The following is a 144,179-nucleotide window of genomic DNA, read 5'->3' as shown; positions in this document are numbered from 1 at the left end:
ACATATGACAAATGCAACTTTCCACAATATATATATAGCTCAACCAATTCCATCTTTCTCAAGTGAACTAGGAATGAGCTTCCATAATAGCAGTTCTGATATTTTCTTTCTTGGAAATGATTGTAGTTGACATTAAAGCTAATGTAGATCATAACAGTCATGATAGTAAAATAATGTCTTACCATAGGCCAGGTGTGTTTTTGTGTGTTTTAATTACAAAACACTAGATTTTACCCATTCATTTGAAATAAAAATAAATAAAAAATGGTGAAGTAAAGTTTAGTATCATGTGGTCAATTTTCAGTTGGCTTGTTTGACAAACATTTACATTACACTTAGCCACAACTATATGAGTTGTTGTTATTACATACTCTTGTGCATAGAATTAACACTGATTGCAGATCCCTAGAGCCTCTCATTTTGATGCAAAGGGATAAATTAAGTAACTTGTTTTCTCACTCTTACTATGAATTTTTCCCTAATTCTGATGAGTTTTTAAATGTGGATAATATTAAATAGATAGTAATTACATGTCAACACACACATATAGCTCTCATAAGCGCTTTCAAAATCTCTTGTTTTTAAGGTTATTTTGTGAAGTTTAAACCCATATGGGGGGTTAAAATTATACACAGCATTTATCTTTATAATCTACTCAGTGGTAGATCCAGGGGGAGGGTCAAACTCATTAGGTTCAATCATGGTTTAATTAATTTTAAGAGGGTGGCTTTTACATAGAAAGCACCACATAGCATATTTTTAAAGGTCTTACCTTATCCTGTATTCTTATTATTTTTCAATTCCAAGGGGAGTAACAATTCACCCAAATCATCCCCCCTGGATCCACCCTTAAAGATCACTTTTATTTAAGTGTCTAGTCATTCTAGTGCTTTCGCACTAATTGGGGACACTTTCTGCTCACACGCACTACCACTACATTTAATATTTTATGCACACAACGCTCAGCTCACATGTTGATTTTTACGGAGTATTGAGTGTTGCGCATTTAATTTCCATAGCTTGAGTATTTGTCACTGAGTTTTATTACTACCTAAAGAGTGAGACAAAAATTGATTGTGACAGGTAAATTGGCAATAGACTACCATCAATTAATTAATCAATTAATCAACTAAAGGCATTAGAGTACTTACGGGGCTTCCAAATCAGACGCACAAAATCTTACCATTTGCCATCGTGCCAAATTAGGGTTTTTGTGGAGTTTATTCAAGACATATTCTAAAACATCGATAGAAAACATAAAGATTTCAAAGGCACGTGTCCATGGAATGTCATGGAAATGCATTGATTGACATCCAGCAAAACCTACTTTGTCGTGACGACAATTGTATAATTTTGCACAAATTGGGAATAGACCTCTTTAAATTACCTTCGTTGTTTGTTGTGCACATTTCAGACCATGTGATGCCACTCTTGGGTGTTGATTCTTTCATTCTGAAATATTTTAAAATGCTTATCATAAAAAGATCAATTCTTAGGGGAATGTCACATGGTCTGAAATGGGCAATTTGCATACGATGGGTAAGAGATCTATTATGTGCTGTAAAGGTAACATACATGCAGGGAATGCTTTATTTGATTTAGAGTGATTTAGTCTATTGCTGATTTATCTATTGCAACTTTTGTCTTGATCAATACATGCATGTAATAACAAAGAAAGCATTTTTCAATTTTGACAATGGTACTTCAAGTTCTTCATGTTGATGAGAGAATATAGTTCTTTTAAGCACATTGGTGTTTCAAAGCTTTATGATTATAAGCTTTTGTGGATCATTGTTACAGGTTAAATTTAATTACACATAAGCAAATTTTTTCAAATCATGAATGAGAGGCGTTTTACGTTTGTGTTGTTTTACGTTTACATTTAAGTGCTTTTCCCTTTTTCCCTCTTTTTTGCAAGCACCCACATCCCACCTGGTTATGTAATCAAAATTGTAACCCCCTAACCCACCCCCCCCCCCCCCCCCCCCCCCCCCACACACACACACACACACCTCCCAAGTGTTCTTACCAGGCCGCACCATTGCAAAATTCAGGCATAAAAAACAGATATGGCACACAGATGTCAACTCTATGCACCCCCAAGGCCGCATGAATTATCCAAAGAATACTTCCTGATAGTTTTAAAAGATTTATAGTACTTTTGAAATATTCAAAGTTGCATTATATTGTCAATAAACAAGGTGAAAGTCCACATGAAGCAACACGAATTGAGCATAGCCACCATCTTGTATTTCACTCGCCAAGAGGTCTGGGACTAGTCTGTGTTAACTGACCTTGTTTATTGAAGGCTCAAGTATGGCTGCCCAGCGAAATTTTATTTGGTTGTCACTACTAATAAAACTGTCTTACATTGTGGTAGATTTGCAACAGAGTTACTGGCAAAAAACATTATTATTCTTTGTTTTAAGATTTTGGAAATGGACCATCCAGTTTTCTAAATGGCCCCTAAATTTTGGATTAGTGGGCCCTTTGACCCCCTGAAAGCAATTCCTGGCCAGAACACTGCCCCCAACCTCCCTCCTCCCACCATTAACAAACCTTTTCAGAATTGTAATCTAAATTTAATAGTAAGACAGATTTCATAATGAAGCTGTAAAAATGAAAACTTTGATGCTTTGATATTTTACATTGAAAACAAAATAATCTTCTCTTTTTAAGTTTTTACGCCTTAAATCACTGGCTTCTGACAGAGTACGGAGAAAAAGCTTAAATTATGAGGGATTTTTTTTCCTGATTATGTGGAAAGAATGGAAAATTATGCGGGGGGAAATGCGGCATTACGTAATAACAACAACAAAAGCAAACAACACTTCATTGTTCAAGAAATACAATTTTGTTCTTTTTTTCCTTAAAACGATTTGTTATCATTTTTTAGAGTTATTATGTCAGAAGCCCTCTTTAACTTTCGATTTTTATACAGTATGTATCTATAGGTGGGGTTAAAAAAATTGCATCTGTCTTCCTTCTCTGATTTCTTTAACCAATGTTTACTGCAATTGTCAATAAGACAAGGAGTCTGTAGTGAAGACTAGTCGCTCATTGGAATAAGGTTTTTCAAAGCCACAATCAAAAGCATAAAATGTATCAACTGATTTTTGTAATTGAGGGGAGTGGAAAAAAAAACATTTTAGCATGCAGCTTGAAGCTGCCGAGTTTACTTAATATTGAATACTGCAGCTATGAAGTCTTTTTTTGTTGTTGACTGTTTTGATATAATCGACCTTTTATCTTCTTTTAGTTATTTAGATTCATTAGATCGGATAGGAGCCAAAGACTATGAAGCAACGGAGCAAGATCTTCTAAGAACAAGAGTGAAAACAACTGGAATCGTGGAAGTACAGTTTGATCACAAGAGACTTCACTTCAAGTAAGAGGAACTGTTTAGTTGTATACTAGCCAGTTTTCTGATGGCTACTGTAGGGATACATAGCTGAGGGTTTTTATAAGTAGGACACATATAGTGCTGGCTTAAAATTTAACATGTGCAGTCTAAAATACCATGATACTGGAATAGTTTCCCATTGGCCCCCTTTGCTCTTTGTTCCCTCTTGGTTGCAAACTGTCAACTCATTTAATTATGTCAGATGCATCTAGCTGGGTGTGAACACAATGTAACCAAAAAACAAGTTCTGTGTCTTTTAATTTGCAGCAGCATAAGTTGCTTGATATACTGCATTGTACACCAAAACATGTTCTTACCAAATTCATAACTAATATGAATGTTTGTTGGGCCATGAACGATCAATATAATCCATACATGTTGTTGCAAGCACTGGAACTGTTGGCATAGGAAAATAGCAAGTTTAAATAACAGTATGTCCAGACTCTTCAGCCAATGCTGCATTTTAAGGATAATTGTGTACTTAATGACCAGTCAACATAATGTCTATGTGTTAGTTGACAATTGGCTAACAGTCAGCCAATGCGGCACTTGCATGGAGCATTGGCTGACTGTAGGCTGTGCGTTGACTACAATGATTGTTAACCAACATGTGTATGCTGGTCATAAAGTACACGATTACCCATTTTTATTCAAAATTTGATACTGATTTGTTTATATGATTTTTTAAATTTTTTGTTTTTTCCATCGCAGGTTAGTTGATGTTGGAGGTCAACGCTCAGAACGAAAAAAATGGATTCACTGTTTTGAAGATGTTACTGCTATAATATATTGTGTGGCTCTGAGTGCTTATGACCTGACATTAGAAGAAGATGAAACAACAGTGAGTATAATGAGTATGACCCTTAAGACAATTATATTTTATTTTATTTAGAGGCATTTGTCACGAATGCTTGAGTTGTTTGTTGGTAAATAAATAAGCAAAAATACTATTTTTCAGTTGAAATGGACATGGCTTTTAAAGAAGTTTTATAAAAGGAAAGTCAGACATTTGTTACTCCCTTTTATAAATCCCCCACCCCCTCCCCAACGTGTAAGCCAAACCAAAAACCCTTAATTATGAAATCTTAAACATAGACAGACAGACAGACAGACAGACAGACTTTTGTATTTGGTATCAAGTATTAGAATATACATAGACATTTTACCCGAATAAATGTATGAAGGCTATAATTGTTGATTTATAGTAATTTCTATTATGTTATAATAGATTCACCTATTTAACCTATTTAGTATTGTTATTATTTAGTGCCTAGTTTGGGTAAGAAGACCACATACTATATTAATTCTGTATTGTATGTGATCTTTTTATAAACCCAGGTGTGGTAATTGGGATACTGTATGCTAATAGAGAAGCTGCTTTTTCCATCTATTTCCTGCATGTCATATTCATAGGTTATACAACCGTCTATCTCATTTGTTGAATTTTTGCTTTAGTGACATTTAAATACTGTATTTGTCACTGTGTTTGGAGGGATTGGGGGAGGGGGGTGGGGTAGAGAAGAGAAGAGAAGAGAAAATTCACTTAGCACTACACATTTTTCTGTGCATAGGAGTAAAATCATGGAACTTGCACAGTTTAGCCATTTTCCTTTCAAATTTAACTTTGTTTTTCTTTTTGTGATTTTGGAAAATTTGACCCAGTCTGTCATCCGATAAATAGTGTGAGGTTTTTTTGTTTCGGCCCTCAGGCCGAAACAGTCACTACATTCGGTTTGCCGGCCCATAATAGTCTCCGTGCGTGTCATTTAGCTGTCAGAGTTTTGCACCTAATCCAATCATATGCCGTTTCCATCATAAGCAATGGGAAAATGTAAAACATTTCACCATGCGGAGTATTTCGGAGAGTTGCGGTGAATCTTCTCTGAGGTAGTTGTGTAGACAATATTATGCCCTTTCGCATGACGCCATTTTTTGGAAAAAAAAAAAATTATTGATTAACCCTACGACAATGCGTATTTTATTCCTAAGTCAGTATCTAGGTCCAAGTCGCCAAGTAGGTAAGTTATTGAAAAGTGACGGCGCACTGGTCAAAGACAAGCCTTGTATCTTTTCGTTCGAATTGAGACTTTCGCATTTTCTTCAAGTTACGATATAAGAGCTAAATACATTTACCATAAATGTCAAAGAGCAGAAAGAAGGTTTAAAAAGTATCCTACATTCAACATAGCGCGTACAGTAATGCTCATGTGCCAAAATATTTTGCACTTTGTACTCTGCTCTCTGCGATACTCGATCATTGTTTATATCTATTGTCGGATCTCTCATTTGTTCGGCGAGACGTTATATGTATGTACGTTGCCCTGATTTTCCCCAAAACACTACGATGTTTCAAAGCAAGAACCACTAAAATCTTCAAAAAACTTAATTACGATGTGTTTCGTCCAAGAGAATTTTATAACAAATGTTTCCATCGAAATTTGCGTAAGACTTTGCAACGTGAAAGTGTACCGCGAGATCGCTCTTGTCTGCCATTTTCAATATACAGGAGACCCAATCATTACCAAAGCAAGAACAAAATTCTTTATACAGCAATGCCACACAATAAATAGATAACGGGCCGAAACATCATCGCTTTCGAAGCGATATAGGCTTGTTGGAATTTGCAATGTTTTTTTTTCCAAAATAAATTGAAAGCGAGAATGGTAACCACCACTTTCTATTTCACATATTAACTTAGGAGACCGTAGAGCATCCACCTACGAAATATGAAAAAATTACATTTCTCAAATGCATTTATTAATTGGTAAGCATAGATGAAGGTTCGATTTCAGGATGACTCAAGAGCACATGACTTGTACATGTAGTTCAATATTTCAACATAACGGCTGCATTTGTACAATATTACTTGAATATTATTAAATGCTTAGTACATGTAGCTAGAAAACTAATTAAGATTACCTTTTGTAATCTTAAGCTTGTCTTGCGTAAGCTTGTTTAAAACATGTAATTTTGCAAGGGATGGTGTTATTTTTATTCAACTTCAGCCATGTTATCAAGGCCATATTTTGTCTGCATATTTTGAGGTCATGTAGCACAGAAACGAGAATGGTGACCCCCTTTTTTAATTGCATAATTTATTAAAACGTCCATGGTGTAATGAACAACTAGTTAAGCAGCAGTAAGGCGGACTCGCGAATCGCCGGCATTGCCAAAAATCACAAATCGAAAAACACCAGGGGGGGGTGGGTTTTTTGGAGCAGTGACGAGGCCCTACAGGGGGTCTTGCGCGATCGGGTGGCAGCGCGAAAAGTCCCTTACTGCTGCTCTGTTGGGTACTGCAAACGGAGGTTAAAATATTCCTTAGATATACGATGCATGAATGTAAGAAGTTCACCAATGACTTCTGTGTGATTTGTCTAAGACCTAAAGTTATCGTACCTAAGCCAGAACCCTTTTGGTGTTGTGGTAAAAAAATGCAAATAGAAGACGACACGTCAGCACAGTGTTACGAGTGTGGTAAGAATATTCGTAATGCCGTACCAAATGCTACCAGAGAGCAGTATTACGCCAATGGAGGTCGTAAGAAAACGCCATATAAGAGATTAAAATACTTCAGGGACTGGATGAGTCATATCCAAGGTTTACATCCGATATATTTAGACGATGAAGTAAGGCAGAAAATCATAGACCACTTAGAAGAGCCAACCCCACAAAGTCTACGAAAGACATTGAAAAAATTAAAGCTAGGGAAATATTACAAAGCTATTCCCTATCTTTTGTCTGAAATTACCGGTAGGCGTATTCCTCATGTCCCAGATATGCAAAGGGCCGAGTGGTTATTCTGTCGGCTGGATAAGGATATTCCTTATTACCCCGACGTAATTTACGAAATATTTTACAAAATAGACCCCAACCACCCCCTATTAGAATGGATTCCGAGAAGATGAAATGTGCAGTCTAAATCCCCCTACGTTCTTTTCAAAGCAGATGTCTACTGAGCGAGTTTTCTTTGGAGCTCCTCTTTTGCCTCCTGGTAGATCTTTTTGCGAGATTCCTCGGAAAGATCTTTCACGATGGTTTTTTTATTGCCCGACTTAAATTCGCCGTATTTCTTTTCCTCCGCGAGGATCAAAGAGAACTCCGTGTCGTCTATGCGGCGGTCCTGCAGAGCCTGAGACACCAAGTCGGCAATGGTGTTAGCCTTTGCTCTTGCCAGGGCTATATGAGTGTCGTGCTTGGATATCTTACCGGACAATTGCTTTATAATGCCTGTCGTAACAGCGGAAACAATGCCGCAGACGGCTCCAACGCCGGCCAAAGGAACGCCAACGACTATTCCAGGTCCGGTGAGTGAGGTAGCAACGCCGGTGCCTGTTAACGCCACGGACATGGAGCCGGAAGTTATCGCGATTTTATGTAGTATGCTTCGGGCCCTGGCATACTTTTTCCTAACCTCTTCGTAGTGTTTCGCTTGCCCTTCCAAGTAAGCCAGGATTAAGTTCGCTTTATTTAAACGGAAATTCTCTGCATTTTCAATGGGCGCCGTGGTGTGATAGTTGGGAACATCTGGGTACAACTGAGGTGCTGAAGGTATAACATCCATTATATACTAATGTACGACGCTTTTGGGAATAACATAGAGGAGCAGCCACATCACGACAACCGGGATTATGCCAACTGGAGAGCATTTAGGAAGATGTTTCCGCATGCAGACCCTAGTAAGTTTGAAAGAAGACCCGATGGGATTTACTATGAAGGCTCCAGGATGTACAGCAATGCGGACTTGGAGCCAAAGAACCCAAAACCCGAGCATAAAGAAAGGCAGCCTAATTTTCCAGAGAATTTATTACCGGCAACGGAGGATTACCCATTTTACGATAACAAAGGCGGCGCAAATGACTTTGCTAAGATGGTTACCTCCTTAGAAATCCCCGTGGGTTCTACGACTTTCAAAATAAAAGTCAGAGACATCTTTAGAGAAACTGCCATGAAACATACCTCAGGGAAAGAATCCAGAGAATGGTTATCAGGTCCCAACATGCGGTATTGGCCGCAGCAGTTAAACTTTGCTGTCTGGGCTGCTACTAAAGGATGCGGTATAGCCGCGGACATGTTCCATATTCCTTTCCTGCGATTTCATGTTGCTTTTACTATTCGTAGGATATTGTTTGAGTTAGGAGCGCCGCTTCCTAGTGACACTATCTTTAAGCCGAAGGATAACAAATATGACAAAGTCGCATGGGAGCGATTAAGGAATGAGTTTAAGCTTACCAACCCTGATTTTCGCAACAAAGAGGGTGCCGCCCATGGTTTAGGAGAGACTTACACCTATGCTTCGTATGTTGGCGCCAGCATAGAAACTCCGGGTATGGGGTATCCTAGCAGATGGGAATTCTCCGACTTAGGGGGTAAAGCGTCAAAAGGTGACTTGATTTACTTCATAGAAAGCAAAGAAAAGTATCCTTGGGCGCCTTTCTTTGCCGCAAAGGGCATTGGACTGAAAAACCTAGCAAGGATTAACCGCAGCATTGAAGCCTTTGTTTACTGCATTCTAGGGGCCCAGGTTAGCACTCGCAGCCCCATCGTAGATGCCTCCGGTGCGTCACAGGAAACGCAACAAGTATTCCTTGTCCTCTTCGAAAGCGCTGTTATCGAGAATGAGATTTCTAAGTCAGTTCAAAGATATCAACTTGCGGTGCAGCAATCAAAGGTTAGACTGGATTATGCCTTGAGTCCTGGTTGTTGGTTAATGCCAAGTAATTTGGTCATCAACGCCGATTCCGTCGTGGGTTACAACAACAAACTTCAACGAGCTACTAAGGATATGAAGTTTGGGGTGAATGACGTGAACTCTGACACTCTTAGGAACATTCCCCATTTCGTGGAGAAGCCAAAGAAGGAGCACGTAGAAAAACCATCAAAGAAGGCGCATGTAGAAAAGCCACCAAAGAAACCAGTAAAGAAGGTTACCGAGGAATATGACCATAACTTACTAAAAGCCGGCTTAGCAGCTGCAAGCATTGGTCTGAGCTATTATATATGGCGATGAACAACCCCTACGTAGCTGGAGTAGATTGTGTTGATACGACTTATACAGGCGAGAAAAAATACACCCAGCCGTCTTGGGTTGATGTCGCCGGAATGTCTGTAGACTTGAACTACTCGGGAAAGAAGTTAATCCTTTGTAGTATTTGCATTGGCACGAGCAGTCACGCCAACGTGGGCTTTAGGTTCCTAGATGACAACGGCGTACTGCAGCCTATGAGAAATAAGACAAACAACAGGGAGCCTACGCATTTCTCCGTAGAGCCCAACCCCGGCAGCGCCGAAAATCTATCGGTTTGGACTTTCCACATGGTTGCTGATTGCCATGGGAAGGTAAAGCTGCAAATGAGAGTAGATGACACGGGCGTAGTAACGATAAGTAGCATACATGACCAAAGAGATCGACCTTATAATCACGCTACCATTAGCACTCTTACGGTGGTGAGCCTTTAAATATATGAACCCGCACGCGAAGGAAGATTGGTTTCTCCATTACCTGGAGGAAAAGGAGTACGTGGGCGACAAGTGGCAAGACGCCGGGTTGTGGGTGGAGGTTGGAGGCCTAGGATTAATCATGTGCACTATTTGTATTTCGGCGGGGTACTCATGCAATGCCGGTTTTAGGATCGTTGATGAGAATAACCACCCATTACCGCCATACAGGGTAAAAAGTAATACCAGGCATCCAACTCATTTTTCGTCGGAGCCCGTTCCTCCGCAAACGGAAGACATAACACCCGTAACTTTCCATATGATAGCTAATTGCCAATATGCGAAGCTTCAAGTTCGCCCCAGCGATGCCAGCCGCATACGAATAAATGTCGCCCCGACCGTTAACCCTTCGACGGATGCTATTTGGAATCATAAGCCCATTAGCACCATGAGCGTGCTGCCGCTAGTTCCGCATTATCAAGGCGGTGCGAATACTATCTTTACTTATCCCCAGTCGAGAACACCTCGTGCGGCTGACGACGATTATAAGCCACCAGTAATACACAAGGATAAGATTAACCCTTCATCTTCTTCAGGAGTACCACCCCAATAGCGACAACCAAGATCCAAATGTTATTCCCCACGAACTTCAACAGTTCACCGCCGGCCTTCAGTGTTAGGCTTAAGACGCTACCCAGCAGCCCGGGAACGCTGGCTGCCATTGTTTTTCCCAGGGCTATTAGGCCCGCACCTAATTTTTTTCCCATTTCCCCCATTTCTTTTCCCACCTTTTTTCCAAGCGCCTTTGCGCCTGAGGCCACACCGTTAATTGCATTCATAATTCCAGCAATAGCGCCTGCGAGCGCTCCGGCGAACGCCAATGGAATGCCGTACCTCCGAAGGACCCTCAGTATTTTTTGCCTTGTGGTAAGCCCCAGCTCCTTTTCCTTACCTTCTATTTGCGTTCGTAATTCCGCCAGTCTTTCCTGAAGGGTTTCTACTTCCTTTTGGGCTGCCTCCCTTTCTTCTTCAGGGCGAGTTTGATCTTCGATTATTACTCGCTGTCGATCTATTTCGTACTCCAAGTCTTCGACGGCCTGTCGAAGTTGCCGTATTTGTTCCTCCGCCACTGCCTTGTCCACCATCAATTGCCTTTCTCTGTCAACAGACTCCATTAATTCTTGTCCTAAGCGCTGTAGTTCCGTGTCTTTTCCCGCCGCTTCATTCAAAGCAGCCCTTAGCTGATTCCTTGCGTCGCTTTTTTCGTCCAACGCCTTAGAAAGTCTATTCCTAAAGTCTACGATTTCGTCGGCATGGCTTTTAGTAGTTAGTTCATTTTGTTTAATGAATTCGTCTTCCAATTCTTCTATGCGCTCATGCAGTGCTTGGTTTTCCTCTTGGACGGCTTCGAAGCTACTGACGATACCGCCTTCTTTCTTGGTTACGTAGTCGAGTTGTCGCGTAAGGTCATCGATGGTCACGTTATTTTCCTGTATTTCCTTCTTAAGTGCTTCCTTTTCAGCAGTCTCGTCGCTCCCCAATTGGCTAAGTCTTTCTTGGCGCTCCTCTTGCAGTCTTATTGCGGATCTGAGGGCATCTTCGCTACCCGGCAGTGAAAGGCGACTAACAAAGGCCTCCCTGGCAACTTCTGTATCCCTTTGAGTCGAAGTGCTTAGCATCGTCAAGTTGGGCGTTCCCAGCGCATTTGTGACTCCTTTTGGAAGCTGGTTGTTAAGCAGGTGGGAATTCTTCCTTTGATACAGGTTGTGCCATTTTTCCCTACCCGATTCTCTAACTTGAACCTGCCCTTTATCTCCTATTTGGATGTCTAAGAGAGCCAGGTTTATGTTTGGGTATCGCTCCCTTAGGTCCTTGATGATGTTCGCTATTAAGTCCGACCGCACGCCAAGGGATTCCATTTGTAAGTATTCTGGAATGGGCGTGTGGGGGTTCTTAGACTTGAATTTATCTCTTAAGGAACGCATAGCATCGCGGGCCCTGCTGCCATACTTACTACTTAATTTCTCAAAGAGACTTCGTCCGTCTACGTTGTCATTAGGAAGTAAAGACTCGTATTCTTCGTCATTAATGTCGACTTGACCTTCTTCGGTAAGGGGATCAAAATCCGTTCCTTCTACTTCCATTATATATGATAAGCTCAAAGTTAAATCCCAACGTATTACCTAAGCAGGTTGGCGGACTGAAAGCAGAACGCACCTTTCACCGGGTCACATTCACGTCCAGCAGCGCAAAGCCTGGAGAAACCCTGTATGTGGGCGTGCCCCGCCTAACGGATAACCTAGTATTGGTTCCTGGCACCCTGGCGTTAAGGTTTGACCTAGCAATACAACCAAGCACCAAGGACAAGCGCTATACCGTCAATAATGTGGGTAGGAACCTCGTCTCTAAGATGAGAATCAAGTTCGCAGGGGAATCCCTCTTAGACTTAAATAGGTACGATCTGTACACCACGTACAAAGATTTATGGTTGACGGCCTTTGACCGTGCACAAAAGATAGAGCAGGGAATCGGAAGCGTTATCCTTCGTAAGCTTCGCAGCGACACCAACCCGGCGCCTACTGACTCCAGCGGAGCAACCGCAGTAGCAGACGCAACAAGGGTAGTAACTGCGTACGGTACCAAATACGTTATCCCTTTGGACTTTGAAGTAATTACGAACCATGGCGTGTACTACCCCAGACAGTTATCCGAGTTACAGTTTGAAGTAACCTTGGCGGACACTACGAACGTCATTGGAGGAATGGACAGCGCAATTAGCGGGACTGTTGATCCGTATTCTATCACCAACTTAGAGCTACAGTACGAAACCGTGTACAGCGAAGAGCTGGCCCGTAGCGCCGGCATGGAATACAGCTCCGGAAAGGCATTCTTATACGACCACGTAGTGATGTATAAGACGTTCAGTTTCTTGGATAAGACGGATGAGGTTATCAACCAAAGCATTAACCTCCCCCGAAGAAGTCTCACGGGGTTGATGCTGGTGTTTGCTAAGCCCTATGAGGCTGGTAAGCGCGACTCCGAGGCCTTTCACAACCCCAACATTACCAACGTCGGCGTGAATATCAACGGCGTTCCAAACAAAGTATATTCGCAGGGAATAAAGCCCGCAGACGTCTACAGGGAGGCAATGCGCAAGTTTGGCGACCAAATTAGCCCCGAGGAATTCTTTAAGGATAAATATGCGCTGTGGATTGATATGCGCACCATTAACGACGAAGACCTACATGGTCAAGGCCTCCGTCTAGTAAATACGCAGGATGGCATAACATTGGAGATCAAGCGCACCAAGAACTCCTCCGCGGGCGACGCTGACAAGATAAACTGCTACGTCTTCGTCGTGTCTGACGCGCAGCTAAGCGTAGAAATGAACCAACTTAAAAGTGTTGCATATTAAGGTTAAATATTCCTTAGATATACAATGCTTCGCGTATTCGAAAACAACGACACCAAACTGCAATGCATAGTGCAAGGCGAAACTTTGTACTTTAAGGGAAAAGAGGTGGCAGCTGCATTAGGATATGAAAAAACGAGAAACGCAATCAGGGAGCACGTTTCTGAAAAGTACCAGAAAAGGTCGAGTGAGTTAGGAAGGGCCCTAAAACAGGGCGCTTCTATGCACCCACATTCTGTGTTCATATCTGAGCCAGGTTTGTATGAACTGATATTTAGCTCTAAGTTACCCCAAGCCGTTAAGTTTCGCGATTGGGTCTTCGAAGAAGTCCTACCCGCGCTAAGGAAAACAGGTAAGTATGAAATGGAAAGGCGGTTTGACGGTCCAAACAAGTTGGTATTCAAAATAGAAAATGAATTTGACCTGCATAAGAAAGTCGTTGATTACATCCGCAAGTTTTACCCCCAAATGCTCATAGCCCCTGGTCTAGGTGAACTGCAGGATTCGGACGGCAAACGTATAAAGTGCTGGCAGAAAGGATATCAACGCGGTCAACCCGACTTAATGATCTTGAATGCGCACACACATTACTGTGGATTCTGCATAGAGCTAAAGACCCCAAAAGGCAATGGCAGGTTATCTGAGGATCAGCAACTGCTCTTACAGAGGTATGAAGAAAACGGCTATAAGGTGCTCATAAGCAGCGACTACGATGTCATTTGCAGGGAGATCACTACGTATGCTGAACACCTACGAATTCCCTGCAGGTGGTGTTGTAAGGGCTTTAAAACCTCGGAGACTTTGGCAACACACTTAAAGATATTTCATAGAATATATGGACAAGGATAAATTTAACGAGTTAAAGTTTATACAAACGCACTGGAGGGATTTGCAGGTGGGGGAGATTTACGAGATAAAGAATTATGTGGTCTTTGAAGACTTGGACCGCCTGCGTTTGGTCTTAAAGAATAAAAAAAGAACATACACCCTTTGGGCGCCCGATAGGATAAGGTACGCCATCGAAGGGCAGGATGTTACCCATGTTATGAGTCATGGTAAAAAGGATGGCAGGTGGGTATTTGACGTGGTTAATTGGGAGCCTGAGAGTCCTCTGCATTCGTAAGGACGTCTGCTAAAGTCCGCTGCTCCGCGGAGCACCAATGGGATCCTTCAAGAAATACCTTGCCGCAATGAAGGCAGGTGTATTTTTTACGCGGTGCAGGAGTGGGCGTAATGCAATCAGCTGGTGGTTCGCACGTAATACAGTCCATATATTGAAAGGGTGATTAGGAATCCTCCAAAGAAGGCGGCTGCGTAGGCTAGCATATACCTTTAAAGGGGTCCTTATTTTTCTTAATAATAATAAATAAAAATAAGAATGGGGTTTGAGACTCTTTGCGCAAACCCCATTCTAAAAGGGTCTCAGAATGTTGAGTATAAAGTTGTTATATTGTTAAGGACGTTTATTTGTCGAGGCAGTTGAAGATATGTTCCTCTTCTCTGATGCAACCACAGCGGTCGCACTCTTGCCTCCAATACTCCCTTTTAGTCCACGGAACGCCTTCGGCGCGTTCGAAAGAGGGGTAAGTACGGACTATCTTCTTATGGTAATCTATGCGATTCCTTAAGTAATCCTCTTTATGCGGGCAGCGACATATCAAATCCGCACATTGGTAGCAATCCACGCCTTCCAAGTCGTAGCTCCCAAAGAGAAATCGATAGTTGACTTCATGTGTTTTCCGATGCGTTTGTAAACGTTGACGACTGCTTAGTATCTTATTACAGAAACTACACTGTCTGCTTTGTTCACAGACGCCCCTTTTCAGGTGCTCGGAGGTGTTAGGGAATTCCTTATTACAGCCCTTACAAAGCCCACAAATGCGTTTGTCTTGATGTTGTCGCATCTTTTGAACGGTGCTGAATTCTTTACCACAATCCTTACAAACTTTACTAATTGGTTTCTTTGTGCAAACGCCACGACGAACGTGGTATTGTAGTCTTTGCTTGGTGCTGAACACCTTTTTACACATTGAACAGTTCATTTATACTTAAGTGTACCTTAACCACAATATAACGTATTTTTAACTTTATTGTTAACATTCTTAGGTGTCTTTTAAAACAGGTCTACGGGAGCATACAGCTGCGTTTAAAAGACACCTCAGAATGTTAAAGATAAGGTTGTTAAATTGTTAAAGATATATGAGTCTTTTAAAAGACACCTAAGAATGTTAAAGATAAGGTTGTTAAATTGTTAAAGATATATGAGTCTTTTAAAAGACACCTAAGAATGTTAAGTATAAGGTTGTTAAATTGTTAAAGATGTATGCATGAGTCTTTTAAAAGATGTCTTAGAATGTTAAAGATAAGGTTGTTAAATTGTTAAAGATGTATGCATGAGTCTTTTAAAAGATGTCTTAGAATGTTAAAGATGTATGCGTATGCTGTTTAAAAGAAAAAAAGACACCTAAGAATGTTAAAGATAAGGTTGTTAAATTGTTAAAGATGTATGCATGAGTCTTTTAAAAGATGTCTTAGAATGTTAAAGATGTATGCGTATGCTGTTTAAAAGAAAAAAAGACACCTAAGAATGTTAAAGATGTATGCGTATGCTGTTTAAAAGAAAAAAAGATACCTTAGAATGTTGAGTATAAGGTTGTTATATTGTTAAGACTACTATTTTAAGAGATGTCTCAGAATAAGGTTTGTGTAAATCCCATTCTTAATGAAAACAGCACATCCTTAACAATTTAACAACCATACACTCAACATTCTAAGGTGTCTTTTAAACAGCACACGCACACATCCTTAACAATTTAACAACCTTATCTTTAACATTCTAAGACATCTTTTAAAAGACTCATGCATACATCTTTAACAATTTAACAACCTTATCTTTAACATTAAGACATCTTTTAAAAGACTCATGCATACATCTTTAACAATTTAACAACCTTATCTTTAACATTCTAAGACATCTTTTAAAAGACTCATGCATACATCTTTAACAATTTAACAACCTTATACTTAACATTCTTAGGTGTCTTTTAAAAGACTCATATATCTTTAACAATTTAACAACCTTATCTTTAACATTCTTAGGTGTCTTTCAAACAGCATACGCATACATCCTTAACAATATAACAACCTTATGCTTAACATTCTGAAGTGTCTTTTAAACAGCTCTACAGGGGATATCGCATGAAGTCCTTAACGCTTTCTTTTACCCAACCGGCCATCGTCAACAAGGCGCCAAACCTTTCCGCACGCTTCAGACCGCACATTTCATCGTACAATTCCTGCACGCGCTCCCGCAGCCGATCGATCTCCTCCCTTTGCATTTCTATGGTGTCTCTTTTATCTTTTGCGTCGGCGGCAATCCTTCTTACTGCTTCCACTGGGTCCATCGTATATATAATGGATCCGAACCATATTCCCTGCAATGCTCTGATAGTAGGACCCACCGGCTGCGGAAAGACCCAATTCGTCGTGGAGCAGCTATTAGGACCCTTTAGATACCGTTTCGACTATATCGTGCTGCTTTGTCCCACCTACGTGAACAACCGCACCTGGACGGGCATAGGAGTGAAAGATGACGACTTCTTCGTAGATATCTTAGACCCTAACGAGTTATCCAGCCATTTGAAGTTCTGGCACAAGCAATTCCCTAAAGATACACAGACACTCCTCATATTGGATGACATTGCCTGCGGGGACGACGTAAAAAGACGCACTTCCGAGCTCGTTAAACTCGCCTTCAGCGGTAGGCATGACAATATCAGCGTTTGGTTGCTTTCCCAGCAGCTTACCAGCGTCTCTAAGCCTTTTAGGGAAAACATAGGTTCACTTGTCGTATTTTATACTCCGAGCCGGAGTGACCTGGAAACCATCTTAAGCGACTACGGCGGTGAGATAAGCAAGGAACAGTTACACGAATACATGCGGCATTTAAAGACGCACCAACATTCCAAAATGATCTTCTCTTTGAGGTTTCCGTATTCCATTAACATATATGGACATTGAGCAGCTCTTAGATGAAGTCCCCACACAGCTAGATGAAAGTAACCTTAAGGAACAACTTAACATCCTTGTGTCATCTGGGAAGTGCAAAGAAATGATAGGCAAGGAACTTACCCATGAGCAGGTTAATAAGTTGTCAGAAGAGGAAGTCAAAAAGTTCCATAAGATGTACGAGGCCGCCCTTGCAAGTAAGACCACGGACGCCGTAGCAGACTCCACTATCCGACTTGCGACTAAATTACTTGGACTTGCGCTGCCCATAGACGACGTGGAGCAACTACGGAAGGACATAAGCGAGGACTATGTTATCGCCCAAGAACTTAAGATAACCTGCGGGTGGTTGTCTTTGAAGTGCGGTAAGTTAATGGCAGTCGCCTCTGTGGCTTTGCACGTAGCTCAGCATGTCGACTTGAAGGAACTTGCGGGCACCTTTGGTGCCTCTTGGAAGGACTTCAAGAAGGACAGAGAAGTCGAAAAGGTCTTCCAGGCAGCACTTGCTGAGGTACCTGATCAAGTCGCCTCAAGTACTTAGTCAAGTCGCCTCAAGTACTTAGTCAAGTCGTCCTTAAGTCATTCTCAAGTACTTAGTCAAGTCGTCCTTAAGTCATTGTCAAGTCCTTCAAGTCGTCATCAAGTTACTTATCAAGTCCCTTAATATAAGATGAGTGAACCAGAGTCGAAGGTAGAGCAGCCCGAGCAAAAGATTACCAAGGCTAAATCTCCAGGCAGAGTCGCTGCCGGAAAGAAGCTCGCGGAGATGAACAGGAAGAACAAAGCAAAGAAAGAGGAAAAGGTGGAGGAAAAAGAAGAGGGATCCTTTTGGAATCCCGGCTACGTCATTGGCGCGTTAGGAGTTGCTATAGCAGCAGGCAGCCTCTACTTACAATGGCGGGCTACGAAAAAGGTAGGACCACCAACATATCGCGCACCTGTGGAACCGGCTGTTAGAAAAAGTAAGATCCCTGAAATGGAGTAACCTTCTCGCTTTGTAATATAATGTCAACCAAATTAATTGACGCCGTCCAAGAAGCTGCTATCACAACCTCCATCATTGCCGGTATTGGCTGGGTAGGTAAGAAAGTCCTAAAGGAGGACCTTACTGAGGACCCAAGTAAAAATCTGAGTAACTTTGCTAAGATGACCGCTGCCGTATGCGGGGCTATCATGCTAAGAAATTACCTACAGAAGGAAAAGTACCTGCCTAACATATAATGGTTAGCTTAGTCGCAGGCGGAGTTATTGCAGCTTTAGCATTCACTGGAGCTAATTATGGTGGTAGATATCTGGATAGATTAGTTAGCGGTGATAGAAACGCAGAATCTAACGCCGAAAGGAAGAGGCACGACTTAGCGCTGGAGAAATATCAAAGGGACGTGGCGGCTTGGAATAAGAAGAGACAAGCTTACAGGGATTGGTTGGATAAGAACTACCAAGACAAAATGCAGGCGGATAAGAACTTCGAAAATACAGACTACGCCTTTAAGCTCTATGCGCAAGCGCACCCCGCGGCATCGACGGGGTTGAAAAGGCCTCAGTTTAAGAATTACTATCAGCCTTCTAAGAAACAAAAAGACAATGAATTGGTCTTTGTAGGAGTCGCAGGGCTGGCGGGAGGCGTAGCTTTGGCGTATCTAATATAATGATCGTCTTTTTGGAAAGCGACAAGAATGACTTTACCACTTACTTGAATCCCCCCATTAAAGCCCATAAGGTTCGGTTGGTTAGTTGCTCTTTGTACAATTCTTGGCATAACCTGATTAGGGGCATAGTCACTGAGCATACGGGAGGATCTAACTATCAAGCCGTATTGCTGCCCGATGGACATTACACACCAATCACACTGGCCAAGGAATTAGCAAAACACGGTTATACTCTCACCACGGGGTTGCCGCACGAAATGACCCTCAAACACAATATGTCAAACTATTCAATGACTTTTGGAAAGTCTGACCCATTGGGATCTTTATTATGTGCCTCAGGCAAGACGATTACCAACACAGCCATACCTGTGAAATGGAAAGTCGCATCCTCTTACGAAGTCTATTGCGACTTGGTCCATAGTTACAACAATGGAGAAAAGTCTTCTCTTATGTCCAAGTTTCCGCCTAAAGGTAATCCATTTGACCTGGTAGAATACACTCCCATTTCTTTAAGCTATGACTTGTCTCATTTGGTAGAAAGCATAAACATCACCATTAAAGTGGACGGAGAGACGGTGGATTTCAACGGACGTAAGATCAATCTTGTTTTGGAATTCATATAATGGGCCGCGTAGAGGACAAACTTAAAAGGATTTACTATGGGCCTGAAGGCTATTGGAAAGGAGCGTCGGCCATCAAGAAACTCGCGACCGCGGCCAGGGTATCAAATGAAACGGCTAAGAACTGGCTAAGAAAACAAACCCTCTGGCAGGTTTATCTTCCCGTGCCCAAGTACATTCCCAGGCCCAGCTTTACCGTAAATGCCCCTAATGAAGTTCATCAGGCGGATTTGCTTTTCTTACCGCACGACAAGGTAAGAAGAAAGACCTATAAATACGCTTTGACCGTAGTTGATATCGCAAGCAGATACAAAGACGCCGAACCCATAACCAGCAAGGATTCTGGGGAAGTCGCAGAAGCCCTAGGTAGGATTTATAAGCGCATCTTGAAATGGCCTAAGCTGCTGCAAGTGGATGCGGGGACAGAGTTCATGGGCGTGGTTACTAAGACCCTGAAAGACCACAGCACTAAGATTAGGAGAGCCGAAGCTGAGTACCACAGGGGTCAGAGCATCGTCGAAAGATTCAATAAGACTCTGGCCGAGCGTCTCTTTGGATACCAGTATTGGAAAGAGCTGGAAGATCCCTCCAAACGCAACAGGGAATGGACTCAGAGGCTCCCCCAGGTCGTCGCGGCTTTGAACAACGAGGCGGCCAGGGCTACGGGAATGAAACCCAAGGATGCCATAAAAAAGAAACACGTGGAGCACAGGTCCTACGTCAGAAGTTCGAGGGCGGTCGGACTGAAGGAAAAAAAGCTCCCCCGCGACATAGTGGTCAGATACCTTTATCAGCTGGGGGAACTCGAAGGTGGCAGTAAGAGAGCCACGGATCCCAACTGGTCTTTGGAAACGTATGAGATTTCGAAGTCCGTCACCAAGGAAGGGCAACCTGTGTTGTATTACCTAAATGGCCCAAGTCGTGGATTTGTCAAGGAAGAGCTGCTCGTGGTCCCCAAAGACTCAGAGTAGTGCTGCTCCACGCGCCCGATTACACTCTAGGCATGTCAGTCTTACGTTGCCTCTGCAATGCCCGCGCTTATTATTTATGCGATCCACGGAGAACTGCTGATCGTCATTTGGGTCAAACCTCCATAGTAGAGGTATGTTACACTTTGCACACCTTGCCCCTTTCTTATAGACGTCGTCCACGCATAGGTCGAACGTCATATTTTTTTCTTCGTCGTGCCGCTTGTAGCGAAGGAGTTTCTTAGCAATGTTCTCTTTGGCTACGTCCTCTGGGGTGCGGTCGTAACGCAATTGCGGACCCCAGGCTCTCTTTAACTGTTTGGCATACTCCACACGGCTTACGGCAGTGTAGATAAGGTTGCTCCAACACAGCCGCTGGTCTATGATCCATAAGGTTTCTTTTATGGTAAGCCCTTGCGCGCTGTGGACTGTCATGCAATAGCCCAAGCGCCAATCTGGATGGGAGGTTATTTTTTCCACCTTTTCTATGGGTACCCAGGCTTTATCATGCGTTACCGCGTTCTGCAGTTGGATGTCGGTACCAGGTACCCAGACGTCTCTTTTTTGCATGCGGGTATCGTGGGGTTTGTAGCAAACAGGTACGGGATGCGTAGGGAAGCGCTCTCGGTGTATATTTAGCAAATCCTTTTGTATGCGAGACTGTGCTGCGCGTTTGCTGCTTAGCACCAAATCCTTTGGATGCCATGCGTAAAGGAAGTCCTAGTATTTCTTCGCTCGTATGTGCTTACGTAGTATCTTGTTTTGTTCCGCGTCGCTAAGGCCCCTTAATTCCGCCTTTAATTTACGTACTTGGTCTTTGCTGCGGTAGTCGGTGTTGATTTCTTCACAGTGGTCTACCATTCCTTTTAACCATTCGTGGGGCATTTCTCCGGCTATTGGAGGAGGTTGGCATGGATCCCCAGCAAATATCACCTGGCATTTCCCTTTTAGGAAGTCTACGAACTCCTGCAGTATTTCCAAGGGAATGGTGCAAATCTCGTCCCAAAGTATCACCGGAGGTATGTCATGGATGGCTTCAGGTACCCACTTTTGGCCATTCCAACGAAAGAAGCTGTGGTAGGTCTGCGCGTCGTAACCCATCTCCGTTAATTCTCTTTCCAGACGGTGCGTTGGCGTTAACACCTTTATCTTTGGAAAGAGTTCCAAAACCCTGGTAGTTTTACCACTGCCTCCCGTTCCGTAAAGGTAAGAGAAGCGTTGGTAGGAAATGGGGTCCGTAACTAACGGTAATGGCTCTTCTGTGGGGGTAATGGCGCCTTTTGTGTGTCCACCATGATATTCCACACGTTCTCTCCAGGCTTTTATCTCTTCGTCTTTAACGCGCCATTGACCACTTTCCGCTAACTCGTCTTCGGTGTAGAACTCCTGCATCTTTTCTAACACTTCGGGCTTTACGTACAAGGAATCCGTGGCTACACGTGGTATGTCCTCTTTGTCGAACCGTAGCAGCATCGCAAGGAGGTTAATGTGCGCATATGCTAACATACTGGCGCGTAAATGGTAATATTGCGGTCTGTGATCTTGGTAGTAACACAGTGCATTCCACTTATGTTCTTTTTGACCTTCTACGAAGTAGTTCCACTTTTCCACAGATACCATCGATCCATCATCATGTGCGCGCTTTACGAGGAAGCTTAACTCTCCTTCGTCCGTTATTAAGCGTCGCTGCATATGTTTTTCGCCTTCTTTTGCGCCCTGAGTGAACTTTCCTATGACGACCCGCGCGGTGGGGTTATGCTCAGGTAACCATTTTGTGAAGGAGGAGTGACACAATATGGCTTCGTGGGCGGTGTACGTCATAAGTTTATGCTCTTCAAAGAACTTTAACAACGGCACGGGAATCCATTCCTTCTCCTGTAAATGTTTACCATACCACGCGTAAATTATGGGGTGTAAGCCCTTTGCTAACTTCCATGAGGTTAATCTTACAAACCCCGTAGCTGGGGCGTCATAGCTGCCGTCTAAGGACACACGAAAGAACTGTGAGTCTGGATGTCCGTAGCGGTCATAATACTCCTTACAATCCCCCAATCCTTTAAAACTTGCGGGGTAACAGTGTTTCATGTCTAAGGAGACGTATTCGTTTTCGTCATACTCCATGTTCCACAGACCTCCATGACCATGCTCTACACAGGCTTTGGCTATGTCGGCGAATTCCTTAGGCGTGGACTTCCATCCGTTCCTCTTCTTTGCGGCTAAGAAGTCCAAACTACGAGAGCTAAGGACCTCGTCTGAGAAGTCTTCCCCTAAGGTTTCACAGGCACTTTGAATGCGTTGGTGTTCAATTTCGGGGCGGTAAAGAGTACCATCCTGCGTCATAAACTGACTTCCTTCCGAATCCATCAACCAAACGGAGTTTTCGTGGACTAATTCTATCAACGGAGAAGCTTTATAGACCTTAGTTTCCTTCTTTTTGGGGAACCTAAGTTCTCGCCAAGCGTGTCCATTGTGTTGGTAGATGATTATGGGGGCACCTCTACCTCCGTATTTGTGCGTACCTGGGTAAATGAACCCGTCAGTGATATCTTTTACGTGTATGCGGCGTTCTAAGGCAGTCTCTAACTTCTTGATGTTGTCTATGGTGGCTCCGGCCTTATGTGTGTCTTTTTCCCATTTCCTGATGGCTTCTCTTCTCTTTAAAGTTAACTTACTACCACGGGTGGAGTCCTCAAAGAACTCTCTTACTAACTTCGCAACACAGTTACCTGGATGTCGCATTGGTTTGAGCTTCTTAACGTCGGGCTTCTTAATCTCGTACGCACCGTAAATGACCACAGTAACTGGGTAAGCGACCTCGTAAAACATCATGTCAATGCCTACTAACGCTCCCGGGCGCGTATTTTCACTTAAGACAAACAGGTTTTGCTTACCTGACGCCCGAATAGGATTACGGCCCTTTTCGATTATCCACTCGCCGTCTAAATACTTTATAAACGTCAACTCCAAACGGTAGTTACCTTCGGGCATCATGTCGATAATTCTTTCTGCTCTTTCTTCGTTCATCGTCTCATCTGTATCTCCCTCCATAAATGTTGTGAAGGCAAAGTCGGCGTCCAGGCGATCCAACACCTGAGTTCTTAGCTTACGCACAGTTTTGTTTCGTATGCTCTTGATGGCGTCCATCTATATCTAAGGAATATTTTAACCTCCGTTTGCAGTACCCAACAGAGCAGCAGTAAGGGACTTTTCGCGCTGCCACCCGATCGCGCAAGACCCCCTGTAGGGCCTCGTCACTGCTCCAAAAAACCCACCCCCCCCCCCCTGGTGTTTTTCGATTTGTGATTTTTGGCAATGCCGGCGATTCGCGAGTCCGCCTTACTGCTGCTAGTTATTATTAATTACAGAACTAACTAACAGGAATACATGAAAGTTGATGAGGGAAAATGGGGTTTGGAAAATGACCTTGAGTTTTTGCTTAAAATCTCCTCCTTCATTCAATGAAATCTCTTCCTTCATTCAATGTAGAGGTAGTGTGTGTGTGGGGGGGGGGGGGGGGGGGGAGGGGGTAACCTCTCTGAAGAGCCCTGTACAGGGAGTGGTGGCTATAAATGAATAATGAATGATGCTGTGTGACTTCTGATTGTCTTAATCAACTTTTTTCAGAACCGTATGGATGAAAGCTTGAAACTTTTTGAGTCCATCATCAACAATAAATGGTTTTTGGATACATCTGTAATTTTATTTCTTAACAAGAAGGATTTGTTTGAAGAGAAAATTACAAAGTTCTCTCTAACAATTTGCTTTCCTGATTATCCAGGTGGGTTGAATAAGCGAGTTTAACAGGCACATGTCAATCCATTGAGTACAATGTCTTTATTTAGTATACCCCTTCTGATGGGATAGACTAATATTGATGTACAGTAGTAGTTCTAACAGGTCATTTTCCCAAGGGTCTTCTTTCTTTCCTTTCTTTTTTTCCTTCCTAGCGCTATGAATCTCTCTCTCTCTCTCTCCCCCACACTGTCATAAACATTGTTCCTTCCAACTTTTCGTTTTTCCATCCTTCTTTCCTCCCATTCCAAAGCCACTTCTAGGACCCCTCTGAGCCACTATGCCCCAACTCAACAGCCATTTCTCCCACCCCACTATGCCCCCAATGCACAGCCACCCCAACCCCCCCCCCCCCCATCCCCTCCCACCCCTCTGGGCCAATACACCCCCACTCCACAGCTCTACCACCCTTCTGGGCCACTATGCCCCCACTCCACAGCCACCTCTCCCACCCCTCTGGGCCACCACTATGCCCCCAATGCACAGCCACCCCAATGCCCCCCCTCCCACCCCTCTGGGCCAATACACCCCCACTCCACAGCTCTACCACCCTTCTGGGCCACTATGCCCCCACTCCACAGCCACCTCTCCCACCCTTCTGGGCCGCTACGCCCCCACTCCACACCCACTTATCCCACCCCTCTGGGCCACTATGCTCCCAATGCACAGCCACTCTCCCACCTCTCTGGGCCACTAATCCTATTCAAACCAAGAAGGCGACCGAGTAAAAAAGGTGCATTCATGCACTGAATCCAAATATGACAACCAATTAGAATAACTATTGCTCTGCTCTGGACTGACTAGCCTCGTGTTCACGTGGAAAAATAAGAGCTTTTTCGCGTGTTTGAGAGGCTAGTCAGTCTAGAACAATAGTTATTGAAATTGATATTTCACCGTGTTTCCATTCGGTGTATTGTTCAATTTTGTCCCCATATATATATATATTTATGTTTATATTTATATTTATATATTTCTATATTTATATTTATATCTTTATATATTTATATCTTTATATTCTTTGATAATGACGTCAATACTGTTGTTGTTACAGGACCGAACACATTCGATGATGGTGCAAAATATATAAGAAAACAATTTGAATCAAAGAACTTAAACGATGAAAAAGAAATATACACTCACCTGACTTGTGCGACGGACACACAAAACATCAATTTTGTATTTAATGCAGTAACGGACACAATTATAGCTACTAATTTGAAAGGATGTGGTCTGTATTGAGACCTGTGGGTGACAGCATATATTTGAATGGCACTGGGTGCTGAGACTTCGAACAAGTTTGTGAGATGCTCAGACTCAAGCAGCGATGAACATTCATTAAGTGATGACGTCAAGCCCTGTGGAAGAACACAAATACTACTAATACTGTATTATTGCTGAATACAAACGGGCTACAACTTACAGTTAAATGATTATTATAATTTATAATAACGATAGTAATAAGGTGGTCAACTATCAGAATGACAATGGATCAGCACAATTTTACCAGACCAGGCCTTGCTATACTCGTGTAGGCCATTGTGTGATAAAAAAAACCCATTGAAGCCGATAATCTTAAAATAGTAATTATAGTTTATTTTTAAGCATTTTTTAAAAGAATTCGTAAGGCTTTGATGAGATCATTAGAGTACATTGTACCAGTAATTTTACTTTTTAAATGACAACAACATTTTAAATGTAAATAGACCCTGAATATGTGGTGGTTTTTAAGAAGTGACTATTGGCCCTTCCGAGGTTGATGAAAACTGGAGCGAGGTGAAATAGACGCTTTTCAAGTTCTAAATTACCGCTGTGTTTCTTGATTACAGACTCATTTACTCAGGGTTAGCCTCGGTTTTGTGTAGAATATTCACGTGTTCTAGTCAAGGTCCGTCAAGTTTCAAAGTGTCCGTATTGTTGAAGTTGTGCATTCTTCACTTTACCGTTGGTATTTGTGAATATTTAGACGCTGATTCGAGGCTAAGCCTTAGTAAGGGCTGTTTTAGGTGACATGTTTCCAAGATGGCGTCTATTTCGTCCCTTAAAACAATGTTGAAGTTGTGCATTCTTTACTTTACTGTTGGTATTTGTCAATATTTAGACACTGATTCGAGATAAGCCTGAGTAAATTAGTCTGTAATCAAGAAACACGGCGGTCATTTGGAACTCGAAAAGGGTCTATTGCTGTGAGTTTAGGGGCTGTTTTAGATGACATGTTTCCAAGATGGCGGCTATTTCGTCCCTTAAAACAGCCCTACTATGCACTGCATTGGAAACTCGACCCAATTTTTTCATCAACCTTGGAATGTCTGATCCTAAAATTAGCTAGTCATCATGGCTACAAGCTGACGATGATTGGAGAAACTGTCTTATGAATTTATTTTTTACAACTGTTGTCTTACATGTAGTTGGAATCTCAAGATTAATTTAATATACGCGCAACTTCACATTATTCAAACACTAATAATTAAATTTGATCTTAATATCAGAACAAATACATTGTAAACTGACATACTACAGTTCTTGTCTGCCTCATTGCTCATTTTCTGTTGGTGCGGTTTCATTTCTGGGCTTGTTCTTCCACCATTTCATTCCATGCCTTGACATTTTTCGTGATGTAGTATGATACACAAGAATGGACTTTTTAGCATATCTCCCATTTCAGATCACATGACATTCCCTAGATAATTGTTCTTTTAGACTATGACGAGCATGTTAAAATTTTTACATATGAAAGAATCAACTCCCAAGAGTGGCATCACATGATATTAAATATTCATAAACAAAGTTATAAATAAGTGTGAGACTGCTCGTGCTTCTCCTTACACTTCCTTCGTGCTTACGCCAATTCTTGCATGCTTTATTACTGAACGGAGCACGGAAAAAGCTGGGCTTTTTAAAAAAAATTTTTGGTAAATATATACAGCTATTTCAAAAGAGGTTGAATAGTGCATTCCAAGACCGAAGTGCATTGTGGGTCATAGTGACATTGTCTAAAGTAGGATTAATAATTAGTTAAACTCATCGTTCATGATGAGCTTGGCGTTAGGTGCATATTCGGTGGGATGGGCGGAGCCAGGCACAAATTAGCGGTAACCATGGTCACCCTGTCACCACCCACCGAACACCTGTCACATTGACCGCGACCAGTCAATGGAATACAAGGATTCGTATTACTGTACCAATGGTAGGGATGGCGGGCGGGAAATTAAACTCGTGTTGTAGCGTAATAGCGTAATAGCGTCGTATAGCAAGTGCTAGCGATAGATAGCGATGGCGAATAAAGGTTCGCGTGGTTGGCATTAAGCTAGCGTGATCACGTGTGTAGCGTCTTATCGTATTTCGTAATGATAGCTATGATCCATATCTCATACAGGCCACAGAGATCGACTAGAATAGATTGCGACATGCTATAAACAACTTGCTAGCTGAGTCGATCAACGATCGCGTGAGGTAATAAATGCGTTGACAGCGGAGATAGCGGTATGCGTCCGGACAACGCTACTGCGAGATGTCATTGACCTCGAGTCTAACTTAGCCTAAATTACATTTAACCACATTATTCGTTAGTTTTAGTGTATTTCATCTGAAAGAATATACTAAGTACTGTTAGATAGTTAATTGTTGTATACTTACTTTTTATTCAAATTTCCCTGCTAGCAGTTTCTCCTTTTACTCTCCTTTTAGGCGGGGAGGAGGGGGACTGCCGATGTAGAGCGTTTCCTTTGATACACTGCCTCCACGATTGTGGACGAACGAAACCAGTTTTTGACCGGGTAAATGTAGTGCGCATGAGCAAATGTAACACACCGTGGCGCCAAACGCTTGACGATGCATAATTGTATATTATCGAATGGTATCCAACAACTGATTCTTTACGTCTTCTTTAACACTCTTTGATGCAACTGAGTCCCTAACAATGAATTGGACCGCAACATGCTTAAACTTACACATATATTTACTAGTATGTTAACTTCAACTTTAATGCCGAAGAATCGTCATGTCAATGTCATTCATTTTAGCAAAGCCAAGAAAAATACAAAAGAAAAGAATTCACATATATAAATAAATAAATTAATTAATTACAAATATATTTACTAGTTAATGTTAACTTCAACTTTAATGCCGAAGAATCGTCATGTCAATGTCATTCATTTTAGCAAAGCCAAGAAAAATACAAAAGAAAAGAATTCACATATATAAATTAATTAATTAAATACAAATATATTTACTAGTTAATGTTAACTTTAACTTTAATGCCTAATAATCGTCATGTCAATGTAATTCATTTACTAGCAAAGCCAAGAAAAAGTCACATCGATAAATTATTAAATTAAATTAAATAAATCAACTTTGTTTATACGGGATGAAACTTGACAATAATCGAACTGATAAAATTGTGGTCCTCTTCATTTAACGTTTCATAGTTGATTAGGGACGGGACCGCCATTAACGTGGTCTACCGAGATATGTAGTTACAAAGGCAGCGAGCACCTTCTTCTAACTTAACGTGCTGAATGTTTTGGTCCCCTTCCGCATGCTCTTACCAACTGAGATAACTGCGTGGTGCTTAATCGACATTGGCATCTATGGTACTATGCATAAATAACAGATAATTAAATAACGACGATTATGGACAAAAAGTACTTCGAATTTAAGTAAAATGGCGGCTATGAGGACTAGTCCTGGGAAATGGTATTTACAAAAACAGAAATGGAAGTTGAATTCGAATTTTAGGAAAGTTCACCAATTATGATTAGTTCTTTCATACTACTCGTTCTATAGTATAAATACACAGGTGTTTATTGAAAATCTCGCGCGCTGATTGTGGTCGAGAAACTCAGATTATCACACGATAATCACCTCCAGCGATAATATCCAAAATGGCGGCCAGCCGCTTTGTTGCTGCCCCTAATTTTAAATGCGTCTTTTATCTTCTTCTTCTTCTTTTTTTTTTTTTTTTTTTTTTTTTTTTTTTTTTTTTTTTTTTGCTGAAAGAATCACCTATGTATTTATACTAAATAAATATTCACCTCAGGCTCAGAGAATATTGGGAATAATGACCTCAACTTCTTTTCGGTTATTATTCCCCGATATTCGCTTCGCCTTTGGCGAATAATTGTTAAATACTGGTACTGACTTTAGACGATTCGTAACAGGAAAAACGATAGAATAGTGTTGTTTATAAGTTCTTTTTACAGGATCTTGGAGGTATCTTGGTATTAGAATTTTTTCCTTACTATGCGAACCACTCTTCGCTCGGTACAAAACATATCAGTCGTACTGCAGAGAGCCTCTCGGCGACTCTCACTCGAGTCTTGTTTGTCATCTTTCGTGTTACAAGCGAAACCGTGTCTTCTCCGAATGGGACTACTTGATGATGATTTTATCGGCAATCTCTTGTTGCTTGGATTGCCCTCATTAGTAGACGAGTGGAGTGAGCGTTCGGGGATTGTGGGCGAAGATGGAGCACTCTTAAGGTAAATGGGGTCCTGAACGAACCCCTTCTTTCTTCCAGGTGACTGTGGTGAAAGGGACCCTCTCTCTTTTTCGCATGCCAATTTGGGATCCATGGAGTCGGCTCTTGGTTGTGGGCTTGAAGCATCTGTTCGTGTTTTGTCAGGTATTTTTGGTAACGGGGATTTTACAGGAAACTGCAGACCATTTGCGCCTTCTTTCTTTTTCTTGGAGGTTGTGCATTTTGGACTGATGGCGTCTTCGTCCTTATTACCTGGTGATTGGAGTGTCTGTTTTTCGTTGTCGCTGGCAGGCTCTACTTTTTTTATTTTTAATTTCATTCTTTTTTGTCTGCGTTTCTGGGGTTCTTTCTTGGTTTGACTGTCAGTAACTACGGCCGTATTCTTGTCACAGACCAAACCGTTGTCGCTACTATCATTTGTACTATTGTCTTTACTTTTGGCGACAGGAACGGCCTTTCGTATTCCTTTAACTTTTATACCTGGAGCACTGGTTTTCTTCCTTTCCATCGCCGAGTATAAACGTATCTCGATGAGAATTGTTAAATAGTACTCTTCGTAGGATTAGATCGTACGAAGTAATCTTTACAAACTGAAGTTTAGAGTGAAATTATTTTCTCTTTTTATAGGAAATGCCTTGATAAGGAAGGCTTTTCTTCACTTACGACAATGATACGTCATTTACATATTTCATTTGCGCATTCTTTAAGAATGGGATTTATTTGACGTACATTCTAATTCAGTTCGAAGAAGTCTTAGCTCAGATAATTAGAACGCCCGTTTCTTAAAACTACCGGTCTGGATAAAAATGAAATTTTGGTTATTCATGGAGCTGATCACAATCGTGTGAGAAATCACGCCTCATAACCAGTCTTTTTCTCACTCCCCTTAGTTACCGTTGCTATGCATGCATGTGTAACGAGGTTAAGAGTGTTAAAAAAAAAACAGAATTGAAAACTCTGATTTCAGCCCTAGCCCTCTTGCATGGATACCTTATTATCTATCCAAAATAAAAATTACATTTTAAATTCGTATGTGCCCATTTTCATTTCTTTCTTTGTAATAGACTTTTCCAGAATTCACTTGTATGACCACGAAACAATGGTTTGAAGTCGAGACTGAACTTGATTTCTTCATTCATTAATTTCACCCTCGACTTGAAACCATTGTTTCGTGTTCTAGCTGTCAATCGAATAAAAAGGGAAAGGCTCACCTTATTTTAGATTTTCTTCCATGACGGCCGATCATGACCTCATTATTGACGTCTTTCGGTAGAGTGCTGTACGTAAGACACTGAAGTTTTATTGAAACCAATTAAACAAAATGGCTTTAATGACTCCCTTTTATGGTAATTTTCACTAGTTAGGATTGTTGTCATGGTGATTGCTTACATTTGATCTTATTTGTAGTCACGCGTTCTTTGTGTCGTTGGGCCGGTATCCCATGCCCAACCTGCTAGACCTAAACACGTGTATTCTTTACTGATAAATCATGATAAGCCGTTCAATAGAGTTTTTCCGCACAGGTACCTTATACATGCTAATGTACATTTCTTGACCTTAGGTATGGTAATTCTTTGACACCCTAGCTATTGTTTTAGAGTTAGCCGAGATTTTTGCAAGCAAGGGGGATTATATGACAATGAGAGAACCACATAAAGGCCGAGTTCACTTTTTTTATAACAGTTGTTCTCATAACAAAGCTCTCTCAAAACACTTCTCTTATTTAATTTTAGTTCATGACCACCTCCGATGCCGCCATATTCCAGAAATACAATTATAATCTTTTAGATATTTAAAAACATGTTCTATTTTCATGCGTTTTCGCGAAAGTTCACGGTTAAAGCGTCTAGCTTTTCTTCCTTGTCTTTGGTTACGAATGCAACGGATCTGATTTCCTTTGTATGGAATTAAAAGAGGTGGGATATCTGCATAGTCTTTGTCCGCTAAAAGAAATAAGTTTGGCGGGAAATCAAGCGCCATCCCAGTCCCTATTGGATTCATTAAACGGAAGCTTTGGGAATCATGTGTGCTACCTAAAAATCCAGTCTGGAGAAATCGAATGTGGCCAGAAATATCGCATATCATTTGAGTGTTCATGAGGTGGAAATGTCTATGTCCACTGTAAAAGCCTCTCTGAAGCTCGGTTAAAGGAACTTGAATTGAGATGTTACATCAATGCAGCCAACTACATTAGGGAAAGAGGTCCATGTATTGCGCATATGATTCCTTTCTTGGTTACTGGGCCAGGTTACGCGAGAACGAAAATGATGCCAGAAGACACCTAAACCTTGATAAAGTAATGCAGATATTTTTTGTGGGCTAACATCAAATAGCAATGCAAGAGTGTCGAGGAAGGGGTATTTTCGCAGCCATATGAAGACAAGTTAAGTAGAACACGGTTGACGATATCCAGTTTAAAACTTCTTAATCGAAGCCTTGGGTCGCCTTGCCGGGTAATAGGGTTCATTCTTGGGGTAATCTGAAAAACGATGTCAAGGAATGTTTCGGGTGTTTCTCCAGTACTCAGCCAAAATAGATACCGTTGATGGGCTATCAGAGTAAAGAGGTCACACCCCGCGAGGTTATACCCGTAAAAATTAGGTAGAAGTCGTTGCCTTAGAGTCAGTTGTTGGTACAAAGGTGGTACTACAGATGTAATCAAAAGACGTAATTGTGCCAGAACATGGACAAGAAGATGAATACCTTCCTAAAGGTAAGGATTGTTGGGCGGTCTCATCGAAGTAATGGCAGAAATAAGACGTAGTAATGCAAAAAAGGTAATAGAAGTAAGGTAAATTAGGTAAATCCTGTCGTCATCGTCCATCCTGAGTCATAACCTGCTGGCAGTTCTAAATAGTGCTTTTGTCTTTAACTACGGCATGACTGCCTATGATTACCGCTATCATTTATAGCGTTTTAGGTGTTAGTTTATAATACGAGCTGATCATTCTACAGTATAACAATTCTGATAACTGGCTTGGTTGAATTCCTAATCTTTCAATAGTGAAAAAGAGAACAGTAATCTTAATTACGACTCCGATAAGACTGCCCCTCATGGGAATTAAAATGCTTTATGTTAAAAGCACTTAAAGACCCATTGCCACTTACCGTGATGCACCGCGGTCACAGATGAATTTCGTGGTCCATGAAATTCAAAGATTCATATATTGAATAATAACTTCATATTAAATCCTTTACCGACATAGCACTAAGGCACAATAATGATTCTTTTACATTCTTTTAAGAGTTTATTCAAAAGGTTAGAATTGTTTTTTCAGTGGTGACACGATTCAAAATGTAAACAAATTGTGATGCATCACGGTAAGTGGCAATGGGTCTTTAACATAGGTATGCGACATGATGTAATAAGGGGTGGAGCTCAGATTTTTAATTGTATCTTTTATTATGCATTTTTTATCACTACCACTCGGCTTTGATATAAGGGCCAATAGCTTTTGTGCAATTATATATATGACTATCTTTGTCATTTATCTTAGTAATTTCTATAATTGATGATAGCACAACGTACACCAAACTTATGTAAACAGTGAAATGGTTTCCTTTGATTTTACGTTATAAGATCATTTCCAAAGAATTAAGCTGCATTAACCGATAATTTTTAATAATTACATAAATTCATTGACAAAAAAAAATGTTAACGAATATCTTCAAATCAGTTTGTTTCACAGTAAAGCTGAAAACCGGAGGAAGCCCGAAGGGAAAGACTTAATAATATTTGGAATCTACAATCACAGGTACCTTACCTGTTTGCGCTAAGAAAAAACAAACAGGAAAGCATTTTAGATACCAGGTATAAGATATTTACATTTTACATTGTAATGTGGTGATTTGCACTTAAAATGTAATGAAAGTCGGGGAATATTCGTTTATTAGCTCAGTCGGTATACACTCGGGTATTTTCCGTAAAAATGCCCGGATATTTTCCGGAAATTTAAGTGAGACATACAAATACAATACAATACAATAACTTTATTTATACTTGAATTACAAGATAGCAAGTACATGCTAATATCTCCAAGTTATAAATAACCTAAACTAAAAATTAAAATTACATAATGCTAATATAAAAATATGGATGTAAACAATGAAATAAATATATGTATATATGTAAAATAAAATTAAAATGGAATTATCCTCTACAAAAGGTACAACAGTCAATATCAAATTTGACTTTGGAAATTTCCGATTTAAATTTACTTAATTCGTGCAACAGTCTCATGTTGTTTGGAAGAGAATTCCATAACTTACTACCCTGATAAGCCAAGGAATGAAGACCATAACTAGTGGTGTTTACTCTAGGTACTATAAGAATGTTATCACCCCGTAAATTAATGCTACAATTACGTAGTGTAAATAACTTAGAAATATATTCAGGAACCAGTCCGTGCAGAGCCTTAAATACTAATATTAAAATATTGTGCATTCTCCTATTATACAAAGTAGGATGATTAATACGCAACAATAATTCCTCATATGTGCTTTTATGATCATTATAAATAAAACGCAAAGCGCGTTCATTAAGTTTTTCTAATTTGGTTGAATTACCTCTCCCGCAATGATGCCATACAATAGAACAATAATCTAAATGAGGTAAAAAATAGGCATTATATAATTTGACTTTGGCGTCAGTATTAATTAGTTTCTTATGTCTTTGTAAGACTTGAATTTGCTTGCCAACCTTCCGTGCTATCTCTGTAATGTGTTTGCTGAATTTTAAATCTCTATCGATAGTTACACCTAGTAACTTGACATCATCTGCAAGACTGACCACCTCACTACCAATGGAAAAACAAGGTGTGTTTATGCCCTTGCTCTTGCCTAGCCACATGGTAGTACATTTATCAGGATTCATCATGAGGCCGTTGGAGCAGAACCACGAATGAGCAGTGAGAAGATCAGACTGCAGATGCCTATGTAGTAGAGAAACATCATTACTAACATCAAAGATCTGGGTATCATCAGCATATGAACTAACCTTAGACTGAAGCTCAGATAATAACAAATCATTGAGGAAAATATTGAAGAGGAGAGGGCCTAATACAGACCCTTGAGGAATTCCTCTGATAAGTGGGCTCCAATCAGAAAACTGGTCACCCAATTTAACTCTCTGAAAACGATCCGTAAGATAATTCCCTATAAGTGAACAACTATTAAAGGATAAACCATAAGCAGCAAGTTTAGCTAGAAGTAAGTCATGTGGCAAGCTGTCAAATGCCCTGGACAAATCAATACCAATAATAGATGCAAAATGCTGCTTGTCCAGACCACTCCTAAACTCTTCTAATAAATTAAGCAAAGTAGTCTCGCAGCTATAATGCTTACGATAAGCTGACAAAAACTGGGACAGCTTGTCACAAAAGAAATTATTTAACTGACCTGCAATGACTCGTTCAAAGATATTACCAAAGGCAGCTAAGGTAGTAATGGGTCGATAGTTACCCTTCGAATATTCAATGCCCTTTTTATATATAGGTGTGACCTGACCCAACATGAAACTAGTCATCTGATTGGTCCATCCTCAAGACCATTCAGTATATAAACCTTTGCGCCAATTTGTTACGTTCTCTTGCTGCTTTATTCCTTTGATCTCGCTGTATTATATGCAGCTTTCTAACCCTAAGGACATCTATCGATCTCATTGATAGTACTTTGAATGACTTTCATTGCACACTGAGCGGTGTTTTGGCCTGCTTTCATCGCACGGGGAAGTCATTCCATTCAAGCAGGTAATGCGAGGGAATTCCTAGTGAGAGGAGAAGCAAGATCGCTTGAAGCTCCTCACTGATGGCTGATTTTGAAAGCGAAAGAGAGCTCAGTCGTAAGTTTTCTTACATGCTGGGTTCAAGGCCTTGTCCCTGTTTCCTAGCTTTCTGTTCAGTCGTTGTGAGCTATGGCTAAGAGTAAACATGTGAACAGCTCGCAGAGATCTTCCCAAAGACGTCATATGGGACAGGTCAAGCGAAACGTTCATACATTTAAACCTTTAAATCCAATCCCTTATTTCTTAACTCGATCATTCATTATTAAGTTATTTTGTTTTAATATTTTAAATGACATTTTCAATTATCTTTCTAATTCCCGTCCAATTTTATATGTTCTTTTGATTTTTGACAAGCTGCAAGGAGTCCAAGCTACACGTTGGGATAATGAACGTGACGTCACGTCATAGCACAGGTAGCCCAAGCTTGGTTTCTGTGGTGTCCTGTTATAAGGAAATGTATGGAGATTCATCAAAAATTTCAATAAAATCATTGAAACGTGAAATAAAGCCTCGAAATATTACCCGATCATTGAGAAATAGTTGCTATAACTGCTATTATTGCAATACATTTTCTGTTTTGTTTCATGAATTCCATGGTGTGCTCTTTAGTGTTCTTTAAAAATTATTATAGGTTATTTAGGTTTTTACACCATCATGTGACGGCAGCCATGTTAGATGGCAGGAACAATACAATTGTTTAACATAAAGAATTTTATTCCTAAGAGTTAAGGGATTTTATTGTTCTGCCATCTAACTACAGACAACCCAAGCTGTATTATTGGCATGGGTGTGTGAGTATTATGGTGCAAAACCTCTATATTACCTCCTTAAATTTCTTCACTGGGTTTCACTTGACATCATTTCGTGTCTCGTGTAGAATGTCAGATGAAACACAAGTTTTTTCAATAGAATTCTTTCTGGCTGACAGCACATGGTGATCAGTGTTTGACCACCATTATGGGCAGATAATGAGATTCAAAGACTTTTATCAGCTGATTGATGCAGCTCGTAAGGTCCACTGATCATAAATATAAAGCTGCATTGAGACAAAGTGAAATGTGCTTCCACTTTATTATTACTATTTTTTTTAGCTTTTACATTTTTATCATCTAAACTGTCATGATCACTATAGAGAGATTCAGGGAAATGTAAAGTTATATCATAGGGTGCTTTATTGGAAAATAACTAGCTCATGGATAAGGCTGGTGTCATGAGGTATTCTTGAGAGGGGTAGGGGTTCTTGAATGTATTATACTGCATACAAAATTACTTTAAACCTGTGGCAAAATTTAATCTTGGGATTAAACAACAAAAATTAAGAGCACAAAGACCTTGCAATGATAAAGATCTGTAAATATTTTTTGTAAAAAACAACTTGGACAATTATTCACATCTATCATTGCCAATGTCCATGCACAGGATCACAACCCCCCTTCCTGAACTGGCGCCTGGATCTGCTCTTGCAAGAATAAGTGAATGTTGGACAAGAAAGTGCTGTAGCATCTATGCATATGTGCCCTCTTCTAAGATGTATTTCATCTATTTCCAAATACTGCATTTTAACCATAGATTGATATAATTCTATAACAAATATATGGAGGTTTGAAATACACAAATTAATCCAAGAACAGACAACCAGAAAAATCAAGTAATTATTTTTTATGGATCTCTTTTATCTTCAGTGGTAGTGGGATCCCTACGGTCCCTTGAATAGCTCACTTCCGAGATATGCTTCGCTTGTCACGCACAAAGGTTTCGGTACGAGGCTACGTGCCTGTCACAAATGACTGGACATTTAGCACGTAGCCTGGGGGGTTCTACCATCCCAACTTGGGTAGGGGTGTGCTGCCAGGACCTCAAAACCCTGACCCTATCCCAGACCTAAAAATTTGATTTTACATACCCTACCCCAGACTAAAACTAAGAATTGTACACCCTATCCCAGACTAAATGACGGAAATGGTGGTTATTCAATAGATTGCAATCAATACTTACTAACGTTTTTATTGTTTTTGTGCCGGCAAAAAGCAGGGGCGGATCCAGGATTTTTTCAAAGGGGGGTTGTAGCATTGATTGAGGTACTCGTTTGGCGGGAAAGTAGCACAGGGTTCCAAAAAACTGAAGTAGGTCTTATGAAAATGATTATTGTTGCAGGCGAGCATGGTTCTTTCAGGTCCACACACGGCGTATAGAAAAAAAAGCGAGCAAAATGTGTTCGGCACCCCTGTTTTAATAAAACTCGCGATGCTGTTGGTGTTGTCATGAAATAATAATAATAATAATAATAATAATAATAATAATAATAATAATAATAATGATAATAAATCACGATGGCTCTCATAGGGGGGGTTGCAACCCCCAAAACCCACCCCTAGATCCGCCACTGGAAAGCGTAGCCTATAGACCAAATTCCGAACTCGCACCGATGTGAGGCTTAAGTTGTGAACAAAGGGATCTGGCGTGACTCAAAGTAATCTGGCGTGATTCAAAAGTCACGAATCACGCCAGATTCCTTTGTTCACAACTTAAGCCTCACATCGGTGCGAGTTCGGAATTTGGTCTATTCGCCAGACAAAAACAACCAAATCGTTAACCCTATCCCAGACAAAAATGATACCCTATCCCAGACCAAACGTCAAAAAATGATACCCTACTCCAGAACCAAAAGCCGAAAAATTATACCCTATAGGGCGGCAACCCCCCGGGCCTCATACTGAAACCTTTCTGCGTGACAAGCGAAGCATATCCCGGAAGTTCTCAGGCTCCCATCATGCACTGGGGTCATTATATGCAAGTACAGTACATTATTCAAACTCGAAAATCAACTTCAAAACTAAATTCTAACTCGATCTATCGACTGCCTTATCAATTGGGTTGCAAAACCTGTTAGGTATTATGCTGTCCACCCACTAGTGGTAGATGGTAAGATTACACTGAACTTCCACGATCCTTTTTGGTAGCTTTTTTGTGTGTGCTAGTTTTCACTATTTTGTTGGTATTCTCAGAGGAGTTTTAACATTTGAATATGAAAAGAGATTTTCAAACGGATTGTGGCAGTTTAGGCGTGAAGCGTCATTAGGGTTAGGGTGTAAATATAAATAGCCCAGACTGTGGAGAATACATGTATATGTTATTTATCCGAGGTCCGTTTTCAAGACCGAGGGCAGAGTCTTTAATCGTGCATACGCGTAGCGTAGAAACGAGTTATTGTGAGGGGTTTGAATATGAAAATGTATCACTCACCCACTCGCTCGCTTACTCGCTCACTTAGATGTTAGCAGCTCAATAATTAAACGTTTATCAATCGTCTTACGTCATCTGCTTACGAACGTTACGCAAAACTTACTTCCGGACATCGTACAAACGCGTTCTTATTCGATAAAGCTTAAATCAGCTATTTATAGACCCCTTGCATGTGACGTCGAAGCAGCTCGATCTGAGAGACAAAACAAAAGAATTCCGATTTGCTAAGAATTGGAAACTATTGTTTTATCCCCCAGATTGAGGGATCTATATCGGTAACTGGAATCTCAATGTTCGATGTGGGATGATGTCTAGCATTGACCATGCTCAAGCTCGCATGTAGCTTTACCTTCGGATTATTTATATCAAAAGAACCAAGATTTAAATAATACTAAAAAAATAGACTCCTAAACTAGAGAAGAATATCATAAAAATTAACAGAAGAAGCATACCGGACCGGAAACAATTATTACATCAAACCACGTGTCATTCTCTTTAACATAAGATTCTTTGTTTCAGTTGTGTCCATATATATGTGTCTCGTCGTGCGCAAGCGATAACCCCAAGAAATGATACTTTAGGGAATGGCACGTGATCTGAGATGCGTAAAGGATTGCGCCCAAGCTAAAGAGATCTATTGAGGCTTATTTTGCGCATGAAAAAATGTCCTCGTACTCACTCCTCTGGATTCACCACCATCGGGTCTCACCGGTGAAGGCCTAGTTTGGTTCTTAAACATTAAATTTCGATGACAGACTCTTACCCTTTTCATATTTTTGATTATTGAACTTCTAGTACGTCTGAACATCTACTACCTTTTTTATTGATATTACGTGTCGATATACTCATGGTCAAATACGTAATGCACACAATTCATAGAAATACAATATGGAAAAGGAAGGCATGATGATCGAAATCAGATCATGTACTTCAATGCATTTCCCGACCAAACATCCAAAGGCACGCCAAGAGCAAAAACAGGTCGAGCCACCTTAAGTTTTTAAAATTCCCCGAATGATTTTTTTTCAGGCTTCATCTTGGCGAAATTTGCTTGATCGGAACACTAGAAGGCCTTCGAATCTCAAGACATTGGCATTGACATTGGCTTTGTTCAAATCGCATACTTTCAGTCGAGGGGGAATGAAAGCGATATAGCGGTAATGACCAGGCTCTCGAACGCGGTCTAATGGAGTCCTGATCACGTGGTCCTGTTAAAAAGGGATTTTTGGCGTTACTCTTATTTGCTGCACTTTTCATCCATAGTGAAATCTCTCCCTTAGTTGGCCTTGCGAAACTTGCAGTTGGTCGTTGAGGAATCTTGCTTAGCAGAGTTGACGATTCTCTCTGTCTTCGAGACAAGTGATGAATTAGTTTGTTTATTTCTAAGTACTCCTGTTTCTCCTGCACAGGGCAATATTCATCAGCCCAAAGCAAATCAATCGAATCTTCTGCTGAAGGAATCAAACGATTTTTTGGGAAATCACTGGTAGCATTTTTGGCGGGAGTTTCGCCACTCTCATTTTCAGTCTCTGACTTTGACTGGAATTCCTGTGATGATGAAATTGACGGAGGATTTTGAATCTTGTGCTCCCATTTAACTCTTATTTTGTCGTCTTCAAACGCCGGCTTTTTGGACTTGATTTGCACCTTGGTGACGAATGTCCTTGGTCTAGTCTCGAGTTCACTAGTAATCTTACCATACTTTTGTCGTATCTTCAACCTTTTATTGTCGACTTCCTTCTTATGTACCTCCATTTTACTACAGGCAAGCAGTCTGGGTTTGGGAACATCATTTTGAGAAGCAGCTGAAGCGTCGCTCTTTGAAGGCTGTCGTTTTGTGGAATTAATGTCATTGACGTTTGCCATATTTTGGCTTCAATGTTGGATGGATGTTGAAATATTGGCTGGTATTTAGGAAACTCATTTATTATGAACTCAATTCAGAAAGTCATTTTTCTCTGTCGAAAAAGAAGAAGAAAATCGATAAGTTGAGTTAAGTTTTTGACTATAGATTAGTTTCCATGATCATGGAGTGTAATATTATTTGTGCTGGGAAAATGGAATTTCATCCACTGGGAAATGGAAAATAGAAATGGGATTTAGGCAGGTCACCGGCAATGGAAAATGGGATGTCTTAATGAGAGTAGGATGTTTCAAGACTTAATGGGAATGGAAGTCACTTCAAGAGCAATTTGATGATGCGAAAGATAAGATTCGTACTGGTACTAGTACTCTTTGGCTGAACAGATATGATACGACTATGAATACGACTATATACTTATCAAATGTCTTATTTTTTGTCTATCCAATTCAAGAGGATGGTTTCTTTTTCTGCCATCGACTTCGATTAAATTAATACTATGAACATTAAAATCGGAACGAAACCTATCTAGTTTTATTTGCAACGTTATGCGTGCGCAAGCGAAAGAGTTCAATCATGTCTATTGCTTTAAACCCTTTTTAAAAATCTCTTGAATTTTAAACAAACGCAGCAGGAAAATACAAACTTTCTTTAAAAGAAAAAGCGGACTTTTTCCTCGATGTAGACTGAATTAGACCATTTCTTTTGTATTTTCCTATATCATGATCTAGGATAACTTTAAAAGGGGTCCAGTATGTTCTATCATATTATTAGAACTAACATATGCATAGATATAAAGTGTCTCATTCTGGTTTCCTGGCAACTGAAAGCTGTAAGATTTTAAACATCAAAATAAATAAACACGAAACAGATACTTTAGAAAAATATATCATTTCATTGACAGAGTTTTTGAACATTATTATCTTTATCGACTTTATCATTAATATATTCCTGAGTCTCTATACATTACTTTCAAAAATTTTGATATTGTCATCCATTTACGATGAACACCTAAAATCTAATCGATCAGCTCGACTGATAAATATACTTTTTTCAGAGTGGCAGTAAAATATTTCAAATGCGGGTTTTTAAGTTTGGAATTCCTCTTCACTGCAATTTTAAAATATTTTCACGCTAGTAACGTTTTTGTCACATCATATATTTTAAAGACGTTTGTGGAAAATAATTCACTTCAGTTCACAAAAAATGAAAGTCACTGTAAATGTCATATTCAAACTTAAATCCGTCAACAAATTAAACACAAAATGTCAACAGAATTGCGCAATATTCATCTCAAATCCTTCTGCAAACATTTGTCTTGTAATACTCACATTTTTTGTCCAAAATCGTTCCTAATTCCGCGAGGTAATTTTGATGTGTCACTTGCGGAATCTAGCGGATGGATAGAGTGTAGAGCACACTGATAAGACAGCTGCCTTAAAGTCATGAATTCATGAATTATACAAATGCGGCCGGGAAAGTAATTCTTTTTACGAATGATTAATAGGTTTTGGCTGGTGACAAAAGGATCGTATAAACAAGCGAACCTCTTGCTGTGAGCGGTGCAAAAACCGACTGCGGAATGAGTTTCTTTTACATATAGAAAAATATAAACAAAAATGATGGTCAGTAATTGCGTGAGTGTCAACCGGACCCAATATGCTTCAACATGTGAAATAGAGCTAATTCTTTCAGTCATAGACTTGAAAAATACTTGTAAATGTCGATTAAGGCCCCGTCCACACTATACCGAATGAATTTGAATTCGAATTTTTATTTATTCAGTTAGGCCTACCGTCCACACTAGTACGGGCGAATCCGGAACAATTCTTCACCGAAAACGAACTTTCGAAATGGAACCGAATAAATAAAAATTCGGATTTAAATTTATCCGGCATAGTCTGGACGGGGCCTAAGCGTTCTCTTAAATCCTTGTGATTTTAAACAGAGTTTAACGAATAAATGGAATTTTTTCGCAAGTGGCATCGTTTAATTTCCCTTTTAAAAGCAGAGGTCTTAGTTCAATGCCGAATCGTTTTTCGCTGGTAGAGACTGACTTGAAAAGTACTTGCAAATATCGATTAAGTGTTGTACAGTATTTATATCATTAGTATTTAACGAATAAATGCAATTTTTTGGGCATGTGTCATCGTTTTAATAATTTCAATAAAGCAAGAGTCTGAGTTAAACCATAGTTAACTATGGTTAAACGCAGAATCGCTTCTTGCTGGTAGAGACAGAATTTTGTAGCAGTGGTCAAGAATTTATGCGATCATCGCTTTGAGAAAATTAATTTCCTATAAGAAAAATATCAACCAATTATTTTTTTCCTGGGAAGTTAAGAGTCTGAAGACCAACGGAGGTTTGAAAACACAACAATCTAGAATGGGTTTATTTATGTTTACAGTACGCGCGGAAGAGGTTATTTTTCCGGACCCTCGGCACGCGGGATTATTACTTTCGCTTCTGAATAACATGTATAAATTGAACACTCTTAAAATGGCCGTTCCGGGCAGACATCGGTGCTTCATGCTAACGATATATTAGAGGGGGTAAAAGAGTCAGTGAACCTGATTATAAATCTTCAAACTTTATTAATAACCCGAAACAACCTCTGGGCTGATCAAAGTCAGGGGACTGCTAAAACAAAGATCCACTCCTAAAACAACCTCTGGGCTGATCTAAGTCAGGACGCGGCTATCTCACAGATCGAATTTGAATTTAGCGTGTTGCGGAGAGGAGGAAGAAAAATCGGATCACCCAGAGTAAAAGCCTCGAAACTCTGCTCGCATTATCAGCTCTCATCCTTGTGGAAGTTTTGCGCGCCAGTGCTAAGCAGTTTGTACCTAATGTCATACCACAGCATCAGTGTAGTTCGCAAATTAAAATTTTACTGTATATGCAAAGTAGGCGAACCGACCATTATGGCGTCCCTGCTCTCACGGGGATAGCTAAATAAATAAATAAAATAAAATAAATATTTGAGACCACTTGCAAATTCCTTGAAAATGACTTTTTTATCCAGTTATCTGAAGCACTTGGCAATGAGCAGAATCGGCTGTAAGTCATGAAATTCTTCAAATGAAATTCTTGATGTTAAAACATGATGCAATTGGGTGCATAGAATAGGGGGGGGAGGGGGCAAAAAGAAAGAATGCGAGACAAGGTAATATAGAATAATTATTACTATGATAATGATGAATTTCAATTTCAAAAGTGTACTTTCAGTTTGGAAGGAACACTTCAGTTTGGAAGTTGTTTTATCTGTGCTCTTCAATAATTCTAGTTGACTATTTTGATTTTCGAAATTAATTGGATTTTAAATTGAAGGGAAACCAAAATGCAAATATACTGCTATACAAGATCATATTTAAAACATTTGCAGTCGGATCAACAGAGAGATAATATACATGTACAATTAATTACCTGAGTCTGGATTTCTATTTTAACTTTTATTTCTGGATTTGTAGTTAGTTTTATATTTCTGAACCAAACGCCTCGTCGAAATAAATGATGACAATTTTGGCATGATTCAATAATTTTTCGCATCGCTGTATTTTGCCATTTTGCTTAACAAAAAAAATGACATCTTCTAGCAAGCACAATTTTTCTCCTGCGGATCTTCTAAAAAAATGCATCTCTCTGTGTAATTGTTCTTCGCCTGAGGGGAAAGAAATAAAAAATATCGTAATTTAGTCTGCCATGATTAGGAAAACGGTTAAAAATAGCAATCGTATTCCCAGGCTCCTCTGCCTTGGTTGTTGTCAAACGGTCTCTTTCATCGGTGCTGATCAATAGAAACGAAGGGTCTGGAACGGAATGGAGGCGCTGCTCATCTGATCAGGCAGGTGTGAGGGAAACGCTGAGTTGAATTGAACAAAAGACTTGTCATTAGTCTCTTGTTATATCATCCAACATGGCCGCCACGTCTTTCGTTATTTTATTCTCTTTGGGAATGATTACAAACCACTAATACAGAGCGGGGGGGGGGGGGGGGGGGGGGGGGGAAATGAAAGAACAACAACATTTATTTAATCAACCTGATTGCGGTGACTGAGGTAGAGAAACAGTATGGGGATCTACCCTCTCACAAACTCCACTTCCCTTTCCTACGCACGCTCGGGATTATGGTTTATCAATTTAGCCTCTTTTTCCAATTTGATTTTAATCGTACCACAGCCTTCAGGTAGAAGCAAAGGAAGAGACTGACTGTGTTGATTTGAGCTTGGAGAAGAAAATATGCTAACAGACACTGCCACCTCCCTCCTTCCCTCCCTCTCTCCCTCCCTCTCGCCCTCCCTCCTTCCTACTCCGCTCCCTTCTCCATAGTCAACTGATTAATATCTGCCCTCATTTTCGATTCATGTTTAGTCAATATATATTCTGTGTGGAATCTAAAAAGGGTGAGTTAAAATGTGTTAACTGGCACTCCTCCCTCCCTGCTCCCTCCCTCCCTCCCTCCCTCCCTCCTCCACAGACTAATGATTAATATCCGTCATCTTTTTTGATTCATATTTAGTCAATATATATTCTGTCTGGAATCTAAACAGGGTAAGTTAGAAATCGTTAATCTAGATCTTATTTTCCTATTCTTTAGTATTTTCCCTCATCGTTATAATCCTCCTACACTATCGCCACTCTCTAATATGCCTTATTTCCAAATTGTCCATGGTTTACTATCACACTTTTATTTTAAAACATTTTTCACTTTTCATCGCGTTAATATTCGCCACGTTCATTACTCTTTTCTATTTGGCTCGTGGCAGGCGTCGCGGATTGTATAATTTCAGCCAATATTTTTGCAATTATAATACTTAGCGGTATCTCGGGTACCATAATTCATCATCACCACTGCCATCTACCAGTATTGCTAGCCATTAGAGATTTGATGTTGTCGTTATCAGTGATACCATAAGGCATAGTTAGTAATTCGAATTGTTTACAAAAATAATTATAAGAAATAAAATTTTGTTTGGGATGCCGACAATATGCTTACTATACTTCATTCTATAAATGATAATGTCAAGGATTATTAATGGTTATGATTTTGCTATTTATAGAAAAGAAGAAGGGAAGAACAGAGAGAATAAGAGAACAAATAAAGAAGAGAAGAGAAAATAAGAGGAGGAAAAGGGGGAGGACAGAAGAATAAGAGTGGAGAAGAGAAGAGAAAAGAAGGAAGAAAAAATAAGAGGAGAGGAGAGGGAATTAAAAAAAAAAAAAGACTTATAGAGAAGGGACGGAAAAAAGCGAAGAGACTGAAAATGAATAGACGGAAAAGACAGAAAAGCTCACTTCTTCATATTTTTATATTATTTTCATTCCATGAATTAAGTGTGTCACTTTTTAAGTGCAGTTAAATTTCTTATCATTATTATTTGAGATAATTGCATTCGTTGCTCTGGCAAATAAAACGTTGCTTTAGAAAACGTCATATAATCCTCCCACAGACAGCCCGTGGGCTAAACGTCTCCAATCATATGACCCGTTGTCATAACAACAGGTGTTGCATCAGCTTTTGTTATGGAGTGAAAGTGAGACTGGTTCGTAGTAATGACTTGATTGTTTTACTATTCGGTACCGGTTCGTGTTTGGAAATCACGAGTCACATGATTATTTGGCAACAAACTAGAGAATATGGAATAGACATTCAACCACAACAAACCGTCGTATACTACTACAAACCAGAGCGAAATTAGGGAATCTTTTACTCAGGACTAATAATTTTTTCCTCCAGAATCTCTTCTTGAAAACTACTTAAATTTGGTAAGTTAAATGAGTGATTTTCTTCCTTTATCGGCTTAGTAGTACTTCAGTTTAGCTATCGAAGTTTTATTTTACTATATTTTGTTACATGTGTATCACATTTCAAAGGACACTTAAATTTTAGTATCCAGTTCTGAAAGTTGCTATATAGATTGATAGGTTGTGCCTTTTTTATCGGTTTTACAACGCGTAAAATTATCTAAAATACAATATTTTCGGACTGACACGGAAATAATAAGTACTATGAAATTCACAATTGGACTCATACACGTCTTGTTCGCTTTAATGACAATCTTCAAGAAAATGAAACAGCAGTTTAATAAGAAGAGAGGTGAGGTTCGGAAACTGAAAGAAATCCGAAGAAAAACTTCTCTGGATGGTAAGATATGTATATATATATTTTTTTTTTTTACATGTTAAGCCGGGTGGTTTTAAGTAAGAAAAGACGTACTGCTAAGATGGTGGTTTGTTTATATGTATTCAGGATTATAACGCGCGAATTTAACCTGCCTACCACAAAAAAACACTCACTTCTACGAAACCACACGAAACGAGTACTAAAGAATCACTTAAAAGCACTAGGAAATCGCTTTTTGGCTTTTAAAGGAAATTATCATCTTACTTGTAATATCTAAAACATCGGGATGAAGTTCTTATTAGACGATTAAAAGTCTGTAAATGAGCCGTCAAAATTATTTTCGCATTCGAAGTCTTTTGAAAATGAAATTCTCCCCAGGAGGTCAAGTTTTTCCGTATTTTATCACGGAAAGCATCAGGAATAATCTAGCTTGAATAACTCATTCTCACCCACACTTTTTACGATAGCTAAGTGATATACATAGGTTATTATCGTGTAGGATGCTTTACCAGGATTGGATAGAGCGTATTTGTGAATATTTATTTCTTCATACGCATATCAACTTGCTTCAAGGGGTTTGTATATATACAAAACCCATAAGTTGCTAGTAAATTTTTGTTCGTGGTTAAACTGAAATCGTAAAATATGACAAAAAGAAACCGCATGATCTAAATGATAAATACTTTGTTTGAAATTTAAAAGAATTAAATGAGAATATATTGTAATTAGAAAGTGGAATTCGTCATTTTCATCAGTTCTAATTTGAACTGAGACTTTGCGGCTATATTTCTTTAAACGAGGAAATTATAAAACAAAAAAATACCCCAGCAAAAATACCCAAAATAAAACTGAAATTCTGTAATAAGATTAAAATAAGTGAAATATTCCGTAATTTATTTTGGAAGGGGCAGACGTTTTGGACAATTGCCATCTAACTGAATAAATAGATAGATAAATGACTAAATGATAGGATTGTCATCACGAACGTAAGTGGGCGAGTTGATACGACACTTTTAAAATTATTACTGAATTATCACAAAAATAGGACTTCCTAGGAAGATAAACGTATCATAAGGGAATTCTGAATCTCCAATATTTTTGACGAAAATCAATAACAGTCTGGTTATCGTCTTGAAGGCAGCAATAGTAAATTTTCCCCTTGCCAACGTACTGAGTGAAATGAGACTGAGGACTGCGGTCACTCGTGTGGATTCTGTCCAATTTTCTTTCTCACATAGCGATAGTCTTCCTGTTGTGAGTTCGTTGGAAACTTGATAATAACACTTGTTGAAGTTGGGGGAGGGGAGGGGGAAGTGTGTGTGGGGAGGAGGGGGCCCAGTAATATATATGCACAATTGTATATAACGTTTTCCAAGGTGACAAAAAAATCGGCTATCGGTTCCATTATCGAATTGGAACTAATAAGTTGTTTTTGAGGAAGGAGAAAAACTGGAGAACCCAGACAAAAACCCTCGAAACACAGGAGAGAAATAACAAACAACTTTACTCATGTATATCTTAGGATCGCAGCAACGACACAGCTGTGAGGGGTTCGAGCTGTGAGCGCACAACACTGCGTTTCTCTAACATGCATGGGTAGAGTGCACTTTACAGATAGAGTATGCGATTCTGATAATATTACGTCTTCTATGAGTTGTCACTATTGCATGGATATTATTATCATTGTATTAATCAGCATGTTCAGGTCGGGAATGAAGTATTGAGTTCCTGCACAGAGTTTAGCATACATTTTCATTCTTGTCTACGTACATGAAAAATAAGTATAGATAGGGTCAACGTTTTGGTATGTCATCACCTATTTCCATTAAATAAAAAAACTAGAAACCTCGATTGTCTATTTGTCCCGAGGCAAAATCACTTCCTCTATTAGTGTCGTTAAGTCTGCGCGAGCCACACAGGCTTGCTAGCGTCGGTTTGGTGATGGTCAGGCACAAGTGTATCTATGCTATGTTTAATTCATGAAAAATTTAAGATAAAAAACATAGACGTACAACAGCGGTCGTGCATCTTCGTGGTGGGCTATTGTAGCGGTTTTCGCATGAGTGGAAAACGATACGGGAATTATTAGCCGTGCTGTAGCCGTACCGTATGTAGTGTAACCATGACTACGGGTTGTGATTGGATGAATTACTGAACGACAATGAAAGTCGTTTCAATGTTACGGCTGTCGTAGCGTGTACGTCAGCTGTAAGTCAGAACCGTACGATTCCCATGCACTTATACGAAAACCACTCTAACGCGTCTCAGTGTGCCCGAGACTACATTCTTCGTTATTCCTTTACCACAATGTCTTTGTCTTTACGTTTCATTGATAGGATTTTGGTAAAGCTTCAAGCGTAAAGCCACTTTGTCTGAAGGGGGCTTATCGATTTCCAGAACCTTTTCAGGTTTTTGATGACAAGTCGGTTCACCAAAGAGTCTTGTGGCGACACTACCTTTCTAAGGCAACATTCAACTTTGATCTCAAAAAAGCTGATCAATCTATTTCTGACAACTTCATTGGATTTTCCCTTTATTTATTGACTTTTTTTATATCACTGAAACTAGAATACATATTTTTCATTCCAGTAAAGAACCAATAAGATGCTATGTTATTTTTTCCCTCCTTGAAGGTGTTGGACCGCACGCGCGCGCGGACATTTCGCGCCTTTTTACCATTAATAAAAAGCGTAGGCGCAGCTCAATGATGTCACTTTGTTTGTTTCCTTGTTATCTAACGAAAACCATTAACTCCCTTTTAAAATTTTCGGCAAATCTTCAAAAGTGCAGCTTAGTAAATTAAAGTATTCATGTAAAGTCGGTCAGCTTAGAAATCAAGAAAGGAAAATGTGGACAGGAAAATGACAAACGAGTACGGGAAATAAGCCATTTTTTAGTTAGTGATTTTTTGTCAAGATAAACCCGTAGAATTTATCTTGTCAGTGTCAAAAAATAAATTAGTGCAGGAAAGCTGATGCTGACTGGGAAAAGCGCAGGGATGGTACCTAAATATTAAAACTATGCTAGTTATCCTTCGCAAAAATGCTATAGTTACATCTGATATGAATGTCGTGGTCTTGTTTAAGTCTTCGTCACGTCTCGTGTTGCCAACAAGACTAAGCTACTGTACACTGCAGACAGTCACCTTATATTCAAACTGAAAAAGTAGTCTTTCTTAAATCGCCTTCAAGAAATAGGCGAAATAAGAAATATGACATTTCCCTAAACTTGACGGTGTGCACATTTTTCCGGCATAACTTTTTCTACGTTAAACTAAGTAAGCACCATGCAACAAAACGTTTAACAAAGTTAAATTCCTTTTTGATGGCTCTATATATGACTCACGTAGAACTCACGGCTCCATCAGGTCGAAAAAGAACAATCATCTCGCGTGGAATATTAGCACTGTCCATGATCGAACACTAAATAAACGATTCATTTCCTGTCGTCGGAAATAACAAACATCAATACGTCTGACAAATCAAATGTTTTGTATTGTGCATCATCCTATTTGCGGATCCTCCGAGTGGCTATTGGCTTGTTTATGTCTTGTACGGCGGGAAACCAAAGACATTCTTCAACAAAACACAGGAAAGCATTGAACAACAATGGCGTTGTTTTTGATAACCTTGTGGTTAGCTAGGAATGTTACGGTATGTCAGGTATTACACGGACCAACTAAGCTAGAAAAGCATGCTTATTGTCACCCAGAATAAACTGTATATCAGATACCTTCAGTTCCAAAATTTCATAACATTATTTTCCCCCTTCATAAATGCTGATCACATGACTTCTTGGAGCTTGTCATAAATCTTATGTAAACCATTGAAAACGTTGAAAAATCTTGAAACAGACAAATTCCCAAGATCTTTAAAGAGCATTTTTTGACAAATTTAAAAGCATTTAGTAATTACTAATTATTAAACTAAAATATTTCCGGTTCAAGCCACCGTTTGACTTCAATGGAATTCAGTAACATTCTGTATAACATCTAGGGTATTTTTGCGATCACATATATTGACAACTCTCTGGTCGTTTGCCAGGTACGATGTCGTTGTTTCCTTGCGAGGTCGAACTAAAATACTGGTATGGATAAATCTATTAAGTGAGGCGATAATTTTTCACTAATATGTGTGTGATTTTTAAGGCAAAGAGAACTGAGGTCAGGCTACAGCACGCACACTTTTCTAAACATACCGTAGCACTGAATATTTAGAGCGTATAGTGTGTTAGAGGGATTTTTCTTCGCCCGCGAAAGAATAGTCAACGTAATACATTAGTAGACACTAACTCCATTGTTTTCTTTTGTTTTAATTGGACTGTTAATCACTAATTTATATACAACTTTGTTGGGGCAAATGAAATCACTCATCCAATCACGACGCGTAATCGCCGCTACTGCATGGCTAAAGTACGGCTATGCATTTTCCCGTATCATTTCCCATTCGTATGGAAGCCGCTCTGCCTCAACTGAGAAAGAACGGAGTAACTTAAAACTCCGTGTAAGTCTTAATGCAACGACTAATTAACTAACAATGCGAGCTAGCGAATTACCTAAGTTAATGACTGATATTTGTTCATGGTATTGTATATACTATACCATAATTAATGTTCGTACTGTACTACTAGCAGTATATTTAATCGGATTATGCTTCTTAGCTTGGCTAGTCATATCAAGTAATAGATTACATCCAATATTCAACAATTATTCGCCGAAGGCGAAGTGAATATCGGGGAATGATAACAAACGAAGTTGAGGTAAATATTCCCGACAATCACTGAGCCGGAGGTGAATAATTGTTTTAGTATAAATACACAGGTGATTCTTTCAAAAAAAGAAAAGAAAAGAAAGCCGAAGAGAAACATTTAAAATTAGGTAACAGCAACAAAGCGGATAGCCGCCATTTTGGATTATCGCTGGAGGTGATTATCGTGTGATAATCTGAGTTTCCCGACCAATCAGCGCGCGAGATTTTCAATGATCACCTGTGTATTTATACTAAAGTATTTTAGTATAATTTTAGACTTGAATATAGAGTTTCTCGAGCTGTGATTGGTCGAACGGACGGTGATTCTGAGACGATATTCACAGCTGGAACGGTGATTATGAGGTTTTTCAAAGTTTTCCAAATTGGAAGTAATACTAAAACGTATTTTTATTGTTATTTGTTAAATAATCAGTAATTCATTAATATTGTACCTTTTTAACAGTCTTTCTTTGGGTCTATTGCGCATAATTTTATAATTGGTGTGAACATATTTTTATAATTTCACAAAATAATTTTGCTAGTATGTATTCATGTTAATTGCCTAATTAATTGCAAACAAATTAGTAGCATCAAGATGTATATCCTGTATATATCGTGTTTGTTTGCATAATGTTGATCTAATTGGATCATTTCCGTCTGTTTGCATAGTCAGGCATAATCACCTAAAACATTATAAACATTTGAATTTAAAACAAAACTGTGTTAGTATTTACTCCAAGTATGTAGTTACCGGACATATATTTCCTGTTAAACCCATTCATCTCAACTGATAACCTAATTCCTGTTGAACTCTCAATAGCGGGATCCTTTATCATTGGTCAAAGGTAGATCTAAATCGATACAATAAGCAATCATTGTTTTCGTATTGGTGTTTGAACCACAGCTCTGGTTTTATAGTGACATTTTTTAAAGAGACTAAGAGAGCTGAGAGATTTTCAAGTTTCTACTGATCGTACCCCCGCGCAACCCTACGACCTGCTGGCTTTTGATGATTTTACTTTTTCGACCACAATAGAATAGATTAGTCTTAAAAACCAAGGAAATGTATTTGAAGGAATAAGCAAAACAGTGCGGACAAGCAGTGAAAAGGCAAAAAAGAGAGAGAGAGAGAAAAAAAAACACACACACACACAGGTTAGATTTTTCTGCGAAACGGCAAAAGACTAGGGTCCTGAAGTGGAGGTTCTAATCCCATTACCCAGACCCCATTTTGACCAATCCCATAGTCCCAGCCTATGTTTTTCTCAAATTTTAATCCCATTCCCACTTTTGATTCTTTTTTGTTTGTGAATCCCATTCGTTGTGCATAAAATCCCATTTTCCCAGCCCAGAAAAGGAGAGCTCCCATTTTACCCATTTAGGATCCTCGTCAGTAAAACTACAGAACAGCTGCATGAAAACCAGTGTCAACTCTGGCCGGGTTTACAATAGGTTTCCTTGTCTTCCTGCTCCCTGACATCTCAATGAACTCACTCTCTGGATTCGCTCCCTCTTTTCTACGTATTATAAGCTTTCTAGAACCTTGTTCGTCAAGTCAACTGATGGGAGTAAAGGTACGATGTATTTAAGATACCAAGCTTTCGTTTAGCCTATTACTGCTATTAATACGCGTACAATATCGCGGCAATGAGGTTCCAGATAAGAATCACTGGTTGTCAAGTACATTTTAATTGGCTCGGGTTGGAGGGAACTAACAAGCGATAAGCTCTCCAGAAGGGCATCGGTCACCTTCCATACTTAAAGTCTAAACATATCTGCACCTTATATAAACTGCGTGGTCTCTCAATTTACTCTCTAATGAATCATCCGTGGTCTGTCTTAAAACGATAAGGCACTGACTCCATGCAGATGAAGCTTTTAACCAGAAATTTGATCAGAAATTTGATAGTTATCCAGGAAAAATAATTCACATGACAGTGTACAAGTCATAACCTATAGTGCCATTTTCTACTTCAATAAACCGATCAAAAATTGATAACTAATGCTTTAGTTCTGGAGACTGGACATGAAGGCACCGTAGAGCATTGCCTGACTGATCCTATAAAGTCCAAAGAGATGAATAATTATATTCCGAGTCCCAGAGGCGAAATTAAATATAATTGACTTTAGACTTAGAGACAATGAGGCTGAAATTGGTAAGATAATACCATTGTATGAAATAGAATATGTTCATACACTCGATTGATTTCAAGCTAATTAGATTTAGCAGGGCCTAGAAATACTGTGTCAATGCTTTACGATCCATTCTCAATTAATATCCACAAAAAACACGATCAATTACTAACGAAATGGATTTTAATCAACTCTTAGAAAACCTAGGGAGTGTAATTCTTTTTTTTAATTTGTGATAATTCTGTAAAACAATCTCACGTGTAAAAACCGGAAGCCACGCTGTCAGGTCTATATGGCGCCTATAAATCCTCGCCCTCAATACCTAAGACTAAAATTAGCTCAAATATCTTTCTTACCGGCAAGAGATTTACTCTAGCAAGGCTTTTATTTACTATGCAATTAAAAGAAGGTAATTATAGGGTGTCCTTTTAAAAAAATTTTCTCTCTCGTATGCTTCACGCGGGCTGGGCAGACCCTCCATTATGCTAATGTTGTAGGTCACGTGATCTAATTTTCACGCTAATCCGTGTGTTCGGAAATCCTGTGTTGTTCCCGCAGACCGTGGATCCGCTTGGCCCTTCTCGTAGGAAAAAAAACTGATTTCCTTGGAATTCCAGTGCTTCTGGTCTTCATTCCCTAGTGTGTGTTGGTTTGTACTCCATGTTTTACCCGTAAAGAAGAAAATTCAGGCCTTGGTTTGAAGCGCGTCGTCCATTGAAGATGACAGAACAACTAGAAGCAACTGAAGGCAATCTAATACAGCACATCATCAACGACTTAAAGGTACAAACATCTGACCCTCTTGTCTTCCTAAATAATCTTTTAGTCCTTTCTTATTTGTTTCTCATTCGGGTTTCTCTGTTTATAGTCCAGTGGGCCGGTTTGGGATGATTTTGTAGCCAAGGCTGGCAAACTCCACTCTGCTTTGAGGTGAGTAAAAAAAATCTTCGTCCGTTTGTGTTATATTCGCCGGTAAAATGTAAACATAGTTTCAAAGGAAAACGCTTTTAAGATTCCTCTATAGTTCTCCGAGCTTTTAGTCTTTAAAAAATAGTAAGCGTGTTGTTTGTTGTCTCTAGAGCGACGGCCTCCGCGGCAGATACATTCCTGGACGCTTTTCAACGTGTGGCAGATGTAGCCAACAGCTCAAGAGGTTTGTTGGATTTTCATCACTTTATATTATATTTACTACAACGATTTTCGCTTCCCAAATAACTCAGCAAATCTTTCTTAGAGCCTGTTTGCTATTTGTGAAGGAGATTCCTTTAATAGTAACTATGTTTTTGTTGTTAGCATTTAGTTTGTTAAAGAATTGAAGCAAAACACTTGATCTTCATTGAAACGAATCGATCGGTTTTCGCGCGAAGTCGCGAAAACGATTCTTCGAAAATAAAAATACCCGATCCGTTGTTTTTGAATGACTAAAGTTATCACTCCTTCATAGACTTAAAGTTTTAGCTATAGTTTTTTAAATAACGCTCATATATCAACAAGAAATTGGATATTTTATTTGAGATAGGAGCGCGTTGAAAACTCTCGTAAGGCGCGTCGTTTTCTGCATGACTTGTCAAAAAACAACGGCAATTTTTTCCCATAAAAACCCGTAAGAATCGACCATTACCACGTATGTACTATTTTGTACTACTAAAAAAAGACATTCAAAAACTGTGTACACTATACTTGTTTTAATCTGTCAGTGAGTTTTTTTTTTATCTCGAGAATCCGTAGAGTAGGTTGAAGTTTGCGCGTCACAGGTCGACGCTTGATTTTCGATCGAGTTCAGTTTCCATTCGAACGTGCTTCTCTCGCTTTATACTCAAACCATAAAGCAAGCTCTCTTTGTTTAAGTAATTATCAGTCATCCTTCTATGTCTCTCCAACAGAGACTCACTCCGTCTTCATTCTCATATCACTCCTTGATCAGTTATATACATGTATGGAAATGTCATGTCAAAAAGTTTTTGATTGGATTTGTATGTTCATTACACTGAAATCAACATTGAAATTCATTTTTGAATTTCTGCGCTTCGATCTGTCTGAAGCTTGTTTTCTACTAGTGTATAGAACTAAATCAGTCCCTTTGTTCGGATTCAGTCAGTATCAAATAAATATACGCGTAATTCCAAGAGGGGTGAGTGCATCTCATCCATATAATCAAAATGTAAATGTTTACGTCTAAACTTTTAAAATATTAAGACGAAAAGATCTGAAAAATATATTCAAATTTTGACTACCAAGAGGAGGGATGGAATATTGTTCGAAATATCGTGATCTTTTCGGAGGATTTGTGTGTAGCAGTAGCAAACATGGATTTTACCACGTTCCTACTTCAGGTATGCAAATTCTTTCATCAATATTGATTCGAAGATTGTTGTGGTTGTCATATTTCAGCTGTATTCTCAACCACATGGCCTCTGTGCTGCGGTTTGAAGTAAAATAATTTTCGACCCTTCTAAGATTCTAATCCAATTTTCTAACCAACCCTAAAGATCTAGTCACTATGGCACCACAAAACCCCTCAGATTTGTGCTTTTGTACTTTAGTTGTGGCATTTTCAAGAATCTTTGGTCAAAATTCATCCATCCACACCCTAGTACAGATGGCTTCTGTTTGATATTGAAAGACAGTTCATAGGTCATCCTTTTGTTCCCTTATGCAAGAGTCTTAGCTTTATAAATAATAGGCATGAGATCATTCGGCTTTCAATATATTGCTGACACTATTGTGCTTTCAATTTTTCTAGAGTAAATATTTTTGGTATACGGTTGATTTGATCTTTTAGATTATTTTTGAGAGTATGATAAAAAATATAGTGTAATTGAAATAGGAAAAAGATGGGTTTTATTTTATAGTCCTTTGAATTTCAATTTCGTATGTTTTTAGTTTTTTCTTCAATATTTCCATATTTTAAGAAATTGGATTAATGTAATGACGCCTTTTTTTGCTTACATTTTATTTTATTTCCAATTAAAAATTGCTTTCATTTATTATGTTTTTGTCATGAAAACATGAAATAGAAACAACAACCAAAGGAGAAGAGAGAAGGCATTATATTTTATTTACTCTGGGTTAATTTTTTGAGCAACAAATTCTAGAGAATGTGAAAATGTTGTAGAAATTATTTTATATCTGTGTTACCAAAAATCTTAGCATAAAAGGTAGTTTTCTTGTAAATACAAGCATTGAGATAAGCTCCTTTTTTAACTTTTTCAAATCCAAAATAATCCCTCCTTTTGCCTCATTTGTTTAATGTCAGGGAATGAAATGGAACATACAGTCGTGAGTCCACTTTTTCTGTTATCAGCGTTTCTGATAAGCTAAATGTGTGTCCCAATATGATTGAACTTAGAGTACTATCATGGTATTGCTGTTGTACAATCCTTCTCTTTCATGGAAGGTCATGGTCAGAAATGCTTTGCTCCATGCGTGGGAATGATTTTGAAGGAACTAATGTCTGATAGACTAATAAGTATTACTAGTAGTTGTATGTATTCAGTAAAGAGATATTGTCCATTGTCGACTATATTTTTGACCTTACAACTTCAGTTGTAATCAGTTTTAAAAATATGAACATGATGGATAAAAAAAAGTTTCTCTCTATTTTTTTTAAAGACTTCTTCAACAACATCATGATTATTTCCATCTATTTAAAGTTAGGGTTTTCTTTTATCAGTATTTTCCCCCAAGACACTTTAAATTTTGATCAATAACTGATTCTCTATATCATTCTTATCTTTAAAGTGGTTTGTTGAAAGCTTTCTCTCTATCATGCCTCATTTTCCTCAAAAACAGAGGTATATGTTTTCTTTTTATTGAATATTGTATTTTTCTTTTGTTGAATATAGATTTCTCTTATTCTAAAAGACATCCTTTACATTTTAATTTTAAATGTCTAGACATAATTGTCTGTTGGAAGGTTGTTGGATTAGTCCCAGTAAAAGATTCATACCTCCAAAGTTATCTTCTTCTATGGTGTCCAAAGGTCACAAGGACCTTAAAAATACAACTGTGCAGTAACAGACTTTACTCATGCTGTCTTAAATCCCTAAGTTGAGTAATGCACATGCTATCTTGGATCTCTGTTGGAGGGAATTCTTGTTTACTGTGGATATGTTTATCCTAAATGAGTCACAGGAAACAGATATTGTACCCCCTACTTAGCACATAATCAGACTATACATATAAATGGAGTTTTTTTTGGGTTTAATTGACTCTTATCAGTACAGTGAAGGCAATGTTTTGATATACATATAATGTTACACAGATTGCAAGAACTAAAACTTGGTTCTCAATTATTAGCTTTTTTGTCTTTATTGTGTTTTGAAATTCTTTGGGTTTCTTGCTGCAGTTTACATGCTTTTTCTGTTGTTTATTTGGTCTATAATAGTGTTGATTTGCTGTTTCTGTTAGACTTTGTTTTTAATTTATTCCATCCTTAAAACAAGAATGCAACAGAGTACAAAAACAAGCTGAGCAGAAATAGAAAACAGGCTACTTAAAGCAGCTAAAATAAAGTATCCCTCATGAATTTTAATATTTTTTCATCTGGAACTAAAATCTTACTTCTCTGGCATTATCTTGCTCATATAGCCTGATAACTAGTAATCCTGTTTACTTTACCTAATGCTTTTTTTTCTCCTCTTAAAGACCGAGTCATTGGATTACATCATCATTAAGAATATCTCATTAAATTGTATCATACTTTAAACCTACTTTGTTCAATGTGTAAACATTCACAAAAACAAATAGTGAAATAACTCATTAAGAAACCAAGAGATAAAAAAATGTTCTTGAAAAAAATTATTGTTTTCCTTCTCGCTCTGCAGCTTTATAGTATGTGTTCGCTATTTTTAATATTATTTTTTAGTTTAGATTTAAGGCTACTTTTTGGAAAAATATGTCTGAATTTTAAGAATAATTAATTTTCCCTAGTTTTCACTAATAGTCAATGGCAAACAAACCTTTGACCCTCATTTCATGATCAAATCATTCAAAGTATTTGGAATTTAATTGAATTTTGAAAACACAAAAAACATGTGGGGGAAAAAAACTTTAAGCACAGAAGAGATTGACCAACAAAGCACATGGCTTTAGGATCAGTATCTAATAGGAGAAGTGTGTGTCAAATTACATGGATTATGTCATGATATTGTTTTACTTATATTGTATTAAGTAACATGATCCAGTTTTATTAGCCTCTTTTCTTCCATTAAGACTATAATCCATATTAGCTATCCATAATGATAAGAGTTTAAAAAAATCTTATGGAGTTGCGAGACCCCACTGGATGTTACTGGGAAATAGAATATTGAAAGAAAATGGGATACTGTAACTGAATAACAGGAATATGAAAAGGAGTTAACAGTCTGACATTTGTACTGTTCTGTTCTTCCAAAAAAATGTCCAAACCCACCATGGAGGAAATTTAAAAAAAATGATCCCCCACCCCTCTGGAATTTCTCATTTTCTTCCATACAAATGTCATAAATTTGTTCTTCCTCTGACCCACCACCCCCAGGGAATTTCCCATTTCCTCCAAGTGCATCCAAAACTCGATGAAAACATTTTAATCAATGACCAATGCTTTTATAACATAGCCAAAGTGTAAAAACATCTTAGGTTAGCTATGTTATAATTATTTATATTCAATGCAGTTTCTCATGTAGTTGACAAATTGATCGTTTTTTGTTGCTAATATTTAGGGGTTCTTTTTATTTCTGTCTGTCATGTTGACACAACTGCTTGTTACATGTTAGGGTATTTAGGCATCTATCAGGTCCTAAGCATTTTTAATAACCTTCAGTATTTTGACAGCTAGCCCTAATATTGTTTGATGCAAGTGAATTGAGTCTTTGTTTTTTAAATGAATCTTTTTGAAGTGAAATTGAGTGTTTTCTAAGGTATTGCCATTTTTCATATATAATTTACACCCACTAAATAACCAGTAACTGACATTAATTATTTATAAAGCTTAAGAGTGTCTGGATTTGATGACGAGTTACAGCCACAATTTTGAATAAGTATTATGACTTGCTTTTTGAAAATGTTTGTTAACACACAAATTATTATTTTTAGGCTCATCAAGGGACATTGGTGCCTCCTTGACCAAGATGGTGTTGAGACACAAGTGTATTGAGGGAAAACTCAAGGCATTGATAGGGTAAGATGACTTGTGTATCTGTAAAATAAGTTAATCCATTTTACAAACTGGCTAGTTTTGAGAGAATTTCATTTATTTCAGTCCTGGAGAAGCAGCTGATACTTGTTTTCATTATATCTTGGCATATGGGTTCTCCAGATTTCTCCCTCTGCAAAACCTAAGCTAAATTAAGCCCAATTCAATTTGTGAGTTAGCCTTGCCTTGACATTGATCAGCCCAGATACTGTTTCAGGGTGTTGATAAAAAATGAACATTATTTCAAGGCTGCAGTTTTAAATAGTTTTTTTTTCACCAGGTTACTCTATGATTCCTTAATAAGTCCTTTACAATCCAGTCTGGATGAATGGAAGAGAGGAGTTAATCAATTGGATAGAGACCATACTAAAGGTATTACAAACTGGTTTTGGTGGTGACTCAGATTAGGTTTTAAGAACCGGTTTTAAATAGAGAGGATAACTGTAAATAAAGTAAAGGGGTTGAACCCTGAGGTTGGTATGATCTTCAGAAAGAGTGTTATTAGCAGTGATTGATGTCATGCGAGAGAGAGGATTAAATATAGTGAAGGGTTTGAACCCTGAGGTTGGTATGATCTTCAAAGAGAGTATTGTTAGTGATGACTGACATCCAGCAAGAGAGAGGATTAGTAAAGTAAAGGGTATGAACCCTGAGGACTAGCAGTATAATGAGTGTTCTGATCGTCCAGGTGTGAGTAGTGGTGGTGGTGACTGACATCATTCAAGAAAGTGAATTGAATACAGTTATATTTTTAATAAGTAGTGAATGTAATTGTCCAGGTGTAAAAAAAAAAAAAAAAGGTAGTGGTGGTGACTGACATCAGGTAAGAGAGAGGATTGAATAAACTGGTTTGAGCCCAGCATTGTATGATGAGTGTTGAGTGTGATGTTCTGGGTGAGAGTAGTCTTAAGAAAGACTGTTGTTGGTGGTGGATGACATCAGGTAAGAAAAAATTGAATAAATTGAAGGGTTTGAATCCAGGATTCTATAAGTATTCAATGAATGTTATTATCCAAATGAGAATAGTCTCCAGAAACTCCCCTTCTCCTTTTCCCCAGATTCTTATTTAACGAAATTTAAAATGAATGAGATTTTTCCTTTTTTTCAGAATACAAAAAGTGCAAGCAAGAAATGAAGAAGATCACAGCTGAGACTATAAAATGGCAGAAGAAAGTTAAAAAAGGTATTATCAAAAGTTGTTCTACTTGTAATAATATTTTCCTATTGATGAATACTATATTTCCTGCTTTGCAGGCAAAACAGAAAATCAGGAACGCCTGGACGCAGCTGTTAAGGTAACAGAAGAGTACCATAACATTCTGTGTTTTCATTGACATTTTCTTATATTGCACTATGGTGCTGGTATGTCATTGTACATTGAGCTGCTAGTATAAACTACTAATTCGTATTTGTGCAATTTTTACCCATTTCAGACCGCATGTTATTCTCTTGAAAATAAGATTTTTTTCTTTGAGTTGTATCCATATCCATGTGTCTTATTATGCACAACCGTTAAACAAAGCAATAATACTCTAGAAAATAACACGTGGACTGAAATGGAAAAACATTCCACCAAGGCGAATCAGTTCTCTTGACCCTTGTGTACACTGTTCAATATATTCTATGTCTCTACAGCAAGCCAATATCCAACTGGCAGCATTTGAAGACCAGGAAAGGAAGTACTTGAGGAAGGTGTTGATAGAGGAGCGTTCACGATACTGTACCATGGCATCCTGTGTCAAGACTGTTGTGGTGAGTATACACGTACTACTTCAACCTTTTTCTGAGATAATGAACATTGTGCATTCTGTACTGACTTCTGTTGTTCGCCATGGCTTATATGATGTTATTTGTACCTAAGCTAGACCAGAATGCAATGTTCACTATCTCCGTAAAGGTTTATACACCTTCGTTCAACTCGAAAAGCTATGCTTTGGGCTGATATAAAATGAACGGCGTAAAAGTTAGAACAAGTGACCATAAAAGCCCTATTGGCTTTCTGTTTGGAGTGAAGCTACTAGCTAAGACAAAAATATGTAAACCGTGGTTGGATATCAAAATTTTGACTGCCTGTCTTATGATTCAGGGCCCGGTTGTACGAAAGGTGGATAGCGCTATCCGATGGAATAGGATAACTCCTTATCCAGTGGATAAGTAGATGCTGTTATCCAATGAATTTATCCATTGGATAAGATTTATCCTTCGGATAGCGCTATCCACCGTTCGTACAACCGAGCCCAGGTGCTGAGTTTACTTAATTGGTTTAGGAGAAAAATGTTAAATGTTGGACGTCCTTACCGGCATTTTGTCGAGAAAAATCATCTCGCTAAGTTGCTCCTAAACTGACTTCATGCTGTTATACATTCAGCAATGAAAACTTGCCTCATGCTTATTGCTCATATCGTTATAGTCTCCTGTGCTAATTATAATTGTCGTTTGGTCTACGCTTATCATTTGTTGTTGTGTCGTGTTGTACAGGAGCAAGAGGTATCCATGCTAAGTGAAATTGAGCACCTGGAGTCTCTGTTGGCAGACATCGTGAAACAGACCTATAATCCTGCTGCTCTTCCCGTGGTCGGCGAGGACCTGGTACGAAACCTACGTCTGTCAGACCACTCCTCAGGGTCCTGGGACGATGAACAGGTATGGGTATGGTCTTGAGAAACTGTTTCCTTAGAAGCGTATGATACGGCTTCCTCTTACTTGATGAAGGTCTCGTCACGGTACAGCTTGTATTCTTTTAGGCAAAATGTTACGTTATGTAATTCTAACATGTAATGCCAAATCTTTCGCTTTCATTCTTAAAATAGTCTTAAATGCGAGGCTAACATGGAAATACTTCTAAGAAGTGCTTCTAATTCCACGAAGAAAAAATGTGATTGCTATTGTATTTACATGTTAGCCTTGTATTGTAGACAATTTTGAGAGGGGTCCATTCAAACCAACATTGTTGCGGAATACATTGTTCGTTTGAAGCAGCTTTCGCAGTGCGGAAACATACGGTACTGACTCGCGGCACAGTTACGGCAAAGTTACGGTTACGGCAAGATACGATACGGTTACATACGAATTTGCTGTATGGTTTCCCACTCATATAACCTTTCTATTTCAACATCAAATAGAACAAATAGAAGTATAAGAATTCGAAGTTTACTTAAATTTATCATTATTATGATAAACGTTCTAAATCTTGAACCTCTTTAATACGTTTCTCTTTTTTATAGACGCCTCCACCAAGCCCCACGAACTCCGCAGTACGTACTCCCGCCCATCCAACAGCGCTCCAACTATCTACTAGTCCAGTCCACAGCAACATCCGAGATCCACCGACAACTCCACCTCCCCCTCCCCCCTCAGAAAAGGATGCCTATTACGATGCGTTTAGTCGTCACTATTCTTTCTCGGCCAAACACTCAAGTAATAAGGGAAGGGTTCAACGTCCAAAGCTTATTCCCGCAACTCCACAGGCGTCTCCCAAGAAGCACCATACCAGCATGAGGTCATCTAGTTTTAGTATTTCCTCCAATTCGTCGTATTCATCGATGTCTTCTCTCGGTTCATCGCTTGGGTCACCGTCGACAGAGTCACTGCCCCACCCACCGCCACCTTTACCGGCCCAGCATGCAGCAGGATCTGTGGATCATCTTCCTCCTCCACCTTTCCCTGAAGTGCCTGTTGCCCAAGATCAAGGTAACGTTTTCATATCTTATTTATTCAAGTCTTGAAGGTTAAGGCCTTTTAAAAGTTTTGTATAAAAGGTTATTTGTGGGACTGGGTGACGTTTCATTTCTGCTCTCCTGATTGGCTACAGCACTCAATAAACTGACATCGTGATTTGTTAACTTAAGAGTGCATACCATATATTCGTGAAAAAGTTAACTAACAAATTGTACAAATTAGTGCAAAGTTATGTAGGTCTACTGTCAACTGACGTCTACTGAACTTACTAATTTGTGCAAATTTGTGAAATTTCTTACAAAGCTTTTTCATGGATCTATGGTATGCACTCTAGTGTCCACACCGTAGGCATTACATTTACTGATGGCTAATTAATATTTATATTGTCTACAGCTGGTCATCCTCAGAATGATCGTTCATCTTGGATGACGGCAGATTCTGGCTGCTGTTCGTCATCATCAGGCGAGAGATCTCCATCAACATCAATGGGTCAGGTCTACTGCCCTACCGTTCCAGAGTACCCTCCAGAAGAGACCACCATCTCCGGACACCAGTATGCCACGCCCTTCGCGACGTCATCACGAAATCGATGCATGAGTGAGTCTGCCTCTTCTAACCTACAGGGGAGGGTGCATCGTAAAAGTGATAGCGAGGCGTCCTCGCAGAGCAGCTATTATTCCGGCGGAAGTGACGTCACAAGCATCGTATCTAGTGACTCGGGGTACTTTGGTCAAGGGCACCCACATCCGGAATGGCACCAGGAAAACTCGGCCCCAACCTCCACTTCACCCCCAAAACAACGAAGCGCCTTCAATAGAAGTCAAAGTGTATCTGGACGGCCGAGTGCGGCACAGGCAGCCCAACTAGCAGTATTGGCTAGCCACGCAGCACGAAGCAGGAGTGCTCCCATGCCTCCTGTAAGAAAGTCTTCAGTACCACCACCCTGTCCTGAGAGGTTTGCTTCACTGTTGAAAGAAGAACAGGCAAATGAAGATGCCCAGGAAGACAACGGTGATAAGCCAAGCTTGCTTCTAAAGCAAATCCAAATGCAGAGACAAGCGATCAAATCCAAGTCGAAACCCACCACTGGAGCTGTCAATCAAAGCTGATCGTCTATTAAAACTTATTAGCTCTTGTTAATCTTTGGAGAAGCCATATTGTTTGAGCTGTGTCAGAATTTGACATGGACGATGCGATACTATGGATAACTCAACATCAATATGCTACACGTCCACAACTGAACTTTGTGATGTTTTAATAGCATTGAAACTGGATATGAATAGACATGATGGTGACACACGTGTTTTAAAATGGATGCCGCATTGACTTGAATTTGAGTCTATTGGATTATCCTTTATGATTCGTCTTTGTGGTCCAACTTCGTTGGCGCTGCATCGTCATATAAAGTGAAAATTACGATATGTTGCTATGGAAACCTGCCATACAACAAGGATGAAAACAAAGGGAATCTGCCATGTCCTTCAATGGGGTTGCCTTAAATGCGAACAAGTTTCCAAAAATCAGTATTGGAATCTACTTGAAAGAGAGTATTATCGTTAAAATGTTATGTTAGTACCGAAAGACGTTACCAAATAGCGAGCACGTTTCCACAAACCATGCTTGAAAGAGAGTACTCACTTCAAAATGGTCTGAAACATTTTGTTTTGTCAGTAGCGAAAGACGTTGGTTTTCACTTACTGGTCAGGTGACTCAACTTCAGCATATAATATAAGTAACAAATGGAAGAGACAGCGTCTTTGCAAGACATGATGAATAAATCTTTCAGTGAAAAAGAGTAATCAAGAGAAAGGATGCGGAATCGTTGCTTGAACCTTCGGTGAGGATGAAGGTTGTTTTGAAGGAAAAAACAAGAAACCAAGAAGTCTTTGTTTAGATGAACTATAATCATATCGACAATATTGTTACTTGAATGTGCTTTTGATCAAGACGAAAGCGCTCTTATCCGCGTCCTTTTACTTTACGTTAGAGGTTCGGTGAAAGTGCAGTGGATTCCAAAATCATCATGGCTAGAAAATGGCACCTTTAAAAGAAGGGAGTTTTCATAGCTCATCAATACAGTGGGAGAAAGGGCAGGTGCAATCCTTAATAGTTTTTCGTATAAGTTAAATACTTTCTTCTACTTTGACACAATGAAACTTTAAAATTCCGGGCGTGTTACAGAAAACGGTGGTAAGCAATGAAAACTCTCTGATATGTTTTGTTAAGTTTCTTGTTTTTTTCCCCTCTTGTCCATTGATCCATTGCCTGACGTACATTATCAGAAATTTGTATACAAAGAAAACGATATTTCATAGCTTATTTGAGAGTATAGCATAAAAAAGTGGTTAAAAAAAAGCATCGACTTTGATAGAAAATATTTAAAAGTTATAGACAAAAAAGTATCGTATGAAAGAAAGTATATTAGGGTTTTTCAATTCAGTTCTCAGGCCTCTCGTTTCTCGGCCAGAGGAATACGAGCTCAAGTAGAGGTCTGGGTAAGATTACAGGGTTCGTGAAGTAATCTTGTTTTTTCTAGTAATGCCGTTAAAGCTTATGCCGATTTTAAATAAGTAATATAATTCCTAGCAATTAAATTCAATCTTCACCACATTTGCATTCTCCATAATGTCAGTCTTCAGCATAATATTTGCGATTTTTCCCCGCAATGTACTATGGGGAATGTAAAGTGGTGTCTAAGAACCGTTTATATGAAGGTAGGGTGACTATACTGTTATGGCTTACTCTTGTTTTGGGGGTCGTTTAGCAAGAAAAATAAGATACTTTCCCCCAAGACTATAGTCATCTATGCATGCCTAGTTAATGTCCGTAAATTAGGCATAGTTGTTTGACTTGAAACTGTTTTTCCCGACCAATGTTCAGTCGAGAGAATGTAAAATCTGGATGACACTGGTGAATGCCTAGCTCCACCAAGCCAAAACGGAAGGCAGGCAGAGGGCAGAAAGAGACCTCTGCTAAATCTGCAATATTTAACGATTTGCTCCTTCATTCCCCGAACAGTTAATGTTTTCACCAGTGTCTTTCTGAAAAGGTTTCTTTACTTTATGTGTTCTCATTTATTTATTCTCAGAACAGGTTCTTTATTAGGTCTGTTTCTGCTTTGTTGCAAGATTAGCTGCTTAGTATATTAATGCTGAAATTTATGTAACTGTAAAGAGAATGTTGAGAAATGAGTATATTAAAGTGCCTATACCACCTCACTTAATATTTTAAGTATTGATCCTACGTGAAGTGGATAGTTGAACGGTAAAAGATTTTCATATGGTTTGAGTGATGAATCTTGAAGATATCAAGGTTTATACATCCAATATGTTAATGAGTGTGATGTCATTATAGGAATTTGAGTTTGCTTCTCATCGCTTTTAAATTGCAACACTGATAACTGAGAAAAAAAAAATTGCTAGTAGTTTTCTATAAACCATGAGTCTGCCCCAGAAAAGTTTGTATATTTAATCTTGCCTAGAATGACATCACACTTATTTGCATGTTGGAAATATAAACTTTGATATCTTTTTTTGATATTTTTTACCATTCAAATACTCACTTTATGTAGAATCAATACTGAAAATATTGAGTTAGGTGGTGTAGGCACTTTAATGAAAAGAGAATTAGAAATAAATGGAAATTTCGAATTGATTTAGTTGGGTTTCGATTTCTTTATTTTCTTTTTCTCGCACACTTTCTTTTTCTTTTTTCTACTTTCTTTTTCCATTCGTATTGTCTTTGTATTGAATGTTTTTTTTTTCACTTCCTTTTCCTCTTTAGCGGTAAAACTCATCGGCGAATGCGGAAAAAAGACGTGCCTGTGTGAAGGACGTCAAAAGCTTTCGTTTTCCCTTGTCCAAACTGGCTATAGCTCTAGGCTTCCGTTTTCTAATGTCTCCGCGTTTTCGATCGTTTAAGTTTGGACGCAAGGTGAAAAGCGCGCTGAAGGTGAGTGCCGGCGGGCCCAAGGTTCAATTTAATACTGGGGCAAGGTCTTGACGGTCGTGTGGATACTAAAGATGCAGCAGTTTGAAACTCTCCGCGGATTCATTTCGTAAATAGGACAAACAAACAAACAAAACAACAAACAAACAAACAAACAAGTAAACAAACAAACGTAAGACCTTATATACTATCACCCATCATCCCTTGCGCTGTCACAATCAGTTCGAATCCACCGCCTTTCTTGCCAGCGGTGTGTCAATAACTTTATGCGCAGGATGGGAAAAGCCCGCGCAAGTTTAAAACTCCTCGGTGTGTATTTATCTCACAACTTCCTGAAAACCTTTATTTGCTGGCTTTTTACTACTAAAATACTGGCTTAAAACTACCGTAAGTTCTTTATAAGCATATAAGGCACCGTTATCTACTGTAGCTTGGCATTTGTGGACCGAATAACGCAGCATTTTTAACACAAAGTAAGTAAGTTTAATATGAGTTCTTGTCAGGGTTTGGCCGTTTTGTTTCTTCTGGTGAATTATGAATTTATTCGCCTATATATTCCAAAATAACCCAAAGGTCTACTTGTTGGGGAAGTTAGGAGCTATGAGATTAAGCTCAATTGTACATGTTCAGAGTAACAGCATTTTCGTGAACTATTCATTGAACGCAAAATTGTGACATACTGTAGTTCATAAACAGGCAGCCCAATTTGGTTCCTTTTTGTTGTGGCTTCCGTTTCGGTGTACTGAAATAGTATTTCACACAAAATTATTCTGTTGAAAAATAAGTACTAATTTGATATCTCAGCATATCAATTTTTATTGGGCTACAGTCGTTTGCAACTAAGCGAGAACATCAGACACTAAAACATGTTCTAACTGACGGCCGAAACGTTGAAGTTAGTCAACCGGAACGTTGAGGTTTGGCGCCAAAGTGCCAGCCTGATGGCAACGTTTGCTCAAATACGCGTGCACGTTGATCTGTTGGCGTTGGTCATGGATTCCTTCGAAAGAGTAGACATAAGCGAGTTTCTAGAAGAGATCGATCCTGATCTCCTTCAGTATTCTTCACATTTTCAAAAAAAGGCTTTACTTCAAACAAAAGCATGAAGTACTGGAGAGAAAACGAGATTGAAGTACCTGGAGGAATTTGCGCGCCCAACCGTCCAACGAATCATTGCGAAACATACGCGTTCCGGTTGACTAACTTCAACGTTTCGGCCGCCAGTTAGAACATGTTTTAGTGTCTAGTGTTCACGCTTAGTTGCAAACGACTGTATTACTATTATCCCGGTGATTAAAAATAGGGAATGGAAGGGACTCAGGGTGAGATGGATGGTGTCCTCTTTCTTAAAGTTCAATCGTACATACATTGCATTAGTAATGATTCAGTCATACACACCCTTTATTGGACGGACAGCTGCAAACTATTGCAGAGCCTCATAAATTGATGGTAATAGAAACCTCAGTAGACCTTATTCGTGGTGTGACAATGTTTTCCCAATTCAGTGTGAAGAACCTCTAGGGGATTCATTTTCTTTTGTTTTTACTCTTAAAAAATTCATGAGTATCCCAAAGGATACGAAAGGAATAACGATATCCCGACCAGTTTCAAAAAAATAGCTCTTCCTTCCTCCAGAGGTTTGTCACGCTGAATTGGGAAAACATTGTCACACTACGAATAAGGTCTATTCTGCTGACAACTCTGATAATCAAACACCATCTGCTATTAGTGTCGTCACAACTCTCATTCCACAAAATACTTCTAAGTACTACTTAGGGGATTGGGTGTGGCATGACGACACTAATAGTGGCTGAGTAGGAGACTAATCTAGCAAGCAAGTAGCAAGGTCCTAAGGGTGTCTCAAATTTATGAGGCCCTGAAATAATCTGTTGACTGATCTAATTCAGATGAGGGCTAACTTACAGATTGAATTGGAATAGATAGGCCTTTTGCATTTCCAGGTCATGTGACCCTACCCCCTTAAAACAAGCAGTTGTGTCAAAAAGAGGGGAAAGTACGTCTTTTATAGGGAGGGAGGGGAAGGGGTTGGGTTTGAGAGTGGAGGGCCATTACTAAAAAAATAAACTTTTGTGAAGGGTCAAACCTTTTTTATTTTGACAAAAGCTAGAGAAGGGGTTAACTTAATAGGAGGGTCAGGAATTTCTTAATGAGTGTAAAAGAGGAGGGCTAGAACAATTAGAGGGGTGAGAGGAAAAGAATAACACCTGTTGTGAATAAAAAAAGCATTTCATTAATTTTTTGTAAAAAAGAAACGCCTTTAGATTTTATTGATACCATGAAATGACCGCTGATCAAAGGTCATCTAGGTCAGGGCATGGCTAACTTACGGATCAAATTGGAATTTAGCTGTTAGGTTTTGAAGAGGGAGGAAAACCATAGAAAAACAAAGAGACATCTGCTGTATGATGACAAGTTCAGAAATAGAACCCTAGACCCTGAAACTGAGACCCAATAGGTGAGAGGTGAGTGCACTACTACTACATCTTTGATTCCATATTCCTTTTTCTATGTCTTAATCAATAATCATTTAATAAATTAGCAGAGACCAACAGTAGTTTCTTAAATATATATTTTTATTTTAGATCTGAAATTTTCCTCTTTAATATTATTCCTTTGAAAAAAACACAGCAAACCGCATTATGTATAACAAGTTAATAAGAAGGAAACTTAACACTGAGTAAAAAGTTTGTAACTGTACATAGAGACCTTAGTCCTTTATTGAGTAAAAAAGTGGAATTCGGTGGATGAAAAGCCACTCTGTGGAAATGCCACTGTTAAAACACATTCATGATTTATAAAAAGAGATTTTTAAAATTTTCATATGGTGTTTTAGTTTCCTTCATATTGACTTGTTGTATTCAACATACCTAACTACATGTAATCCTAACCAGTAACTACTCAATAATCCTTACCATTACTGGCAGTATCTAACACATACAAATTCCCTTTTGTATTGTGGATTCAATATTAGAGCAGGCATTTTGTTCATTAAGGAGGTGAATCCAAAGATAGATTGCTTTAAATTTACTTGTAAAGATCCCTAAAGTTCTGTGGTAATGCCATGAAATGAAAAATCTTGATCTAACATTAACTGGAGGATATTTTCCTCATTTATATAACTCAAGAAGGCGAGATGAAGTATATATTTCCAAACGTGTGTCAGGTATCATTTTATAAAAAAATAGCAAAATTTCTATATCTCTATATTTCTTTTGATAATAATTATAGTACATGTGTATTCACATCATTATAAATAAATCTTCTGTTGCTAGGAAACCAATTTTTTGATTTACCACAAAAAAGCACATAGGAAAATAAATCCAACTGAGCAACAAATAAACAAATGCTTGCAAAAAAAACAACAACAAACAAACGAAACAACGAATCCAAGCCAACGCCAAAAAGTAGCTTGAAAACCAACATAATTATAGTTACGTTGGAGTGCACAATAATGGCTTTCCACTTTCTTTTTTAAGTTCTCTTTTCTGGTCACCGAAAATTTTCCCAGTCAAAGGTTGCCCTGGTGATTGTTGCTTAGGTGTCAGCTTCGTAGGTGAACTGTTAGGTGATTGCTGTTCTGATGAGTCCTGCCTTGGTGAGTGCTTGCCTGAAGAAGGGTTGCCTGATTGACTTGAGGGATGGCTTGACATGCTAATAGACCGTTCTCTAGATTCTGTCTCACAACATGATGCCGTACTTGTTAAACTGTCATTTGTTTCATTGCCGGATGAGCGTGTATTAGGCACTGAGTCCACAGATTGTCGTCTCACATGTGTTTGTTTGTGCATGTTTATACTGCGTAAGGAAAAGAGTCTTTGGGTTTGGCATTTCACACATTCGAGTATTTCTCGTCCTTGACGCGTTAGAAAGTGAAATTCTCCTTCTCCACTTTTACAGTTGCTGCAGATAATAATGCCATATGTTTTAATTAATAATTATTCATTACTTTATTACCGATATTATTATGAACAAAAAGGGATTATCTTTCTTAGTTACACTTATCCTTTCTTATGCAAGCAGAAATTTCAAGAAAACATGGTATATGAGAAAAAAGACCCTGCTGAATGGCATTTTATTTTTGTCATCAAATAGATGAAAAATAAATCGTCCTTATGCATGAGGGTAACACTTGATAAACATTGGCTAACAAACCTGTAGCCCTCATCCCATGATCAAATCTGAATCTAGACGTTGATTTTTGTGGGGGGAGGAAAACTGGAAAATCCAGATAAAAAACCCTCGAAGCACAGGGAATACGTCAAGCCTGGCAATTGAACCCAAGACTACAATAGTGAGAGGCTGTGCATTTGCAGGCTCTTGTGACTCTTTTTTCATACAAATGACATTATGCTTATCATACATGTAGCTCTATTAAACATTCCGAGGTTGAAGAAAATACTGGGTCAACTTAGGAGACACATTTTCAAGATGGGGCCTATTTCATTCTCTATAACAGCCCCAAAATGCCAACTCCACCCAGTTTTCTCCTCAACCTCAGAATGGCTTATAAATCTACAGTAATAGGAGGTTTACTAACCTTGCAGCTTTTATGACAAGAACTTTATCAATATCCTGTAAATGAGACAATCTTTGTAGTCTAAAGCTAGGCAGATATTCCAACTCCCACTGCATAACTTCTGACCCTGTTTTCATGCTGTGTAGACATAAGTATTCTTTTCTAACTGTGATGAGATAATCCCCTGATAAACCAATTTTTTCTGAGTCTGAAGTTTGTATAACAGATATTTCATAAAGACCTGCAACAAAAGTAGAATTTTCAAGTTATTAAACATGCACCAGATTTGCTGGTTAAATTTTGTACAATAGTGTTTTCATGTGAGGTCACAGCAACCATGTTGGTGTACCAAAACAATACATGTTGTATTAAACTCATAGAATTGAACTCTGTCTTAAATCAAAAATTGTGCAGGAGATGCTGTTGATTGGTACACCAATATGAAATTATCCATACCCATCCAATAGAGGAATTTGGAATTTCCAAGGGGTTGGGGGGTCTGAGAAAGAACAACAGAAATTATAGAGTTTGTATGGAAGAAAATTGGAATTTCAGGGAATTTCAGCGTCTTCAAAAAATTGCTCCGTGAGGGGGGTATGGATAATTTCTGGAGCTACACATTATTAATTTGTGGTATACATACCATATATATCTCCTCCTGGTACCGAAGGGAACATCTTAGGTTCAGGTAATACCAGTTCCTTTATAAGTCTAACCCATTCATGTGTGTTGAGTTCATTATATCCACACAAAAATAACTTCACTTCATGTGCCGCAACATGAAAAGCATATTCATGAGTCCTCGAGTGAGCATGATTAATACTTGTGACTCCATCTAATGGAATGACTGTCCTGTGTTTGCCGTCTGTGCAGGCTTTTTCACTGTGGTAATACTCAAGTTGGGTTTTCCCTCGCTTGGATCTTCTTCTTAAAACAAACCATTTTCTTTTCCAAGCCTGAAAAATGAACCATTATTGCATTTATTCATTGCCAGGTACACTTTATAAAAAAATAAAATGCTATAAAAAATAATAAGTTAATAATATTTAATTATACAGCTTCTCATTAATCCCATATAGGTAACTGCCCAATTATTTTCTTAATTGGACAGGTCTTGTTGATATGGGATTAATTAGGCAGCTATATAATTAATAGGTAAAGGGATTTTATGCTCCCCAATCAAGAAATAATTAGACTCAAAAAAATCCTCTGACTGCCAAATTGGACTCGGCCTACGGCCTCATACAATTTTGTCAGTCCTCAGAATTTTCCACGTCCAATTATTTCATATTCTCTGGACAGCATGGAGTCCTATTACATATACTAATATTATTAATATTTATAAAGAAATTTAGTGTGAACTCATACTATGGTCAATGTAATATGTGTTCAGTATGAGAAGGTAGCCGATTGATGATGCTCATCATATCAGTAATGTGTTGTATTTAAATGTGGCAATGCCTCCCGTATTTGATGATGAATGATGATGATGACAATGGACATACTGATAATGAATGATGATGATGATAAGAGCCACCTACAGCTAGAAAATGGTGGTTTTAAACAGTATTTCATGATAAGCAGCTGTAAGATGTTATTAATTATTGCCACATTTCAATCAGCTGATAAAAAACTTAGAGTCTTGTTATCTGCTCCAAATGGTGGTCAATTAAAAACTGACCACCATGTGCTGTCAGCCAAATTTTGTCAAACGGGAAAAATTCTATTAAAATCCAGCTATAAAATTGTCCCAAGAGAAAGAAAATGATGTCTCATTACATCAGCAATTTGGAAAATTGGCAAAATCTCAAAAATACTGTTTTTTTCATGCAACTCAGACTTCTAGATCTTTTATTGTTGTGTGTGTGTGATTTTTTTTTTGAAAAAAATCCAAAACAATTTGCCAACTAAAAAATGACAAACATTATGCTCTACCAAACAATTTCCTAGTTATGAATACCAGCTTATGCTTATTTAAAATTTTAATATTTTGTTTCATCATCCATGCAGAATGAAAATTTTTAGGTAATTCTGACAATTTCATTCAAACCAAGTCATACAATTATTATTTTTCCATATGCCTTGTGAAACCCGAATTAGGTTAATTGGATTGGCTGATATATAATTACAGGGAACTTACTGCCATTAGTTCTGGTCAGTAGTTAACAATATTGCAAGTACAGTATAGGGGATTGCTTTCACTTAGGAAACAATGCTTATGCCTTAGGCTATAAACATTACTCCTCGAATTTATGACCAATAAAGTAGAATGATGGAGTGATAGTTACGTAACAAACAAAGTGTACTATTATGTACTAAATATTTCTTCAACGATAAGGAACATAGTTTTCTAGCTTTCCGTAATAAGCGCCCATTTCCAGGCATTACAATGGCATTCCTTGTCAAAACTGATATGTGCGAAATTACATAGTCTTCACAAGCTAAGTTCTGTTATCATGTGCATGCTTCACTAATGGTAGATAAATTTGGTGGTAAACTTTCACCACTGTCTCTGTTTTGCTTTAGAATGGCTATTGCTTGTGATATGTCATGATTCCAGCCACTTTCTCTAATGTTACTTTTGTTCTCTTCCAATGATCTTGGTGTCTGTACTATATCTCTCAAACAGAATTACCCTTGCACGTATGTTATATAATGAACCAAAATATGCATTCTTTAGTTCCGATCACCTTTGATTCATCACACTCATAAATCAACCGTATACTCTTATAGAGGTGGTTATAATATAACGTGAGTTCCAGCCCTGCATTGTGAGGCCTTTTGATCAACCTGGCACCAAGAGGTTAGGTGAGGTGTGAGGTTCCTGTCCCTGCCTAAATTGAAAGAAATGCTTGGGCAAATTTGATGAAATTTCATAACATAAGGACAGCTCAAAGCATTTTGAGTGTACAGTAGAGTAACTTTTTCACATGCTCAAGAGATTGAATGAAAAAATATAAGAAGAGCATGAGTTTGCAAAATGCTAGTGTGTGTCTTTATGAGTGTCAAATTTGTGCCAATGACGTTGGAGATATAAGCTGTTGTCACCTACATTATAAGTATATGAATACTCCATGTGTACATATAGGTTTCAATTGTACCTTTTTCATATTTTTAATTAATTATATTTTATATGCACAATGAAGTTGTTTTGCGATGAATCAAAATAAGGAAAAAAAAAAAAAACGATTTTAACAAAAAGAATCCTTAGTAAATATTGGCTCGCATGGAATATAAGGCTCCTTGAAGTATCGCTCAGAAGTAATAGGATAAAATAGCTACATGCCCTGGAGGGAAAATAGCACAACCACGCGGTTCAAGACAACATAGCTGTCAAAACTAGCTACATTTTCCGGCCTCGAATTCCTTTCTTCTGGGGGATTAATTTCTTTCATTCCAAGAGAGTTAAGAAATTTCAGAAATATCGTGGTTTCTCGAATTATTTTAGCAATGATTAGCAAAGAAATAAAGGCACAAAGCATTAGTAATCTTAGAAACTGCGATACATGCGACCCCCACGTTGTAAAAACTGCTGAGCAATATCGCTTTATTGTTCTAACGATTCGAGTATAATTCAGAAAGAAAATGAACAATCCAAATAATTTCAAAAGCTATCAAAACTATTATTCTTTAGAAGTAATGGTAATTGCCTTCAAATTCGTGAATTCTTTGGCTCCCACATGTAAAAGATAATAAATCGACGCTACGTATAGCTAGAATGTCACGGAAATAATTGTTTACCAACGAGTTTCTAAATATAGAACTGAAATATAACCATATATCGAATTTCGATAATATTTTAGATTTTACACGCAAAGGCGCGGAAATCGAATCTATGTATGAAAATTCTCTATATTTATTAACTTATTGGTAAAAACAAAAGGATTTTAAAGGTCTATTATTGTTTTTATTAATTTTTTTTCTCGAAAGTTAATTGCAAAGCGTAAAACTTATTACCTACAAACATCGATTTCATTTAAAAGAAACGATTACAAAGTGAATCAGAAATTCTGTATTAAATTTAAGAAAAAAACGACAACAGTGAAATCTGAAAAATAAGATGAATTCATCCTAGAATCGTTAAGGCATAGTGCCAAAACAGAGAAAAACAAGGTCTGTAGTTGTTTACGAAAGGCCACGCCGTACTCACTCAAATACAAAATTCCCTCGTTTACGCCTAAAATCTCAAAGACTTTTACTTATTTTATACCAACCTTTAGCTCTTAATATTTATATTCTATAAATCTATAATAAGATTGCTGAAAAGTCTAGAAATATGAAAGTTATTCGCGCAAGAAGATGAATGTTTATCACACGTTCACAAGCAAGAGATTTTACGTGAGAGGAATACATTATCGCAGGCTAATTTTCTTCAATGGATTCGAATCATCACAAGTAGTAGTGAAATAAAACTACATTTTATTTCGAGGACTTACCTTTTGAGCTACTTTACGTTCCTTTCTCGGCAGTTTCATATCTAAATATCCACATTTCACTAGGTCTTCGTAGGTCGCCATGTCGGGTCTCATCGACCAACAACACTACGATATCCTTCCAGTAAACACATAGATCCGCTTTAAAAACGCACTTCTTAATCAAAACCAAAGCACAAACAATAATTTTTAGACTAGGAGATACGTCTTTAACTAGTCTAGTCGATGCTAATGGCTCAAATTTGTCTCGGAAAATGAGTTTTTGGATTCTCTGTGGGAGCGTGTTGTTTATCGAAGCCAAGTATTCAACTTGTTTTGATTCACATGCTATTAAGAGCAATAGGGGGATAGAACCAGACTCCCCGACCGAGCCTCCTGTCAGATGGCAGATTTGTTTAGATGGGACGGAACTAAATAATAACCTTTTTCATAAAGTCACAGCCAGTCTTAATTGAATAAAATAAATAATGATAAAGAATATGATAAAATAAAGAATAAAATAAGAATACACGTAATAGGAATTGTGTTTTTTACTCCTCTTAGGGGAGGGGTGGAATGGTAAATTAATTATCTAATTAATTATTTACACATATCTGAGTAATATTTCATAAGTTGTTTTGTTATTGTTCAATTTAAATGCGATTTATTTCTTTAAATGTTTCACCTTTTTTTCGTTTTGTTATTGTTCAATTTAAATGCGATTTATTTCTTTAAATGTTTCACCTTTTTTTCGTTTTTTCTCACTTTCTTACTTTTTTCTTACTTACTTAATTACTTTCCTTCTTTCTTTCCGCTTCCTTGCCTGCCTGCCTGCCTGCCTGCCTGCCTGCCTGCCTGCCTCCGCTTCAAAATATTGTTAGTTGCTCTCTCATCTTTGATCGCCCCACTGACCCCCGTTCACACTTCATACCTGATAATATAAAGCATATCCCGCTCCAGTTGTCTAAAAAGACGTGATTTCCCCTCTATATACTCCGACCCCCGTTGCTGATTTAAATCACCAGACAATATAGCTAATGATAATAATTTTATTTATATAGCGCTATTATGCACTAATTGTCCAAAGCGCGCCTAGTTCTTTAAGGCTCGTCAAAAATTTTGTTTTAACATCTTGTCATTTATGTAGGTGCACGATAAAAATCATGGTATAATAGCGAACAACCGTGTGGTGTATGTGTTGGATCAGTGAGCCAATCTAAAAGTTCCTTGGAAAGAAACTAAACGAAAGGAAAGGAAAGGATGAAAGGAAATGAAAAACATCAATAACCCAGTTTTGGTAAGTACCTTGGTCCAAAAATATTTATTATTAATACATGAGATTTAATTATTAAAAGATAGACTTTTGTCGTCTGTCTTTACTTATTAGACTCTTAGTCATGTGGATAGGGTGACTGACCTTTGCTGCTATACCTAAATCTTTTGTTTTTTTGGTGTGTCTCCTGGTGAAAGAAAGCAAAAGCCTTTCCCTAGCACTATTCTGTCATCCTAACTTCATGTCAACCGGACCCGAGGCACCAGTCATAATTTAGCTGTTAAGTAAGGTTCATGTATATCGAGGCACGCAATGACTGCACTGATGATTAAATATTCGTTTAACTAAAAACCTGAAATTCATGCTATAAGACTATTTTAGTTGTTTTTACTCGGGCTTCCTGTGGATATATCGCTTGCGTCTTGCATAAGTCGTCCCTTTTCAAATGAGACGCATGGGAAATCTATGTCTTCCATATAGTTAGACCAAAACATACTACGAACAACAGAAGTCAATATTCATTAGCTCTATATTGATGCAAGAGAATATTTAGTACTTCATATTCTCTTGATTGATGCTGTTTAAAATTACATTAGCTGTTAGCACTCAGTTTTACGTAGTTAAGGCTCTGAAGGGTTTCCACTAATTTGTTTCATTTCCCTTGGTACACAATGCGCATGCCAGTTCTCGTCCGTTTTTTTTTTTGGGGGGGGGGGGGGGGGGGGAATTCGTCAGAAGGGGGGAAAGGGGGATGCACTCTGTGTCGCCGATTTACGAAAGAAGTCTCTCACTTCTCCGAAAAGTCTCCGTTCAATTCGTCTTACATCTTTTTTCCTCAAATGTGTGGTATGGGAAATCTGTCTTCCATAGTACTTGTCTCAAATTTTATCACAGGAAGTACGACTGAACGCAGTCATCGTCTAGTTAATTGAACCACAATATACTACGAACAACAACTCTTTATTGTATGCTGTTTCAAATTAATGAACTTATTGGATTATATTAGCCTCACTTTTACGTAATTAAATCTATGAAGGGTTTCCATGTGACGTGTTTCTTTTTACTTGGTACACACTGCGCATGTCAGTTCTCGTCCGTCAACATATGGAAGACAAGGAAGAGAACCACACCTTCCTTCCACGGGATACAACAAGGCACCATCGAGGTTGGCATGGGTTCCTGGTACACCCTCTGCATCTTGATCAACACATATAAATTGTGATTTTGCTTTATGGTTGTGCCGTTCAGTCATCAGGTATCCATGGTACTCTCTTGTCCATCCCGCGGGACACTCGTAAGTCGCAGGGATCATCATCTTGGCACTTCGTGCTTGAACGTAACACACAGCACATGGAGCCTCGTGATTGTGAAGGCGGTCATTGGTGAGTGGATTGAAAATGTTCACTTCGTATTCTGTACCATACATGTATCCAGCGTCCTGGTGACCATCTTTGTATCTTCCATATTTGGGGGTCTCAGGAAGGCACACGTAATTAGCACCTCCGCCTGAATGAAGATAGTTCTCGCCTCCGATACGACCTGTGAACAAACATGAACCATGACTGACTTCTCAGTAATAAATGGAAGTGAGAAACTTTAAAATTATTTTTGCATTCCTTTTTTCACCTTTGTAAACAAGAGAGGCACCGGAAGGACAGGTGGTTCTTCCCCATCGTACGTACTGTACTCCATCACTCTTGGGTCCTGGTGGACCTCTCACACCTTGATGTCCTGTCTCTCCTTTCAAACCTGGTGCACCTAGAGACATGAAAAAAACTTGTCATATTTTTTTAAACACACCATTATAGAATGACGACATTTTATTATGAATATATTTAATCCGTTTATTTGAGAACGATTCAAAGCCTTAAGGTGACTCCAACGTAATTGCGAGTGAAATTAGCAATTTTTTAACTCGCTTGTATTGCGTCCCTCGGATATTTCTGAATTTAGCGGATGTAGTAGCTTAAACGTCTATGCATATATGCATCTATTCTGTTTGGAGAAAATCCATCAAAGGCATTATTTTTATGCTCAGTTTTTCGGCGCCTATTTTACCGCGCAACTACCTGCAATTGATAGTTTTTAGAATTTTTAAATAAAGTTTAGAATACAACGTTAGAAGCCTAAATGTTTGAATTACTACATGTGCTTAATTCAGAATTATCTGAGTGTTTTTGACGGGATACGAGCGAGTTAAAGAAAATCGCTAAATTCACTCGCAATTATGTTGGTCACCTTTAGGCATCGAGAGCCGCGAAGCATGTAGGAGAAATTCAGTTGATATGAACGACATTGTTACCTGGTCTTCCTGGTAAACCATAGTTACGACCATCTCTTCCTGTAGAAGATATATTGAGAATGAGAAGAAATATGGCGATGGGAATGAGATTATGACTGAAATTGAAACTGGGAAGGAATAGCGACCTCAGTGAACAGGGTGATCCTCAGTGAACTAATAGACATTTTTTATGTTTTTATTTAAATCAATATTTATACAGGCACATCCACAGGCAGCCCAAACAATATTCCTGTGTATGGTTTATAAAGGAATGTATGGGAGTTATGATTAAGGTCATGAAAATAAAATGTTTCACTCAACAATTTGCCTCAAAATCCGCTCTCCTCTACCATTATTTAGGTAGAGAAGAGCGGATTTCGAAAAAACCCACTAGACGGCCTCAAATCGCGCTGAAACGTCGCCAGAAGACTGAACGAAGTGAAAGCAACGACTGCAACACGTTTTGAAGCAAATTGTTGAGTGAAACATTTTATTTTCGTAACTTTATCATAACTCCCATACATTCCCTTATAAACCATACACAGGAACCTTGTTTGGGCTGCCTGTGGCACATCTAGTTTAGCAAAGCTAGTTTAAATAGAGTCCAGATATCGATATAACATAATAGTAAATTTACAGTAACATAAATATAATATACATCACTTAGACTTGACATATAGATTAAATTCATTCCCTTCTTTAAACCATAATTTCAAAGGACTGCACTGATTTCTATAAATGCCCCCCCATCCTCCCCTATTCCAATTCATACCTCTTCCCCCACCTCCCGACCTCCCCTCCCCCCCCAAAAAATGATGCTTTACTTTACCTGGTTTCCCAGGTAACCCATCACGACCATCCCTGCCTAATGAAAAAACAGAATATATCGTCAGTACAGTGTAATAACGTGGTGAAGCTGAATACTGTATTATGAAAGATGGCAAAACAACACGAGAATAATCGTAACAAAAAATTGGATTGTTCAAATGAAACAAGAAATGTAAAACACTGATTGACTATAACATGATAACCAGTAAAATAAGTGCTCCAGTGTTCTAACTTCTAATAAACAAGATTTTTAGGTTTAAAGGGCTCCTAAAGCCTAATACAATATTTTCCTTATCAATTCTATACATGAAGTGAATAGTTGAATGATGAAATATTTCTTCATTCGTTGCTTCTTTAAGTTATAAAGGTGTTTATGCTCCAAATAAATGTTCTTAATGATTGACAAATGTTAGTAACAGAGGCTAGCACAAATATGCTTTCCACGACGACCGTCTCTACCTCGCAGTAATATTGTTCGGCTTGATTCAACTGCGTTTATTCTGTAAAAGAGAAAATTTGAAAACCTAGTTTATTCAATGAGGATATCGATTCTTTATTGCTATGATCTTGAGAACCAAATGTGATAGTCATGGGCGTTTTTAAAAAAGGTGGACCTTTTTGACTGAGGATTGAAGGTCATTTTACTGGAAGTGCAAGCGCAGAAATTTGCAGTTCTTTTCTAAATTGTTTTCATTTTATTTCTTTAAGTTGCATAGAAATAAAGCTATATCTTTAAATATTTAATTATTTTAAAATTGATGGGTTGCAAGCATTCCCAATAGAGTCAAAAGACAAAAGCATGGCGGCCATCGTGGTGCTGTTAACAATGGATGCGAATCAGTGAGAAATCTTTTGGCACCAACATGGCCGCGATGACCAAACTTATTTAACGAAAGAACAAAATCATTTCAAACTCTTACGAAAATTACGAGATGATAATAATTATATGAAAAGCATCAATATATAAAATTAAAATATCTAAAAACAATTATATCATCAGTTAAATGAAAATGCTGTAACATCTGCGAGAAGAAATTACAGACTCCTATTAAAAACTAAAGCTCATTGATTAAAAAAGCGAGCTGGTACAGTAAGTTGAACATTCGTCAAACCTTTTTTGAATGTCTACCAGGACCTTAGCCATATCAGCCAGTGTTGTTGGAGTTTGTATTGGAACTGTTGCTCTTTTCTCGACACCTTGTTCTTGTTCCTCAGTTGCTGTTACAACAAGCACAACAAGCAGTACAGCTTTAGACAACATTCTACTTCCAGCAGACGACATATTTTACTGAATCGAACGAATCAAGAAATGACGGAGATAATCTTTCCTTTCGTCTTCAAGTAAAGTTTCATCATGCGAATTGTCAATAACCCCATAACAAGAAATTTCATGAAAACGGATTGTTATTGTTAGTCTTTGGAACCCTGCAGCTAACGGGAAAAAGAGTTGCTTTCATCATACCTCAAATATACAAATGAACAGTTTAACAACGGTCGGGCCGGAGGAATCATGAAAAAAATCTATGTTAGCATAAAGTGATCTTCAAAGAAAGCAGCACCCTTCACCAGCTGACTGTCAGTGGTTTTACTAATGGTTTAAGTCGAAATATTTCTGATTATATAATAACTGTTATAATTCTCGCGTTCTGATTGGTTGGCGGCACGAGTTTTATGAGAGCACACGGCACGCGCGCGCAATTTCATTTGCCTCATTACTATCCAAAATAATGGTTATTGTAATTTGTGTTTTATAAAATAAAAAAATAAAAAACTTGCTTGCTGTGCTGTGTGGAGTTATAAAGCACTTGGGGATTGGCAGAACACTCGAGAAGTGTCGAGAGTGCTTCTCCTAACACCTTCTCTCGTGTTCTGCTAACACGCGTGCTTTATAACTGCACACAACACGCACGCGCGATTTCTATTTCTTCAATATATATTAAGTAAGATAACAGGAGATCCAACTAGGGATCTCAATCTTAACATCTTCTCATTCATGTAGGTGCCCGATAAAAATGATGTCAAAGTGGCAACAGAGCCAATTTAAATAGCATATATACTGAATCAGTAGTTCTTGGAAGTCAAACAAATGAAAGGAAATGATAAAAAGAAATGAGAAAGAGCAAGAGCTAAATTTTGGTAAGTACGTCTAAAAATATTTAAAAAATAGAAAACATGTGCGCGACATGCTCTGCAGTGCGCATGGGTAGATAGTCAAAATATGTGAGATACGACATCTACAAAATTTAACTGACACGTATACGTAGTCGCCGGGCTTTAACAACAAAAACTCGAAAATTTGAATGTCAACTTTTATCACAAGAATACTGAGCACTTTTTACTCAAATATAACTCAAAGTTGAACATCAAACAGAACAAAAAATCTAAAGTTGTCATGAATGGTATTTGAAATATTTCAAAATAAGTATTTAGATCTGTGCCAAATAGGGATTACAGATGACTCCTGCGTTGATGAGTGAAAATTAATTTAACTGAAAACCCAGATAGTGAAATTTCTTTGGAGATTCGTCACGATTCGTCCTCTTGCTTGTGCTAGGTGCCACCAAATTAGAAAAGAGGTTCATTTTTCCGAATAGTCTCCGATCAAGACGACTTAACTGATAATGAAGGTCGTTAGCTGATCATAGATCGCTTGCGTCTTGCATCGTCATTCCAAATTTTTCGTATGGGAAATTTATAACTTTCGAAGTACTTGTCTCAAATTTTATCACAGGAAAAATATTAACGAACAGCAAAAGTCAATGCTCGTGATCCCTTTATTGTATGCTTTTTCAAATGAATGAACTTATTGAACTACATTTAACTTAAGCTCTCAGTTTTACGTAATCAAAGGTATGAATAGTTTCCATGTCCTTTACTTGGTACACACTACGCATGTCAGTTCTCGTCCGTCAACATATGGAAGACAGGGCAGAGAACCACACCTTCCCTCCACAGGATACAACAGGGCACCTTCAGAATTGCGTTGGCTTCCTAGCACAGCCTCTGCATCTTGATCAACACAAATGAATTCGGATTTTCCAAAACTATGATACTGAGTCATCAGATACCCGCGGTACTCTCGTGTCCATCCCACGGGACACTCGTAAGTCGCAGGGATCATCATCTTGGTACTTCGTGTTGTAACGTAACACACAGCACATGGAGCCTCGTGATCATGAAGATTACTTGTGGTAAGCGGGTTGAATGCGTTTACTTCGTACTCTGTACCGTACATGTATCCAGCGTGCTGGTGACCATCTTTGTATCTTCCATATTTGGGGGTCTCAGGGAGACATACGTAATTTGCACCTCCACCTTTATGAGAATAGTACTCTCCTCCGATACGTCCTATGAACAAACATGAAAAATGACTGACTTCTCAATAATAAATGACAGTGAGAAACTTTAAAATTATTTTTGTATTCCTTTTTTCACCTTTGTAAACAAGAGAGGCACCGTAAGGGCAGGTAGTTCTTCCCCATCGTACGTACTGTACTCCACCACCGTTAGGTCCTGGTAGACCTCTCACACCTTGATGTCCTGTCTCTCCTTTCAAACCCGGTGGACCTAGAGGGAGAAGATGCAAGAACTTATTCTGGAAGTAAAATACCTTTCATACCATGGAAACCTGTCTTTACAAATTTCACATAATTTTTTAGACAAATAACGTAGAAGATAAAGGGCCTACCAAAAGAGAGAAACTTTATTTATGGACGGTAAACGTGCGACAGGACAGCGGATAATTCGTTTAGTACTTTTATCATTATCTCGTACATTATATTTTGATAGGTTGAATTATAAAGATATCTGATCCGTTTATCTGAAAAGACTTAAAGCCATCGACGCAGAGAAAATTTAGCTCATGCGAGCGATTGTTACCTGGTCTTCCTGGTAACCCACAGTTACGACCATCTCTGCCTGTACAACATATAATGAGAATGAGAACAAATATGACGTATAGAAAGGTTTCCTTCGATTTCCCAGTAGTTTATGGGCTCCCTTTGTTATGAGAGGTGATGTAAAAATGGCTGTCACATGCATGGTCAATTGTTAGAATAAAACCACGTTACATACAATCAATCCTGGTGTTTGCTATACTTACCTTACAAATAAGACTATCTGAAACTGAAATTGAGAATGAGAAGGAATAGCGACGTCGGTGATCAGGGTAATTATTAAATACGGTTAGCTTTACCTGGTCTCCCCGGTAACCCATCACGACCATCCCTACCTAGTAAAAAACAGAAGATATCGTCAGTACAGTGTAATTAGGATTAAAGTGCCACTAATGTCTGATACAATATTTTCAGTATTGATTCTACATGAAGTGAACAGTCAAATTGTGAAATATTTCTTAATTTGAGTGTTACGTCGTTAAATTATTAAGGTTCATTTATACTCCAAATAAATGTTATTAATGACAAATGTTAATGAGAGCAGCTAGCACAAATATGCTTTCCATCACGACCGGTTCTACCTCGCAGTAATATGGTTCGGCTTGATTCAACTGCGTTCATTCTGTCAAAGAGAAAAGTTGAAAATCTATTAAAGTCAAATATAAACAAATAGATAGATGAAAATACAAAACAGATTGCACAAGACTATACTAACTACTACATAGGAGGCGGATTTAGCTTTTAAAGCGTTTCAAATATCTAAATATATATGTAAACGATATAAAAGCTATAAGAAGCTACAGGAAGATATTATAAACTCCGATTAAAAACTAAAGCTCGTTGATCAAAAACGACTTGCGCAAAGTTAGTTAAACATTATTCACACCTTTTTTGAATTTCTACCAGGACCTTAGCCATATCAGCCAGTGTTGTTGGAGTTTGGATTGGAACTGTTGCTCTTTTCTCGACACCTTGTTCTTTTTTCTCATTTGCTGTTACAACAACAAGAAGCAAAGCAATACTTACTGCTACTACAAGCAGTACAGCTTTAGACAACATTCTGTGTTTAGAGATCGGCAGAAAATTTCACCAAAAGTTCTTCACTGGCTTTTGAGTATGTTTTTAAGAGAAACAAAGAAATGGACTCAAATGCTATGCAGATCTTATTTTTATCAATCATTACATTAAGTAAGATATATTTAAAAAGAAACAAGAAACTTCTTGTTAAGTTGTTAAGCAAACAGTACCCGTAATTTTATCCAACAATAGGATTAACTTTTTTCTTTCTATTGTCATTACGTCCTTCGTTGTTCATTTTTTCTCACTATTTCTCTCTTTTCCTACTTTCTTCCTTCCTTCCTCCCTTTCTTTTAAATAGCTTGAACATTATTAAACTTCGTATATTCTTAGATCTAAATTTAGCCCGTTTATTAAGTCCAAAAGGTTGCAAAGTGTTATTCAATAAGCTTCTCTTCTGAGAAGTTTATTGTCAGTCCCATGACAGTCCCAAATGGCTTCAATGCAAATGAATTTAAAATCAGTTAATGTATGGCTTGAACTATTAAAAATGGGTCGCAGCTTCACATATTTTTTTGTCAGTCTTCATAGCCGATTTATGATTACGGAATCTGATCTTTAAGTTCATCAGTAGATGCTGAGCCCACATATTGCAGATTGCATTTGATAATCAAGTGGGATGTTAACAATAAATACGCCTTATTTGGTTCTCAACCTTAGTTGGCAATCAATTAACTCATTTTAGGAGAAACAAGAAAGTTCATGTTACGTTTTTAGGAAGAAAACATTTAGTTCGAACATGCTGTGTGTGAAATCATTAGCTTAGAAATTTCGCTTTGGCTGGAAAAATGTTTTTGGAGAAAAACAATTGGGTTATCCAAAGAAATCGACCACAGAAATGTTCTTTGGGCTAAAATATTTGGCTTTGAATTTAATTATTTTTCAGTTTGCAATTTGAGCTTCGACACCATTTCTGATTTAGGGTTATATCGCTATAAAAACAAACAAAAGAGATGAGAAATCTGCATTTATTATTCCTCGATGATAATAAGATGATAATAATAATAACAACATTGAACAGTAATATATAATAATAAAATAATGATTATTGCAACATACTGGTTGTCGGATTGGTTTATCTTTATGTTTTTTCCTCGTTTATTTATCAGTAAGTTTGTAAATTATTAGTTGCCTCTGACACTGCACTCATATTTTGTTTTGAATCTTTTAGGTTTTAGAATCTGATGCAGTACCCAAATGTCTGCAGAATAAATGCGCTTTGTGTTTATGCAGTTTTTAGGGATTCCTTATATTACTAAAATCCATTATGCTTTTTAAAAGGCGGTGTAGAACCCTTAAACAAACTCAGGGCATGACCAACTGATATACAAATAAAAAATTTAGGTTTAAGTTTTTTTCTATAACCTTAGTCCATTAAAAATAAAATGTTTTGGACAATGTTTGCCATGTTTTATTAACATTGGAGTCAATGATAATAAGGGGTAGCAACAGTTTCGTTGCAAGTCTCACCTATGGCGCGCATGGTGGGTGGAGGGCGAAATATCTGAGCTCCATTGATTAATCTTTTCCCATCTATTTAAAGATGAGGAAGCATAATTTGACATGTCTCAGTTTAACATGTTTCTCTCCCTTTCATTTGCAGTAAACCTACAGCTTTTCCAAGGCGAATATTGAAGACTGAGTGAAACAAACCAAGCTAGAAATGTTGACCGTCTTTTGTTGGTAAGTACATCGTATTTTTATTCATATCTCCAATATATGGGCGGGAAAGTGGTCGTGATAGCATAAAAACGAGGCTAAATAAGTTATATTTGGAGTTTTACTTTTCAAGAGGAAAAAGAAAAACAACAAAAAACAAAAAACAATTAGATAAGATGCTAGAAGAAAAAACTTATAAAACTCCAGCAAAAGATCATTCAGTGAAACTGTTACTCTCGTGCGTTTTTTTTGTTACTACATTCGGTTTGCCGACCCATAATAGTCTCCGTGCATGTCATTTAGCTGTCAGAGTTTTGGACCTAATCACATGCGGTTTCCAGATCACGTGTATCGAAATAACAAGTAAGTTATTGAAGAGTTATCCAAAAGCTTTTGTGCTTGTAAGGCAATTGCCAGTCTCAGCTGCCTGTGAGCATCAATATCAAAACTGGTGAGTTTATTTATATGTAACTAATAGTTGATGCATATATATTTTCTGAAGCAAGATTCCGATAAGTCGTAGCTTCGTGCGCATCTGAAGACATGTTTATGGTATCAGTTATTATTTAAACTAGGTCCTAACAACCAGTGCGTACTTTACGACTTTAAAGAAAGATCATCAGTTTTCATTTATTAATACTCTAATTTAAAGTATTTAATTTCTTGGATTCGGTAATATTTTTGAAGCACCAAAAGATGTAAATTTTGAGTAGATTGGTGACGGCGCAGTGGTCAAAGACAAGCCTTGTATCTTTTCGCTCGAATTGAGATGTTCTTATTTCTTTTCAAGCTAGGGTATAAGAGCTAAAAACATTTACCATTAAATGTCAAAGAGCACAATGAAGGTTTAAAAAGTATCCTACATTCAACATAGGGCGTACAGTAATGCTCGTGTACCAAAATATTTTGCACTTTGTATTCTGCTCTGTGCGATACTCGATCATTGTTTATATCTATTGTCGGGACTCTCATTAGTTCGGCGAAACGTTATATGTATGTACGTTGGCATGATTTTCCCCAAAAAAATACGATGTTTCAAAGCAAGAACCACTAAAATCTTCAAAAAACTTAATTACGATGTGTTTCGTTCAAGAGAATTTTATAACAAATGTTTTTATCGAAATTTATTTTCGTAAGACATTGCAGCGTGAAGCGTACCGTGAGAATCTCTGAACGCACTAATTGTTGTCGAAATATTGTTTCCGCCCCTTAGCAACATTTGACATTCCCCCTAACAACGGCATGTGTTATAAAGAGGAAATACTACCTTCCAAAAACCATCAAGACCAAAATTCTTTTCAGCAATGTCACACAATATTTAGATAACGGGCCGAAACATAATCGCTTTTGAAGCGATATAGGCTTGTTCCTCTTAACACAGTAAAATACCACTGGGATGTCATTTGATGAGTCCTGCAAGAACTCAAAATTAAGCAAGTCATATCTAGATCGTCTTCAGCCCATAAGTTCAAATCTCCATCTAATAAGATAAAGATTATAAAAAATGCTGTTGAAATTCGTATCGTACTTCGTTTAGTACCACGTACGTCGTGTGATCAATAAGGAATTTTTTAATGCTCACGAATACTGCCCAAATGATTGTATACGGATTGTATACATTATGGTTAAAAAAGAAAATTATTATTTATGATTATTTATTAATTTATAATCATATTTTATTTGTGGTTTTAAGCTCAGTCATATGGGGACTGCACCATTTATTCATATTTGATACTAGTCTAATAGTTTCATATAAAGAATTTTTAATGTTCTCGAACACTGCCCAAATGAATTGTATACGGTATGTATTTTTCATTATTATTCAAACAGACAAGACAATTCAATGCTCAGTGATTCTTTATTACCTGTTGATCAGTAATCTAGCTTAAGAATTTACAATCAATAGTTGGCCTTGGTTTGACTGGCTTGTTGTGGTTTCTATTTGGTACACACTGCGCATGTCAGCTCACGTCCGGTAACATACGGATGACAGGGCAGAGAACCACATACACCTTCTACAGGATACAACAGGGCACCATTGAGATTGGCATGGGTTCCTGGTACACCCTCTGCGTCGTTGTCAACGCAAATGTATTGGGTAGGATGTGGATGGTTGTGATACGCAGACATCAGATATCCATGGTACTCTCTTGTCCATCCCGCGGGACACTCGTAAGTGGCAGGGATCATCATCTTGGCACTTCGTTTTGTGACGTAGCACACGGCGCATGGAGCTTCATGATCGTGAAGATGGCCTTTGGTGAATGGGTTGTAAGTGTTCACTTCGTATTCTGTACCGTACATGTATCCAGCGTTCTGATGACCATTTTTGTACCTTCCATATTTGGGGGTCTCAGGGAGACATACGTAATTAGCACCTCCACCTTTATGTGCATGATTCTCTCCTCCGATACGACCTGGAAATTACGATAATTCATTTGAAAAGAGTATGGCCAACATGCATAAAAGTAAAGTTTAAGTTTTTCTAAACGTTACCTCTATAGAGAAGAGAGGCACCGGAAGGACAGGTGGTTCTTCCCCATCGTACGTACTGTACTCCACCACTCTTCGGTCCAGGTGGACCTCTCACACCATGATTCCCTCGCGCTCCTTTCAAACCTCGTGGACCTGGTGATAGAAGAATGTTGGTAATTTAATAGCCAAATACAAGACTTCATGCATCCTGCTACTTTTGCTACTCAGAATTGTTAAGATGCTTGACAAATTAGCATCCAAACCTGCCAAAGTAGTAGTAATAATAATGATAATAACAACAACGACAACAACAACAACAACAATATATATTTGTATAGCGCATATCTCTCTTTGCTGTACAATAATAATAATAAAAATTAACATAAATGATACACCGAATCAAACTACGGCGACCAACCCGATCAGCCAACGCTCTTGACTCACCAGCAAACCATACAGGCGAAAAAAAATTATAAAATGCTTCATTGTAAATTTTTAATGTACCTCGTGGTCCCGGGGATCCATCTCGACCATCTTGTCCTGTAAAATGAAAATTTATTTCAATATTAGTTGATTGAGTTGATGAAGTGATTTGTTTGAAGTAACAGACGATAAGTGTTGAACCCAGTTAGTTTAGTTGTGTGTAGGGTCGTTTTTCAAGCCTCGACAGGAACAACACTCAGGTTAGACCTTCATGTGGCTCGGATGACCACGTCAATGATTGTCTCGTTCCTAAATAACTAAAGACGTTAAAAGAGGACCACGAGTTTATCAGTTGAATCACTGTCAAGTGTCATCCTCTATAAACAAAGTTGAGTGATTGACTTGTTATATTATATTAGTAAAAATACACAGGTGATTATTGAAAATCTCGCGCGCTGATTGGTCGAGAAACTCACACTATCACACGATAATCACCTCCAGCGATAATCCAAACTGGCGGCCATCCGCTTTGTTGCTGTTACCGGAAAAAAATGTCTTTTATCTGCTTTTCTTTCTTTCTTTTTTTTGAAAGAATCACCTGTGTATTTATACTAAAACAATTATTTGCCTCAGCCTCAGTGAATATCGGAATATATGTAACTCGCCGCTTGAAGACTCGCGTCTCGGTAAATATTCCCCGATATTCAGCTCGCCTTCGGCGAATAATTGTTTAATAAGGAATAAACGATCAAATAGTTCTGAAATAGAACCTTAGGCAATTAAAGTAATAAAGTACGAGAAAGATCTCCATTCAAAATAAACTTTTTGTTTGGTCAAGTGGTTGTGATAGTGTTAACGTACCATACTTTTCATTACGTTTGTGAATTGCGAAAATGTAATGCGCAATTCGCTTTGCAGTGCTAATTAACCAAGAGAACAACCACTTTTGAAACTGAAGTTCAGTTAAGGTTTTATCTTTTAGTTCTAATGTAATATTTTTTCAAAGTTTTCCAGTATGGGATACTAGGGAGACAATAAACAAATGAATTAAGTAATAAGAAAACAAAAGAAAAAATAAAATAAACATTAATAATAAAAATAAGATTTAGGCTCAACTTGAAAAAATATTCATTAACTTCTTACCTGGTTTTCCGGGTAATCCATCGCGTCCATCTCTACCTGCAAAAAAGACATGTTTTCTTAATTGCTCATATCGATAAATTTAGAAATAGTGATTTACTGGTTTCGGGGTCTTTTTTCTTAGCTTACCTCTTATAACTTCCATATGCCTTGATTCAATTCGCTTGAATCTGAGGAAAAACAATACATGTAAGCTGGTAGGATGCTGATAGCGGGTAGTATGCTGATGCTTGTCTCATTCATTCTGTAACTAATAAACTAAGCCAACTCAGTCATGGTATTTACCATTAGGGTTGTATCACAGTGCAGTATATATATATATATATAACGCACACACACACACACACACAAAACAACACAGTAGTAAACACAACAACATGATTAGCAATGATGGCAACAAAGGGCGCAGAAATAACAATATAAACAACAATAAAATCATCAGTAATGGCAAAAAAAAAAAAACAAAACAAAACACGGCTTTGAGTATAATATAACAAGTTGAAGTGTATTCTTCTAAGTACCAGTTAAATATGTTTTTAGTTAACAACCTTTTCTCAAACTCCATCAAGACTTTTATCACATCAGTCAGTGTAGTTGGAGTCTTCCTTCCCTGCCCCCTTTTCTCTACCGTTTGTTCCTGTCCATGGGCTGATAGCACTGTAAGGCTTACTGCCAGAAGCAGTGCTACTTTACACCAACTTTCATTGCCAAACTGCATTTTGAACTTCAAACAAACTTCAGAGTATGTAGGTCATGAAGTGTAGTGAAGAAATGATCTGAGTATTCGATGGGTCGACTACTTGAGTGTTCGTTGTTTCTGACACTATTCTTAAAACACCAAACAAGAATTTTCTTGCAGAGTAAACATTTTATCACCCAAACTTATTTTCCGCAAATGAAAAAATCAAAAATCTCAGTAACCGAATACTAGGAAAACAAGAAATCATTTCTTTTATGGAGGCGAAACGTTTTAGCTACTAATCACTGACTCATGACTATACATTGCGTGGTAGCACATGCGATTCTGCGACCAGACACCTAGGCTTCCACACGAAGTCCATGAAATTGAGTTAATAATTGTGTTATATAAAAAGACACTATTGTTTAATCCACGTATGACAACTTTTAGGTATTTAAAAATTTCTTAGCTAAGGCCATTATAAGAAAGTGTTTTTTCTTTTGGGCACATTTATGAACATTTCCTATTAACGCGTACTCCCTTTAGGTTAAGATTATCCCGGCCGTCCAAATATAGTGAATATTATTTCAAATGTCATGAATGAGCTAAACATAACATCATGGCTTGATTATTCTTCCCCCAGGCAAAGGTATAGGTGAGACGTGCCTTGTGCTATTAACTCATTAGAAAGTTAAGCATCTCGTTTACATCGCTTAATGAGCGAAAAAAATCTTTAAATTTTGTGAAAAGAATCGCAAAAATCTCCAGTATAAAATTATATATATATATATATATATATATTGGTGAGAAGATGTTTGGTGAAAGATAAAGCGAAATGCAGGGAAACTAAAAATGTGGTCATGTTTACCGTTTGCTTAAAGTATAAACAGGATGTTTAATCTGTCTAGTAATGCGATATTCGGCGACGTCATAAAACAAGAAATTTCTTGTATAAGAAAACATTGAGAAATCTTTGACAATTATGATTAATTAAGAAAGCTCGAAAGCTCTTGATTCATACAAGCGATTTTATCTTTGTTGACATAATGTTTGATAAATAAGATTTGTATCAGACCAAAGAGAAATGTGAAAAATATCAAAATTGTTTAGGCTTTCGCCTGTATGGCTGCAAAGAAAGCCGTTAAGGTTATAGAATACTGATCTCTTACCCGATGTAAGGCAGGCACAGCGAGCTAGATCACTTATGAATTAAGTTATTGGAAGGGGGGGGGAAGGCAAACCAGATAACCGAATCTAACAAAATGCCAAGTTTAGGAATCGATCTCCTTCAGCCTCCAAATTCTTTTATTCTGCAGTTTGTAATCCAAAAGCGAACTCCAATCATGCAAGACAACTACTGTCTTTACTTTGCTTACTCTATCTCATGAGCAGTAAAGAGAATATAATAGCACGTATATAGCTGAAAAAAAGTCGCAAAAATCAGTAGAAAGTAAACCCATGCAAAAAGTGAATGAGAATGAAATTTAAACACCGTTTAAAAATTGTTTTTAGCTTTACCGACCGTTTCCGGCGGTAATTTCAGTATTAGTTAACGGAAGTCACAGCGTCTTTTCGCGTGCCAAATCTGCAAGTATAAGTCATGGAGATCTTCATTAATTCACGACTGGCTTTTCTGTTATCCCAAAATAAAACAATACCAAATTTCTCAAATTTTATGACTAAAAAGTACCATTAAAAATCAAATAAATTCTTTGGACAACAAGACCCTGGGGAGTAGGGTACACTGGTTTACCTGTCTACGACATTTTACCTGGGTCTCTGATAGATAAGTTGCGCAATAGTTCAATGGCGTCTGAATAAACGTGGTGCAACATGATCTGCATGTGAAACGGTAATTGTTTTTGAAAAATTTAAAATCGAAGAGAAGACGGTTTCAATAATGTAGTTTTGGTTTCAACCCTTTTCCAACCCTTTGAATATAAAAAACGTAAGAAGAAAAATTTGGTTATCCAAAGAAATCGAGCACAGAACTTTAATTTTCTTTTGGCACAGATATGATATTTGCTTCAGAATGTATTTATTTTTCAGCTTCGACACCATGTCTGATTTTGGGTTACATCACAAGGAAAACAAACAAAAGAGATAAGAAATCCGAGGGGAAGGGGTGGGATGGTTTTTTGATTATTTATAACTGACAAATATTCGGTGTTAACATCTTTTCATTTATGTAGCTGCCCGATAAAAATCATGTCAAAATCGCGAGCAACCGTGTGGTTTATTTGGTGGATCAGTGAGCCAATCTAAACAGAAACTGAATCAAAAGTCCCTTGGAAAGAAAGCAAATGAAAGAAAGAGATGAAAGGAAATGAAAAAGAGCATGAGCTCAGTTTTGGTAGGTACGTCTAAAATAAGAGCAGTTTTTGCATGACTGTGAAAAGCCCAGTGCGTTAAGCGTGCCGTGCAGTAACCTTGATGTTTTCTAGAATTTTAATTGGCTGATTTTTCTCGCGTAATGCTTGGTGTGGCTTTGCCGTGACTGTGATGTAACCATGTCCGCGCCGTGTTTGTATCGTGTTCTGGGTATTGGATTGGATGGAAAGTAAATTCTCGCGTAAAGTGTTTGGTGTGGCGTATCCCTTGCCGTGTCACGACCGTGTTCGTGCCGTGAGCTTTTCACAGTCATACGAAAGCTGCTCTATTAATGAGAGAGAAAGGAAAAACGCCACCCATGCCGTGCTTTGTTTTGTAATGCGCAAGCACAATGTGCCGCGGAATAGGCCATTTCACGGATCTCGTTACTCAACCTCAGCCTCGTCAGCGTGTAATTATTCTTTAGAAATTGACTACAGTCCGCAGTAATGAAAGGAATTTACACATCAACGAACAATTGAAACACTTAAAGTGCTACTACGACGAAAATCGCTCAAACTTGGATTCAGCTGAAACTTCCTAAGAATACCCTTTAAAGGTCCAATAATCACTGTATGAAGTGTTTTCTCGATATTCAGGACGAAAGTATGATATTTTTACGATTACTTTTTGGAGTCTGTGACGTCATACACTCAACATCGAACATCGCTCCATACATTTCTTTGTATATAAATCCTTAATTTATTTTATTCCTATGAAGCCAAAAGGGTGGCTAATGTGCTTATTTCACATTACTTGTGACTATAATTTATATTTTGGGGTGTTTGGGTATTTCTTTCTCCCTTTACTACTGATATTTTAATCATAAACAAAGAAATGTATGGAGCGATGTTCGATGTTGAGTGTATGACGTCATAGACTCCAAAAAATAATCGTAAAAATATCATACTTTCGTCCTGAATATCGAGAAAACACTTCATACAGTGATTATTGGACCTTTAAAGAGTATTCTTAGGAAGTTTCAGCTGAATCCAAGTTTGAGCGATTTTCGTCGTAGTAGCACTTTAAAAATTTCACAGGTTGTAGGCAATTTCTAAAGAATATATTACACGCTGACGAGGCTGAGGTTGAGCCGCGGGAACTGTGAAATGGTCTATTTCAAAAGTAGGCTCAATTCTCAGAATATTCTCCGATGAAGGCGAATTAACTGATTGTTAAAGGATTGTTAAGCTCATATTGCTTGCGTGTCTCATCTACTTTTCTTAAATGTTTCGTGGGGGAAAACGCTATCTTCCACAGTACTTGTCTCAAATTGTATCTCAGGACTTAAGTCCGAGTGAACGCAGTCATCGTCTAGTGGAACCCAAATATACTACGAACCAGTCTAGTACCCATAGCTACTCGGTCTCGTTCCTCCCCCGAAGAGGCTCTGGCAACAGCCGTTTTCTGCCCGATGCTGATTGGTCCAAATAGCCGCGCATGCGTGAGCATCTCAAGTAATTTATGACCAGCGAGGTCGGAAATTAATTTTTCCGAATTTAATTCCAAGGGCTTTCGCCCGGAATAACCTCGTTCCCAAGCACTATAACTTATCTATATTTCTATATCCTTATGGTAAAAGGTGTTTCTATTCGATGCTCAGAACATCTAAGGTTTAAAATACTTCACGCATGAATTTTCCGAAGGCTTTTCTAAAAATAATTTCAATATGACGGATTAGAATGCAGGAGTTTTGCCTTCGATGAATAATTTTAGGCAAAGAAATCCAAATATCTCCTTTTCCTACTTGCCAGACGATGCTAGGCAGTATTCAGTGGAAAGTTTCAGCTCTCTTTTTGAAAATTTACGTCTCTTACCTTAAAAATACCTTAAGTTTTTTTTCAACTCGAAAACTTTTGTATAGGTCAAGGTAAATTTATATATAAAAATATTTTCTAAAATTTAGTTTCTACATCATACTAACTAAACAGGATGCCAGTGTCTGCAAATGACAGGGTGAATTTTGAGACAAGAAGCATAAGAAGACGGGGTATACACTTGAGCACTCATTTTTTTCAAACGAGCAGTGTGTTCCAGTTTAAATGGGACAAAAAAAATTTATATTCGTATTGTGATTCTAAAAAGACAAGGCAATTCAATGCTCAGCGATTATTTATTACCTATTGATTCTAATTCTAAACCTAGAATTTACAGTCAATCATTTAGTTAGACTACTTGGACTTGGCTCGTTTCGGTTTCTATTTGGTACACACTGCGCATGTCAGTTCACGACCCTCAACATATGGTTGACAAGGTAGAGAGCCACACCTTCCTTCCACGGGATACAACAGGGCACCATTGAGATCGGCATGGGTTCCTGGTACACCCTCTGCGTCGTCATCAATACAAACAAAATCAGAAGAATGTGCATGTCCGTGATAGGCAGTCATCAGGTATCCATGGTACTCTCTTGTAAATTAAAGTAAATTAAAATGAGTGTTAACGAGCAAGTGTTTTTAGAGACAAGAAATTCGTTGTCCTTGAAGTGGCTTTCAACTTTCACAAAGATTGAGTGCACTATCATCGATTTTAAAATGGCACCAGTCAAAAGTCCTTTATCCTTTACTCACCTCGCAGTACTGCCAATTGCTTTGATTCAAAGCTTTTGAATCTGTTAGAAAACAAGATAATATGATTAATGCGCGAAAAAACCCAATATATATTACTTATACTAATATCTTGCCCTTTTCTTCGCTTATTTATTTATATATATTTACAAGGATAGAAATAATGCTTTTAAAAGTTTTTAAATAAAACGTTTTATTTAAAAACTTTTAAAAGCATCGTTTCTATCCTTGTAAATATATATTTCATCAAGAAGCAATATCATGACAACGTTTATTTATTTATTTATTTATTTTTCTCAAAGAAAAAAATATTCAGGATCATTTGAATATTGGATCCACTCTAAGCATAAGAATGGTTTTCTTTCTTCGTTTATTCTATCCATCACTCTTTTATCAGTTTTTATTTTTTTTTATTCTTTGCTTTTTTTCTTCTTATTTCCTTTGCTTCATTCTTTTCCTACCGCCTTCCTTCTTTCCTTTTTTCGTTCATTCCTTCATTCATTCTGTCCTTCCCTTCATCATAACTTTCTATCCTTTCTGCTTCCATTCCTTTAATTTTTCTCTGTCTTCTAAGACTTCTTCCTTCCTTTTCTCTCTCCTACTTTTCCTTTTTCAGCAAAAAAATCCCAGTCCAAGTATCAACTCCAGTGATAAAGTATATTCTCGCTAAATAACATTGTGATCCACTGTTTTTCAGTCATCTATTCTGTTCTTTTATTTGACTATATTTTCTTGCGTACCTTTGATCCAGTTCTACCAACAGTTTGTACATGTCTGCCAACGTTGTTGGGACTCTGTTTGAATCTGATACTCTTTTCTTGACACCCTGTTCTGGCACATCAAGAGTTTGTACAAGACAAAACATAACAAGACTTACTGCTACAAGGAGAAAACCTTTGCACCATATTACTCCAGAAGACATGTTGAACGTTTATGAAAGCAAAGAGTAACGATAGAAACTTTACTGTAGTTTTACTAATTGACCATAGAGAGTAGTGAAAATCAGCAATATATAAATGCTTTTGCACAAAATCACTGAAAGAAAAACAAGAAATTGAAACGAGAAATTTCTCGTAAACTGACTGAGTAAACATTATGTCATGCGATAAAGTGTTCAAAACCAAAATGCTTTTAGCAGTTTCTAAGTTGCACTCCTTTCATTCTGTGTAGAAGTCATTAAATTAAAGCATTCGTTTCAGCCCACCATCAGGGATTGAAAGGGAAAATTTGAAAACGTTTACCTCCAAACATTTTCTCTAGTATGCCTTAAGATTGAGTAGTTTCAGCATTAAGATTATCCTTTTTCCAGATCAAGCTTTCAGTTATAACTTAATAATATCAAGAGCGCTCTAAAGCACTTTCGACATCAAAAAGGTTCTTTATTTCAAGCAAATATCGTTTTTATAGCGAATTATTAGTGAATTTACTACATTTTACACATTTTTAAAAAGATAATACCAAACTGGTTGAATATGCCTTGACTCTGACATCTACTTTGACTTGAGATCGTCTTGAGTTAGTCAAATGAAGGGTATAAGAGAGTATAAGTATTTACGCTAAGTTAAATATTTTGTAGGTAATCAGGATCTCAGGAAAACAGGAAAGTTCTTGTTTGAGTAAAATTCGATGCTTTTAGGGATTCTCAAGTATTCAGGCTCAAGATCACAAACGATTTATTAAATGCATTCAATTTCGTTTTTTATTGATCCATTTTAGAAATACCTTGGTAGTCGCAGTCTTACTCCAATTTTCAAGTCCCATATACTGCCTAAACAAAGCGTGTTCGGGAATTTTGTTTGGAATGACTTCCATAATTTGCAAAGAAATATATACATATATACTCTGGTTAGCTAGCTTGTGCTACTGACTTTCTGAATTGGTAATCTTAAAGTCAATAAGACATAACAGATTCATTCCACATTAGTTTCAAACCCAGTTAAGGATCTCCGACCGAAAAGCTACAAAAACTAGTTTATTTGATGTCAAAGTGATCCAAAATGCGTTACAAAAATCAATCCAAAGTACTACAAACACCATACTTATCAAACTAGCATAGAACTAAGAATTTGATTATTTATTACATTTAATTTCGTTTTATTAGGGGATCTTGGCCGCATTTTAAAATTCGCCTACCTCTTTTGTTTTTGCTGCTACAATAGTGACATTTAATTTCTGTTGCGCTCCAAAGCTACTGATGGGCTTTTTAGAGGGTAAAAAAAATATATTACCCAGCCAACCATTCAAAATTGACGGCATTTTTGGTGCACAAAAACACAAATGGGATAGAATATTTGCATTATGTAGTATTAATATAAACGTTATATTATATTGTTAATGAATATTAATTACGTGTACCAAAATCCTTTGCACACTTTCTTTCGTTCAGTTCATTAGCACCAAATATCTTAATATTTTCATGAGGGAGTTTTGAATAATGTTGTCTCCTATAAAAATGGCAAAACTCTGTAAAAAGCATGTTAGAGACACTGAATTTTTTAAATTGTGGTATTCCCGAGGTTTTCCCTTATTCATCTCGCGGGACACATACGTTTTAGGGATCAACATCTTGCCACTTCGTGTTAGAGCGTAACGTACAGCTCTGACTTTTATGGCGTAAAAGGAATTTTGTATTCTACACCATGCATGTGTCAACCGAACGACTGAAGACCATCTTTGTACCTTCCGTATTCCGTATCGTACGTACTATACTCAACCACTCTTGGATCCTGTTGTAACTCTCTCACCTTGCATACAGTGTTCTAAATCCGATGATTTTGGATTAAAAACCAACGTCGTATATTTCATACCAGGTGACCCATCTTTACTTCATGTTTACTAAAATTGCAGAGGTACAGTTGCGCAATTAAAGATTATGATGGTCAAAATGTGCATTGAAAAACAATTGCAAACTATAAATTGGCAATGGGGAACTGTGTGTGATACTTATGCAAGCTTAGATGATCTGAAAACTGCTAATGTTGTTTGCCGTCAACTTGGTTTTACCAAAACTGTTGGCTATTCGTATGATGGAGGAGGAACGGATAAAGTATGGTTGTGGGACATGCGATGTTCAAGCTCAAAGACCTCACTTGGAAGCTGTACTCACCGGCAACGCGGGGTGGGGAAGTATTTCATCTAGCTGCTATTGTCACAAGTGGGATGTTGGTATCTGCATCAATCAATAGTTTAAAGATAATGTCATTTCTAATCTTAATTATTGTTGGGTTTACCCAAATGTGTCAATGGGGAACAGTTTGTGATACCAACTGGAAAATGAAGGACTCCAAGGTTGCTTGTCGTCAGCTTGGTTTTACCAAAACTGTGGGATATTGGTTGTGGGGACAAGGGAAGGGAAAAGTATGGCTGTACAACGTGGTGTTCAGGCTGAGTCCTCACTTGGAACTTATGTCTTTATGTGTTACTGACTTTGATTGCAATGATCAATGGGGAACGGTGTGTTACGATGGTAATGGTTACTGGCGTATGAACGAAGCCAAAGTTGTATGCCGTCAACTTGGCTTTACCAAAACGATAGGACCTTCGTGGAATGGACGAGGCACGGGTAAGATATGGCTGTACCGCATGGGATGTTCAGGCACAGAGGCCTCGCTTGGAAACTGTACTCACAATGGATGGGGAAGCGTTCACTCTTACTGCAATGGTCACACATATGATGTTGGTGTCTTGTGCTTATCATGATATTAAGTTGTACGTTAGCAGTATCTAAGGTATTATATTGCTGGTGTTGTAAAATCTAAAGGATCACGCACAATATTTGCATTGATTCTCAGGCTCAGAGTCCTCACTTGGAAACTGTACTCACAATGGATGGGGAAATGTTTTCTCTCGGTGCAACAAACACCAATGGGATGTTCGTGTCGCCGGGTTGTGCATTAATGCGCTATAGTTGTTGTGGTAATAAGATGCAGGCTAGAAAGTTATAGAAACGTTTGACAATGATGAATAAAGAACTTGCATATTTGTATATTTGGATATGGATATCCGAGGGCGAAATAAAGGGCCAGGCAAGACCGATTTTGTATGGGGAACATCAATTAACAATGCGCACAATGGTTTTATGGTGTGCATAGGAATCGTTAACAATTGGTATACCTTCAAGAATAATACGTATGATGATTATAGGTTGGTCTTATGTATGGCTTTTTAAATAATATCCGAACTTATGTCTTTATGTGTTAGTGACTTTGATTGCAATGGTCAATGGGGAACGGTGTGTTACGCTGGTTATGGTAACTGGCGTATGAACGAAGCCAAAGTTGCATGCCGTCAACTTGGTTTTACCAAAACTGTAGGACCTTCGCTTTGGGGACGAGGAACGGGTAAGATATGGCTTCACAACATGGGATGTTCAGGCTCAGAGGCCTCCCTCGGAAGCTGCACTCACAATGGATGGGGAAGCGTTCACTCTTACTGCAATGGTCATACATATGATGTTGGTGTCGTGTACTTATCATGATATTAAGTTATAGGTTAGCAGAATATAAGGTAGCAGAACCTAAACTATTATATTGCTGGTGTTGTAGTTTAATTTTGATTCTATAAATTCATACATCACATCATATGGACCATTTTGCCTTCATAGTAATTTGTGTTGAGTGTTATAAAAGATTATTGACAATTAGATATAACATTTAAAAACATAAACACTTTTCGTATAGAGAGATATGAATGACATAAACGATTTGATATACAGACGAGGCAAGACTCAATAAATTGTGCATAGGGAACTTACATTATTCACAATAGGAACTGATATGAATATGATGGCTTTATGATGGAAAAGGAATGGCCAGTGTGATGATTATGGCTTGATAACATGAATGCATTACTTGTTCATATATTCTGGACTTCTGTGTTGATGTGTTTGGTTACACTGGGGAACAGTGTGTGAATATGGTGGTTACTGGCGCATGAATGATGCAAAAGTGGCATGCCGGCAACTTGGTTTTACCAAAACTATAGGACATTCGTGGCGTGGACGAGGGACGGGTAAGATATGGCTGTACGACATAGGATGTTCAGGCTCAGAGGCCTCACTTGGAAGCTGTTCCCACAATGGATGGGGGAATGTTGACTCTAGCTGCAACAGGCACACGTGGGATGCTGGTGCTTGTATCAATTAATGTGTAAAAAATTATGTCATAATATCAATAGCAGATATTATGGATGCCTGCAAATGAGATGCAAATGAGACACCATGCATTCTATCGTCCCGATATGTATGATCGACCCACTTGTAAGATTCTAAAAACAAACGAATATCTCATTGCAGGCTGGACTGTAATAACGGTTATTGTTTTCGATTTTACTGGAATTTTTTTTAATGGGGGACAGTATGTGATTATAACAATTGGTACTGGGAAATGAATGATGCCAAGGTTGCGTGTAGGCAACTTGGTTTTACCAAAACTGTAGGATATTGGTATTGGGGACGAGGAACGGGTAAAATATGGCTGTATAACATGCAATGTACAGGCTCAGAGTCCTCACTTGGAAGCTGCACTCACAGTGGATGGGGAAACGTTTACTCTGGGTGCAGCAATCATCAATGGGATGTTGGCGTCGTTTTGTGCATGAATAAGTTGTAGTTGTTGTGGTAATATGTGGTGAGATGATGACAAAGTTTTGCAAGGTTTTCACTATGATGAATAGGAACTGTATACCACTATGAGGGCGAAATAAAGGGCCAGGCAAGACCGATTTTGTATGGGGAACATCAATTGACAATGCGCACAATGGTTTTATGGTGTGCATAGGGAATCGTTAACAATTGGTATACCTGCAAGAATAATACGTATGACGATTACAGGTTGGTCTTATGTATGGCTTTTTAAATAATATCCGAACTTATGTCTTTATGTGTTAGTGACTTTGATTGCAATGGTCAATGGGGAACGGTGTGTTACGCTGGTTATGGTGGCTGGGATATGCCCGATGCCAAGGTTGCATGTGGACAACTTGGTTTTACCAAAACTGTAGGACGTACGTACAATGGACGCGGGACGGGTAAAGTATGGCTGTACGGCATGGGATGTTCAGGCACAGAGGCCTCACTTGGAAGCTGTTCTCACAATGGATGGGGAAATGTTAACTCTGGCTGCAACAATCACCAATGGGATGTTGGTGTCGTTTTGTCAATTAATACGTTAGGAATACTCGCTTTGATTCAAACTTTGATGGATTCTGTATAAAAAAACACACTTAACTAATTCGCTTTGTCTATACTCAAGTACTTGAAACCCCATAAAGTAAACATGTTAAATTAGAAAGAATATTCATAGAAGACTACTTTGGCAACTGAACAAACAAGACAGTTCGAATAATGAGAATTTTGAGTCTTTTATAAAATATAGCGATTATTAAAATTGTAACACGCTGATATCAAGCTTTTGTATTTAAACCTTTAGTAGCTATATCAATAAGAGGACAGACAAATTGATTGATAACGAATGGCTCGCGCACGGCGGAAGCTCGATTGAAACCTTTTTTCTTGTTCGTAGTTACGCTCGTCGTTCCACTTGAGGTTTGAACATTTAAAACGTCATCTGTGATCAATGAAAATCTATGAGCGATTTGTTAAAGGGTCAATGGGGAACAGTGTGTCACTGGAATGGCTGGAGAATGAATGATGCTAAGGTTGCTTGTCGTCAGCTTGGTTTTACCAAAACGATAGGACCTTCGTACTGGGGACAAGGGAAGCGTAAGATATGGCTGTATGACATGGGATGTTCATGGTCAGAGGCCTCACTTGGAAGCTGTTCTCACAGGGGGTGGGGAAACGTAGTTTCTAACTGCAATTATCACACGAGGGATGCTGGTGTCGTGCTGTGTATGAACTGATACAACAATTATTTAAATATACAAATTAATGTTTGATTCAACGAATACGATTATTACATCAATACGTTTAATTTTGAGAGTTGTTTTTTCTTAATTCAAAATGTAAAGTGAAAATTGATCTACCCTGCCAATAGTCCCCTTCACAGTTCCCTGCACCATCTTGAAAGGTAGCCGTGCCTTTGCATCGAAGCGAGACCAACGGTGAGCTTGCAATGATAGAGACATGTGAATAATTGTCCAAGGTGCTAAAAAAGCTCTCTATCATTGCATGCTCATCGTTCGTCTCGCTTCGATGCAAAGGCACGGCTTCCTTATAAGATGGCGCAGGGAACTGTGAAGGGGACTATTGAGCTTATCCGTATAGTCAAACATGAAATGATGATAAAACAGGTACTTAGGTTCTTAATCACTTTCTGAAACAATTTGTTCAATGGGGAACTGTGTGTGAACGTGGTGGCTGGTATATGAATGATGCTAAGGTTGCTTGTCGTCAGCTTGGTTTCACCAAAACGATTGGACCTTCCTGGTATGGACGAGGGACGGGTAAGATATGGCTGTATGACATGGGATGTTCGGGCTCAGAGGCCTCACTTGGAAGCTGTTCTCACAATGGATGGGGGAACGTTCGCTCTTACTGCAATTATCACACGAAGGATGCTGGTGTCATGCTGTGTATCAACCAATATAATAATTTAAATATATTAACTAATGTATATATTTTTTTGTATTTTTATTATATTTTCCCCCCTGTATTTTGGTTATAATAATGCAGTGGGACTACAAAAGACGTTATTTTGTATACAGTTATTTCAAAAAAACGTGGTCATCGCCAAAAGCTATAGGCAATAGGAGATAGGCAAATAGCGATAGGAGATAGGTCATACCAAGATCCAAGACTAGCTGGAATGACTTATGATTCTGCTTCTTATTCACGTTAAGAAGATTGACCTTGGTGTTGAGACTGATTCAATGTTGTTTGTAGTCGACGAAACCATTTCCGTCTCGGAATGACCTATCGCCTATTGTCTTTGCAGATGACAACGTTTTTTCAAATATGATTATTTTGAAAATATTGCAACTATTGATACTTAATAAAACATTGTCTTGTACCCCACCCCCAAATCTATTGTTTTCGGTTCTCTCCCTGTTATTCTATGTTCGTATTACCTTCTCGGTACTAATTCGTTTTGGTTTGCCCATAGATGAGAAGACTATTTATGTACTAACATATTTTTTTCTGTTCCATCGTCTACAGCAAAACAACAAAACAAATATTGGTGCAATCTGCCTGAACACTTGTGAAACTTATTGCCTGCATTTTCCATGAATTGGTAAGTGAAATTAAGTCTTTGAAAGCTGTAATTTTTTTCTGTGATGTCGGCAATACGTCTATGTCAACCCCAATCTCATTATTGCCTAAGCTGAGGAAAACTAAAATTCCCCTCATAAGATCTATTAGATCTATTAAATCATCTTGATTGTCTCAGCCAAAGAAGTCCTTTTTTTGGTTAGCCTTCAAAAAAATTTGAAGTTATTGTCTAATATCGGCGGCAATTGGATTCCCCCCCCCCCCCCCCCCCAGCCAAAATACTGCAGTGGATTCGCTCATGCATTGTATTATTTAACATACCACAAGAAAGATCGAGTATTAGCTTGATTAGATCATACATAAACCAATAACAGAACTGACTAATTATAACTAAATGGCAATTTAAACGCTAGGAAAATTAAATTAAAATTAAAATTAAAAATTAAAATTAAAATTAAAAATTAAAATTAAAATTAAAATTAAAATTAAAAATTAAAATTAAAATTAAAAATAATAAACTTGCAGTCTTCTATAAAAAATGAAAAAACTCGGTAAAAAAACGTGAAATACTATTAATTTCATTATGATCTGAAACGTTTTATGGTTTAAATCACTGCGCGAGGAGTGCTGCTTTAGTTTTGACCTGTTTGTGGCTTCTTATCTTAGACATATCATAATTATTATAATAGTAATTGTATAGAAAGAAAGGAAAGCAAGGTCTTGGCTAGATACATAATCACCGATATACCAGAATTATTTGTCTGGCCATCTTGGACAAAACAATTGAGAATTTAGAACTTTGTGAGGATATCATTGATATAAAACACATTTTTAAGAGTCCCCTTACAAATACCCCCTCTCCCCTAAAATGTTACTTCTGGCGAGAGGGAGCAGTAGTACCCACTGGAACCAACATTGTGGTAGGGGGGAGGCGGTAAGATAATTGAGATTATATTTTATATTTTTATCTTATATTTCTTATTCTCAACTCTTTTTGTCCAAGAAAAAAAAAAAAAAAGGCAAAAGAACCATGCATTAAGTCTCAAAATTTGGTGTGGTTTCGTTTATTATGTTTGCCGGCATTGGGAACTTTGAATCATTTTTCTTACTTATATTTTCATTATGACTTTCTGTCACATCGATAAGGAAGGATTATTTTTAAGTGTTTCTTTTTACTTGGTGCACACTACGCATGTCAGTTCTCGTCCTTCAACATATGGAAGACATGGTAGAGAACCACATCTTCCTTCCACAGGATACAACAGTGTGCCGTCTAAATCAGGTTTAGTCCCAGAAACAAATTCTGCGTCTTGATCTACGCAAATAAACTCAGTTTGATGTACGTGGTTGGAATGCTCAGTCATCAGATACCCGTGGTATTCTCGTTTCCATCCCGCGGGACACTCGTATGTTGCAGGGATCATCAACTTAGCACTTGGTGTTTGAACATAACACACAGCACAAGGTACTTCATGGTTATAAAGGCCGCTTTTGGTGAAAAGGTCAAAGGAAACTTCGTATTCTGCACCATACATGTATCCAACGAGCGACTGAAGCCCATCTTTGTACCTTCCATATTTGGGAGTCTCAGGAAGGCAAACGTATTCGGCAGCACCGCCTTTGTGAGAATATCGTTCCCCTCCAACACGGCCTGGAATGCAATTGTTGAAAATGACTATGTTATATTAGTTTGGAGAAAACCAGGCTATTAATCGTATCTTACCTTTGTAAACAAGAGTAGCATTGTAAGGGCAGGTGGTTCTTCCCCATCGTACGTACTGTACTCCACCACTCTTGGGTCCTGGTGGACCTCTCACACCTTGATGTCCTGTCTCTCCTTTCAAACCCGGTGGACCTAGCGATGAAAAAAGTTTTATTAGCTAAATATTTTTACATATTAATATCACTTGCATCAAATGTTTCGATTCTTTTAAGTTTATAATTAACACAGTATATATACCTTTTGGACCTTGTGACTCATCTTTACCATCACGCCCATCTCTACCTAAAAATGTACAAGTTAGTAAATTTCCAATGGCCTCTCGAGTATGCTGCTTCCGTTCGTTCGTTCTTTCTTTTCTCATAGGAGGGGAGGTGTCCTTATTAGAATAGAGGTTACACAGTAATGATGAAGCGTCGGTTAATGCTACGATTCTCAAGCTTAGGGAAAATTCGTACCATAGAGAACAGTGTGTGATACTAGCTGGAGCCTAGATGATCTGAAAACTGCTAAGGTTGCTTGCCGTCAGCTTGGTTTTACCAATACAGCAGCAGTAAGGGGGACTCGCGGTCACCATTCGGAATCGCCCGGGAATTACCCGTGTTTACGCACTAGCGTCCCCCGCGGGAATTACACGTGTTCTGTTATATGTTGCGCGAAGATTTCCTTACTGCTGCTATGTTTGCGAAGGTTAAAATATTTGTGTCGCAAACGGAGGATAAAATATTCCTTAGATATAGATGGACACCATCAAAAGCATTAGTAACAAGACTGTGCGCCGACTGCGAACTCAGGTGCTGGACCGCTTAGACGCAGACTTTGCCTTCACAACGTTTATGGAGGGAGATACAGTTGAGACGATGAGCGAGGAAAGAGCAGAAAGGATAATTGACTTAATGCCCGAAGGTAATTACCGCCTGGAGTTGACGTTTATAAAGTATTTAGACGGCGAGTGGATAATAGAAAAGGGCAGGAATCCAATACGGGCGTCTGGCAGGAAGGACCTGTTCGTTTTAAACAAGGACACGCGTCCTGGGGCGCTGGTGGGCATCGACATGTTGTTCTACGAAGTTGCTTACCCGGTCACCGTGGTTATTTACGGTGCGTATGAAATTAAGAACCCGGACGTTAAGAAGCTCAAACCAATGCGGCATCCGGGTAACTGCGTGGGTAAGTTAGTTAGAGAGTTCTTCGAGGATTCCTCTAGGGGAGGTAAGCTTACGTTGAAGAGAAGAGAAGCCATCAGGAAATGGGAGCATGCTACTCGTAGGGCAGGAGCCACCATTGAAAACATCAAGAAGTTAGAGGTTGCTTTAGAAAGGCGCATACACGTGAAAGACATCACCGACGGCTTCATTTACTCCGGGACGCACAAGTATGGGGGCCGGGGTGCGCCTATCGTAATTTACCAGCATAACGCACATGCGTGGAGGGAGTTAAGGTTCCCAAAGAAGAAGGAGACGCGCGTTTACAAGGAGTCGCCGCTTGCAGAACTAATGCACGAGAATTCTATTTGGTTAATGGATGCGGAGGGAAGTCAATTTATGACCCAAGATGGTACTTTGTATCGTCCTGAAGTGGAACAGCTGCGCATTCAAAGCGCCTGCGAGACTTTAGGAGAAGACTTCTCCGACGAAGTGCTTAGCAGTCGCAGTTTGGACTTCTTAGCCGCAAAGAAAAGAAACGGTTGGAAATCCACGCCGGAGGAGTTCAAAGACATAGCTAAAGCTTGCGTAGAACACGGCCACGGCGGTCTGTGGAACATGGAATACGATGAAGACGAATACGTGTCGCTGGATATGAAACACTGTTACCCCGCAAGCTTCAAAGGCCTGGGGGATTGTAAGGAATATTATGATAGATACGGGCATCCAGACTCGCAATTCTTTCGTGTTGCGTTGGATGGTCACTACGACGCCCCAGCAACGGGGTTTGTACGGTTGACCACCTGGAAATTAGCAGCGGGTCTGCACCCCATAATCTATGCGTGGTATGGGAAGCACCTGCAGGAGAAAGAATCGATACCGGTGCCCCTATTGAAGTTCTTTGAAGAGCGTAAACTTTTAAAATACACAGCGCATGAAGCCATACTTTGTCACAGCGCCTTTACGCAGTGGTTACCGGAGCATAACCCCACAGCGCGCGTGGTCATAGGTAAATTCACGCAGGGCGCAAAAGAAGGTGAAAAACATATGCAGCGGCGCCTGATAACGGACGAAGGCGAGCTAAGCGTCCTCATCAAGCGCGCGCATGACAAAGGAACGATGGTGTCTGTAGAGAAATGGGACTACCTTGTCGACGATAAACTACACGAATGGAATGCGCTGTGTTATTACCAGGACCATCGACCGCAGTATTACCATCTGCGTGCCAGCATGCTCGCATATGCGCACATTAACCTATTAGCGATGCTGTTAAGATTTGACAAAGAAGATATCCCCCGCGTAGCCACGGATTCCTTATACGTGAAACCGCACGTATTGGAAAAGATTAGAAGAGTGTATGGATTGTCACTGCCTCGACAACCATGTTTCGACTACCTTTTTTTGTGTTCCAAAAGAGTGTATGCGTGTTCCAAAAGAGTGTATGCGTGTTCCAAAAGATGTGTATTGCTACCCCAAAAGATGTCTATAGAAGGGAGGCGATTCACCGCCCTTCCAACTTGCACCCAAAAAGAGTGCGACAGTTGTCCAACCAGGACCACATTCGTCGTATTTGCTTCTCCCTCTATATATAGAGATGGACTCCCAAAAGACTATTTCGACAACATTGCAAGAGATGGGAATACGAGCAAAGAGTAGGCTGCTAGCACATTTGCTGCTGGACAATGCCCACGACGGAAACCTACTACCGGACATATCCAAATGCGACTACTTGCGTGGAAACGAAGGTACTACCAGTTTGCAGCCGCTAGGAGGATTGCCGCCATTCGTAGACGACGTATTCGTGTATGGCTTCGTTGCAGAACAAGACTTGTATGGGCGGGTTTGCAGAAATGCAAAGGCAATAGTCTCGAAGATATCCATTGCGGCCACGCAAGCCTTTGGAATGTTCCTACCGACCAACATGGCGCACACGTGTAGAAAAGGAAACATAGTAGACCGCGTAGCCCATTTGTCCAACAAGTGGAATGCTCTGCACGGCGAACATGCAGCCACATTCGTAGCCAAAGTAGACACCTCCGAGTTGCCCATAGAAGCCGTAGAGAAAGGCATTGCCAAGTTCTCCACCTTGCTACAAGCACACGGATATGGCATCTATTCCGTCGACTACACGCAGGATTTCTCTGGTACTTTGGATAGAGCTGCATTGGTGCGCCGCCTGCGGCAAATGGGCTACAAAGAACAAGGAGAAGCTGGTTGGCGCGAAGGTACCATACTGGACAACACGCACTCGATGGGAGAACACGTTTGCACCTGGCTGGAAAAGGGCAAACGGACGAAGATATACAACAAGATAGTATCCAACTTCGAAGCCGGAGAAGTGCAGAATCCAGTAGGCGCAAAGTTGGCAGAGTACGTGGATTGTCCGAACGACCACCTGCGTAGAACATTCCTGCATCCAGACGTGCAGAAGAGAGGATGTACGCGCGTGGAAATATCCATCTACAGCAGAGATTTCTTCAAAGAACACACCAATGCCATTGCGGAAACCATAGCACCGCTAGAAGACATATTTGTGGTGCAGCCACCCAAAAACATGTGGTTGGCACTTGCCGAACATTTGGACAGATGTTTGTGTATTTGCTGCGAAGAGACAAAAGAAATCTTCCTAGCTTGGTACTGCCATGTGGGAACAGGAAGAATAGCCGGTGTGCGCGTGCGGGGCAACGAAAAGTGGGAGCAGTGCGTACTTTGGACCATAGCAGAGTTTGGCCTGCGCAGATGCCCCATATTTCGCATAGACGTGCAAGAATTGGATCCAGTGGAAATAGCCCCGCTGCGATGCTACACGAAGGACTCCCTGACGGTGCTGGCAGAATCCAAGTTTCCCACTCGAGTGCATGCAAATGCTCCTACCATCGCAGACTTTCTCCCAACTACGGAACACGCGGAGTGGATATGGCGTACGAAGAAGGCACAGCGCTTGGGAGTAGAAAAGAGCCCATTCGGCATTTTAGAAGTGCCTACGGACCGCAGGATCTCCTTCCTATCCAAAAGAAGACGACAGCAGCGCTTGGAAGACATACGGGACGATTTGGAAGGCGACGAGTGGGTAGAAGCCACGAAAAGATACCACGCAGAACTGTCGGAACAAAAGCAGAACATCCTGCGGCAAAAAGAAGCAGACAGGCAAAAGATAGAAGAAGAGTTGGAAAAGCACAAAAAGCTGTTGGATAGGACTCGCCGGCGCAGCCGCAAGCTGTGCGAGCTGCTGTACGAAACACATACGAAGGTACACCGCATGCAAGAAATTCCCCCGGGCGACTACAAAATACTAGGATACGCAGAACCAAGGAACAAAGACCCCGATTGGCCCTGCAAAGGGCACCGCGTAGTCCTACGCAGCGGCAAGGAAGCGTCGGTGGCTTGGGCTACAGCTGCAATGTTGGATGCATTCGCGGCAGGAAAGTTCGAAAGCAGCGGCTACGTGCACACCGCCATACCTGGGGAAGAAGTACTGTTGGAGTGGCAGAACAACGCAGCTACGATATTCGTACCGGAAGGCCCCGGCTTGGACACCTACCACGAATTGGCGGCAAAGATAGACTATGCAATACCCAAAAATCCATCCAGACTACTGGAAGTTCCAGCGCCGCCAAACAAAGAATGCGTGCAGGCGCTACGCATGCAGCCGGGCGAATACCAATGTTGGCGCTATGCAAAAACCACATACAGGGGCAAAGAAAGGACCATTCTGTTCCTGTCCAGCCGATGCTCCGAGTGCGCATTGGAGGGCTGCACGGTGGAACATGCAACCACACCCATCTGGGGACACTTCTTGGAGGCGCAAAAAATAGACTGGGCGCATATTTCGCCGCCTTTGTACTGCAAAATAGGCAGGGAAAAGACCACCGCCAACAAAAGGAAGGATAGATTGGTGCACGTGTCCACCTAGGACATTGCATAGATCTTTTTGGACCACAGCGGCCTTCCAAAGTAGGTCTTCGTATTTCGTGTTGTTTTGTTGTGGGATTGCTAACAAGCAACAAGAAATATGAAAACCTTTTTTTGGACACTTTGCAAAGATAGGAATGTATTTTGGAACTCTTTGCACTACTCCATCTCCGGAATTCGAGAGCTTGTTTTTTTTGGTGGCTCCCTAGGCTTTGGCGGCTCTGGAATATATTTGTACACGACTTTGGGTTCTTGTCTGGCGGCCCAAACAAGCGCTCCAATACCCAAAACGGCGAACAGCACATTTCCAGCTATCTGCCAGTCTATCTTTGTGGATACTTCGTCCACTTCCTTCTCTATTTCTTCCACCTCGCTGTTGTATTTGTCGCAGCCCACCGCATCCATAGCGGCTTGCAACTCTTGGCGAAGTTTCCCTAGATCGCCTAGCAATTCTTCTTTCGTTTTCTGTAGGTCGTCGAGGACAATAGCAAAAGAATCCTGCACCTCTAGGAAATGTTTCTGTAGATCGGTCGTAGGCGGCTTTTCGGGCATTGCAACCTCTACACCATTTTCCTTTTCTATTCTACGTATTTTGGGTATTCCTATCCCGTATTTGCGGGCTACCTTCTGCAGCCCCATACCATTCTTTCGGTCTTCCAAAAGATCTGCAATTTCCTCTTCGGATAGTATCTTGGGTGTGGCCATATATATCTGTGGACACATGTTTTTTGTGTCTAGACGCCTATGGATCCATAGGGTACCATATGGTAGATACCTGTTTGTCCACAGATATAGCATGTATTTGTACATAGCCACTGGTATAGCTGCATACGTGCTGGGAAAGCAACGGACAATACAAATACTTTTGGAAATCTTGGAAGGCCTCTACCGCGCGCAAAAGACAATACGGGAAGTTCGCATACCGGGCCACGTGGCGACTTTGTTGCAGCTACCGCGGCGTCGATAGGGGAACGAATCGTTCCTCTCCCATCTTTCGGGAAACGCATACACTCTTTTGGGACACGGATCTACATCTTTTGGAACCCGCATACACTCTTTTGGGACACGGCTGCACATCTTTTGGAACACGAATCTACATCTTTTGGGACACAAAAAAAAGGCAGTGACGATCCATACACTCTTCTAGACGCGGTTGCACATCTTTTGGAACACAAAAAAAGGTAGTCGAAACATGGTTGTCGAGGCAGTGACAATCCATACACTCTTCTAAGTAAACATCTGCTTTGAAAAGAGCGTGACGGGATTCTATTTACATATCGAACGTCAGTCTAGAAAATATGCAGATTAAATATAATAATTTTCACATACATAAGCGTCCAGATGTGTCTGGCGTTCGCTTGTGATCGTGGGACTTTGGAGCTGGGGAGGCCTAAAGTCCCGAGTTCAAGCCTCGCTGTAGACGCATTTGGACCGGTTGCTGTGAGTGAAAAAAAAGCCTCCCCCACTCACAGCAACCGTGGGGGGAGGGGTAGAAAGTGCGATTCAACCCGGTTGGAAAAGTCAGGGGGTGTCTCGGGACGCTGTCCGGAGTTCACCCTCTGGTGGGTCGTAAGAAAGATATATGTGTATGTACTAGAGGGCCTCTGGCGCGGGATGAAATAAGCCCCGTAAGCCCAAAATGCAAAAAACCCCACTGGGGATAGCTTGGTGTTCTGCGCGATGCATTCCCCAGTGGGGTTTCTGGCAAAATAAACGCCAGTTTTGCATTTTTATTTTCTCGGAATCCATCCTAACAGGGGGTGGTTGGGGTCTATTTTGTAAAATATTTCGTAAATTACGTCAGGATAATAAGGAATATCCTTATCCAGCCGACAAAACATGCACTCGGCTTTTGTCATATCAGAAACCTCGGGAATAGACTTACCGGTAATTTCAGACAAAAGATAGGGAATAGCTTTGTAATATTTCCCTAGCTTTAATTTTTTCAACGCTTTCCGTAGGCTTTGTGGGGTTGGCTCTTCTAAATGGTCTATGATTTTCTTCTTTACTTCGTCGCTTAAATATACCGGATGTAAACCTTGGATATGACTCATCCAGTCCCTGAAGTATTTTATTCTCTTATATGGCGTTTTCTTACGACCTCCATTGGCGTAATACTGCTCTCTGGTAGCATTTGGTACGGCATTACGAATATTCTTACCACATTCGTAACACTGTGCTGACGTGTCGTCTTCTATTTGCATTTTCTTACCACAACATCCAGAAACCCTTGGGCTTGGGTATGTTAACTTTGGGTCTTAGACAAATTATACAGAAGTCATTGGTGAAGTTTTTACATTCATGCATATATAAGACAAATATTTTTAACATAGCAGCAACAAATAACGGGACACGGGTAATTCCCGCGGGGGACGCTAGTGCGTAAACACGGGTAATTCCCGGGCGATTCCGAATGGTGACCGCGAGTCCCCCTTAATGCTGCTAAAACTGTAGGACCTTCGCTTTGGGGACGAGGAACGGGTAAGATATGGCTGCACAACATGGGATGTTCAGGCTCAGAGGCCTCCCTCGGAAGCTGCACTCACAATGGATGGGGAAGCGTTCACTCTTACTGCAATGGTCATACATATGATGTTGGTGTCGTGTACTTATCATGATATTAAGTTATAGGTTAGCAGAATATAAGGTAGCAGAACCTAAACTATTATATTGCTGGTGTTGTAGTTTAATTTTGATTCTATAAATTCATACATCACATCATATGGACCATTTTGCCTTCATAGTAATTTGTGTTGAGTGTTATAAAAGATTATTGACAATTAGATATAACATTTAAAAACATAAACACTTTTCGTATAGAGAGATATGAATGACATAAACGATTTGATATACAGACGAGGCAAGACTCAATAAATTGTGCATAGGGAACTTACATTATTCACAATAGGAACTGATATGAATATGATGGCTTTATGATGGAAAAGGAATGGCCAGTGTGATGATTATGGCTTGATAACATGAATGCATTACTTGTTCATATATTCTGGACTTCTGTGTTGATGTGTTTGGTTACACTGGGGAACAGTGTGTGAATATGGTGGTTACTGGCGCATGAATGATGCAAAAGTGGCATGCCGGCAACTTGGTTTTACCAAAACTATAGGACATTCGTGGCGTGGACGAGGGACGGGTAAGATATGGCTGTACGACATAGGATGTTCAGGCTCAGAGGCCTCACTTGGAAGCTGTTCCCACAATGGATGGGGGAATGTTGACTCTAGCTGCAACAGACACACGTGGGATGCTGGTGCTTGTATCAATTAATGTGTAAAAAATTATGTCATAATATCAATAGCAGATATTATGGATGCCTGCAAATGAGATGCAAATGAGACACCATGCATTCTATCGTCCCGATATGTATGATCGACCCACTTGTAAGATTCTAAAAACAAACGAATATCTCATTGCAGGCTGGACTGTAATAACGGTTATTGTTTTCGATTTTACTGGAATTTTTTTTAATGGGGGACAGTATGTGATTATAACAATTGGTACTGGGAAATGAATGATGCCAAGGTTGCGTGTAGGCAACTTGGTTTTACCAAAACTGTAGGATATTGGTATTGGGGACGAGGAACGGGTAAAATATGGCTGTATAGCTTGCAATGTACAGGCTCAGAGTCCTCACTTGGAAGCTGCACTCACAATGGATGGGGAAACGTTTACTCTGGGTGCAGCAATCATCAATGGGATGTTGGCGTCGTTTTGTGCATGAATAAGTTGTAGTTGTTGTGGTAATATGTGGTGAGATGATGACAAAGTTTTGCAAGGTTTTCACTATGATGAATAGGAACTGTATACCACTATGACTTGAATATGAATATCAAAAGCCAGTGCCCATTGATATAAAAAAAAAAAAGAATAAACGTTATTCCGAGAATATCAAAAATAAACAAAGAAAAAAAAAAAAAAAAAAAACGAAAAAATGCGTTTTATTTTGAAAACTCATAATTTATCTGGTTTTCCTGGTACACCATCACGACCATCTCTTCCTGGAAAAGACAATAAATGTTTACTTCAGATATAAGATGATAAAATAAACTTTTAATTATTGTTGCAGCGTTTACTGACCTCTTAGTAGGAATGCTCGGTTTGATTCAATTTGATAGATTCTGTAAAAATAAAATTAAATGAAACCACACTTGACTTTAACTAATTCGCTTAGTCTCAGCTCAAGTAGTTGAAAACCCATAAAGTAAACATGTTAAGAGGAATTTTTTTTCAGTGATGAGCAATAATGGCAAAAAGCGCCAAAAACTAGACTTTCGTATGAGTTTTGATCCAATTTTGGTTTTGTGTTAACACTCAAAACCTAAATCGTTATCTAAATCATTATCTCTGAAATTATTATCTCTGAAATTATTATCTCTGAATTCGTTATCTCTGAAATTTTATTTCTGAAATTATTACCTGTGAAATCATTATCTCTAAAATTATTATCTCTGAAGTCTGAAGTCCCTTCTTGGCTTTCGTACTAAACCTCATTTTCGAATAAAATGTTTGCTTTGGCTTAACACTTTAATTCCACTTTCATCGGTCATCTCAACTTGCAAACAAGTTAAACGTTCTGAATAACAAGATTTTAGCCTTGTACAACAGCCTTTCTTCAAGAAAATAGTTTTTGCCGCTCACTGCACGAATACGAAAAGAATTCTCTCTTAAATTAAGAAAGAATATTCATAGACAACAAGCCTAACAATTTTAAAAGAAGTTAGAACAATGCTATTTTAGGGTTTTAATTTCGGAAATTGCGAAACAATTATATCAAAAGCATTTTCTAAGCGCATTTAGGGCGATTTTGTATTTTACCCTACAGCATCTTGATTATTTTAAATCTCAGTTTTATTTTGGAGCCTTCTTCATTCGTTATACTTATAGTGTTTTTCTATTTCGTTGTTTATTCTTTTTTTCTTTACCTTCTTTCATGCTCCATCAACAATTTCATCATGTCAGCCATGGTTGTTGGTGTTGCATTTGTTGGATCGAAAGCTATTCTTCCATCACTTTGTTTTTGCCCATCAGATGTACCTTTTGCCGCACAAAGCATAAAAAGACTTGCTGTTATAGATACTGCAAGCAGTACAGCTTTACACTGCGCTACGCCGGAAAGCATTTTCGATGTAGACGGAGAGCGTATCTCACAATGAGCTAAAATAGTAGATGAAAGTGAAACTTAAATATATCTAAACAAGTCACAGCACGAAATTTCTTGTAAAGTTAATATTTGTTCGTCAATTATGTCCCACATGGCATGTTTGCTTTTGTCCTTGAAGTTTACCTTAATCAAACCCGTTGTCTAAAAGCAATCCACTCTGTTGGATCAGAGAATGAAATATTACTATAGCAATGTGGTTAACAGGGAATTTTATTTTGTTCCTATTCATTAATAAAGTGTTTCAAGTCGTAATAGTTTATCTTCATATATATGTTTGGTGGAGTTGAAATGAATCAGTATTGATCAGAGATCTTATACAGCATTAGGAAACTTTCATTTCAATAATTAATGGACAATAGGTATGTTCAGGTTCAGAGTCGTCACTTGGAAGCTGTACTCATAGTGGATGGGGAAACGTGCACTCTGACTGCCCTACTTACCAATATGATGCCGGTGGCATGCGGCGCATTATTTTACACTGTATATATTGAAAGGGCCGTAGTTAGTATGTTAAAGTGAGAATATACTGTGATTACACTTGGTGCTCAAACCATCTAAATATTAGGAACGGTTTTTTAACAAAACTGGTGCATATACGTCGCAAGACGGGTGTAAGACATGCTTTAACTACAGTTAACGAAAAAAGCTGCTGTCACAAACATAATGTTGGTATTGTTTATTTGTATTATGGTAAATGGCCAATGGGGAACAGTGTGTTCTTATGGTTCCTATTACTTTGATATGCCTGATGCAAAGGTCGCATGCCGTCAACTAGGTTTTACTAAAACTGTAGGATTTTGGTGGTATGGACGAGGAACGGGTAAAGTATGGCTAAACAACATGCAATGCATAGGCTCAGAGATGGATGGGGAAATGTTGACTCTGTGTGCAACGGTCATGCATGGGATGTTGGTGTCTCGGGTAGACTTTGAGATGTATTTGCTTTTTCACTTTGTTAGGATTTCTACGTGTTTTCATTATATTTATATTTTTTTGTCCTGTTGAGAATGCTTCAACCAGTTGTGAGGTCAAGTGGGCAAGTTAATAAATCAATAAGCATAGGGTTTTCCAAAATCTACACTGTTGACAATGTGTAATAAAGTGTGTCGCTTTTATTATGACTGAAATAAAGGATGCCGAAGTTTTATGTCGCCAATTCCTTTTTATCAAATCTATAGGATATTGGTACCTTGGACCAGAGGAAGTTTTCACCCTAGCACAAACACTATATATATGGCATACGATGTTGATAATACCGCAATGAATCCAAATATATCTTAAATCAAAAGGATAGATATTTCGTGAGGAACAGTTTGTACTTATAGCGGCTGGGATATGAATGACGCCAAGGTAACATGCCGTCAACTTGGTTATACCAAAGCTGTAGGAACTTGGTACTATGGACGAGGGACGGGTAAAGTATGGCTCAACAACATGGGATGTTCAGGCTCAGAGGCCTCGCTTGGAAGCTGTACTCATAATGGATGGGGAAATGTTTACTCTGACTGCAATCGTCACATATTTGATGTTTTTGTGTGTATTATTGCATCATGAATAATGGTATCAATTCCCTGCTAGCAGAGTCTCTCTTCTCTTTCTCTCCCTTCTTTCAGGCGAGGAGGAAGGAGACTCTGCCGGTGTAGAGCGTTTCCTTTGATACACCGCCGTCCACGATTGTGGACGAACAAAACCAGTTTTAAAACACCTTTTTAACCGATTACATGTAGTGCGCATGAGGAAATGTAACACACCGTGGCGCCAAACATCGTTTGACGAGAGCGGCTGTCAAAATCATGACAGCGTTGCTCTGTTACGCCACGCATGCGCGACGGAAATAACGTCCTACATCGGCAGAGTCTATTTTTCTCTCTCAACCAAAACAAAAGGAAAATAGGCTCTGCTAGCAGGGAATGGTATCAATGGATCAATCGCACATTGCCTCATTCATCGCTGTGAACGAGCAATCAAAATCCGACAAGGGGAACAGTGTGTCATGATAGCTGGGACATGAATGATGCTAGGGTTGCATGTCGACAACTTGGTTTTACCAAAACTGTAGGATATTGGTATTATGGACAAGGAACCGGTAAAGCATGGCTGTACGCCATGTTGTGTTCAGGTTCCGAGGCCTCACTTGGAAGCTGTTCTCACAGGGGATGGGGAGATTCGCCTTATATACTCGTTAAACATTGGAGATCTTTTGAGACCAATGAAATGGAAAAAAACTCTTAAGGAGGCTGGAAAGTGTTTTGTGCCTTCACATTATGAACTAAAAAAAATAGTATGGCTATAATATGACAGCAAGTAAACCCGGAAAGCCAAAGACCATAAACCAAAGATAACAATAGACATAAAAAATGACGTAAGACGTTGGTATGACAACATCAGAACCCTGCTATGCCATCAAAAATGTTTATTTAAAAAATCATAACTCGGGAACCAAATGGTGATTTTTAAAAAAACCCGTAATATTTCAACTTTTTATCTTAATCATCTTTTTTACAAAAAATGAATTATTTGTTTACAAATAAAATTTTATCTATTTTCTTGAACGAATTAAATTATTTAATTTTTAATGAGGTCATTTGTTATATACCACCTATGAGGGAGCTGTATAGGTCACGTGGCTTTGTAAGCGTGGGTCAGTCGCGTGGAATCTTTTACAGCACAACAGCTATTTATTAATTATCGATATACTTAACATCTGCGAGTCTTTTTCTTGTATTTTTATTATATTTCTTTGAAGGCTTCGCCCTTCTGTATTAATTTTATGGAGACTTCGATCCTCTATAATGATTATTTATTTGAAGGCTTCGCCTTTGTGTACTAATTTTATGGGGACTGCGATCCACTATAATAATTATTTATTCGAAGGCTTCGCCCTTCTGTGAACGATCAAGATTTATTGGTGTTGGAATTTGTGTTTGCGAATGACTAGGCAGCTAGGGTTTGCATTTCTGGCATTCCTACAGGGACGAAAATTACAATTAACCGCCTTATGCTGGGCATTTCACTTAAAACACTCATTGCGCCTCTTGGGTCTCCTTGGTGTTGTGTTGTGTTGTGTTGTGGACCCCCCCCCCCCCCCCCATGGACTTTCGTTTTCTGGGCATCTGCAATAGAAAAGAAAAGCCAGGAAAAAATATTCGAACTTAAATGAAAATCAAACCTGGACTCAGCCAACTAAAGAACAAGGTGAAAAGAACGAAAAACTGTAAATCAATAAGTGAACAGAAGGACGAAGCCTCCAAAGAAATTATTATTATAGGTGATCAAAGTCCCATAAAATTAGCACAGAAGGGCGAAGCCTTCAAATAAATAATTATTATAGAATAATAGAATAATAAAATAGAATAAATCATTTATATAGCGCCAAAATCCTAAAGTTCAATGGCGCTTATAGTGGATCGAAGTCCCCATAAAATTAGTACAGAAAGGCGAAGCCTTCAAATGAATAATTATTATAGAGGATCGAAGACCCCATAAAATTAATACAGAAGGGCGAAGCTGTCAAATAAATATTATAAAAGTACAAGAAAAAGACTCATAGATGTTAAGTATACCGATAATTAATAATGGTAATTGAACTGAGTGGAGTGCAATTTGGTCTGAAATCAAACGCGCGAGTACGCGATTTGTAATTGCAAGTTTAATTTCAGACCAAAATTGCACGACACTCAGTTCAATTGCCACTTTATTATATCCATTTTGAAATCACGTCATTATAATGCCTGAATAAAGATTTATTGAGTAGAACCGGATTGTAAACAGCGGAACAGGAAATGATAATATGTACTTATTGACTGAGTGGGAGGGCCGTACGGGAAAATATTTGGCTCGAGGTCATGTCGTACGGACTGAGCGCAGCGAGGTCCGTACAAATGACCGAGAGCCAAATATTTTCCCGTACGGCCTGACCTAACTCAGTCAATAAGCATTTTATCATATGACCCTCACGAAAATAAAAATAATTAAGAAAAAAAAAAGCGCGCGCATTCGAGCAGGGCCGGACGGGTTTTTCCGGCCCGCTTACGTCAACCCGTCCGGCCCTCATCACGTGACTTTTTCCAATGATTTTATTAGAGCGCGCGAGCAGGGCCGTACGGATCATATGATAAATATTACATCTCATTTTGTATGCAAAAATTCAACAATAGATGTCATGTGACAAAAGTTTATCAGTATTCACGGGAGTTCTGTGAGTAAAACTACTTGGAAAATTGATCAACTACAAATCTAAATCCTCGTAAAAGTCTTTGAGAATCAGTCAACTACATAGTTTAATCCTCATCGTCCGACTCAATAATGTAAGCCCTTCATTTCTTCTGTGGTTGAGGACTAGACTGGGCATCTTTTGTAAAGAAATTGAAGGTGCAACCCGTGTAATTTTGCGTTGGAATGGAAGAGCTGCCACTGGCATAAGAGCTAAACGCTGCCATGTGATATTGAGGACCAAAAGTTGGATGAAATGATGGGAAACCAGGCTGTGAACCAGGATTGAGGCCCTGATGCATTTGGCTTTGTTGGACGTGACACAGAGAACTTGAAGAGTTGTTGATAGACGCCAGTGGTGTTCGTTGCGCAATCGCTGAATTCGATGAATTCACCTCTTGATTGACCTCTTGATTGGAGATTCCTCCATCACTCTTTTGGTTGGGGACTTCTTTATATCCACTGATGATGTGAGACAGGTCTTTCCTTTGATTCTCGTCTATTTCATCGTAGTCATCCAGCGAAGATTCGCGAGCATGGCCTGTTATTTCGCAGATAACATTACGCGGTTGACCAGATTTCTTCAATTTCGACACCAGAGTCTTCCTCATACTGTGGTTTGTCAACCTTTTATTTGTCGTCATGCAGGAGGCCATGGACTTCATGATAGTGCCGATGGTGTTTTGTCCCATTCGGATTTTATTGTACCACACATCTGCTGATTTAGGACGATTTGTTATGCTAAGATAGAGTGGTCCTTTGTCCTTCATCCCTTCGGGTCGCCTAGACAACCACAGCTTGAAGAGTCGTACAGGATCTTTTTCTCCGCCGTCAGTGCTGTACATAACCTGCGGTGTGGTTCTTCGTCTAATTCTTAGACCACCACTTCGTGTTTTAGTGGGACCTTCACGAAATTCTACGACTTCACTGCCATCTTCTTGTTGTCTTATAATCATGTCCTCGACGTAAGAGTCGTAGTGCTCCTGGCGGCCTCGTAAACCAAGTTGCTCTGTCAAATTCTTAAAGTTGACGTTTGTCAGAACTTTGGCATTGAAGTCACCCAACTGACCTTTTTTCCATAGAGCTGACTCTTCTTCTGGTGCCAAAGGCTGAGATTTGTTAGGCCTTTTTCCCTTCCCTTGTTCACGCAGAGAAATTGGCTTCGCGTTGAGGATTCCTTGTGAACTTTGAAACTCCCTCGCTCGCACGATGCTCAGAGGATAACCTTTATCCTTTAAATGGCGTTCAATTGAACTTTACATTACACGGAGAGATTCTGGCTCCTAGTCTTCTCCGTCCCTTTTCTTCACCTCGGCATAAAACTTAACGAGGACCTTGTCTAGTTCTTCTGGTGCCATTTTTTCGATGACGATGTTGTCAAGATGGCGGGATGTACACCAGCTTTCAAACACGTTCATCCACTGTTTTGTTGAGCGTTTAGTGTTCTTGTTTTCAGCCACCGACTTCAGTTCTTCTATGTCATTATTTGAAATTAGTGGAAATCTTGAAATATCGTAGTTTGGGGCTTCATTTGCCGTTGTTGTTGTTGTTGTTTCATTTGTTTTGCTTTCGCTGGACTCGGGAGCGTGTGGAACTAGTTCAACATTATTTGAAGGAAAATCGGCATAATTATCGTCAAAAGTGACACCAAAAGATGGAAATTCCCCTGCCAGAATTTTTTCAGCCTCAAGAAGGTCATTGTCATCATCAAGATACTATAAGTAATTAAAATCATCCATATTTATTGAGAAAAGTGAGAGTTTTTGCCACGAATTTTTTTCAAATTTAACATTTTGAGTCTTTTCTCTCTTGCAATCTGATTGGTTGATTTAATCCAGTCATGAAATCTGATTGGTTATTTTATTCAATCTGATTGGCTGGAAAAAAGATGCGATTTAAATTCAAAATAGTGCGATTCGTGATTAAATCACACTGATGAGAACCAATCAGATTGTAGGATTTGCTAGTGATTTCAAAATGGATATAATAAATAAATATTGCTAAAGGGAATAGAACCTAACATCTCCAATCATAAATTTCGGAAAACTTAAGTAAAAAAACCCAACATAGGTATCACATTTCAAACTAAGCTTGAGCACGTGGTTCGAGGGTATGGCCGACTGAGAGACAACAATAGTGTCGCGTGGCTCCAACAAGAACTCTAAGTAAATCATGGATATTGCGGACAACAAATGAAAAATTAAAATAAAGGTACACAACATTCATAATAAAACAGAGATAGAAAATTTGGGAAAATGGTTATAGTAAAAAAGACAATGCTTTTGACATTGCGCCCCGATAGCTACGATAAAGGCGAAGCTGACCAGGATGGTTCAGATGAACACCGTCCCGCCGAAGAAACTTAATAGAAACCCCTTTATGAAACCAACAAAAAGCATATGGAATTGGTTCTAGAAGATTGGAAACCATCTCGTTAAAAATAACGACCTTCTTGTTAAATTCTCTATTCGACAGACGAGGGATAACCAAACAAAAACCGATCACTCTAACGTCGTATCGTTCATGTAAAAAACGAACCAAAACTTCAACAGAACTAGCTACAAGCGAAGGCTCCTCATGGGAAAGATCATTGGTACCGATTTCTAAGATAATGATATCAGGAGATAGGCGGTCAACAACGGATAGGTCGTGTTTCCACAACTTAGGCACTGTTCGACCGCCAACACCAAGAAGGTGAACATTCGCCGCCTAAATGAGCTTGAAATCTGGAGAACACTGCCGATGAGAATGCTGTTGGATGTCTGTATAAAGGCGCTTCGCAAAAGAGTGTCCTAACACTAAAATAACAGGCAATTAAGTGTGGTTTATTGCCAAGTAAACACAGCGCAAGCAAAGCATTTAGTTATTAGTTTCTCACAGTGAGAGAAATGCATAAAAGAAATAAATTCTGTAAGAGGGAACTATTCCAAACAAATTTTATTGATTTTTACGAATTCATTTGTAAAAGTTCCTAAAAGCTATAATGAACAAAAAACCATTCATTCCAACAGCAGCGTATAAGTGGATCAATGAAGAAATGTTATCATGATCATTATAACCCCTAGAACTGGCCATATGAATGTTAAGCTAAGGTTGAAAGTGGACAAATTTGTTGAAGGTGTTTTATTAAAAGTGTATCGATGCGTTAGTAATAGGATAATGGGGAACAGTTTGTCAAGGTGGTTATCCTCATTACTGGGATATGCCAGATGCCAAGGTTGCATGTCGACAACTTGGATTTACCAAAACTGTAGGATACTGGTACTTTGGACGAGGAACCGGTAAAATATGGCTAAATAACATGCAATGCACAGGCTCAGAGTCCTCACTTGGAAGCTGTTCTCATGATGGTTGGGGAAACGTTTATTCTAGTTGCAACAGTCACATATATGATGTTGCTGTGCTATTGTGTATTTTTATCTCAACAGGCGGAATTACCATAATTGGAAATATATTTTTGGCAACTTTGTTGTTAGCAAGACAATGCATGTCGAACACTTGGTTTTACTGTTGGCTATTCGTACGAGGGGCAAGGGACGGGTAAAGTATGGTTGTGGAACATGAGATGTTCAGGCTCAGAGTCTTCGTTTGGAATCTGTACTCAAAACGGATTGGGAAATGTTCTCTCTTTCTGCAATGGTCTCACATATGATGTTGGTATCGTGTACTTATCGTGATACTAATTTATAACTAACTCTACGGTGTTGTATTTATGGTGTTGAGAAGTATATTGGATCGACAATAATCTTTGTATTGGTTAATAATTGATGGTTTACTTACAAAGATAGGGTTACCATGGGAGTACCATATCATTTATTTGCAATTGCAATGGTGTACGTTGAACGATTGTGTGCGGTATACCGGTGCATGTTGTAAAATATACCTTACAATAGGACTTATGTGCTGTCATGGTAATTGGTATCTTTGTATTGGTTGTTATTGGATGCTCTTCTCACTATATTGGGGTTAATATTTATTTTTGTGTCTAATACTTCTTAAGACACTATGCTATCATATTTGGTTCCTTAGATTTGTCAATATTCTAAATTTATTTGTTGATGTGTCACTTTCTGGATGTAATGGTAAATGGGGAACAGTGTATGAATATGGTGGTTACTGGCGTATGAATGACGCAAAGGTGGCATGCAGACAACTAGGTTTTATCAAAACTATGGGACCTTTGTACTATGGACGAGGAACGGGTAAAATATGAATGAACAGCCTGCGATTTACAGCGTTAGAGGCCCCACTTGGAAGCTGTCCGAACAGTGGATGGGCAAGCGTTGACATCCACACGTGGGATGTTGGTATCTGCATTAATCAATAGTTTAGAGATAATTTCATTTCTAATCTTAATTGTAGTCGGGTTTACGCAAATGTGATAATGGGGAACAGTATGTGATAGCAATTGGAGCTTTGATATGAATGATGCCAAAGTTGCATGTCGACAACTTAGTTTTACCAAAACTGTAGGATATTTGCGCTATGGACGAGGGACGGGTAAAGTATGGCTCAACAACATGAGATGTTCAGGCTCAGAGGCCTCACTTGGAAGTTGTACTCATAATGGATGGGGAAATGTTTACTCTGAGTGCAACCGTCACATATATGATGCTTGTGTGTATTATTGCATCATCAACAATGGTATCAATGGATCAATTTTACATAACCTCAGACGTCGCAGTAAACGTGCAATCAAAATTCTACAAGGGGAACAGTGTGTCATAATAGCTGGGACATGAATGATGCCAAGGTTGCATGTCGACAACTTGGTTTTACCAAAACTGTAGGATATTGGGTCTATGGACGAGGAACGGGTAAAGTATGGTTAGACTACATGCGATGCACAGGTTCAGAGTCCTCACTTGGAAGCTGTACTCACAGTGGATGGGGAAATGTTTACTCTAGCTGCAATGGTCACACATATGATGCTGGCGTTGTGTAGTGCACTTTAAATGCATTGTGATTAAATATAGCTTATTATCAAATTCAAACAGTTGATCATTTTGAATACTATAAAAAGAAATATTTACACCACACAAAACAATATTGACTCACAACTAAGTTTCTCAGCATTCTAATATAATTAAGCACACTCCTGGAACAAAAAATAACGCACGAGAAGCAAAATAGCCGAAACATCATTGCTTTAAGAGCAATATAGCCTTGAAATGACCTTAAAGTGAAATACACGGTCATTTGTCACGACTCGATAAATATTTTCTTCGTCCTTGGATTACCTCGTATTAGAAGAACGTCATAACAAGGCGTTCAACTATGAAGAGAAATATATCTTGTTTAATAGTATTCAACGACACATAATCTTAGGTACAAAATCCTTACTGGGAACTGAACGCATCATGGGTTTTGGGCGTACTATCTTTTTATATTAGAGCAAAACTCTGAAGGAGCTTTAGTTTTTGCATATATATTCTATTGTCACCCTGTTTTCTAGTTTTGTTGAGTATCGCATTAATTTGTTAAGCGGCAAGGGGTCATGATTTGGCTCTCCGACACCATCAACACTTAGAGGTTGAATTCGAAATAACAGACTAAAAAGTGCTTCCGTCGCTCATTTTTTGTGATTTAAGCACGGAGTAAGAATGCAATTCTCTCGCCATCTCATTTTCAAATGGCAAATTCTACTCTTTTTTCTTCTTTTTTTCGTCCTCGCACTATCACGTTTACCTCCTTAACGTTCACCATATGCTGTTTGGTCGTTCATCACTGTTTCTTAGGGCAACCATATGCAGCAATTTAAAGTTAACCTTAAAGACAATTACCAGTGATTATGCCTAAACCGTAGTAATGGCCAATGGGGAACTGTCTGCGATGGCATTTGGAGCTCAAATGATCTGAATACTGCTAAGGTCGCATGTAGGCAACTGGGTTTTACCAAAACAGTTGGATATTCGTACCGCGGACGAGGGTCGGGTAAAGTATGGCTGAATGGCATGTATTGTTCAGGCTCAGAGTCCTCACTAAGAAGCTGTACTTACAATGGATGGGGAAATGTGACTCTTACTGTAATCGTCACACGTATGATGTAGGTGTCGAGTTGTGTAATTAAGATATCAATTAATCAGATAATTTAATTATAACTAGCATCGTATGTATATATATATTTCGAAAAACGTAAGTGCTGGTGACGATCGTGACTAAAAAATGGAAGAAGTGAAAATAATATGCTCTCATTTTGACGGGGACCCAAGAGTTCCCTCATTAGAAGATGTGGAGCTGATCGAGGTTTTAAAAAGAAACAAAAAGGTTCCATATCACTGTGAGATATTTACGATGCTCTTGACGCTTTGGGAGACTGTGGAGAAAACACGTCAATACTTGGACAGTGGCTGGAAATTTTCTTATGAGTCTTGGGTAGGAATAATCGAACAGGCCATCGATAATATCTACATGCAAATAGAATTTAACAAACGTTTATGGAGAATACTCCATCTTCAGCTGATACAACAACATCGTTCCTACGATCAAACGCCAACGTTCACTTAACGATCGGACATCGATTGGCCGACCAAGACAGACTGTCGGACACTTCAAATACGCTAATTAGTAAATGCTTCAAAGTCAACAAAGTTTGCGCGCGGCGTGCTCAAGTGGAAATTGCAGTAATGTACATCAAATCAAAGCTATGCCACAGTTTGTGCAAGACAACAATAAGAAACAGTCTTCGATGGTAGCTGTGACTTAAGCGGACGTGTAAAGTTGCAATGTCTTTTGACATAAACTAATAATAAACTAATAATTTCTTCCCTAAGACAAACAACATAAGTCTAAAATCAAATAATAAAACGCAGTCATGGGGTCGATAAAGTAAACCATTTATCCATTATGAATATAATTTCAGCTTTTCACATTTTCTAATCACAAATTTAGGAGTCGGTGGCATTATACAAGTCTACCACAGTGGTCAATGGGGAACAGTGTGTGATGGTAACTGGGAATGGGATATGAGAGATGCGAAGGTCGCATGCCGACAACTTGGCTTTACCAAAACTGTAGGATACTGGTACTTTGGACGAGGAACCGGTAAAGTATGGTTAGACCAAATGCGATGCACAGGTTCAGAGTCCTCACTTGGAAGCTGTTCTCATGATGGTTGGGGAAATGTTTATTCTAGTTGCAACGGTCACATATATGATGTTGCTGTACTATTGTGTATTTTTATCTCAACAGACGGAATTACCATAATTGGTAATATATTTTTGGCAACTTTGTTGTTAGCAAGACAACGGAGAACAATTTGTGATGATTATCCTTATCACTTGGTCATGGATGAATGGTTTTACCAAAACTGTTGGCTATTCGTAGGAGGGGCAAGGGACGGGAAAAGTATGTTTGTGGAACATGAGATGTTCAGGCTCAGAGTCTTCGCTTGGAATCTGTACTCACAACGGATTGGGAAATGTTCACTCTTTCTGCAGTAGTAACAATTATGATGTTGGCGTCGTGTTCTTATTCTGATACTAATTTATAACTAACTCTACGGTGTTGTATTTATGGTGTTGAGAAGTGTATTGGATCGACAGTAATCTTTGTATTGGTTAATAATTGATGGTTTACTTATAATAATGGGGTTACCATGTAAGTACCCTATCATTTATTTGCAATTGCAATGCTGTACGTACGTTGACTTTGATTGCAGTGGTCGATGGGGAACAGTATGTTATTATAATGGTTACTGGCGTATGAATGAAGCCAAGGTTGCTTGTCGTCAGCTTGGTTTTACCAAAGCTGTAGGAGCTTTGTTGTATGGACTAGGGACGGGTAAGATATGGCTGGACTGCATGGGATGTTCAGGCTAAGAGGCCTCACTTAGAAGCTGTTCTCACAGTGGATGGGGAAATGTTGGCTCTGGGTGCAACAATCACCAATGGGATGTTGGATTCGTGTTGTCCGTTATGCGTTATGCCGGGGTTATGACCTTATGTTTATCAACCTCTAAGCAAGAATACTCGCTTTGATTCAAAAATTGGTGGATTCTGTGTATGGAATGACCACATTATGATAGTATGAATATAGAAAGAAAGGTCTTGGATAGATACAAAATCACTGATATCATAAATATTTGCACTTCGATACCCCCAGCCAAAATACTGCAGTGGATCCGCTCCTGCATCGTATTAATGAATATACAACAAGAAAGATGGAGTATTAGCTTGAATCGATCATACATAAACCAATGACAGAACTGATTAAAAACAACTAAATGGCAATTTAAACGATAGGAACATTAATTTCTAAACTTGCAGTCTTCTATAAAAACTGAAAAAACTCTGTAAAAAACATGTGAAATACTATTAATTTCATTATGATCGGAAACGTTTTATGGTTCAGATCACTGTGCGCGGGGAGTGCTGTTTTGGTTTTGACCTGTTTGTGGCTTCTTATCTTAGACATATCATAATTATTATAATAGTAATTATATAGAAAGGAAGGAAAGCGAGGTCTTGGCTAAATACATAATCACCGATATCATAATTATTAGTCTAGCAATCTTGGACAAAATAGTTGAGAATTGTAAACTTTGTGAGGATATATTGATATAAAACACATTTTTAAATGTGACTTAAAAGTCCCCTTACAACGACCCCCATCTCCCCCAAAATGTTAGTTCTGGCGAGAGGAAGTAGCAGTACCCACTGGAACCAACATTGTGGTATTATTCTCAACTCTTTTTGTCCAAGATTATGGATAAAAAAATAAAAGGCAAAAGAACCATGCATTAAGTCTCAAAATTTTCTATGGTTTCATTTATTATATTTGCCTGCATTGGGAACTTTGCATTATTTTTCTTATATTTTCATTATGACTTTCTGTCACATCGATAAGGAAGGATTCTTTTTGTTTCTTTTTACTTGGTGCACACTACGCATGTCAGTTCTCGTCCCTCAACATATGGAAGACATGGTAGAGAACCACATCTTCCTTCCACAGGATACAACACTGCACCGTCTAAATCAGGCTTAGTCCCAGAAACAAATTCTGCGTCTTGATCTACGCAGATAAACTCAGTTTGATGTATGTGTTTGGAATGCTCAGTCATCAGATACCCGTGATATTCCCGTTTCCATCCCGCGGGACACTCGTATGTTGCAGGGATCATCAACTTAGCACTTGGTGTTTGAACAGAACACACAGCACAAGGTACTTCATGGTCATAAAGGCCGCTTTTGGTGAAAAGCTCAAAGGAAACTTCGTATTCTGCACCATACATGTATCCACCGAGCGACTGAAGGCCATCTTTGTACCTTCCATATTTGGGAGTCTCAGGAAGGCAAACGTAATCAGAAGCACCGCCTTTGTGAGAATATCGTTCCCCTCCAACACGGCCTGGAATGCAATTGCTGAAAATGACTATGTTATATTAGTTTGGAGAAAACCAGGCTATTACTCGTATCTTAACAAGAGTAGCATTTGAAGGGCATGCACTTCTTCCCCATCGTACGTACTGTACTCCACCACTCTTGGGTCCTGGTGGACCTCTCACACCTTGATGTCCTATCTCTCCTTTCAAACCCGGTGGACCTAGCAATAAAAAAGTTATATTAGCTAAATATTTTTACGTATAAATATGAGTTGCTTCAATTGTTTCGATTCTTTTAAGTTCCTAATTAACAATTACCATACATACCTTTTGGACCTGGTAACACATCTTTACCATCACGCCCATCTCTACCTAAAAATGTACAAGTTAGTAAATTTCCAATGGTCACTCGAGTATACTGATTTTGTTCGTTCGTTCTTTCTTTCTTTTCCCACAGGAGTAGGAGAAAGCAGACGACTATCTAACTTTTGCTTTCTTATCGACCTGCTTGAGGTTTGCTTATTAGAATAGAGGTTACAAAGCAGTGACGAAGCGTCGGTTGCTACTACAATTCTTAAGCTTAGGGAAAATTCATGTACCACAGGGAACAGTGTGTGAAACTAGCTGGGGCTTAGATGATCTTAAAACTGCTAAGGTTGCTTGCCGTCAGCTTGGTTTTACCAAAACTGTAGGACCTTCGCTTTGGGGACGAGGAACGGGTAAGATATGGCTGTACAAAATGGGATGTTCAGGCTCAGAGTCCTCCCTTGGAAGCTGCACTCACAATTGATGGGGAAACGTTTACTCTGACTGCAATGGTCACACATATGATGTTGGTTTCGTGTACTTATCATGATATTAAGTTATAGGTTAGCAGAACCTAAACTATTATATTGCTGGTTTTGTAAAGTCTAAAGGATCGCGAACAATCTTTGTATTGACGTGATGGTATGCTTTACTCCAAAATAATGCGGTTAATTTTGATTCCATATATTCATGTATCACACCATATATTTGGAATGCTGTAAGTTGAAGGATTGAGTCTGGTAGACAAGTGTTGTAAAATGTACAATTAAATTGGACCACTTTGTCGTCATAGTAATTTGTGTATGAGAATATATATGAACTATATATTGGTACTGCGGTTGTAATGTAACTTATAATACACTACAAAATTACTCGATTCTGATTGGACAAGAGGAGTACAATTAAATCCCAATTTTTAATTGTATTCTAGATCCTGCGATTTCCTATACAAATTGAACTGATCCTCGCAATATATCAAGCAACTTATGCAGCTGCAAATTAAAAGATTCAGAAGAAATTCTGAGTCTTCAACGGGATTTGAACCCGTAATTTGTGTTGAATGTTATAAAAGATAATTGATAATTGGTTATAACATTTATAAACATAAATCACTTTTCGTATAGTGAGATATGAAGAATGACATAAATGATATGATATAAAGACCAGGCATGACTTGTGCATAGGGAACCTGCATTATTCATAACATAAACTGATATGAATATGATGGCTTTATAGTGGAAAATGAGGTATAACCAGTATGATGATTATGGTTTGACAGGATGTATGCACTATTTGTTCACTTTCTGGACTTCTGTGTTGATGTGTTTGACTACAATGGAAAAGAGTGGTTGAATACGGTGGTTACTGGCGCATGAATGATGCAAAAGTGGCATGCCGTCAACTTGGCTTTACCAAAACTGTAGGACCTTCACGGTATGGACGAGGGACGGGTAAGATATGGTTGAATGACATGGGATGCTCAGGCTCAGAGGCCTCACTTGGAAGCTGTTCTCACAATGGATGGGGGAATGTTGACTCTAGCTGCAACAGCCACACGTGGGATTCTGGTGGTTGTATCAATTAGTGTGTAAAAAATAATATGTCATAATATAAATAGCAGATATTATGGATGCATGCAAATGATATGCAAATGAGATACCAAGCATTCTATCGACACGATATGTATGATCGACCCTCTTGTATGATTCTAAAAACAAACGAATACCTCATTGCAGGCACGAGTGTAATAACAGTTATTGTTTTCGATTTTACTGAAAATTTTCTATGGGGGACAGTATGTGATTATAACGATGGGTACTGGGAAATGAATGATGCAAAGGTTGCGTGTAGGGAACTTGATTTTACCAAATGTTTACTTCAGATATAAGATGATAAAATACGCTTTTAATTATTGTCGTAGCGTTTACTGACCTCTTTGTAGGAATGCTCGCTTTGATTCAATTTGATAGATTCCGTAAAAATAAAATGAAATGAAACCACACTTTATTGGGCGCCGATCCAGTCAATATTCTCATCATTTCTCATCACAGCATCTTGATTATTTCAATCTTAGTTTTTTTTTTGAGCCTTCTACATTCGTTATCCTTATAGTGTTTTTCTATTTCGTCGTTTATTCTTTTTTTCTTTACCTTCTTTCATGCTCCATCAACAATTTCATCATGTCAGCCATGGTTGTTGGTGTTGCATTTTTTGGATCGAAAGCTATTCTTCCATCACTTTGTTTTTGCCCATCAGATGTACCTTTTGCCGCACAAAGCATAAAAAGACTTGCTGTTATAGATACTGCAAGCAGTACAGCTTTACACTGCACTACAACAGAAAGCATTTTCGATGTAGACGGAGATCTCACAATGAGCTAAAATAGTAGATGAAAGTGAAACTTAAATATATCTAAACAAGTCACAGCACAACATTTCTTGTAAAGTTAATATTTGTTCGTCAATTATGTCCCACATGGCATGTTTGCTATTGTCCTTGAAGTTTACCTTAATCAAACCCGTTGTCTAAAAGCAATCCACTCTGTTGGATCAGAGAATGAAATATTACTATAATAATGTGGTTAACAGGGAATTTCATTTTGTTCCTATTCGTAAGTAAAGTTTTTCAAGTCTTAATAGTTTATCTTCATATATATATTTGGTGGAGTTGAAATGAATCAGTATTGATCAGAGATCTCAGACAGCATTAGGAAACTTCTATTTCGACACTAAATCGCCTAATAGACAATATATTTTGCAGGACGATTTTTCATGCTCTATTCTAAGCAGACGTATTTTTTAAAATTACTTGACTAAAGCAAAGCCTGCATCTATAACTTCCTGCGAATTAATATTTTTTCAAAACAGACAACAAATGTTTAATTACGAATTGGTCAATGATTTTACGACATACTGAGCTGTGTGTCACTTGGGTGGCTGGGGTATGAATGATACGAAGGTCGCATGCCGTCAACTTAGTTTTACTAAAGCTGTGGGATCTTGGTACAGTGGACGAGGAAAGGGTAAAGTATGGCTCAAAAACATGGTATGTTCAGGTTCAGAGTCATCACTTGGAAGCTGTACTCATAGTGGATGGGTAAACGTGCACTCATCACCAAGATGATGCCGGTGGCATGCGGCGCATTATTTTACACTGTATACATTAAAAAGGCCGTAGCTAGTATGTTTAAGTTAGAATATACTGTGATTACACTTGGTGCTCAAGCCATCTAAATACTAGCGATTTTGGTAAACAAAACTGGTGCATATTCGTCAATTAGTTTGTAGTGTATTGTTCAAAAAGGTTTTGTCCTATAAACTTGGATAATTCGTTTCTAAAAGTTTCTAAAAGCTATAATAATAAAAACATTCATTCTAACAGCTGCGTACAGGTGGCTCAATGAAGAAATATTATCATTATGACCGGTAGAACTGGCCCTATGAATGTTTAGCTAAGATTGCATATGGACAAATTTGTTGTAGCAACGTGTTTTATTACAAGTGAATCGAAGCGTAGTAATTAGAGAATGGGGAACAGTTTGTCAAGGTGGTTATTCTCATTACTGGGATATGCCAGATGCCAAGGTTGCATGTCGACAACTTGGTTTTACCAAAACTGTGGGATTTTCGTGGGATGGACGAGGAACGGGTAAAGTATGGTTAAACTACATGCGATGCACAGGTTCAGAGTTCTCACTTGGAAGCTGTACTCACAATGGATGGGGAAATGTTCGCTCTGACTGCAACCGTCACACATATGATGCTGGCGTTGTTTCGTGCACTTTCATTGCATTCTAATTATAGCATATTATCAAATTCAAACAATCGATCATTTTGAATACTATAAAAATAATTATTTACACCACACAAAACAATATTGACTCACAACTAAGTTTCTCAGCATTCAAAAATATTTAAGCACACTCCTGAAACAAAAAATAACGCACGAGAAGCAAAATAGCCGAAACATCATTGCTTTAAGAGCAATATAGCCTTGCTATGACCTTAAAGTGTAGTACACGGGCCTTTGTCACGACTCGACAAATATTTTCTTCGTCCTTGGATTACCTCGGAATAGAAGAACTTCATAACAAGGCGATCAACTATGAAGAAAAGAGATCCTGTATAATAGTATTCAACGAAGCATAATCTTAGTTACTTCTTAGAAAAGAATTTGGACGCTATTTACTATTGAGCCTTGAGCAGCCAAAAGGTAGTTCAGTGGGGAACAGTGTGTCATGCGTATAATCGCTGGGATATGCCTGATGCCAAGGTCGCATGCCGTCAACTTGGCTTTAATAAAGCTGTAGGAACTTGGTACCTTGGACGAGGAACGGGTAAAGTATGGTTAAACCGCATGCAATGCACAGGTTCAGAGGCCTTTCTTGGAAGCTGTACTTACAATGGATGGGGAAATGTTCACTCTAGCTGCAATGGTCACACATATGATGTTGGTGTTTCATCCTTGTTTTGGTATCTCGCGACGAGTTTTTATGAAGTGAAATACGTAACTCTTTGCACAGTTTCAGAGGCCTCGCTTGGACGCTGTACTCAAAATGGATCACATATGTTGTTATTGAATACTTATCACACTATTAATTGAGCTCAGTCCTGGCTGAAAATGGAGATAATTGCAAATGTAAATAGTCAGGCCTATGAGGAACGGTGTGTACTTATTAGTATGGAGACTTAAAGATGAATGATGCTATGTAATGCAAAGGTGCAAAATCCTTACTGGGAAACTGAACGCATCATGGGTTTTGGGCTGCTATCTTTTTATATTGGAGCAAAACTTTGAAGCAGCTTTAGGTATTGCATATATATTCTATTGTCACCCTGTTTTCCGGTTTTGTTGAGTATCGCATTAATTTGCTAAGCGGCAAGGGGTCATGAATTGGCTCTCCGACACCATCAACACTTAGAGGTTGAATTCGAATTAACAGACTAAAAAGTGCTTCCGTCGCTCATTTTTTCACATTTAAGCACGGAGTAAGAATGCAATTCCTCTCGCCATCTCATTTTCAAATGGCAAATTCTATTCTTTTTTCTTCTTATTTTTCTTCCTCGCACTATCACGTTTACCTCCTTAACGTTCACCATATGCTGTTTGGTCGTTCATCACTGTTTCTTAGGGCAACCATATGCAGCAATTTAAAGTTAACCTTAACGACAGTTACCAGTGATTATGGCTAAACCGTGATAATGGCCAATGGGGAACTGTCTGCGATGGCATTTGGAGCTCAAATGATCTGAATACTGCTAAGGTCGCATGTAGGCAACTGGGTTTTACCAAAACTGTTGGATATTCGTACCGGGGACGAGGGTCGGGGAAAGTATGGCTGAATGGTATGTATTGTTCAGGCTCAGAGTCCTCACTAGGAAGCTGTACTTACAATGGATGGGGAAACGTTGACCCTTACGTGACTGAAAAATGGAAGAAGTGAAAGTAATATGCTCTCATTTTGACGGGCACCCAAGTAATCCCTTATTAAAAGATGTGGAGCTGATCGAGGTTTTAAAAAGAAACGAAGAGGTTCTATATCACTGTGAGATATTTGCGATGCTCTTGACGCTTTGGGAGACTGTGGAGAAAACACGTCAATACTTGGACAGTGGCTGGAAATTTTCTTATGAGTCTTGGGTAGGAATAATCGAACAGGCCATCGATAATATCTACATGCAAATAGAATTTAACAAACGTTTATGGAGAATACTCCATCTTCAGCTGATACAACAACATCGATCCTACGATCAAACGCCAACCTTCACTTAACGATCGGACATCGTTTGGCCGACCAAGACAGACTGTCGGACACTTCAAACACGCTAATTAGTAAATGCTTCAAAGTCAACAAAGTTTGCGCGCGGCGTGCTCAAGTGGAAATTGCAGTAATATACAACAAATCAAAGCTATGCCACAGTTTGTGTAAGACAACAATAAGAAACAGTCTTCGATGGTAGCTGTGACTTAAGCGGACGTGTAAAGTTGCATATCTTTTGACATAAGCTAATAGTAAGCTAATAATTTCTTCCCTAAGATAGACAACATAAGTCTAAAATCAAATAATAAAACGCAGTCATGGGGTCGATAAAGTAAACCATTTATCCATTATGAATATAATTTCAGCTTCTTCAGAGTAAAGATTTTCTAATCACAAATTTAGGAGTCGGTGGCATTATACAAGTCTACCACAGTGGTCAATGGGGAACAGTGTGTGATGGTAACTGGGAATGGGATATGAGAGATGCGAAGGTCGCATGCCGACAACTTGGCTTTACCAAAACTGTAGGATACTGGTACTTTGGACGAGGAACCGGTAAAGTATGGTTAGACCAAATGCGATGCACAGGTTCAGAGTCCTCACTTGGAAGCTGTTCTCATGATGGTTGGGGAAATGTTTATTCTAGTTGCAACGGTCACATATATGATGTTGCTGTACTATTGTGTATTTTTATCTCAACAGACGGAATTACCATAATTGGTAATATATTTTTGGCAATTTTGTTGTTAGCAAGACAATGGAGAACAATTTGTGATGATTATCCTTATCACTTGGTCATGGGGCAAGGGACGGGTAAAGTATGGTTGTGGAACATGAGATGTTCAGGCTCAGAGTCTTCGTTTGGAAGCTGTATTCACAACGGATTGGGAAATGTTCTCTCTTTCTGCAATGGTCTCACATATGATGTTGGTATCGTGTACTTATCGTGATTCTAATTTATAACTAACTCTACGGTGTTGTATTTATGGTGTTGAGAAGTGTATTGGATCGACAATAATCTTTGTATTGGTTAATAATGGATGGTTTACTTACAATGATGGGGTTACCATGGGAGTACCTTATCATTTATTTGCAATTGCAATGGTGTACGTTGAACGATTGTGTGCGGTAGACCGGTGCATGTTGTAAAATATACCTTACAATAGGACTTATGTGCTGTCATGGTAATTGGTATCTTTGTATTGGTTGTTATTGGATGCTCTTCCCACTATATTTGGGTTAATATTTATTTTTGTGTCTACTACTTCTTAAGAAGCAGTAGACACTATGCTATCGTATTTAGTTCCTTAGATTTGTCAATATTCTAAATTTATTTGTTGATGTGTCACTTTTTGGATGTAATGGTAAATGGGGAACAGTGTGTGAATATGGTGGTTACTGGCGTATGAATGACGCCAAGGTGGCATGCAGACAACTAGGTTTTATCAAAACTATGGGACCTTTGTACTATGGACGAGGAACGGGTAAAATATGTATGAACAGCCTGCGATGTACAGTGTTAGAGGCCCCACATGGAAGCTGTCCAAACAGTGGATGGGCAAGCGTTGACAGCCACACGAGGGATGTTGGTATCTGCATCAATCAATAGTTTAAAGATAATTTCATTTCTAATCTTAATTGTAGTCGGGTTTACCCAAATGTGACAATGGGGAGCAGTATGTGATAGCTTTTGGAGCTTTGATATGAATGATGCCAAAGTTGCATGTCGACAACTTAGTTTTACCAAAACTGTAGGATATTTGCGCTATGGACGAGGGACGGGTAAAGTATGGCTCAACAACATGAGATGTTCAGGCTCAGAGGCCTCACTTGGAAGTTGTACTCATTGCTAGATCTGAAAAGCCTTTAATGAGTTTTTAGTGTAGTTCTCTTTGTCTTTAAGTTTGTTTATAAGTGTTCTATAGCTTTTGTTTCGCTCGTTTCAGTCTAAGTATTTTCGTCATTGTTTCGTCATTTAGTCTTGTCCCTTAGGAGCTTTCGTACGCCTTATATACGCCCTCTATGTAAATACTTAGTTAGTTGGTGCTCGCAGTTTCGTCCCTTCGTACACAAATGTAAGTTATTCGTTTCCATAGTTCTTATCGTTTTGCAGTTTAATGTTTCGTAGTTTTTCCTATTTGTCATACGTACTAAGTTATTTATCTATTTAATGTGTTTATTCAGTCTTTACCGTTCGTTTTACGTATGTGTAAGAAATAAAATCAAGAGTATGGGACAAGCAGTGCCAACATCGTAAAGAATTTGTGTTTCGAGTCATGGAGAAATGGACCGTGTCTCAACTCAAGGAAGAACTCAAATTCTATGGTCTCAGTGTCAAAGGTAAAAAAGGCCAGTTGTTGAGCCGTTTAAGAGAGTTTTTTCGTTCACAAGCATCGTCTTATGAACTGCCTAAGCATGAAGTTAAAGCCAGAGTACGCAGTGATACCGTTGCTGACGACATTGATGCAGCCAGCCTGAGTAGTAAAGCAAGTAAATTCAGCAAAGCCAGTAAAAATATGTCATTGGTAAGTTCTGTTTCCTCGGCCAGAGTGAAGGAAGCCGCTAGATTAGCAGAGCTACAAGCAGAAGCTGCCGCTTTAGAAAAGAAGCAAATCCTAAACCAAAAAAGATTTGAGTTGGAGGAAGAGGAAGTCCGAATTAACTTGGAGACAGAAATTGAGAAAGTCAAAGCAAAAGATAAAGTACTTGCCGATATTGAAAGCAATAGAAATGCAGATGATGGATCACGTAAATTACCATCCCTCGATGGAAGCATAAAAGACGAGTCAGCCTTAAAACCACCGCCCTTCTTTAAAAGATGCAACGACTGGTTACGACCCCAGAATACTGATGGAGAGATGGAAGATTCATTCAAGCCACAACTCAATTATGATAGTTCACGTCCGACCTATGACGACAGCAAAGAAACTATGAGAGATTTCATTAGTCTCCAGATGCAGCAGAATGAAATGATGAAGCTATTCCACACGCAACAACAGCGTAGTACTTTACCTAACCTTCAAGTTCCTATGTTTGGTGGTGATCCACTAGAGTATCAGACATTTATACATGCCTTTGAAAGTCTTATTGAAGCTAAAACTACTAACGGCACCGAAAGACTCCACTACTTGGAACAGCATACCACTGGTGAAGTGAGAGAACTGGTTCGCTCATGCCACTTCATGGCTCCCCATTCTGGATATTTACACGCAAAACAGCTTCTGCAGAAGAGGTATGGAGATCACTATAGAATCGCATCCGCCTACGTAGAAACGGCTTTAAATTGGCCAGAAATCAAAAACAACGATGCCGTCGCTCTTCATAGATACTCCATCTTCTTAAATAGCTGCGTCAATGCCATGCAAGGGAACAAGTATTTGGATAAGTTTGAACACCCAGACAACATAAAGCGATTAGTCTTAAAGTTGCCATACAATATGAGAGACCGTTGGCGTCGTAAGGTAGACGATATCATGGAAGTTCATCAACAATCTGTCAGATTCTGCAACTTAGTAGACTACGTTAATCAAGAAGCAAGAATTGCCACTAATCCTATTTTTGGAAAGATCGTTTTACTAGAGACCCCCAGAGACAAGTCCCGGAGTACCAGTACCGTCAAGCCTAGTGTCAGACATAATCCTCTTACCGCCAGAACATCGAGTCTCGCCGTACAAGCCAAAGTTAACAGTACACAGAAAACCCACAAGGACAGCCACGATACAGATTCGCCTCAGAAGTGCTGCATGTATTGTAACGCCTCGAACCACGAATTGGAGAACTGTAATGCTCTTAGAAGAAAGCCGTATAAAGAACGAATAGAATTTCTCATGAAGAAACGATTGTGTTTTGGTTGCCTTGCTGATGATCACACTGTCAAAGAATGCACCAAGAAACAAGTTTGTAGGTTTCCTGACTGCACTAAAAGTCATCCAGCTGTTCTGCATACCAATTGGATCAGAAGCAATCCTCCAGGTGATACTGGTGATCCTAACAAGAACGATCATGAACAATCATCAACCCGTGAAGTTAATGGTACCAAGAAGAATCTACAAAAGGTTCCCATGATCAACGCTATTCCCGTGACGAATACATGTATTAAGATTGCTGAAAACACATGCTCAACAGGGGCCGGTCAATCTAGTACAGGTATGGCTGTATTACCAGTTAAAATCAGACCAGAAGGTACAAGTCAGTTCATCATAACATATGCCCTCTTAGACAGTGGTAGTACCTCGACATTCTGTACCGAGTCTTTGATGAAGAAGTTGAACGTTAATGGTAAAAAGACCAAGATTTCACTGACTACGTTAGGAAAGAAAGACGATCTGACAGATACTTTCCTAATCAGAGGTCTAGAGATTGCAGATATGGATGAGAATCACTTGATTAAATTGCCATCGTTGTTCACCCAGCAAGAGATCCCAGTGGACAAAGCGGATATCGCTACCCAAGAGGATGTGGATAGATGGCCACATTTAAGTAACTATGTACAGATCATGTCTCCTGATTCTAGAATCGAGGTTGGTCTTCTTGTCGCTAGTGATGTCCCGGAGGCCTTAGACCCACAAGAAGTAATCCACAGCCAGTACGGTGGTCCATATGCAACTAGAACAAAACTAGGATGGACAATCAATGGACCATTGAAGCGATGTCAAGAATCTCCTCGCATTTCTAATTTTCTGGTCAAGGCAGACGTACAGTTGAATCAGATCATGATAGACTTCTTTAACCAAGAATTCAACGATTCTATCAGTAATCACAGAACTGAGATGTCTCCGATGGAGCGCCGTTTCTTAACAAGCGTCGAGTCGTCGGTGGAATTAAAGAACGGTCACTACCACATCAATCTGCCTTTCAAGAATCCAGAACTCCACTTGCCCAACAATAAGCCTCAAGCCATTTCACGTGCCAAATGGTTAAAGAAAAAGTTCACCAAAGATCTCAAGCTGCATCAAGATTACAAGAACTTCATGTCCGATTTGCTCTCTAAAGACTTTGCTCGTAAAATCCCACTTCACATGTTGAATCAAAGTCAAGGAAAAATTTGGTACTTACCTCACCATGGCGTATATCACCCACACAAGCCGGAAAAGGTACGTGTTGTCTTCAACTGTTCTGCAAAGTTCCAAGATATGTTACTCAACGACCACTTATTGCAAGGACCCGATCTCACGAACACACTTCTGGGCGTTCTTTTTAGATTCCGCCAAGAAAATATCGCGCTAATGGCAGACGTGGAAGCAATGTTTCACCAGGTTAGAGTACCGGAACAAGATCGTAATCTTCTACGCTTCCTGTGGTGGCCACAAGGTAACATTGATCAAGAATTGGAAGAGTATCAAATGAATGTACACTTATTTGGTGCAGTATCGTCACCAAGTGTCGCCAACTTCGCCTTACGTAAAACTGCCCTAGACAACAAGCAAGATTACAGTCCCAGCGCAGTCAGCACAGTTCTTAACAACTTTTACGTGGATGATTGTCTCAAGTCTTTGCCAACCATTCAAGATGCAATTACACACTCCAAAGAATTAAGTGAGCTCTTGTCGAAAGGAGGTTTTCGCCTAACAAAGTGGGTTAGCAACAGTCGTGACGTTATCAGTACTATACCAGAATCTGAAAGAAACAAAAACATCAAAGAACTGGACTTAGCTAAAGACAATCTGCCCATCGAAAGAGCGCTAGGTGTGAACTGGAATATCGAACAAGACAAATTTGGCTTCAAGATCAATCTCAAGGAACGCACTCCGTCAAGAAGAGGTATACTATCCATGGTTAGCGCATTGTACGATCCATTAGGATTTGTCTCACCATTCACATTACAAGCAAAGTCCCTTTTACAAGATATGTGCAGACTCAAGCTAGATTGGGACCAAGAGATACCAATAGAACACCATCAACAGTGGCAAAAGTGGTTAAATGACCTACCAAAGCTTGCACAATTCACAGTCGAAAGATGCTACAAGCCAACGAACTTTGGTCAAGTGACATCTACACAACTTCACCATTTCTCTGATGCGTCTCAAACTGGTTATGGCTCAGTCTCATACCTGCGTATTGTGAGTTGCAGTGGAAAAATTCATTGCTCCTTTATTATGGCTAAGTCTCGAGTAGTCCCACTCAAGCAGATAACTATACCACGCCTCGAGTTAGCAGCAGCGACCGTGTCTGTTCGTCTTGACAAGATGATCAAAGAAGAATTAGAGTATGAAATAGATGAATCTATATTTTGGACAGACAGTACTTCAGTGATAAGATACGTGGAAAACGAGACAGCAAGATTTCATACATTCGTAGCCAATAGAGTTGCTCAGATTAGAGAGGTATCAGATCCTTCACAGTGGAAGTACGTAGACTCATCCTCCAATCCCGCCGATCATGCGTCAAGAGGTCTGTCAGCAGATGAACTATTCAAGAGCAAACAGTGGGCAAATGGTCCAAACTTTCTTTGGAAAGACAACAATGCTTGGCCACAAAGACCGAAAGGTATGATAAGTTCGCTGGAAGATGATGTAGAAGTTAAAAGAGAAGTGAAAATATGCACGACATCTACCAGGCCTAACGCCGCAAATGAGATATTCCAGAAATTCTCATCCTGGTATCATCTGAAGAAGATTATTGCATGGATACTAAGATATTTCCAGAATATCAAGAAAGCTCTTCAAGCAGAACACAAAGAGATTGCATGCACAAGAGAAACCTCTCTCAAGTCAAATACACCAATCTCCTTGAAGGAAATGCAAGATGCAGAAAAAGAGATTTTACGACACGTTCAGTGGCAAACTTTTCATCAAGAGATACGCGCCCTCGAAGAAAATCTTGATGGTCTTCCAAGAAAATCCGTCGTAAGAAAATCGAGTCCCTTGTCCAAGCTGGATCCAGTGGTAAAAGACAACTTGATCTGTGTTGGAGGACGTCTTCGCAATGCGCCAATAAGTGAAAGAGCCAAACATCCAATAATACTTCCCAAGAATCATCATGTGACGAACTTGATTATCAACGATTATCATCACATCTCTGGTCATTCTGGTAAACAACACGTGCTAGCACTCCTGCGCGAACGTTATTGGATCATAAATGCTAATGCAGCTATCAAGAAAGCCCTTGGAAACTGTTTCGACTGTCGACGTAGGCAATCTCCTCCACTACAGCAGAAGATGGGAGATCTGCCAGATGCAAGGTTAACACCAGACAAGCCACCATTTACTGCCGTTGGAGTTGACTATTTTGGCCCATTCTACGTGCGCCGCGGTCGAAGTCTTGTTAAGCGTTATGGCGTCTTATTCACGTGTATGACGACGAGAGCCGTTCATCTAGAAATCGCTAGCAGTTTAGATACCAACTCATTTCTGTTAGCACTAAGGCGATTTATTGCCA

General features: G+C 38.8%; 10 protein-coding genes, 2 long non-coding RNA genes and 1 pseudogene across 14 annotated transcripts in view; 5 read left to right on the top strand and 8 right to left on the bottom strand.

Moving 5' to 3' along the window:
- The window catches only part of LOC148909614 (guanine nucleotide-binding protein G(o) subunit alpha-like), a 6,709-nt gene extending 2,399 nt beyond the window's left edge, over window positions 1-4,310 (top strand). Inside the window, exons 4-5 of the mRNA XM_089033756.1 lie at window positions 3,260-3,388; window positions 4,115-4,310. Of these exons, the coding sequence (XP_088889882.1) occupies window positions 3,260-3,388; window positions 4,115-4,295 (310 nt within the window). The 3' untranslated portion in view covers window positions 4,296-4,310. The remainder of the gene's footprint in view (window positions 1-3,259; window positions 3,389-4,114) is intronic.
- Window positions 4,311-24,046: 19,736 nt separating this feature from the next.
- LOC148909613 (uncharacterized) lies at window positions 24,047-26,806 on the top strand. Its single transcript, XR_016120401.1, has 2 exons — window positions 24,047-24,276; window positions 25,342-26,806. It is a non-coding gene; the product is annotated as an uncharacterized LOC148909613 (long non-coding RNA).
- Window positions 26,807-39,592: 12,786 nt separating this feature from the next.
- On the bottom strand, window positions 39,593-42,074 carry LOC116298116 (uncharacterized). The gene is made up of 2 exons (XM_031706483.2): window positions 41,984-42,074; window positions 39,593-40,749 (listed from the first exon to the last, which is right to left on the bottom strand). The coding sequence occupies exon 2, from the start codon at window positions 40,655-40,657 to the stop codon at window positions 39,824-39,826; it is 834 nt and encodes a 277-aa protein (XP_031562343.1). The 5' UTR covers window positions 40,658-40,749; window positions 41,984-42,074; the 3' UTR covers window positions 39,593-39,823.
- Window positions 42,075-46,226: 4,152 nt separating this feature from the next.
- Window positions 46,227-67,168, top strand: LOC116298125 (uncharacterized). Of its 2 annotated transcripts, none has more exons than XM_031706494.2 (12): window positions 46,227-46,418; window positions 54,216-54,440; window positions 54,526-54,587; window positions 54,737-54,810; window positions 59,733-59,817; window positions 60,113-60,204; window positions 60,941-61,015; window positions 61,087-61,127; window positions 61,468-61,584; window positions 62,311-62,475; window positions 63,057-63,522; window positions 63,904-67,168. In XM_031706494.2, exons 2-12 carry the CDS (start codon window positions 54,378-54,380, stop codon window positions 64,617-64,619), a joined length of 1,956 nt encoding a protein of 651 aa, XP_031562354.2. In that variant the 5' UTR covers window positions 46,227-46,418; window positions 54,216-54,377; the 3' UTR covers window positions 64,620-67,168. The 2 variants fall into 2 exon arrangements, with proteins under 2 accessions (XP_031562354.2, XP_031562356.2); XM_031706496.2 differs by lacking the exon at window positions 46,227-46,418 and adding an exon at window positions 46,752-46,797.
- Window positions 67,169-70,049: 2,881 nt separating this feature from the next.
- Window positions 70,050-76,753, bottom strand: LOC116298129 (docking protein 5). Its single transcript, XM_031706501.2, has 4 exons — window positions 76,432-76,753; window positions 72,639-72,951; window positions 72,017-72,236; window positions 70,050-71,379 (listed from the first exon to the last, which is right to left on the bottom strand). The coding sequence occupies exons 1-4, from the start codon at window positions 76,522-76,524 to the stop codon at window positions 70,911-70,913; spliced, it is 1,095 nt and encodes a 364-aa protein (XP_031562361.2). The 5' UTR covers window positions 76,525-76,753; the 3' UTR covers window positions 70,050-70,910.
- A 1,868-nt stretch (window positions 76,754-78,621) lies between these two features.
- Window positions 78,622-82,160, bottom strand: LOC116298117 (uncharacterized). The gene is made up of 6 exons (XM_089034597.1): window positions 81,902-82,160; window positions 81,249-81,289; window positions 80,791-80,826; window positions 79,983-80,021; window positions 79,307-79,438; window positions 78,622-79,219 (listed from the first exon to the last, which is right to left on the bottom strand). Exons 1-6 carry the CDS (start codon window positions 82,069-82,071, stop codon window positions 78,741-78,743), a joined length of 897 nt encoding a protein of 298 aa, XP_088890723.1. The 5' UTR covers window positions 82,072-82,160; the 3' UTR covers window positions 78,622-78,740.
- A 1,385-nt stretch (window positions 82,161-83,545) lies between these two features.
- LOC116298118 (short-chain collagen C4) lies at window positions 83,546-98,077 on the bottom strand. 2 transcript variants are annotated; one of them, XM_031706485.2, is made up of 6 exons: window positions 85,572-85,851; window positions 85,267-85,307; window positions 84,985-85,020; window positions 84,669-84,707; window positions 84,225-84,356; window positions 83,546-84,137 (listed from the first exon to the last, which is right to left on the bottom strand). In XM_031706485.2, exons 1-6 carry the CDS (start codon window positions 85,742-85,744, stop codon window positions 83,662-83,664), a joined length of 897 nt encoding a protein of 298 aa, XP_031562345.2. In that variant the 5' UTR covers window positions 85,745-85,851; the 3' UTR covers window positions 83,546-83,661. The 2 variants fall into 2 exon arrangements, with proteins under 2 accessions (XP_031562345.2, XP_031562346.2); XM_031706486.2 differs by lacking the exons at window positions 84,985-85,020; window positions 85,267-85,307; window positions 85,572-85,851 and adding exons at window positions 97,079-97,119; window positions 97,816-98,077.
- On the bottom strand, window positions 89,261-92,283 carry LOC116298119 (short-chain collagen C4). Its single transcript, XM_031706487.2, has 6 exons — window positions 92,008-92,283; window positions 91,589-91,629; window positions 91,463-91,498; window positions 90,401-90,436; window positions 89,918-90,049; window positions 89,261-89,838 (listed from the first exon to the last, which is right to left on the bottom strand). The coding sequence occupies exons 1-6, from the start codon at window positions 92,175-92,177 to the stop codon at window positions 89,360-89,362; spliced, it is 894 nt and encodes a 297-aa protein (XP_031562347.1). The 5' UTR covers window positions 92,178-92,283; the 3' UTR covers window positions 89,261-89,359.
- Window positions 94,378-118,460, top strand: LOC116298121 (uncharacterized). Its single transcript, XR_004197304.1, has 3 exons — window positions 94,378-94,491; window positions 105,192-105,267; window positions 118,380-118,460. It is a non-coding gene; the product is annotated as an uncharacterized LOC116298121 (long non-coding RNA).
- LOC116298120 (uncharacterized) lies at window positions 106,294-117,195 on the bottom strand. Its single transcript, XM_089034486.1, has 6 exons — window positions 116,963-117,195; window positions 116,118-116,158; window positions 116,005-116,038; window positions 107,206-107,252; window positions 106,969-107,100; window positions 106,294-106,896 (listed from the first exon to the last, which is right to left on the bottom strand). Exons 1-6 carry the CDS (start codon window positions 117,157-117,159, stop codon window positions 106,418-106,420), a joined length of 930 nt encoding a protein of 309 aa, XP_088890612.1. The 5' UTR covers window positions 117,160-117,195; the 3' UTR covers window positions 106,294-106,417.
- Window positions 118,461-121,481: 3,021 nt separating the features above from the next.
- Window positions 121,482-123,104, bottom strand: LOC116298123 (uncharacterized; annotated as a pseudogene).
- A 7,178-nt stretch (window positions 123,105-130,282) lies between these two features.
- LOC116298124 (uncharacterized) lies at window positions 130,283-133,388 on the bottom strand. Its single transcript, XM_089034217.1, has 4 exons — window positions 133,304-133,388; window positions 131,063-131,107; window positions 130,861-130,956; window positions 130,283-130,761 (listed from the first exon to the last, which is right to left on the bottom strand). The coding sequence occupies exons 1-4, from the start codon at window positions 133,386-133,388 to the stop codon at window positions 130,283-130,285; spliced, it is 705 nt and encodes a 234-aa protein (XP_088890343.1).
- A 9,509-nt stretch (window positions 133,389-142,897) lies between these two features.
- Window positions 142,898-144,179, top strand: part of LOC148909612 (uncharacterized) — a 2,016-nt gene continuing 734 nt past the window's right edge. Inside the window, exon 1 of the mRNA XM_089034216.1 lies at window positions 142,898-144,179. This exon is cut by the window's right edge and continues 734 nt beyond it. Coding sequence (XP_088890342.1) covers window positions 142,898-144,179 — 1,282 coding nt within the window.

The sequence above is a fragment of the Actinia tenebrosa genome, unplaced genomic scaffold (assembly GCF_029948245.1).
Source record: "Actinia tenebrosa isolate PJP-AT-01 unplaced genomic scaffold, QUT_ActTen_1.0 PGA_scaffold2__45_contigs__length_23673736, whole genome shotgun sequence".
In the NCBI taxonomy this organism is placed as follows: domain Eukaryota; kingdom Metazoa; phylum Cnidaria; class Anthozoa; order Actiniaria; family Actiniidae; genus Actinia; species Actinia tenebrosa.
The sequence above is the reverse complement of the archived record's forward strand: the minus strand, read 5'-3'. Positions and strand labels throughout refer to the sequence as shown.

Coding starts and splice junctions, on each gene's coding strand:
- LOC116298116 (XM_031706483.2), bottom strand. CDS start 40,657: ATGGCAAACGTCAATGACATTAATTCCACAAAACGACAGCCTTCAAAG.
- LOC116298125 (XM_031706494.2), top strand. CDS start 54,378: ATGACAGAACAACTAGAAGCAACTGAAGGCAATCTAATACAGCACATC. Junction 61,016..61,086: donor GCAGAAGAAAGTTAAAAAAG/GTATTATCAAAA, acceptor CCTGCTTTGCAG/GCAAAACAGAAAATCAGGAA. Junction 61,128..61,467: donor GCCTGGACGCAGCTGTTAAG/GTAACAGAAGAG, acceptor ATGTCTCTACAG/CAAGCCAATATCCAACTGGC.
- LOC116298129 (XM_031706501.2), bottom strand. CDS start 76,524: ATGAGACCCGACATGGCGACCTACGAAGACCTAGTGAAATGTGGATAT. Junction 72,952..76,431: donor AACGTAAAGTAGCTCAAAAG/GTAAGTCCTCGA, acceptor TTCATTTTTCAG/GCTTGGAAAAGAAAATGGTT. Junction 72,237..72,638: donor ACCAGGAGGAGATATATATG/GTATGTATACCA, acceptor CTTTTGTTGCAG/GTCTTTATGAAATATCTGTT.
- LOC116298117 (XM_089034597.1), bottom strand. CDS start 82,071: ATGTCGTCTGCTGGAAGTAGAATGTTGTCTAAAGCTGTACTGCTTGTT. Junction 80,827..81,248: donor CCGAACAATATTACTGCGAG/GTAGAGACGGTC, acceptor TTTTTTCATTAG/GCAGGGATGGTCGTGATGGG. Junction 79,220..79,306: donor TGCCTCTCTTGTTTACAAAG/GTGAAAAAAGGA, acceptor GTTTGTTCACAG/GTCGTATCGGAGGCGAGAAC.
- LOC116298118 (XM_031706485.2), bottom strand. CDS start 85,744: ATGTTGTCTAAAGCTGTACTGCTTGTAGTAGCAGTAAGTATTGCTTTG. Junction 85,308..85,571: donor CTGGTAGAAATTCAAAAAAG/GTGTGAATAATG, acceptor TCTCTTTGACAG/AATGAACGCAGTTGAATCAA. Junction 84,138..84,224: donor TGCCTCTCTTGTTTACAAAG/GTGAAAAAAGGA, acceptor GTTTGTTCATAG/GACGTATCGGAGGAGAGTAC.
- LOC116298119 (XM_031706487.2), bottom strand. CDS start 92,177: ATGCAGTTTGGCAATGAAAGTTGGTGTAAAGTAGCACTGCTTCTGGCA. Junction 91,499..91,588: donor GCATATGGAAGTTATAAGAG/GTAAGCTAAGAA, acceptor TCTTTTTTGCAG/GTAGAGATGGACGCGATGGA. Junction 90,050..90,400: donor TGGATCCCCGGGACCACGAG/GTACATTAAAAA, acceptor TTCTATCACCAG/GTCCACGAGGTTTGAAAGGA.
- LOC116298120 (XM_089034486.1), bottom strand. CDS start 117,159: ATGCTTTCCGGCGTAGCGCAGTGTAAAGCTGTACTGCTTGCAGTATCT. Junction 116,159..116,962: donor TTGATGGAGCATGAAAGAAG/GTAAAGAAAAAA, acceptor TTATTTTTACAG/AATCTATCAAATTGAATCAA. Junction 107,101..107,205: donor TGAGTCACAAGGTCCAAAAG/GTATATATACTG, acceptor TTTCATCGCTAG/GTCCACCGGGTTTGAAAGGA.
- LOC116298124 (XM_089034217.1), bottom strand. CDS start 133,388: ATGCTTTCTGTTGTAGTGCAGTGTAAAGCTGTACTGCTTGCAGTATCT. Junction 131,108..133,303: donor TATGCTTTGTGCGGCAAAAG/GTACATCTGATG, acceptor GTACATTTTTAG/GTAGAGATGGGCGTGATGGT. Junction 130,762..130,860: donor GTACGTACGATGGGGAAGAA/GTGCATGCCCTT, acceptor ATTGCATTCCAG/GCCGTGTTGGAGGGGAACGA.